The 144,179-nt window shown below is 40.8% G+C and overlaps 4 protein-coding genes across 6 annotated transcripts; 1 reads left to right on the top strand and 3 right to left on the bottom strand.

Moving 5' to 3' along the window:
- Positions 1-29,950: 29,950 nt before the first annotated feature.
- On the bottom strand, positions 29,951-39,542 carry LSM11 (LSM11, U7 small nuclear RNA associated). The gene is made up of 4 exons (XM_007535602.3): positions 39,058-39,542; positions 36,397-36,536; positions 33,663-33,746; positions 29,951-32,791 (listed from the first exon to the last, which is right to left on the bottom strand). The coding sequence occupies exons 1-4, from the start codon at positions 39,491-39,493 to the stop codon at positions 32,381-32,383; spliced, it is 1,071 nt and encodes a 356-aa protein (XP_007535664.2). The 5' UTR covers positions 39,494-39,542; the 3' UTR covers positions 29,951-32,380.
- Positions 39,543-40,842: 1,300 nt separating this feature from the next.
- On the bottom strand, positions 40,843-48,264 carry THG1L (tRNA-histidine guanylyltransferase 1 like). Of its 2 annotated transcripts, none has more exons than XM_007535599.3 (6): positions 48,025-48,264; positions 46,933-47,109; positions 45,856-46,025; positions 45,304-45,392; positions 44,076-44,183; positions 40,843-42,272 (listed from the first exon to the last, which is right to left on the bottom strand). In XM_007535599.3, exons 1-6 carry the CDS (start codon positions 48,207-48,209, stop codon positions 42,111-42,113), a joined length of 891 nt encoding a protein of 296 aa, XP_007535661.1. In that variant the 5' UTR covers positions 48,210-48,264; the 3' UTR covers positions 40,843-42,110. The 2 variants fall into 2 exon arrangements, with proteins under 2 accessions (XP_007535661.1, XP_016049127.1); XM_016193641.2 differs by having other exon boundaries at positions 45,856-45,930; positions 48,025-48,162.
- An 11,022-nt stretch (positions 48,265-59,286) lies between these two features.
- On the top strand, positions 59,287-113,144 carry SOX30 (SRY-box transcription factor 30). Of its 2 annotated transcripts, XR_009551608.1 has the most exons (6): positions 59,287-60,446; positions 63,041-63,280; positions 64,954-65,133; positions 78,902-79,394; positions 95,667-95,802; positions 112,076-112,154. XR_009551608.1 is itself a non-coding variant. In XM_007535598.3 (5 exons), the coding sequence occupies exons 1-5, from the start codon at positions 59,573-59,575 to the stop codon at positions 112,455-112,457; spliced, it is 2,169 nt and encodes a 722-aa protein (XP_007535660.1). In that variant the 5' UTR covers positions 59,291-59,572; the 3' UTR covers positions 112,458-113,144. The 2 variants fall into 2 exon arrangements, 1 of the variants encoding a protein (XP_007535660.1); XM_007535598.3 differs by lacking the exon at positions 95,667-95,802 and having other exon boundaries at positions 59,291-60,446; positions 112,076-113,144.
- Positions 69,989-70,598, bottom strand: LOC103124839 (large ribosomal subunit protein uL22-like). The gene has a single exon (XM_060198059.1). The coding sequence runs from the start codon at positions 70,561-70,563 to the stop codon at positions 69,991-69,993; it is 573 nt and encodes a 190-aa protein (XP_060054042.1). The 5' UTR covers positions 70,564-70,598; the 3' UTR covers positions 69,989-69,990.
- Positions 113,145-144,179: the final 31,035 nt, after the last annotated feature.

Genomic DNA, 144,179 nt, shown 5'->3' with positions numbered 1-144,179 from the left:
TGCTTCACCCCCTGTGAAGTGACTCCCCTGCAGGTGGGGAACCGGGGGCTCAAACTGGGATCCTTATGCCGGTCCCTGCGCTTTGTGCCACATGCGCTTAACCTGCTGCGCCACCGCCCGACCCCTAGTTTTCCTTTTTTATTGTGTCCCTATCTGCTTTTGGTATCAGGGTGAAGTTGGCTTCATAGAAGGTGGAAGGGAGTGTTCCTGTTTCTTCGATCTTGTGAAAGAGCTTTAGAAGTATAGGTATTAGCTGTTTCCTGAAGGTTTTGTAAAATTCACTTGTGAAGTCACTGATCCAGGACTTTTGTTGTTGGGAAGATTCTTAATAACTGTTTCAATTTCTTTGTCTGTGATTGGTGCATTTAGGTTTTGTAGTTCTTCTTGGTTCATTTTTGGAAGGGCATATGTTTCTAGGAATTCTTCCATTTTCCAGATTCTCTAGCTTGGTGGCGTATAGTTCTTCATAGAAGTTTCACATGACTTTCTGGATTGCTGTGGTGTCAGTTATGATATCTCCTCTATTGTTTACAATTCTATTAATTTGAGTCTTCTCCCTTTTTTAGTGAGTCTGGCTAGGGGGTCTGTCATTCTTGTTTAATTTTTCAAAGAACCAACATTTGGCTTCATTTATCTTTTGTATGGTTCTCTTATTTTTGATGCTGTTTATTTCTGCTCTAATTTTGCTGATTTCTGTCCTTCTAGTTGCTTTAGGGTTCCTTTGTTCCTCTTCCTCTAAGTCCTTAAGGTGTGCAGTAAGGTTGTTTATTTGAGCTTTTTCTTGTTCTTTAATATGTGATTGTAGCTATGATTTTCCCTCTTGGTACTGCTTTAGCTGTGTCCCAAATATTTTGATAGCTTGTGTCATTTTCATTTGTTCCCAGGAACATTTGAATTTCTTGCTTGAGTGTCTCTCTGACCCAGTGGCTCTTTAGCAGTATGTTGTTTAGTTTCCAAATTCTGTGTCTTTTAGTAAATTTCTGTTTGTTGGTAAATGTTAGCTTTAGTCTACTGTGTTCTGAAAAGATACTTTGGATGATTTCAATGCTCTTGAATTTGTTGATGCTGTCTTTGTGGCCTAACATGTGGTCTATCTTTGAGTATGTGTTGTGTGGACATGAAAAGAATGTGTATTCCAGTTTTTTGGGGTGAAGAACTCTGAAAATGTCCAGGAGGTCTAGTCTGTCCATCTCTTCACTCAATTCTCTTGTTTCTTTGTTGATTCTCTGCCTTGTTGATCTGTATAAGTGTGAGAGTAGGGTGTCAAAGTATCCCACTATTATAGTATTGTTGTATGCTTCACATTGGTTTGGTCTCACTCTCCCCCCACCAGGAGAATTGGTTTGGCCCTTGCTAGTTTCACGCCTTTCTTTCTCCCTGCCCCTTATGCTACGTAGTTCGAGAGTTCTTGGCACGGCAGCCGGAGGAGAAGGATGCAGGACAGATCTGTGTGGTGATTAGTTTGGGTCAGTTTATAAATCGTTGTTCGTGAATAAAGAAATACAGCTTCCCGGCCCAGCCGTGTGTCCTCGAGTCTCTGTCTGCTGCCGCGAAGCTAGCCTGGCCTGCTGGAGCCCCGAATTTTATCAACAAATGGCGCCCACGTGGACATGACCTGCGCATCCCATCAGATAAGTGAAGACAATTTGGCTATCTACTATGGGCTGCTTTTCTGCTTGTGAAGAGGTTTCCAAAGGCCTCCGCCCTTTTTTCATGAGGCTGTTTCTCTGTTTCTGGAACATTTCGTTCTGTGCCACACTGTGGTTTCCACCCAACGCCTGCCTGCAAGAGCCAGCTAGCCAGCACATGGCACAGGGCATTGGGCGTGGGCCCCCTCCACGCTGCTCGGCCGCTGGGAGCAGGGCAGCAGACATAGCGGACAGGCCTACGGCCTATCATGGCCGCCACCCCGGGGCACCTTGGCCCACGCCTTCTGCACGGCTGGCCCACCTGCCCTCTTGCTATGAAGTCTGGGCAGATCCCGGACCACCCGGAGACCATGGGCTCCCTGCCAAAACTGGGCCCCCTGGCCAAGATCTCCAGCTTGGGTCTGAAGGCAGATGAGCCAGAATATGCAGAGATTTGTCCAGAGATCACTACCTACAATTCCTGAAGCTGAAGTTGCTCAAGAGGCCACCGCTGGACAACGCACTCCCCCAACAACTAAGACAGTACAGATCTAAATTCGTGTTTAAAATGACATGTCTTCGTAACAAAGGTTTCTCTCCTTGTGCATTAAAGACCATGTTTATATGTGTGTTTAAAGTTTGGTGACATTAATTTTAAGGTTAAAAATATAACATTAAGGCTATATTCTTACTAGACAGAGTAAAATGAAAAAGGTTTTCAACATACTTCTCATAAAAGTAAAATTAACTTACATTCAAAGTCTGAGTTAAAAATTAATTAAAAATCAATATATTTTAACTAAGTTAGTCTAAAAACAAAAACCTGCGCACACCTAGGGTGTGTCTCCATCTTGAATGGGTGTAACAAAAGGTTAAAAAGACGCTGTTGATATGTAAAATTCTCAAATTCCTTCTCAATTAAAAACGTTAGATTGTGCTATGGTTATGCTAATGATTGTAATAGAGTTATCAATTGTGATAAACTTCTAACCTGCTACAAGTTTTGTTTCATAGTAAGTAAATTGCAGCTGTCAAGTTCTCTACAGAAAAGCGAAATTCCAGCAGCTGACCTTCCTCATACAACATTCCACCCCCTGGCATTCTTCCGTGGACATCTGCTTTGGACTGGCACTTCTATTGGACTCACTGGTACACCACACCTCTTGGATGCTTTGCAGCTTCCCTTTATGCTGCTGGGTTTCTCAAAGACTGACTGCAGCCAGCTGACTTGGGACTCTAGGCCGTTCCCCGCCCCCATGCTAAAAAATGCCCGTCGAGGCAAGTAACGCCCCCCAGAGGCAAAAAAAGGTCCCCTCAGGTCTTCCCTTGGCAGCACACTGGTTCTTGTTACTTACATGTTCCTCCATGTTTGTGCCAGTTTCTTTTTTTAAAAAAATGCCTGTACGATATAGGTTTCTGTTCACCCCACACCCCTGATACTATATGGTCATTTAGTTAAAAAGAAAAGGGGAATTGTTGTATGCTTCACATTGGTTTGGTCTTGCTCTCCCCCCACCAGGAGAATTGGTTTGGCCCTTGCTAGTTTCGCACATCTCTTTCTCCCTGCCCCTTATGCTACGTAGTTCGAGAGTTCTTGGCACGGCAGCCGGAGGAGAAGGATGTAGGACAGATCTGTGTGGTGATTAGTTTGGGTTAGTTTATGAATCGCTGTTCGTGAATAAAGAAATACAGCTTCCCGGCCCAGCCGTGTGTCCTCGAGTCTCTGTCTGCCACCACGAAGATAGCCCGGCCTGCTGGAGCCACGAATTATAACAACATAGTATTACTATTGATGTATTTTTGTAGTTTTTTCAGTAGGTGTTTGATGTATTTAGATGGTCCCTCATTGGGTGCATAGATGTTAATAAATATTAAATCTTGGTTGATTCATCCTCTAATCATTATGTAATGGCCTTGCCTATCTTTTATTACTTTATTTAATTTAAAGTCTATTGTGTCAGAGATGAAAATGGCTGTTCCTGCCCTTTTTTGTTACCCATTAGCCTGTATGATAGTTTTCCATCCTTTCACTTTAAGTCTGTGTTTGTCTTGCTGGGTAAGATGAAATTCTTGCAAGCAGCATATGGTTGGGTTATGTTTTCTGATCCATCCTCCCACTCTGTGCCTTTTGATGGGTGAGTTTAAGCCATTGACTATTATTGATATTTTGGATTTAATGCATTGTAGTGCCATTATTCAACAATTTTCTTATTTGCTCTGATACATGGCAAGTATTATGGTGATATTCTTGTTTATAAGAGGTCTTTTAGAACCTCTTTCAGGGCAGGTTTGGTGACGGTTGCCTCCTTTAACTTTTGTCTGAGAAGGTTTTGATCCCTCTATCTAGTTTGAATGAAAGTATAGCAGGATATATTATCCTTGGTTGAAACCCTTTTTCATTCAGGGCTCGAAAGATATCTTGCCATTCTCTTCTGGCTTTTAGAGTTTGAGTGGAGAAGTCTGCTGATAGTCTTATGGGTTTTTCCCTGTATGTGACTTTTTGTTTTTTCTTGCAGCCTTTAGGGTCCTTTCTTTATCCTTGCTTCTTTTCATTGTAACTATGATGTGTCTTGGTGTCTTCAGGTCTGGGTTGATTCTATTTTGGACTCTCTGGGCCTCTTGAATCTTAATGTCCTTTCTGTTGTTCAGGCCTGAGAAGTTTTCTTTTATTATTTACTCTAGAATGTTTACTTCCCCATCCTCTCTTCCTCTGGTAGGCCAATTATATGAATGTTACTTCTTTTGAGATCATCTCATATATCTCTGTTGTTGTTTTCAGTGTCTGTCAATCTCTTTTTGAGCTCTTTTACCTCTCTCTTAGTTTCCTCTAGCTCATCCCCTGTCTGTCTAATTCTGTTTTCTGCTTCTGTTAACCTACTTTCCTTTCCCTCAGCTTCTTTCTTCAGTTCAGTTATAGTATTAGCTTGTTCTTCTAATTGACCTTTTAGTTCAGCTATTTCAGCTTTTTGTTCTCTGATTACCTCAAGGTAGCTAGTATTTTCCGTGAGGGTCTCATCTGTTCTTTCCCTAATTCAGATAGCCCTTTCCTCCATAGTTGTCTTCATTTCTGTGACTATTAAGTTTACAATTGCTTGCATACTTTTCTTATCTATGTTTACTTCTGACTGATTTGTAGTTTCTTCTGGGCTACTGTCTTCATTCATTGTTGTAGCAGTTTTATTTGCTCTTGATTTAACCATTTTTTATTGGTTTGTTTTTTATTTTTCTGTTCTGTTGTTCTTAAGTTGTTGTGTTTTGAGTACAAGCTACACTACTTTTATGGCAAATGAAGTCACCAACCTCAGAAGTTACAACAATTATAACTGAAGCAAGGATTGATACAGTTTAACCAATTAACCAGTTAGCCAAACAACGCCTCCTGTTCAAGAAAAAATCGCAACCAAATCAAAATGAAAAAGAAAGAGAAAGGAAAAAAGGGCAAGCAAGAATAGACAATTATGCAAATCTACTGTCCACCATAAATTTTAGGGGTAGCAAGAGGAGAAAGAGAAGTAGAGAACAGACTCACACACAGAGAGTCCATTCTGAGTCAGATTTCTTCCCCAAAATAATTCACAAATGAGTATCAGTGAATTCAGAAAGCAGAAGGAAGAAGGAAGAAGAGAAGAACGAGAAAAGAAAAAAAAAGAGCAGTGAAAGAGGTTTTTTTTTTCAATTAGGTAGAGTGAAACAAGTTCCTTTTACAATGGATAGAACACCCAGTCACCTAGCAATGAAAAAAAAACAATAACAGTTAATTTTGGTCAACCTGAAGAAGGAGTGGTGGGGAAGGGACACACACATATATAATAGTAATAATAAAGCAGAATAGAGTAAAAAACCTTAACAGTCAGTCTGCAGCTTTCATGGCTCCAGTTTGGCTCAGGCAGCCTGAGCAATGACAGCCAATTTTAAGACAAACAAACAAAAAACAAAAAACCTCCAGGTAGTCTTTCCCAGGCAGGGATGAGGCTCTGATTGTTCATATATTTTGTCACTCAAATAGAGTTGCAGCCACTTAGGAAAAAAAAAGAAAAGGAAATTAAAAGGAAAAGGATTGCAATGACACCCCTGGTGAGCCAGGAATCTTGGTAAAGATAAAAGCTCAGCGGGAAGGCAGCTCTCAAGCCCCTGGGGTCTGGTTATGGGGTGGAGGGGAGGGGTGCACTTCAGAAATAATCAAAAGATTTCCTTTATTTTTCCTCCATTTTCTAACCCAATATTGAGCTATAGGACCCCTCCTTGGTGTCCCACTTAGGACCCCTTATTCACCGTCCTGCTGATGGCACAGTATCCTACTCTATCCAGCCGTTGTTGTGGGAGCTCATGCTAGAAACTGCCTCCAAGTCGCCATCTTGGCTCTGCCCCCAAAGGCACATCATATTTAGAATGAACAGGAATAAGGATAAAGAAAGGATCATGAAGTCTGCAAGAGAAAAACAAAGAGTCCCATACAGAGGAAAACCCATAAGATTAGCAGCAGACTTCTCCACACAAACACTACAGGCCAGAAGAGAATGGCACGATATCTAGGGAGTGCTCAATGAGAAAGGCTTTCAACCAAGACTACTGTATCCTGCTAGACTGTCATTCAGATGAGATGAAGGCATAAAAACCTTCTCAGACAAGGAACAGTAGAAAGAATCAACCAAGCCTGCCCTTAAAGAAATTCTGAAAGGTCTCCTGTGAACAGTAGACCACCATAAATATGCCATCTATTAGAACACTCTAAGAATCTCCAAGAATGGTATTAAAATATCTTAAGTCTCTGACATCAATAAATGTCAATGGCCTGAATTCACCTATTAAAAGGCACAGAGTAGGAAGATGGATCAGAAAACACAACCCAATAATATGCAGTCTAAGAAATCCTACCTAACTCAACAAGACAAACACAGACTCAAACTGAAAGGATGGAAAACTATCAGACAAGCCAGTGGCCCACAAAAAGGGCAAGAACAGCTATTCTCATATAAGACACGATAGACTTTAAAATCAATACAATTAAAAAATATAGGGATGGTCACTACTTACTGCTCAGAGGATAAGTCAGTCAAGAGGACTTTATTAACATCTATGCACCCAATGAGAAGCCATCTAAATACAACAAACATCTACTGAAAGAGCTACAGCAATATACTAACAGCAACACAGTCAGAGTAGGGGACTTCAACACCCCACTCTCTCAACTTGACAGATCATCCAGGCAGAAAAATCAATAAAGACATGAGGGAGCTAAATGAGGAGATAGATAAACTAGAACTATTGGACATTTTCAGAGTCATTCATCCCAAGAAACTGGAATACACATTTTACTCATGTCCACATGGGTCATTCTCAAGGATAGACCATATGTTAGGCCACAAAGACAGCATCAGCAAATTCAAGAGCATTGAAATAATTCCAAACATCTTCTCAGACCACAGTGGTATTAAACTAACACTTAACAATCAACTAAAGATTAGTAATAGTCCCAAAATGTGGAAGCTCACCAGTATACTACTTAACAACTACTGAGTCGAAGAGGAAATCAAGGAATAAATCAACATGTTTCGAGAGTGCAATGAAAATGAAGACACAAGCTATCAAAATATTTGGGACACAGCTAAGGCAGTACTAAGAGAGAAGTTCATAGCTATAGAGGCACACATTAGGAAACAAGAAAAAGCACAAATAAACAGCCTGATTGCACATCTTAAAGACCTAGAAGAAGAACAACAAAAGAACCATAAAGCAAACAGAAGGACAGAAATCACTAAAAATTAGGGCAGAAATAAATAACATTGAGAATAAGAAAACCATACAAAAGATCAACGAAAGTAAATGTTGGTTCTTCGAAAGAGTAAACAAAATCAACAAACCTTTAGCCAGACTCACAAAACAAGGGAGAAGACCCAAATAAATTGGATAGTAAATGAAAGAGGAGATATCACAACAGACACCACAGAAATTCAACATATCATGCAAGGCTTCTATGAACAACTATATGCCACCAAGCTAGAGAACCTGGAAGAAATGGGCGATTTCCTAGATACCTACCAACTTCCAAGATTAATTAAAGAGGAACTAGATAACATGAACAGGCCCATCACAGCTAATGAAATTGAAATAGTTATCAAAAGCCTTCTCAAGAATAAAAGTCCTGGACCAGATGGTTTTACAAATGAATTCTACAATACCTTCAAGGAAGAGTTAATACCTCTACTTTTAAAAGTCTTCCAGAAGATCAAAGACACTGGAATACTCCCTTCCAGCTTCTATGAAGCTAACATCACTTTGATACCAAAAGCAGACAGGGACAAAACCAAAAACGAAAACTACAGACCAATATCTCTGATGAACATAGATGCTAAGATATTGAACAAAATTCTAGTCAACCGGATACAGCAGTATATTAAAAAGATTGTTCATCATGCCCAAATAGGGTTTATCTCAGGGATGCAAGGTTGGTTTAATATTCATAAATCAGTAAACGTGTTCCACCACATCAATAAAAGCAAGACCAAAAACCACTTGGTCATATCAATAGATGTAGAGAAAGCCTTCGACAAAATACAGCATCCCTTATGATCAAAACACTACAAAAAAATGGGAATAGATGGAGAATTCTTCAAGATAGTGGAGTCTATATATAGCAAAACCTACAGCCAACATCATACTCAATGGTGAAAAACTGGAAGCATTTCCACTCAGATCAGGTACTAGAAAGGGCTGCCCACTATCACTATTACTATTCAACATAGTGTTGGAAGTTTTTGCCATACCAATCAAGCAGGAGCAAGGAATTAAAGGTATACAGATTGGAAGAGAAGAAGTCAAACTCTCCCTATTTGCAGATGGCATGATAGTATACATGTAGAAATTAAGGAATCCAGGAAGAAACTTTTGGAAATCATCAGGCAATACAGTAAGGTGTCAGGCTACAAAATTAACATTCAAAAGTCAGTGGCATTTCTCTATGCAAACACTAAGTTTGAAGAAGTTGAAATCCAGAAATCTCCAGAAATCAATTCCTTTTATTATAGCAACAAAAACAATAAAATACCTAGGAATAAACCTAGCCAAAGAAGGGAAAGACTTTTATACTGAAAATTATGAGTCACCACTCAAGGAAATTGAAAAAGACACAAAGAAGTAGAAAGATATTCCAGGCTCAGGGGTTGGAAAAATTAACATCATCAAAATGAATATATTACCCAGAGCCATATACAAATTTAATGCTATCCCCATCAAGATCCCAAACACATTTTTTAGGAGAATAGAACAAATGCTACAAATGTTTATCTGGAACCAGAAAAGACCTAGAATTGTCACAACAATCTTGAGAAAGAAGAACAGAACTGGAGGCATCACACTCCCAGATCTCAAATTGTATTATAGAGCCATTGTCATCAGAACTGCTTGGTACTGAACATGAGTGGACACACTATCCAGTGGAATAGAATTGAGAGCCCAGAAGTAAGCCCCCACACCTATGGACATCTAATTTTTGACAAAGGTGCCCAGACTATTAAATGGGGAAAGCAGAGTCTCTTCAACAAATAGTGTTTGGAAAAAATGGGGTGAAACATGCAGAAGAATGAAAGTGAGCCACTGTATTTTACCAAATACAAAAGGAAATTCCAAGTGGATCAAAGACTTGGATGTTAGACCAAAAACTATCAGATACTTAGAGGAAAATATTGGCAGAACTCTTTTCCGCATACATTTTAAAGACATCTTCAATGAAACGAGTCCAATTACAAAGAAGACTAAGGCAAGCATAAACCTGTGGGACATCAAATTAGAAAGCTTCTGCACAGCAAAAGAAACCACTAACCAAACCAAGAGACCCCTCACAGAATGGGAGAAGATCTTTACATGCCACACATCAGACAAAAGGCTAATAACCAAAATATATAAAGAGCTTGCCAAACTCAACAACAAGAAAACAAATAATCCTATCCAAAAATGGGGAGAGGATATGGACAGAATATTCACCACAGAAGAGATCCACAAGTCTGAGAAACACATGAAAAAAATGCTCCATGTCTTTAATTGTCAGAGAAATGCAAATAAAGACAACAATGAGATACCATTTCACTCCTGTGAGAATGTCATACATCAGAAAAGGTAACAGCAGCAAATGCTGGAGAGGTTGTGGGGTCAAAGGAACCCTCCTGCACTGCTGGTGGGAATGTCAGTTGGTCCAACCACTGTGGAGAACCGTCTGGAGAACTCTCAGAAGGTTAGAAATGGACCTACCCTATGACTGTGCAATTGCTCTCCTGGGGATATATCCTAAGGAACCCAATATATCCATCCAAAAAGATCTGTATACACATAAGTTCTTAGCTGCTCAATTTGTAATAGCCAAAACCTGCAAGCAACCCAGGTGTCCAACAATAGATGAGTGGCTGAGCAAGTTGTTGTTTTACACAATGGAATACTACTCAGCTATTAAAAATGGTGACTTCACTGTTTTCAGCTGATGTTGGATGGACCTTGAAAAATTCATGTTAAGTGAAATAAGTCAAAATAGAAGGATGAATATGGGATGATATCACTTTCAGGAAGATGTTGAAAAACAACATCAGAAGAGAAAACAAAAGTAGAACTTGTACTGGAATTGGAGTATTGCACCAAAGTAAAAGACTCTAGGGTGGGTGGTTTGGGGGGGGGAGAATACAGGTCCAAAAAGGATGAAAAAAAAAGCATTAATTACCCAATAAAGAAATTTTTTAAAAAGTTAGAAAAGTTACATGGTTTTGGAGAAAGTCATAAGGATGACAAACAGACTGGTCTAGTTTACTACTAGGGCATAAAAAATGAACATATCTTGGGACCTGGGCGGTAGCATAGGAGGTTAAGCGCATGTGGTGCAAAACGCAGGATCAACGTTAAGGATCCCGGTTCGAGCCCCTGGCTCCCCACCTGCAGGGGAGTTGATTCACAGGCAGTGAAGCAAGTCTGCAGGTGTCTATCTTTCTCTTCCCCTCTCTGTTTTCCCCTCCTCTTTTGATTTCTCTCTGTCTTATCCAACGACGGCAACAACAAAAATAATAATAACCAGAACAATGATAAAACAAGGAGGAAAAATGGTCTCCAGGAGCAGTGGATTTGTGTTGCAGGCATCAAGCCATGGCAATAACCCTGGAGGCAAAAAAACAAAAACAAAAATGAGCATAACTCAACTTTTTCTTGTCCCCATTCACTGGCAAACTCATAGTTTTTCCCTTCCTTCATACAAGAGGATCTCTAGTGCATGCTTTCCATTTACACTCATCATTAGGATCTGTCTGGGATCAGTGGAGATGGAAAGAACATATTCCATTTCAGGTTGGTGGAACTTCATCTGCCAAAGGACCTGTTTATTGCCATAAGGGTCTGTTTATATTAAAGTTTCTTGTCTTGTTAAAAGGAAAAAAAAAAAAAAGCTCTAGGAGGCTGGCAATTGACACACCCAGTTGAGCACACAATGTTACCATGACCAAGGACCTGGGTTCAACCTCTCAGTTCCTACCTGGAGGAGGAACGTTTCACAAGTGGTGAAGCAGGTCTGCAGGTGTCTTTCTGTTTCTCCCCCACCCCTCTCAATTTTTCTGTCCTATCAACTAAAGAAAAAAAAAGTTCTCAACACAACCCCCTCAGTGGTCATTTGGCATATACTGGGAGTTGAGTATATATTGATCACCCTGATATTAAAAATCCACAGGGCATATAATTTAGAAAGCCTGTCAAATGGTGGCACACTGGATTAAGCACACATAGTAAAAATTCAAGGACCTGCACAAGGATCCTGGTTTGATCCCCCAGCTTACCACCAGTAGGTGGTCACTTCACTAATAGTGAAGTATGTCTACAAGTATCTATCTTTCTCTTCCCCTCTCTACCTCCTTCTCATCTCTCAATTTCTCTCTGTCCTGGCCAACAAAATAGGAAAAATAGCCACCAGGAGCAGTGGATTTGTAGTGCCAGAACCAACAATAACCCTGGAGGAAAAAAAGAAAGAAAGAAAGAAAAGAAATCCCCAGTATGATGTAGCATCTGAATTAAAAATATATATATTTATTTATTCCATTTTGTTGCCCTTGTTGCTTTGTTTTTGTTGTTGTTAGATAGGACAGAGAGAAATGGAGAGAGGAGGGGAAGACAGAGAGGGGATAGAAAGATAGACACCTGCAGACCTACTTCACTGCTTGTGACTCCCCTGCAAGTGGGGAACCAGGGCTCGAACCAGGATCCTTACGCTGGTCCTTGTACTTTGCACCACCTGTGCTTTACCTGTTGCGCTTCCACCCGACTCCCCAGCATCTGGATTTTTTACTTGTAAAACTAGTATAGCCACAGGAATATAACTAAAATATGCCTACTAGCTATCTACAAAATGGAAGACCCCCCAATTCTTCATCTGCACTATTCCAGCCTTTAGGTCCATGATTGGTCAACAATTTGTTTGGCTTTGTATGTTAACTCTGTCATCCACCAGGTTCCAGATGCTAGCATGTTGCTGACCAGACTTCCCTGGACAGACAACCCCACCAATGTGTCCTGGAACTCTGCTTCCCCAGAACCCTTCCCCACTAGGAAAAGAGAGAGACAGGCTGGGAGTATGGATCGACCTGTCAATGCCCATGTTCAGAGGGGAAGCAATTATAGAAGCCAGACCTTCCACAATGACCTTTGGTCCATACTCCCAGAGGGTTAAAGAATAGGAAAGCTATCAGGGGAGGGGATGGGATACAGAGTTCTAGTGGTGGGAATTGTGTGGAGTTGTACCCTTCTTATCCTATGGTTTAGTCAATGTTTCCTTGTTATAAAAAAAAATAAAGAAATAAAACTAAAGAAAATGAAATAAAAAGTTGCTGGATTTTTGTGATGTTGGCCAAACTCATAAAATAAGTAAAGTATTATGGTGATTTTCAAAATAAATAAATAAATTCACAGGGTCCACCAGAGAAGGGGCCCGTTGAGGGAAGGCCCACATCTCACTGTTTAGGTCAACACCCCACACTGTTTTATTCACAAATCGACGGGTGACATGCCCTCCCTGATGTTTCCCAAGGAACCCAGGCACATTACTGCTTCTATGTGTCTGAGCCGCACCCACATCAGACTGAGGGCTGAGACCCATTGCTCTACCCAGACAACTTAACATCCATGGGGCAAGGTAGAAATTAATGAATATTTAAGATTCCATCAACACATCAACACAGAAGGTGCTAAAACAGATTGGAAATTCATGAAACATAGCTGGAACCCCTGGCAGTGCTTAGCAGTGGTGGAGAGTGGAGGGGGGGGATGAGAAGCAGCTTTGCAGCATTTCACTCCCCAGTACAGCCACCACAAGCCCATGCAGACTGCTGCCTGCACCTGCTGGAGCACGATGGTGACAAGGATGACAGCATCCCAATGCCATCTCCCAAAGCTTCTGTCTCACTGCTGTGGACACTCCATATTCTCTCACTTGGACTAAAGTGAGAGGTACATAGGCAGAATGCCAGCAGTGACACTAGGGAAGAACAAACTGAGCTGTTCAAGGCACACCTGGGCATTTGTCAATATTACTTTCCTGAGAGAAGGCCACTTGGTCACCTTCCATCACATTCAACCATTCTTCTGCCAGATTCTTTTCAGTGTGCTCAGCACTGCTTAAAGCAATAGATACATTTCACATGTGCACGGCTAGAGATCGAACTCAAGACCTTGTGTGTCATCCTGAGCCACCTTCTAGCTGCAAGTTGTTTCTGTTTTGCTTCTTTCAATGTGGGATTTCTCTGCTCCCTCCCTACATCCCCAGTTCTGGGACCAGGACAGGGCTTGGTAGAGAAGGTGCCCCAGATACTAAGGCAGGCCCAGCATCTGTGAGTAGGTAGTGTGTACTTAAGTGTGCTGTTTATGTTTTTACTTCAGCCCTGTAGTTAGCCAGAAAATGTACTTGGACTTCAAGACTTCACGAAGTTGCTTTCTCAGCCCAGCAAATGATGGCTCCTCTTTGTCTCCTCCTCACTTGGATTCTAGAAATCAGATTCTCCTGTGAGCCAGCAAACTGTACACTGCCCTCCTTCAAGCCCAGTCCAAAATCTGCATTAGCAATGCAGGTTTAGTGCTACAATCCTTGGTTTCCTCAGAGATGACTGGGTGAAAAAAATCCCCACAGGACTGGCTCGGCTTCCTTTGTTCACACTGTTTGCTTTGAAGACCTTAACACGGTGCAGAGAAATCAATAAGTAGGAATGCCGCCGCCCTGCACCCTGCGTGTGTCTCTTGCTCCTTTGGGAGGCTTCGCTCACTCCAACCAAGGCTACATCCTGAAGTGCCCGTGCTGCCTGCAAATTAAGGCCCTTGTAAGTAATCAAGGAGCACCAAGTTTTGCTTGCCATAGATTTTCCATCCTGAGTGTCATTAGACGAAATGTGTATGAAAGTACACATTACAGGTTTGCGTAATGAACAAGCCTCAAGTTAGGTTTGCCGTGATAGGGTTATCAGTCATTGCACAAATTAATTATTTAGGAAAGCACTTTCTACAGTGGGTTTTCATTTAAGTTTTGCCCCTTGATATATGTGTATAAAAATGACTAATCCATCGGACACTGCCATTGTGCTCATGCATCTATCACTATCGGGCCTTTTTTCATAATTGGTTTATTAATTATAGCATCTTAATGATCTGTTTAAAATAAATAAACCATTTGCACCATTTCAAAGGTATTTTGTGAGGCTCAGCTGATATTAAAATAGCACCAGCCTTATGTGCTTTTTCAGCAAGTGACCTAATTAGTTAATAAAGTAATTGAATATTAAAAAGGATGTTGCAAGTGATTAAAATTTAAGAGCCTTCAGAAAGTTATTAAAGCTATAAATCATACATCACTGTTTTAATTTGCATAGCTACAGAATTACTAATGGTCCCACATGCACACGGGGCTTGGCAATTAGTCCTTTAACAAAATGTTGGTGATGTTGAGGTACCAAATTCTTCCACCCTCTTTTGATAGCTACATGGAAACCTGCTTTAGCCAGATTGAATACCTAACTGCAGAAATTGCTGCCTGTTCCCTTTAGCAGGTACGGCCATTCATCCATACAACAGATATTTATGGACACGCAGATTTCCAAGCACTTTGTTAGGGGGCGAGTGTAATGGTGAGCAAAACAGACGTGGTCCTAACAGAGTTTACACTGTGGAGGTAGCTGGGCAGAGGTATGTGTCAGGCACATCCTGGAATTCACATATAATCACAAGAGGATTTTGCTGATGAAATTTGACCTTGTTGGTTAGATTTGGAATCAAACAATTCTGGAGCAAAGAGACTGGATATTTATCCTGCAGGTTGTAAACTCTTGTTAAAGCAGAAAATGCCTGCTGACTCTGACACGGGTGAAGAGCAGAGGCTGGCCCAAGTTGTTCCTTGTTTACTCAGCGCTGCTCTTCTTTCCTGTTACTAGAGTCTCAATTCTGTTTACGTACAGAACTAGTACTAGGCCCAGTGATAAGATGATGGTGGATAGAACAGGAGGAAAAGAAGGTCAAGTTAAGAACAGAGCTGAGACACCGTGGACATTGCACTAACAGAATTTGTCCACTTCTTAGTGACCCAAGGTGCCAGGTGACTGTTATGCCACTCACTATTTCCTATGTGCCAGGCATTTTTAGGCACCTTATTTGTCATATAATCATTTCAACAGACCTATGAAGTCAGTGTGGCTGAATTCTGTTTACCATGGCTTGCTTCATATTTCAACTCAAACTTCAATAGCCCCTGCCACCACTTGTGGGAGGAAATAGAGAGATTTCAGATCTTAGTAAGCTACTACTTAGCTTGCTGCTTCCAATATCAGTCATTTCACAGCACACTTAGAAAAAGATAATATTGTAAGAGGTACTCAGGGGTACTGCAGGGGTTAGAGGGTGTAGGGCACCTATAGAGTACTTGATAAAAACTGGATTTCTCTTTATGATTTAGAGTTGAAAAGAAAATAATACAAATTCAGGGAAGATATTAAACATTGAATTTATATAAAATTTTCAAAGTACAACCTCCTTAATTTTTAATGAGCAATTTGCATTTGCTTTTTATGAATATAGCTTTTTAATATCAGATTTTATGCTCAAAATAGCAATTCCTGATAAAGACTTTTTAATCTAATTAAGGCTTTTCTTCCATGGCTTTTCAAATTCTTGCTAGTCATTATAATAATAAATATTGTTCATACAAGCAAGTGATATTAAAAAGGTGAAGTATTTTTGAAACCATTTTGAAATTTAAATCTTAGTGTCACTAAAAGAATCTAAAAATTCTTCCCTTCCTTCCTGTGACAACTGTACTTGTGAAATTCCTTGATACTATGACAGAATCTAAAACTTGGGGGAGCCTTCTCAAAGCACTTCCAGATCATAATAATAACAACAATAATACTTTCATCTGTAGCTCATTCTATGGTTAACATGCAGTTGGAGTAGTTGCTAAACACTTCCTGCCTAGATGCCATGTAAAGAGATGTGTCACAAACACAAAATATTCAGTATACATGGAGAGACTCAATGCTCTGTCTGTCCAGAACACTCTTGCTACATTCTCCAATTTATTGAGCAACCAACTATTCCCATTTTGACCTGGTACTGTGCTTCCACCTTGAACTTAACAATTTTTGAATATTTAAATTTTTTCTTTGATATATTTTTAAAAAGTTCTATTTGTTAATGATAAAGAGGAAAAAGAGAAGGGGGGCAGGTGGTGGCACACCTGGTTGAGCACACACATAACAATGCACAAGGACCCAGGTTCAAGCCCCCAGTCCATGTCTGCAGGGGGAAAGCCTCAGAAGTAGTGAAGAAGTGCTCTCTCTCTCTTCCTATCTCCCCTTTCCTCTCAATTTCTGGCTGTGTCTATCCAATAAATAAATAAAGATAATAATAATAGTAGTAATAATAAAAAGACAGAAGAGAAAGAGAAAAGCAGAGCATTACTCTGGTACATACAATGTCAGGGACTGAACCAAATTTGGACCTCAACTTGAGAGCTCAATGTGTTAGCCAATGCGCCACCTTCTGGGCCACAGACTCTTTACTTTTTTCTTTTTTTTTTTTTAACCAGAACACTGTTCATTTCTGGCTTACGGTGGTGCAGGGGATTGAACTGGAATGTTGGAGTCTCAGACATGAGAGTTTGTTTGCATAACCATTATGCTGTCTACCCTCTGCCCGTCTTAAAAAATTTTTTTTAATTATCTTTATTTATTGGATAGAGACAGCCAGAAGAGGGAAGGAGATAAGAGAGGGAGAGATGTAGAGACACCTGCAGCCCCATTTCAACACTCACAAAGCTTTCCTCCTGCAGGTGGGGACCAGTGGCTCTAACATGGGTTGTTGCACACTGTAACAAGTGCACTCAACCAGCTGCACAACCAACCAGCCCTTTAATTTTTTATTATTTATTTATTATTGGATAGAGACAGAGAAAAATTGAGAGGGGAGGGAGACAGAGAGGGAAGGAGACAGAGAGACACCTGCATTGCTTTACCACTCATGAGGCTTTCCCCCTGCAGGTGAGGACCAGGGGCTTGAACATGGGTCCTTGCACACTGTAATGTGAGTGCTTAACCAGATGTGCTACTGCCTGGTCCACAGTCCTTACAAAATTTACATTTATTTATTTATTATTGAGTAGAGACAAAGAGAAATTGAGAAGGGAGGAGAAGATAGAGAGGGAAAGAGACAAGGAGATTCCTGCAGCCCTACTTCACCACTTGTGAAGCTTTCCCCCTACAGGTGGGGGGACCAGGGGCTTAAACCTGGGTCCGTGTGCACTGTATTGTGTGCAATTAACTAGGTGTGCCTCCAACTGGGCCAAAGGCACTCTTACAGCTGTTGAAAAAGGAGCTTGCATTTTTATTTTTCATTTTCTTTTTTTAAAATTTCTTTATTGGGGGATTAATGTTTTACAGTTGACAGTAAATACAATAGTTTGTACATGCATAACATTTCCCAGTTTTCCACATAACAATAATATGTTCATCTGTAGCTCATTCTATGGTTAATATGCATATTAGACCCCACTGGGTCTTCTGCCATCATGTTCCAGGACCTGAACCATTCCCCCACCAACCCGTGAGTCTTTTATTTGCAATACACCAACTCCAGTTTATTTTTCATTTTCATTGGGTTCTGAAAATTATGGCACTGGGGCCCCTGGAACACAAACTTCTATGGTCCATGATAAGCAGGGGGCTATGCTTTATAGTATTTTAATTCTGGGGGGATTAAGGTTTTACAATTGACAGTAAAGACAATAGTTTGGGGAGTCAGGCAGTAGTGCAGTGGGTTAAGTGCAGGTGGTGCAAAGCGCAAGTACTGGCGTAAGGATCCCGGTTCTAGCCCCCGGCTCCCCACCTGCAGGGGAGTCGTTTCACAGGCGGTGAAGCTGGTCTGCAGGTGTCTTTCTCTCCCCCTCTCTGTTTTCCCCTCCTCTCTCCATTTCTCTCCTATCCAACAATGACATTAATAACAACAATAATAACTACAACAATAAAACAACAAGGGCAACAAAAGGGAATAAATATTTTTTTAAAAAGACAATAATTTGTACATGCATAACATTTCTCAGTTTTCCACATAACAATACAACCCGCACTAGGTCCTCTGTCATCCTTTTCCAGGACTTGTACTCTCCCCCCACCCACGTCAGATGTATTTTATTTTTGTTAGAGACAGAGATAAAGATAAACACACACCAGAGATAAAGACAGACAGACACACACACACACACACACACACACACACATATGCCAGAGCACTGCTCAGCTCTGGCTTATAGTGGCACCTGGGACTAAACCTGAGATATCAGAGCCTCAGGCATGAAAGTCTTTTGCATAGTCATTATTCAATAGGCAGGTAGATTTTTAGTTATTGCGCCCAGCTCTGTGACATGCAACATGACAATATAGAAGATGCCAGGCTCAGTAAATTTCATATTCATGTAATTTTGGATCGACTCTTTTATACCATCCTCCTTCGGCCATCCCAACTGTTAAGTTTATGACTGGAAGGAACTGATCTAGCAGTTCTAACTACATGAGAACTGCAACATCAACTATGTAACTCACGGTGACCTGGCTCACCAGTCCCCAGGTATGCTTTTCTGGTAAGAGCTCCATGACTTGAAATTGCTAACAGACCTACATGCTTGCTGATAGTTTTCAAAAGGAAGGGTTAGCATTAATGTTGAACAGCTGTAGAAATAGTTCAATGGCAGCGCATCAGATTTTCATTCTGGGGTTGACAGTTTGGTCCCTGGTACTGCACAGAATAGTGCTCTGGCTCCTTCCTCTCTCTTTCTCTCTCTCTCTCTCTCTCTCCTCCCTGCCTCCTGTGAAATGCTCATATATACATTTTTTAAATGAATTAATGTTGAATACCTACTTCATCCCAGAGTCCAGACTTGAGGAAGGACTGAAGTGGAACTGGAAAGAAACACTCAGAATCCTTCTAGGCTTTTCCTTTGGCAGGTGAAGATTTGAAAGTTCCTCCCATGGCTTGGGAGTTGTGTAATGGTTAAAGTGCCAGGTTTGCACACATGAGGTCCTGAGTTCAATACCTGGCATCACATGTGCCAGAGTGATGTTCTGGGCTTGCCCCCCTACCCCTAGCATCAATACATCTTCTTAAAACTTTTCCATCAAGCAGATTCCTCCAAATATTATACTACCAAATATTATCTACCAAAACCCCCAGCAACTGCTAGGTATCTATTCAAAGTATACAGAGCTGCCAACTATATATATATATATATATATATATATATATATATGCTCACTGTCACCTTCTTTATAACAGCTCTGATAAAGAAACAACCTAACTGCTCACTGACAGACAAGTGAATAAAGATGTGGTAGAAATACACAGTGGAATACTACTCAACCTGAAGAAAACCTTGTCATCTGCAACACAGATAGAACTGGAAGGGATTACACTAAATGAGATAAATCAGCAGGAGAAAGATAAATACTGGCTGACTCACTCATATGCGGAATATAGAGTCAAGGCAAGAGAACAAACAAAAAATAAAATCGGCCTGGACTCTAACTGAAGAATTGAAGTCATAAGAGGAGGTAGGGATGGTAATAAAAGGCAAAGGGAGTCCAGCGGACCGTGGTGGAGGGATACTGCTACTTTACCAGTGGCTGTTTTAACAGACATCTGAAGAGGTATGAGCCTACACCCATGAAACATATACTACTGTATACCAGTATTATCTCAACAATAACACAGTGCTAACACCAAGATGATTTCTATTTCTTTCTTTCTGTTTAATATTTATTTTCCCTTTGTGTTGCCCTTTTTCTATTGTTGTAGTTATTGTTGTTGTTATTGATGTCGTCGCTGTTGGACAGGACAGAGAAATGGAGAGAGGAGGGAAAGACAGAGGGGGAGAGAAAGACAGACACCTGCAGACCTGCTTCACAGCTTGTGAAGCAACTCCCTTGCAGGTGGGGAGCTGGGGAGCTATCTTTCAACACAATTTTATATAACACACACACAGTAGTTCCTGATTACACGATTTCCTGTTCCAACAAATCTCATGCAGTGAGAGCTTTGTAAATGTTAATGGTATGAGGCTTCTCTTGGCTCACATAGACATTAAAGGTAGTTTCCATGGTTCAAGTAGTGATCAAATTCCATATGCAATGGAAGAATGCTCTAAATGCATTTTTTTTAAAAAAAAAAAACAGAGCACTGCACAGCTAGGGCTATTATCAAACCTGGGATCTCATGTATTTCTCCCTGTGCTGTGTATCTCCCTGCTCTGTCCCCTTTTCTTTCTTTCTTTCTTTTTTTTTGTCTCCAGAGTTATTGCTGGGACTTGGTGCCTGCACTATGAATCCACTGTTTCTGGAGGCTATTTTTCCCCCTTTTGTTGCCCTTGTTGTTTCATCATTGTTGTGGTTATTATTTTTTTGTTGTTATTGTTGGATAGGGCTGAGAGAAACAGAGAGAGGAGGGGAGACAGAAGGGGAAAGAAAGACAGACAGACATCTGCAGACCTGCTTCACCGTTTGTGAAGTAAACCCCCTGCAGGTGGGGAGCTGGGGGCTCAAACTGGGATCCTTACTCCAGTCCTTATGCTTCGGGTCATGTGCACTTAACCCGCTGTGCTACCGCCAAATCCCTATCCCCACTTCTTCACTTTTTGTTGAGCTGGAGCCTTGCCCATGTATGATTTCACCACCTGGTCATTTTCCTTTTTTCTTTCTTCCTTCTTCTTCTTTTTAAAAAATATTTATTGATTAATCAAAGAGAACCAGAGCATTACTCTGACATATAAGAGACCAAATTTGGGACCTACAAGTTTAGTGCTCTACTACTTGTTTACTGTGAGATCTCCCAGAGTACTCTAGTCAAATTTTACTTTCAGACAGATGGAGGTAGGGGGCAAGTGGGAGGCAGATGACAGACACCAGAGCACTAGTGTCTCCTCCACATGTCATAATAACTGCAAAGTGGTGCCAGGGCTTGAACTTAGACAGCAGAGCATTGTGTTACCAAGTGAGGTAGCTATCTCTCCAGTCCATCTCTATCTCCTAGTATCTTAACTTTCTAATCTAAGTCTCCTGGCACTTACAAACTGGCCTGATCTTCTTCTTAACAGAATGAATGGCTTTCCAAGGTTGATGAGAAAGCTATGAAGGTGGAATAACCTCACCTCCCTAAAATAAATGAACTCAGTAAGGATTCACAATGTGAGAAACAGAAAAAGTCTCCCTTCCCTATTCTTACACACTGGGAAACTTGGTGTTTTCATGTTGCTAGAATGCCACCATACCCCTAAATATGCCAGTGCTCTCCTTAGGGCTCATTTCTGGATCTAGGGGCAGAGAGTAAAGACTTCATATCATAAAGACCTCACATACACCCATCCACAGGGACTCAGAGAGGAATGAAAGCTGTCCACTGACTTGAGTTTATTATTATTATTATCAACTTTATTTATTGGATAGGGACATCCAGAAATTGAGGAGGGGGAGATAGAGAGGGAGAGAGACAGAGAGACATCTGCAGCACTGCTTCAACACTCTTTTTTTATTGTTTTTTTTTTTTTCTTTCCTCCAGGGTTATTGCTGGGCTCGGTGCCTGCACCATGAATCCACCACTCCTGGAGGCCATTTTTCCCCCCTTTTGTTGCTCTTGTTGTTGTAGCCTTGCTGTGGCTATCATTATTGCCATTGTTGATGTTGTTTGTTGTTGGATATGACAGAGAGAAATGGAGAGAGGAGGGGAAGACAGAGAGGGGGAGAGAAAGATAGACAACTGCAGACCTGCTTCACCGTCTGTGAAGTGACCCCCTCTGCAGGTGGGGAGCCGGGGGCTCGAACCGGGATCCTTACGCCGGTCCCTGCGCGCTTTGCGCCACATGCGCTTAACCCACTGTGCCACCGCCCGACCCCCTACATTACCCCTGCAGGTGGGGACTAGGGGCTTGAACCTGGGACCTTGTACATTATAACATGTGTGCTCAACCAGGTGCACCTCCACTGGTCCCTGAGGTTTTTTTTTGTTTTGTGTGATTTATTTTATTGGGGCTGGGTGGTGGTGCACCTGGATGAGCACACATGCTAGCGCAAGGACCTGGGTTTGAGACCCCAGTCCCCACCTGCAAGGAGAGAGCTTTGCAAGTGGTGAAGCCAGGCTGCAGGTGTCTCTCTGTCTCTCTCCTTCTCTATCACCCCTTCCCTCTTAATTTCTGGCTGTCTCTATCCAATAAATAAATAAATAAATAAAAGATTTATTTTATTTATTACATATGAAGGAGAGTTTCAAGGGAGACACAGGGAGAGAGGCTAGAGCTGCACTTTGATATATAGGTGGCACCAGAGATTGAATTCAGAACCTTGGGCACGAACATCTGATCTTCTATGAATTAAGATGATTTCAACAGTATAATTGACTTGAATTTAAAACCAACCAACCAACAAACTATAACTTTCACAAACCTGTTTTGGCATTTCCTTTTCTTTCTTTTTTGCCTCCAGGATTATCACTAGGGCTCAGTATCTGCACTGCTCTTGGAGGCTATTTCTTCCCTTTTGTTGTCCTTGTTGTTTATCGTTGTTGTCATTATCATTGTTATTGCTGTCATTGCTGTTGGATAAGACAGAGAGAAATCGAAAAAGGAGGGGAAGACAGAGAGGGGAAAAGAAAGATAGACACCTGTAGACCTACTTCACAGCTTGTGAAGCCATCCCCCCTGCAGGTGGGGGTTAGGGGCTCGAACTAGGATCCTTGTACCGGTCCTTGTGCTTTATGCTATGTGTGCTTAACCCAGTGTTACCCCTCGGGCCCCGATATTTCTTTACTTTTTTTTTTGCCTCCAGGGCTATTGCTGGGGCTTGGTGCCTGCACTACAAATCCACTGTTCCTGGAGGTTATTTTTTTTTTCCCTTTTATTGCCCTTGTTATTTGTCATTGTTGTTGCTGTCATTATTGGATAGGAGAGAAATCGAGAGAGGACAGGAAGATAGAGGGGGAGAGAAAGATAAGACACCTGCAGATCTGCTTCACCACTTGTGACCTCCCTGAAGGTTGGGAGCCAGGGGCACAAACCGGGTTCCTTATGCAGTCCTTGCACTTTGTGCCATGTGCACTTAACCTTCATTTTTTAATGTATTAGGAGCCTCAGATAACGGAAGTGGCTGGGTTTGCAACCCTGAAGGTGTGTGTGTGTTTCATCTGCATTCTGGATTGGATGAAATAAGATCAATTAATTAGGAAGTACATGTTTATATGCAACACATTTATAAGCAACACCACTATTAGTTTGATTTCGACCTTCTTAGGTAGAAAACTGGCCAGCCAGGAGATAAGCATGAACTGGCTCCAGACTAGAGGGCCTGCAACATCTGCTTTGCATGCCTGTGTTTTGTTTATTGCAGAATGGCAACACAGATAAGGATGTGTGAGCCGCATAGCTTTAATGACAGTACCAGTGGAGAGTGTGAACACAAGTCGTGACTTTTGAGCAAAAGCTAGATGCAAATTAAGCCCTGAATCTGTTAAGAGCTTAGGTTTTATAACTACACATTTACGGCTATTAGGAAGACCTTTGGTGCTGAGATTCCCATCAAAAGAATTTCACTGATGCAAGTGTGAAACTCCCAGTCACTGATCCCAACACTTTTCACTGCAGTGATTGCTTCATAATACTGTCTTTTTTTTTCTTTTGCTGATGTGACTGTTTTACAGTATGTAGTACACCACAGGCATCTTATCTAAATAAGTACACTGTTTACAAGCACATAGTACAAAGGCTTGTGGCTCAGAAGGTGTTTGCATATCATACGAAGACAAGCATTTTAAATTCAGTAATTGTACATCTATTATAATGCAATGTTCTAAGCTTGGACAGATTTTTCCAGAGATGATAGTAATGTACAGCTTCCTTTTAAGAGTAAGCTTTAAAAAATCAAGTCAATTTGTAGACAAACACTGAGTAAATAAAATGCAGTGGTTTGCTTAGCATAAGGCAGACATTCTCAGAAGTCTGCAAAGTATCCAAATTTTAGAAACAATGAGCTATGTTACATCAGTATCAGAAAGATGTAGGTTTGGGGTTGGATTTCTGAAAGTGATGAGGCCGTACTGAGCCATCCTGGTGACCAGGCCACCCATAAGCGCTGCTGCTATTATCCCAGGAGCCAGCTTTTCCACGTGACACTAATTGGCCCACACAGGAGTGAGACCCTGACCCTTCCCTCATTAGCCACATGCTCAGACCAGCTGAGCTAGCTTGCACTGGGTCACTGGGGTCCTATGTAGGAAATTACCATCCCAGTGCCCTGTGGTCCTCTTGTAACCCCAACTAATGAATGTCCCATGAAGCCTAATGTCATTCATTCCTAGGGGAGTGCATAGTTCTCCCAGCAGCTAAGTTGATTCTAGGCAGAAGTTTTAACTCAAGAAAAGCCAAGTGAGGAAGCACAAAGAACTCCGGAAGTCTGGGGACAATCTTTTAAACACCTGTGTACTAGAAAAAAAAGGTGACAACAACAATCTGTTTTGTCTGTTTCTTTGCCACACCTGCTTTCAGGACAAGGAATGTAAGCACAGAGTACTCACAAAATTTGCTGATTGTCCTACTACGAGATCACTGGAGCATAAATAACAGGAAGTGCTTATTATCTCAGCTGAGCACTTCCTATCACCACCCCAGAAGGCAGGCAGTGCTACCCAAGCAAGGAAACTGGGGCTTAGAAAGAAAAGGTGGAAGAGGATAGTAGGCTTCCCCTAGGACTGGTCTGTTCTTAAGGTAAATACATCAAATTGGAGAGAAATTCTATAAGATAAATCAGACAGCTTGCCAAGTCTTTCCGTTTGCTTTCTCACTGAGGTTTTGGGGAAAGACTGTATTCCTTCCTCCAAGTAATCTTTCTTTTTCTGTAACTGTAGCATGTCCACACTTCAACCTTTAAAAGAGTTCTGTTTCTTTAGTAAGATGAAGTTATAGTCAAGGCAGAGAAAAAGCATTCTTTCCAAGTGTTGGGGACTATTGAGAAGGACGGCAGACTTTCTAAATGCAGACTGAATCTTCTTTTTACAAAATCTAATTACTTCTCTGCTGGACTTGGACATTGACAGGTCAATCCATACTTCCAGCATGCAAGCACTTTTTTAGTCCTGGGTAGAGGTTCAGTCGGTCTCAGAAGAGAGCCACAGTCTCTCATGATGGGTTCTTAGGCATCCATGTGGGATGGAGTATAGGAGAAGGGAACTTGACTGTTCCTAAGGTGAGACAATAGCTGGGAAATTAGGTCATTCATTAGTCAATCTCTGGGGTGGTGAGGAGCATGGACCCTTAGCCAGCAGCTTGGAGGAGACATAATGGAATTGATCATATTTTGAGAAGAAATGAAGAACTCTGTCATGTAAGAATAGTGAAATTTTTCTAATTAGTGGGTACCAGGCAAGCTCTTTTTCTCATTCTTTACCCAGCACCTTTATGAACTAGCTAAAACCAGTCAGGCATCTTACACTTCAAATTAGATAAATTCAGTATTGGTGGATAATACTTATTTGCCACTTAGGCTGATTATACTTTTGTTTTCCTCTGAGGATCTCAAGCGCACTGAACAGTAGACTGCAGTAGGTATATTTAATGATAGGCCTCTGGTTAAGCAATTCTCTGGAAACCACTGCCACCTAGTGGCAGTAGAGAGGAGGACAATGGTTCACTTGCTCCAAGGACAGAATGCTGTTAGGAGGGGAACTTTCTTTTGTTAAGCCTATACAGAAAGTGCAGGGACAGTGACATTATAGCTCATTCCTTCAGTGTTCACTGCCAATAAAAAAATGTCACTGCAACTGAGTTTTGGTTAATGAGAACATTCTTGTCTAATACCTTTGAAGTATAAAACTATTGGTAGCAAAGGTAAGAACACATGGATCTTAGGTTTTGCTTCCTTTTCCTCTACTGAGATGGTTAGAAATAACCTGCATGTCAATGGGATACAGAATTCTGGTAGTGGGAATTATGTGGAATCATACCCCTCTTATCTTATGGTCTTGTTGATATTTTTTATTTTATAAATAAAGAAAAAAAAAGAAGAAATACTCTGCATGTCAACTGAGTCTAGGTTATCTTAAAAGTGAGGAGTGGGTCCAGACAACGAACTTGAGGCCTTCCTCTCTATGAATCACTGTTATTCTGCTCATCCTTTCCAGGTGACTCAGTACTAGAAAGAGGTTAGTCATGCATGCAGCCTACCTTTGAGTTCAACTCCCACACATGTGCTAGGAAAAGCTGGTTGCAAATTCTTGTATTTCTGAAATGGATGATGATGGATCCGGAAAATGTAATAAAAGCTTTCAATGTTGGAGGAGTATCTGCAGATAAGAGTAATTTGTCCTACTGCTGGGGTAAGAGATTTTCACTGTGGGCCAAATTCCTTTTTCTAAGAATGAACTTCAAATAAACTTGGTATAGGACAAGCTACCTCAAGGACAATGGCCTGTGTGTGTTTTGGGGAAGAAAAAAAAAGTTAAAAGATGTGACTGCAGAAGGCTTCTGAAGCATTATTTTCCAGGTTGGCATTTTCATTCATTTGGTAACAGGCTCTCCTGTCCTCTTCTCCCCACCCACCAGTCAGCAGAGACAAGGCAGTCAGTATGTTAATACAATCATATTTATTACAGTTTCCAGACTCCCACATGACACATATCTAAAGCAGAACATTGCAAACAGACATTACTAGCAGCAATCCTCTCTAGTCAAGAGGAGTTTAAGGTGGCCTTAGCAGTTAGGAATAATTTCAAGACAAGTTATAGTTTTTCTCTTAGCAGCTATTTGATGAGTAGTAAAATTACATAAATACAAATGATCTAGGTTTAGCTTTGTCTAAAAATCATTAATGTGTACTGGTGCAGAGAGGTATCCGCACAGTTGCCAAACAGAAGGTTAATGTCCTCAGATGCTGATATGAAATAAATCACTTTTTGAGATATTGACCATTATCTGCTTTACTATCAGAGCAACAGGGAAAGAACTGGACAGCTGCCCAAGAAATTAGCTCACAAAGAACACAGCCAGATAGATACTCACTGACTAAATAATGCCCCCAACAATTTTTTAGACATTTTCCCCTACAGCTCTAAAAACATAGCATCAGACATAACATCAGACATTTTCTCCAAAGGACTAAAAAAATCAAAAGCAATTGCACTGTATTGGGAATAGCTTTTACAGCTTTCCTGAGGGACAGTTCCCATGTTTTCAGAGACAGGGTATCTTTAAAGAAGCACTAACCCTGGTAGCTTATCAAACTACTTTTTTATTCTAAATAAATAAAAGACAGACTGAAAGTCTCAGGTGTACTTCTCTTCCCACTAGATCTCAGAGCAATCCAAAGCCATTTCTTGGCAGAGAGCTTTCATTTTTATTAGAGGACTGCAGAAACTTACAAACATCTGAAAAATACTCAAAATAACTCATAGTAAAGGCAGTACAAGCCTTCCTCAGAGCCTAGAAAACTGTGACAGGAACCCCAAGGCTCATCTGAAACCCATCAAGTCCATTTGCCAGAAAGTAATGAAAGACCACCCATCTTTACAGCACAGATCTGGATAAGACTGTTTTTTTGCTTTATAATCACTGAGAAAAGCCTTCTGGGAGTTACTGGCCAGAAAAACACCAACTGATAAACAAGAGCTACTGAAAAGGGGTCAACTGCAGTCTGTATCTGGCTCAGGAAAAGAAAATTAAAACAGCTGCAAAATCCTTATTTGTGCCATGATACCCTTACATGAACCTTGACCTTCCCATAGGAACTATTCTATTCATAAAAAAATATGTCAAAGACTGGGAAGCTTTGGGGCAGCACCAGTAACAGCTAGCTGTCTTTGAGTAACTTTAATTTTTTCCTAAATGGGAAATTTAAAGAACAATTTACAGAACCAATTATATCATGATTTTGCCTATGTTAGTTTCTATGGGAATAACAAACAAATGCAAATACCACTGTGCATCAAGTTAGGTTTCTATTTCCTTTAAGGGGTAGAATGGCACAATTTCTGAAAGGCTTCTGAGGATTAAGGGCTGCTCAGATAGTGATGAGGCCATCTCGAAGGTGCTCCTGTATTATATCATGAGAGATAGAGAGCAGGCGGGCGAGTGAGCAAGCGCATGCCACACCCTCATTATAACACATGTGGTGCCAGGTGTAAACTTGGGATCTCATGTATACATATCCTGCACGGCAGGAGGTACTGCTGTGCTACCTTCTGGTCAGAATGCCTATCATCTTTTTTTTTTTTTTCCTCCTCCAGGGTTATTGCTGGGCTCGGTGCCTGCACCATGAATCCACCGCTCCTGGAGGCCATTTCCCCCCCCCTTTTGTTGCCCTTGTTGTAGCTTCATTGTGGTTATTATTATTGCCCTTGTTGACGCAATTCGTTGTTGGATAGGACAGAGAGAAATGGAGAGAGGAGGGGAAGACAGAGAAGGGGAGAGAAAGATAGACACCTGCAGACCTGCTTCACCGCCTGTGAAGTGACTCCCCTGCAGGTGGGGAGCCGGGGGCTCGAACCGGGATCCTTACGCCGGTCCCTGCGCTTTGCGCCACATGCGCTTAATCCACTGCGCCACCGCCCGACCCCCGCCTATCATCTTTAATGCTGTTGTTTCTAAACTTTGAGTTGACATGCACTATGCAGACAGCAAGGCACTGACCATTTTAAAGCCAGGCCTGAGTCATAGCTGACTCTGGCTATCCATCTCACAAATAGCCCACCTCTGCCACGAGAGGGTCCCTGAAAGGAAGTATATATTTCCCAAACACTAAAACCAACAAGACAAAGTATAGTTCTTTTAGTAGTACAATAGGAGAATCTCTTCAGTGTACAAAAAAACAGTACCTGAAAATCATCCTAGGTGTGAAACTGTCTCTTCCGTTTTTCAATCCTTTGTTATTGTGTTACAAAGTCTGAGACTTGAGGAGACCATGACAAGTGCATAAGTATGTCCTATGAACTGTCTTAAAATCATGTTCTTATGTGTACAGATGGTTTTGATGAACTAAAGCTGGATGTTCAAATATAAGAACTACTCCTGGGGGCTCGGCAGTGGCACACCTGCTTAAGTACACATATTACTAAGCACAAAGACCCAGGCCTGAACTACCGCTCCCCATCTTTGAGGATGCTTCATCAATGGTGAAGCAGGCCTGCAGGTGTTTATCTTTCTCTCCTCTATATCTCCTTTCCACTCTGAATTTCTCTCTGTCCTACCTAGTAAAACAATTGGGGGGGGGCAGGAAAAAATAGCCGCTGGGAGCGGTGGATTTATAGTGCCGGCACATAGCCCCAGTGATAATCGTGGCGGTAAAATAAATAAATAAATAAACAATAACAACAACAACAAACTATTCCTACTAAGATTTCCAAGCTCCAAATGGCTAGAGGTTACTAGGATACAACTGTGTTGCATTTCTGCTACATCCAGTCCCCTAAAGCAGGGGTTACATCCTGCAAGAGTCAACCATTCTGTTACTTTTCAGCAGTTTCTGTAACTACATGGCACTGTTTGAATAGTTCATATGTTATCAGAACTTGTTTTTCTTCCTTCTGAAATTTTTTTTCCAGTTGTAAAGAAAATACAATGAATTTCTTATTTTAATTCCCTAAATTAGGGTTGGTGAAATAGCTCACTTGGAAAATGTACTACTTGACCATATGTACAACTCAGGTTCAACCCTGGCACCTAACACATTAAAAGAACTTTCAGAGCTGTGGTCTCTTTCACTCTCTCTCTGTATCTAAAAAAATTAAATAAATTGGTTTATCTAAAATTTAAAAAAAATCACCATGTTTTATACAGAACAGCACATTTATTACACAATGCTCCTTCCAGAAACACTATCCAAACAAATAAATAGGGGCATATTGACACATAAGACAGATCACACACAGCTTTAAAATAGTTTTCAGAGCCAGAATTGTTATTTTGGGCATAAAGGTATTAAATCAATCTCTATACAGAACTATGAAAATTATATGCAAACATAAAAACAAACATGTTTAAAATAAACTAGATTACATTTTGTCAGATACCAGAATGACTGTAAATGGATACTATCCCTTTAGATTCCAAATTTCCACTTTATTACTGGGAAAATCTAGAATCCATTAGATGTTTTAGCTAAGGGATGGCATCATCTAGATAGACAAGGATAGTCAAACAGGGGAGCATGATAAAGAAGCAAGGGAACTGAGATCTTAGATTATTTAAAAGAGAACTAATTAAATTGTTTGACACATTCCAGAGATAAATGTTCAAGTTTATACTCTGGGACCTCTCTAAATGCTTAATGCATCTGATCTGGCTCTAAGGGATATGTTTTTTAAAATAAAAACAAATAAAGCAAAAAAAAATTAGTAATAATTCCCCTTAGGGGATGTGTCATTTTTTCAGATGTGCATTTGGTATCTTTGCATAAACCTCTTGAAAAGGTGAAGGATATTCTTTCTGATAGTAATCAGAAAAGGGGGAGCTAGTATGTGGGGAGAGCAGCAAGTAAGTTTGATGTTCTTCTTAATGAAAAGACTCTTCTGAAAACTTTCACTGTTCCTTAGAAGGGGGTGGGATGTGAAAGCTGTTCCTGAAGCAATCACTATAATCTGAGCAGGAGATTCTCTGTGACCTCTATGGAGAGCTTTCTCCTATGTAGCACCTGCCTTACTTTTAAGACAAAATTCTTACTCAATATGCAACAGAGCTAGAAACATTTGTCATGGCACTTAAACATGTTTAGAGACTTTTAAGATGTGTTCCTTTAAATGTTTGTCTCAGTGCTCCTGTGAGGTAGGTGTCTGTGGGGAATCTGGAGGCACAGAGGGTGATGTTTGCTCTCCTTTCACAGCAGGATGAGCCAGTGTCCCAACTCCTCAAAAAAAAAAAAAAAAAAAAAAAGGCATCTACCCTGCCTCTCGGAAGGCTCATCTCAGTTACACAACAAATATAGAAGAAGAAGCTTTTCTTTTCAAGCATTTAAATTAGATTTCTTCACCTCACTTTGAGCATAAGTTATCTAAAACAAAGTCCATTATCTACTGACAAAATACCACCAGCAACAATAAAAAAATCAATACTGCCTAATGGTTTGTGTGAAGATAATAGCCCACCTACACTGGTGACAGATAAAGCATATCATGTGATTCAAACAGAAGTACTACAGGGTGCTATGGGGTCCTGTTACTCAAGCTAGGCTGTAAGTAATGTGTCCTTTACAGACACCACCCATGATACGGTGGCCTGACACAGGGAATGAAACTATACCGAATTCCTGGTGAAATCATACTAAAGTATATTCTACATAGGCCAGTCTGCCTGAAATGGGGACTCTCAAGTGTGTGAGGCATGTGCATTATTGAGTTCATACAGCTTTAAATTGAGACATGAGGGTCACGGTCATCTGCCACAGAACTCATGGGACAGGTCATACAGAGAAGGACAGGTCACACAGAGAAGCATTCACAGGGTACATGCACAAGCACCATGCTACAAATAGAGAAAAGGACAAGAAGCCACCATATAAGCATCTGGAGTCCCATCTGGTGTGTCATTCACAGGCTGAGTTCCAATAAAGGGCAGACCAGTGAGGCCCCATATTCCTTTCCAGGACAAGGAGAGGGATAAAACAGCATTCACTGAGGGCTCTGCCGAGCAGGTCTCCAATTGACATTTTACCCTTCCATAGCTGGTACGTTTCTTTTCTCATATTCATTTCAAAATAACACATCTCATTATTTGATCAGAAGAAAATGGTGCAGAAGCTACTTAAAGGATATGAGGTTCTGGAGAGGTTTACATACTCCTCTTAGAATCAGATTCATACTCAGAGCACTGACAGCACTGCTTTTTACAAATGACATAGCTCTCCATCACCTGTGCATTTATTTATGTCTCTGGTGTGAATTTATTTCATGCCAGATCTTACTTCAAATGGAAGAGCTCACATTTGGCTTGAGCAGACTATAATCCCAAGTAGGATGCATGTACCTCTTTATAATTTTTGCCTTGGTATTAATGCAAACACTCCACTCCCCCTCCCAAGACCTGTCCCCCCTTGAGGGAGTCCATCTTCAGAGGGCCTGAGCCTGGCTCTGTCCTCTGTACATGCAGTGGGAATCATTCCAACTGAGTTTCACTGGAACACTAGGGCACAGCAGAGCAGCAATTCATGCACTTCATTCTAAAGACCAAAGCCCAAGCAAGGTCGAGTTGGTCACTGAGCAAGGTGAACTAGCAGGACATTCTCACCACGAATAAAAATCTGATTTATATGACGAGTGAACACCTGCTGGTAATCCACTTTGGGCTTTCGCTTTTTCTTACGGGACTGACTCCTGGAAAGAGTGGTTGCTCTGGAAAAAGTACCCCCTGCACTTGACCCTTCTGTCCGTGTTGTCCTCCCTGACAGCTCTGACCTGGACTCCTCCCTGGCAGATGCCTGCAAGGAAGAAGGGACGGAGCGGGAACGCCTGCGGGAGCCCCGGTCAGTGTCTCCTCTTCCCCATACAGAAGCCACCTTCCAAGTGGAAGTCTGGGAGTATCTGGACAGGGTGGAGTCTGCAACTGCCGACTTAGAATCAGCTTCCTTCTTAGAAGAATCTTGAAGTTTCAGTCGATCAAATAACTATAAAGAAAGCAAAAACAAATATTACCTTTCTCCTTAGCCTTCAACATTCTCTTTCAACACACAGAAAAACATCAGATTCCTTCATTACACTTCATGGTCTTCTTGTTTTGCTATTCTTTTAATAAAAAATAGCAATATGTATATATATATTTTTTAAATTGCCACCAGGATTATTATTGAGGCTTGGTGCTGGCACTACAAATCCACCACTCCCAGCAGCCTTTTTCTTTTCTTTCTTTTTTCCTTTCTATTTTATTTGAGAGAAATCGAGAGAGGAGGAAGAGACAGAGAAAGAGAGATCTGCAGACCTGTTTCACCGCTTGTGAGGATTCCCCCCTACAGGTGGAGAGTGGGGAACAGGGGCTCAAACCTGGCTCTTTGCATATGGTAAAGTGTGTACTCAACCAGGTGCTTGGCCCCTATTTTTTCTTTTTCTAAATATTACTTTTTATGTATTAGTGAGAGAGAACTGGAACATCACCCAGCACACCAAATGCTGAGAATTGAACCCAGGATCTCTTGCTTTAGTGCCACACAAAGCTTTAAAGGCCAATGGATCTTTTATATCTAGTTATAATTCAGATAAATTAATAAGTATATTGAGAAAAGGCACCATCTGGCTTTTATGGTATAAAATGAAAGACCTTAAAGTTTTATAATAGGTTACTTGTTGGTGAAGTAACATGCAGGTCAGAAATAGGGACCCACTTGAGATGAACTAGATACACAAGAAAAACTAACAAAGTCCTTGGTCTGGGCAGAGCTGAGTGATGGGCTTTCTCAGGAGGAAACCCTAGTCGCTCAGCTCAGTGACCTGATTTTTAAGCTGGGAAGCATGCTGGGCTCGAGGTCAGGGGAAATTGCCTACCCGCGTGAGAGTCAATGAAGAATCCCGCTCATATGCTTTGCCCAGAACAGGTTTTCGGTAGGTTTCATCCACATCTGTAAGTGCCTATACAATCAGTCCAAAGAGGGCAGAATTTAAAATATTATTTTTATAGTTTCAAGTAAAAACTTTAAAAGGCAGGATAACATTTAACTGTAATATAAATAAACTTAGTATCTAACTATAAGCTTAGCTCTTGTATATGTAGGAAAAAACTGGTGATTCTTGGCCATTACATGAGATAGGGCTCCACAAATGCATGGAATTCTTACATTAGAATATAAGTAGCTAGGAAGATTATGAAAATATAAATTGAAGGATACTTTCCTAGAGATTTTGATATAAGAGGCCAAAGATGAGGCTCAAAAATCCCTATTTTTACCAGAAATGCCCACTGATTTAGACAGCTTTAGCTCATCTTTTGCAAAACATGCTGACTGCTACTTTTTTTTTCCTTTTCATTTTCTACCTTATGACAGTAATTAACAAATTAGCTAAGGTTACAAAGACAAGTACTAGTCAATTTTTGCCAATGAAAGATCAACCATACAGGCTAGCTGTTAAGATCAAAGATCATGGGCTTAGGCAAAATTTAGTAAAGTTATGGGCCCCTTGGAATATAAATAAAATAGACCTACTAGCTTTTTCTAAAATGGGGACCCCAAATCTCATCTGCTATATTCTTACCTTTAGATTCCTGATTATTAAACAATTTGTTGTGCTCTGTATCTTAACACTTTTTTCAAAAACCAAGTTGCAGAAGCTATCATGACATCAACCTGATGTCCCTGGACAGATGACCTCACCAATGTACCCTGGAACCCCACCTCTCCAGAGTCCTGTCCCACTAGGGAAAGATAGAAACATGCTGGGAGTATGGATTAACCTGCCAATGCCTATGTCCAGCAGAGAAGCAATTACAGAAGCCAGACCTTCCACCTTCTGTACCCCATAATGTCCCTGGGTCCATACTCCCAGAAAGATAAAGAATAGGAAAGCTTCCAGTGGAGGGGATGGGATGAGGAACTCTGGTGGTGGGGATTGCATGGAATTGTACCCTCTTTATTCTATGGTCTTGTCAATATTTCCACTTTATAAATAAATTTAAATAAATAGATAAAAGAATCTGCCTCATGTCTTCTTTCCCTCTCTCCTTATTTATCTTTCCCAAAACTGTATAGAATGAAAGTTCCTTTCTAAAATTTCTACAACTGGCACAATGTCCAGGCTAAGTGACAACTCAATAGTTTTTTTCCCCAGTTTTATTGAGATAGAAGTGATGTATATTAGTGCATAAGTTTAAAGTGTACATATTGGGAGTCGGGCGGTAGCACAGCAGGTTAAGCGCATGTGGTGCAAAGTGCAAGGACCAGCGTAAGGATCCCAGTTCGAGCCCCTGGCTCCCCACCTGTAGGGAAGTCACTTTACAAATGGTGAAGCAGATATGCAGGTGTCTATCTTTCTCTCCTCCTCTCTGTCTTCCCCTCCTCTCTCATTTCTCTCTGTCCTATCCAACAATGACAACAATAACTACAACAATAAAACAACAAGGGCAACAAAAGGGAATAAATAAATAAAAATAAAAAAAATAAAGTGTATATAGTATGATGGTTTGACTTATGTACATTGTGAAATGAATACTACAGTAAGTTAAGCTAACACCCATGTTGCCATATAGATGTGATAAGAATAAATACTTAAAAATGAAAGAATGGGGACCAGGTGGTGGCGTACCTGCTTGAGTGCACATGTGACAATGCACAAGGACTCAGGTTAGAGCCCCCAGTCCCCACCTGCTGGAGGAAAGGTTTGCAAATGGTGAAGCAATGTTGCAGGTGTCTCTCTGTCTCTCCCTTCCCTCTAGATTTCTGGCTGTCTCTGTCCAATAAATAAAGATAATAAAAAATTTTAAAAAAATGAAAGAATGGTTGGTAGAAAATGAGGAAAATAATCACTTACTGAGGCTAAGTTTCTCAGTTTAAGTATTAGGGATATTTTATACTGAGAAATACCTTACTGAGGGGAGTTGTCATGTATAGTGCAGGACAGTCAGCAGCAGACCTGGTTTCTAGAAGCCAGGAGCACCATTCCACATGGTGACAGTAAAAGAAAAAAAATCTCACCAGACACAGCCTCATGTCTGGGGGTTAGAAGGGTGGAGAGGGGAACTGGGTGGTAGCGCACCGGATTAAGCACACATAGTGCAAGTATCCTGGTTCAAGCCCCCGGTTCCCCCCCTGCAGGGGAGTTGCTTCACAAATGGTGAAGCAGGTCTGCAGGTGTCTATCTTTCTCTTCCCCTCCTCTTTCAATTTCTCTATGTCCTATCCAATAATAATAAGAGCAACAACAACAAAAAAATGGGAAAAAATGGCCTCTAGGAGTAATAAATTCATAATGCAGGCACCAAACCTCAGGGATAACCCTGGAAGTAAAAAAAAAAAAAAAAAAAAAGGGTGGAGAGCAAACTACCTTTCTTTACTGGGAAGATTAATGGTTTACAATCAACAGTAAAATATAGTAGTTTGTACATGTGTGAGAGTAAACTATCTTAAAGAAAAAAGAATATGAATTTTTTAATTGTTGTTGGCTATGAGATTCTAGTTCTGGAAAGTCACTGTAGGTTTTACTGAATATAGCTGCTCAGGTACATTGGAATACAGACCATTTATCTTCTAGGAAGTTCTCCAGCCCCTAAAAAAGGCTTAATTGATTACCATGTTCCAGAACTTGTCGAATGCAACAAGAAAGCCTGTACAGACGCCACGCAGCCCTTTGAAAGTGCGGATGTGGACATTCACCTTCACCCCTTCCTGGATGCAGCGGTGGAGTTCACCCAAAGGGCTGCCTTCATGCACTGAAACCAAAGAACAGTCATTATAGTGTAAAAATCTGCTTGTTCTTCAAAGGCTTGCCCAACACCACCTATATCTCCAGCATTAAGAAGTAACATGGTATAGGAGGCAACCTTACAAGGGGATCAGGCAGGCTCAACAGGCAGTACAGCCAGTGCAGACCACACAGGCTGAAATGAAGTGAAATGGACGTGGAGAAACCAGGATACCTATATACCTCATGTTCTGTGTGTTTTGATTCTAATGTATGTCATAATTTTAAAACTTTTTAAAATTTAAAAACATTTAAAAAAATTCTAGGAACCGGGAGTTGGATGGTAGCAGCAGGTTAAGCGCACATGGCACGAATCGCAAGGTCCTTGAGCATTGCAACACGTGCGCTCAATCAGGTGCGCCACCACTCACCCTGTGCCTTATCTTTAAAGGAACAAATACTTCCAAATCCCCTTCTCCTTTGACACTGCTCTGGCCACACCCTTGCAAATCCACTTTCAGGTCTCCTGCAGGTGGCCATCAGGTGACTGACTTTGTTCAGACAAGACTGTAAATAACTGGAGACTCATGGTGGTGCACCTAGTTGAGCACACGTTACAGTGCGCAAGGACCCAGGTTCAGGCCCCCATCCCCACCTACAGGGGAGAAGCTTCATGAGTGGTGAGGTAGTGCTGCAGTTGTCTGTCTCTCTCCCTACCATCTCCTTCCCTCTCAATTTCTGGCTGTGTCTATGCAATAAAAAAATAAAGATAAAAAAATTTTAAAAGACTGTCAATAACTAATCACAAACACAGACCACAGCCCCTCAGACAGCCACAATAGCTTCCCAATTCCCCTCAAATCAGCATCTTTATCCCCTCAAATCAGCATCTTTTATGAATATGTATCTTTATCAACTACTGAGCCCTCACTGTGAGCCAGACCCTATGTATGTTTAACTTTATGCATAGTTTTAAATATTCATGTACTTATTATGGATAGGCAGTGTGAGAGAGGAAAGTGAAAGAGAGAATCAGAGTACTGTTCTGGCATAAGGTGATGCCAGAGATTGAACCTGCACCCTTCTGGGGCTTCAGGCATGCAAGTTGGTGTTCTAATAGCTTGAACTATGTCCCCAGTCCCATGCACATTGTTTCATTTAATCCTTATAACTTAAAGGTACATTTACTTTGCACTGTTTTTTTTTTTACTGATGAGGCAAATGAAGTTCAGGTTTAAACATTTGCTTAATTTAAATAATGAACAATAATTTAGCAAAAAAATAAACTGTTGAGTTCAGTAACTAGTAATAGTTGATCCGCTACTCTGCACAGGAAGATGAATATGTATCTTGGGGCTTCTAATAATGATCTAAAAGTCAAAAATAACCACCATCTATAGCTAAATCAGTTGTAGACATTTAACAGTTCACTGAGACTTAAGTTGTATTTCAATATATGATAATAGCAGGGGGTTGGCAAAATAAGGTCCCTTAAATTGCTGTCATTTTAGGAACATGCCTTTGTCTTTGTGCTTCTGCTGGGGGAATTCTGCTAGAGGACAACCTAGTTTGAGCGAGGATGCTATCACACATGGTAGGTGTGCCTGACAGCACACGGCTTTTCAGGGTGTTTCTGAAGAAACACATTTCTAGGAATGAAACGAGAAGGTCTCTTGCTTATTAGCACAGCCTTGCAGTCCAAAGGCAGTGATACCTTAATGTCCCAATTCAGCTATCCAGGATACAGATGCTTTGAATGGCTAAGTAGGTCATTGTGTTCGCAGGACAGATGTAAGCATTCTCGCCAGATGACATAGGCATAATAACCCTGGGCTGTTTTCATCCCACTTGTGAAAGACCAAACTTACACATTATCAACCTCTGCTGTTTACAGCTTGCTTCTACTGATCTGCTGGGGGGAGTAGGGGTGAGCTCCAGGAAATTCCCTTGTGTCGCTGACACCTTCACAACTTAAAATAACCTGCAGCTGCGGGAACTCGAGGCTGCCAGACACCGCCTGCACCCAGCCTGGCAGTGCGCTGAGCGAGCCGGAGAGGCCTCTGCTGCCAGGCGCCCGCTTCGAACAAGTGTGTCTGTCTGGACCCTGCAGCCTTCCCGGCCGCCAAGGCTGCCATTTGATGCGCGGGGCTGCGGACACAGCGTCCCCGGTGCCAGCTGAACACGGCCGGTGCCCACCGCCAGCTCCCCGCTCCCCCCGGCTGCCCCGCCCCGTGGTCCCTGAGACGCGGCTCAGCTCCAGGGGAGACGGCACGGCGGGAGGGGGGGGCCGCAGCAGCCATCCCCAGAACCACCATAAATACAATAAGTCAAGCCAAGACATTGACTTATTTTAAAAAGCCTTCCTAGGGGAACGTCCTTTTTGCAGGCCCACCCCTTTCTAGACGTCGCCGCGGCTCCTGGGCGCTCTGGTCTCCCAGCAGCCTGCCCGCCCCGACCACCCCAGCAGCGCCCCGTGGCGACCCCGGGCCCCCCCCCCCCGTCCCTTCTCCAGGTGCCCCGACCCAGAGCCCCCGGCCCCGCGGACTCACGCGGCATCCTGGTCAGCACGTTGCGCGGAGCCTTCCGGCCGCGGCCCCGGCCCCCGCGCGCCCCCGCCGCCCCGTCGGCGTCCGCGTCCTCCTTGACCACCATGAGGCGGCGGAGGCGCTGGATGCGCTCAGGGTCCGGGGCGGGCGCGTCCCGGCGGCGGGATCGGCCCGAGGAGCCCGCGGTGGCGGCGGCGCCCCCCGAGCTCGCGCCCCGCGCCCGGCCGCGGCCGCCCCGGACGCCGGTCCTGAGGAAGCTCTCGTACTCGGCCAGGTTGTTGAAGCAGGGCGCGTTGGGGTAGGGGATGGGCGGCAGGCGCGGCGCGTACAGGGCCAGCAGCGGGTCGAAGCTGTCGGAGCTGACGTCCAGCCGCGGGCTGCCGGGGCTCGCGGGGCTCCCGGCGCGCGCCGACCTCGCCCCCCACTCCCGCTCCTCCATGTTTGAAAGGCCCGCAGCCGAGGCCGATGGGAAGAAGGCGCCGGGCCGCCAGAGGGCGGCACTGCGCAGCCGCGACGCAAGCTCGCGCTCCGTCGCGTGGCCTCTGGGGGGCAGCAGCTGCCCGCCCCGCGCGCCGCCTGTCTGCTGCCTGAGCTCACTGGTAACTTCCGCGCCAGACTGCGCGCGCGCGGGGGGGGGGGGGGGGGGGGTCGGGGTCCCTCCTGTCACTGCAGCCTCAGACTGCGGAGGTTTGGCACCAAGGTGGCACTGTAGAGCCCCAAGGGCTCTCTGCAGCTGCCCTGCACTTGTCCTGTACAGGTAGAAGGGTCAAAGGCCTGGCTTGCAAACACAGACAAGCTTTTGCGGCTCGCCTAGCCGGCGAATAGCTTAGTTCTCTGGGTCTTTGCATGCCCATAACATACTGTCCTCAGAATGAAGAGCTAGTGCATGCTAAGCACATAATAAATGCTATCTGACGTTTAGCTATGGGCCAGCGTATATGGTGATCGCCCCGCTTCTACTTTCAGTAGAAAAATCGAAAGGTCCAGAGCACCCATTCTATTAAGCTCATCATCGTGTCATTTTTTAGGCTTTGCTAAGCCATTGGAGGAAATGAAGAAGTACTCTTGAGGGACAGGATGATGGAGGTTAAGATGTGGCTGTACCACTTCTTGTTTAGTAATATAAAAATGGTGGTCTACACAGTAGTAGTAGATGTTACATAATAACCCATCAGGACCAAGGTATTTCTAGTTACCTACAGACCACAGAAGTCACTTTTCTACCACCGATCTCCCACATTCTGTACTAGGTATTTGTGTATTTATCTAATTTTCCTTTCCTCTCAGGATTATCGCCAAGACTGCGCCTGGCAGCCATGTTCCCTTTCTTTTCTTTTTTTTTTTTGTCTCCAGGGTTATTGCTGGGGCTCAGTGCTTGCACTACTAACCCACTACTACTGGAGAAGAGAAATGGGGAGAGGAAGGGAAGACAGAGGGGGAGAGAAAGATAAGACACCTGCAGACCTGCTTCATCACTTGTGAAGCGACCCCACTGCAGGTGGGGAGCCAGGGGCTTGAATGGAGATCTTTATGCCAGTCCTTGCACTTTGCACTGTATGCTTAACCTGCTGTGCCACCGACCGACTCCCATATTTTCCCTAAGAGTGAGAAAAACACCTGCAACACCACACACTGAAGCTCTCCCATACCCAAGTAATCTTTTGCATCCATAAGTGTGTAAAATGATGCAAACCCAAACAATTTGGATTCACATACTGCATTTTATTAAGATTGGAATATGGGCCAAGAAAGCTGCTTGAAGCCCTTATTTCTTTACTCAGATATTTCTTTTTCTTTTCTTTTTTTAATTACCAAACATGAACCATATTTCCTATGGGGGGGGGAGGACAGGAAGGAGAAAAAAGGCCTCAACAGATGGGGTTGTCAGTTAGTGAGGGATGAGACCAGCCATCATCCTTTCAAAAATACATTTTCTTCTTGGCTGTGAATTCTACAGTGCAAAGCCAGCCACTGGGATATGGGCTTTCTCTTAATTAAGTCTTAATAGAGCCAAATCACTCCTTTTCCTCTAAAATGTGAAACAAGGACAAGAGGCAAATGCTGTTGAGTTCTCTCCACTACCCACCTCCTAGTACTTCAATTCTAGAACCAGATTCCTGCTGCTCTGTTACTTCTCATCCATCCATCCATCCCACTGATCTATTAAGAAGTGAAATTGTTAGGGTTTCTTTGATACCTGCCACCTGTGTCCTTGAGGGGGGTGTTAAGTTCTCTCCAAATGTCATTATTTTGATTGTATCCTAATCTCCCAAAATCTTTTCCACGAAATTCAACACAAAAGGAGCCTTTAAAACAACCAGAAGATAATGAGTGAAGGTTTCTCCCTCTCCATTCATTTATTCTCATATATATTTTTTTCTCAGAGGCAAGTGGTGCCTTGGAAACAATGCCCAGGGCAGCAGGGCTATGATAATCCTAAGAACTCACAAAATGGGTCTAGGGGATGTCTATACAGGGGCATCCAAACTACTGCTCATGTTCAGTACAAGTTGCTTACTTGGAGGTCAGCACAAAGCCAAGTTTCCCTGGAATTGCTGGATTCAGAGGCATCATACAGGAATCAACCTGTATTTACCTTCAGGTCTGTCAGAGATAAATCCAAACCCAAGTACATGGCCACGAAAGGTGAGATTTTTAAGGTCACTGGCTTCTCTACTTGAGTACAACAGTGAAGTTTGGATTCCTCTTCTGTTACAGAAAAGAGCTTGGCAGGTTTTTATAAGACCTGTGCCACAATCTAAAAATGATTCATTCTGCAAGGCATGATATAGTTCTTACTTTATAAAAATAGTACCACAATTTTTTTAAAATGCACTTCTTTTGAAGGGATCATTTTCCCACACTGTGAGAAAAGTGTTCCACTTAAAACATAACAAGACACGCACCCCCCCAACCCTTTTTCCCATGTCCCCCGCCCAACAAGGCTTGCCACTTTTAGCACACTGGGTGTGGGTGGCAAAAATGCCAGTGCCTCTTAAGGTCAGTGTCTTGGAGGACTTGTAAGGTTAAGTACAGCAGTTTTGAAGAGCAGAGGGTCAGCTATCTTCATCTAGAATCTCTGGATGTTCCTTCCAGAAAGCATCCCCAATGATATCACAGTGCAAAGGTACCGGTCGGGTCCGGGTCCGGGTCACAGTCATTGTTTTTCCTTCCATCTCTACTGGCAGTTTAATCTCTTTTGTCTTGACTTCAACCACCTACAGGAAAATATTGATACTGTTAACCTGTGAAGGGGCTTGAGAGAGAAAGAAGTTATGTGAACAATCTCAGGATTTTTTTTTAGATCTATTTCTAACTAATATTTCAGCATGAATGAATTCCTTTACAATTAAAAATGCTTTTTAAAAAAGTGATGTTGTTGTGATCCAGGAGGTGACACAGTGGATAAAGTGTTGGACTCTAAAGTGTGAGGTCCAGAGTTCAATCCCTGGCAGCACATGTACCAGAGTGATAGATGGTTCTTTCTATCATTCTTCATGAATAAATATATATATATTTTAAAGTGATGTTGTTAACTCTGGGGCCAGGTGCTATCATAATCAGTGAAGCAAACAAGCTATCAAGCTCAAAGAGCCAGGTTCAAGTCCCTGGTCTTGACCTTCAGAGGGGAACCTTCATGATCGGTGAAGCAGACTGCAGGTGTCTCTCCAGCTCTATTTCTCTATCAACATCTTAATTTTTTTTCAAGAATTTTAAGCTTTATTCAGGAAAATTGAGAACACCCCCATGTTGAAGTACATGTAGGCCGAGAGAGAGAAAAAGAAAGAGAGCGAGCCATCTTAATTTTTTTAATGGCCACTAAAAGAAAGGTGACTTTGTCATGTAGGCATCAAGCTTCAGCAATAACCCTTGAGGCAGTCATTTTTTTTTTTTAAGTAATAATGTTAATCTCTGAAAATCTTAGAAAAAGAGGATAGGCCATGCTCTTTGTTAGCAGTACCTATGGAGCAAAGGGTTATTTCTGCCTTTCCACATGTATTAAGGAGTAAGTACCAGGTCTGTGCTAAAGGACAAGTATGTTTTTTAAAATGCTAATCAACAACAAAGCTTAAGTTGCTAGTGGGAAGACTAGCTCTCAAGATGTCCCCTTAACACTTGAAAACATTCATTTCAGAAAACACTTAACACATAAGAAACAGATGTAGAGAACTTGTTATGCCCATGAACTGGTGCAGAGAGAAAATACTGATAGCATTAACAATTCAGGTAAATGTATGTACTTATTTCAGAATATTAAGGAAGGATGTCTGGGGAATTTCATGAAAGTTCTGTGAGAGAACACTCCTACACAGTATCTCCTAATGTTCCATTACAGCTTCCAGGAAATATGTAGACCATTTATAATGTTAACCAATATGGGAGCATCTTTTAAATGTTCTATGAATGCAAAATCCTCATAGTGCATTTTTTAAAAAAGTGTTTTTAGTTTAGGGACTACTATGACACACACACACACACACACAAAACAAATGACTAATTCTAAAAAGTCTTATTACAAAAGGGGGGTTCTGATCACAAAGGAGACTGACAAAGAAACTGATAAAATAAGCATCCAAAACAATTGTCAATAGCATCTCACTGTGGAAGAACCTAACACATGCTGGCAACTAGTCATACATGTATGCGTGTGCTGGAAGCACAGAGCTCAGAGGGGCCCAGGCTCTGTTCTATAGACATAAAGGCATCACCTTTTTTTCTTTCTAATTTTTTTATATTTATTTATTTTCTCTTTTGTTGCCCTTGTTTTTTTATTGTTGTTGTAGTTATTACTGTTGTTATTGATGTTGTCATTGTTAGATAGGACAGAGAGAAATGGAGAGAGATGGGGAAGACAGAGATGGGGAGAGAAAGATAAGACACCTGCAGACCTGCTTCACCACTTGTGAAGTGACTACCCTGCAGTTGGGGAGCCAGGGGCTCAAACTGGGATCCTTAAGTCCTTGCACTTTGCGCCATGTGTGCTTAACCTGCTGTGCTACTGCCCAACTCCCAGGCATTACCTTTTGCCATATCAACACAGTGCCTTTCCTGTTCATCAGTGGCTCATTATTGTAGTTGACATTGAATTCAGAAAATAAAATCTCATTCTTGTCTGCTGCAAGAGTTCCCTGAGGAAATAAAAACAGACATCAGCTTCCAGGGATACAGTTAATGGTAGAGAACATGCCTCCAGGTATGAGGCCCTTAGTTTCATCCCTGGCACTAACCAATCAACAACAACCACAACAATGAGTGGTGAAGCAGAATTGTGTCTCTCTTCCTATCTCCGTCTCAATTTATGTCACTATCCAATAATAAACAAATAATACTTTAAACACATCTCATTTCAGGGCTAACCTTTCTACACTTGAGCAGCAGTGTCATCTCTGCTTAAGTAATAAAAATAAGCATTAGTGACTTATTTATTTATTTATTTATATTTCCAGAGCACTGCTCAGCTCTGGCTTATATTGGTACTAGGAATTGAATCTGGGGCCTTTGGGGCCTTAGGCATGAAAGTTTATTTGCATGATTATTAATGCTATCTCCCCAGGCCTTTATCAGTTATTTATAATGTGTTTTGTACTGTCATGTTTTATAGGGATGAAGTCACTTAAATCTCACCACAGACCTATATGATGCAGGAGCTCTTATTTTCCACATTTTACCTGTGGGAAACTAAGGTAGAGAGGATAAAATTATATATATATATATATATATAATGATCTGAGTATGATTACTGACTCCTAGGGTCCAAATTTTCTTTCATTTATATAATTAGCTTATTTCATTATCTCCCCCCCCCCCCCCCCCCCGGCCCCAGAGCACTGTTCAGCTCTGGCTTATTGTGCTATTGAGGATTAAACCTGGGACCTCAGAACCTCAGGCATTAGACTGTTTTTGCATACCCACCGTGCTGTCTACCCCACACAGAGGTTATGAAACATAGAAAGCACAGGTGACCCCTCAGAGAATGGCAATGAGGCAAGAGGCCTCATTGGGACTGACAGAACAGAATAGATAGTATCCTGTCTACAGAGGCAGCTAATGACAACACATTTTCAGCTTGGCCTCCTCATGTGGTCATCAGAGTCAGTGAGGGCACTGAGAGCACTAAGGTTCAGAAGTAGTCTGACAGCAAGTAGGCAGCATTGCGTATGACCTGTATATCTTTTTCAGAATGCAAAATGTCAAGGGACAGTATCCAGCAATCTCAGAGAAGTATTAACCACCACAAGATATCCATACCTGTAATCTCTCTTGGGCTTGTGCTGGGGTCAGGCCAGATTGCTGCACCAGTGCCCAGAACACAGTATTATAAAGGTTATTGATGTGACCTGTAGGGAGAACAGAAGAATGCTATTTATTCAGAATCTTCAGCATTCACACTTCCAAGAACACAAGAGCCCCCCACCAAGAGATCTCAGAGACTTGTAATGATCTACCCACAGCCACAAAAGTGTGTGTGTGTGTGTGTGTGTGTGTGTGTGTGTGTGTGTGTGTTGGGGGTTGGCTAGAAAAGTAGAAACAAACTATTTTCTTAAGTTTTATCCTTCTATGCTTTACACAAGTCTGTTAGCTTATACATTAAGGTTAGGGATATACTCAAAGTAATTTTCTTTTCATTATTTCCATATTTCCCCCCAAATTCTGGCAAAAATCAAGATATAGCATATAAAATTTCACAATGTCTCAGTCATTTTAAGCCTAGGGTCACAAGTGGCAATGTAGAACCAGTATTGCCAGGTCTTCTTATTTTATTTTCAAACTGATGGTTTGATTCTGTTTCGTTTCACTTACAATCAGCTTGCCGCCAGCTGAGGTAGTCCTTTAAGGCCTGATTGCTAGGATATAGCACGACTCTTCCATCAAAGCCTGGGGGGTACAGAAGAGGCTGGTCCTCAAAGTAATCCCGCCAATAAAACACATAGCTAGAGGCGAACTGGGAAGCCACGTGAGTCATAAACTTACTTGTAAATATAATTGAGTGGAGCAAAAAGGGAGAGGGAGAGGGGAGAGAAAACACATGACATTAATTCAATACCGAGGTAGGGTCTATAGGTGCAACAGGGAGATTACAAAAACTGTCCTCATGCAAGTCAAGAGATAAAATGAGTTTTCCAAGAAAAACCAAGTCTTACCATGTAGTTTACTGATACCACATTTTTTTTCCTGTTAGGCTATGATAAGAATTTATAGTTCAAGAGAAATTTTTTTTAAATCTTAGGAAAAGGTTTTTAAAAGCATACCTATCCATTATATGACTTATTTCCTGTGGGTTTCAAAATACTGTCAAACCAAATACCTGATTTATCTATTTTACAATGAGTCCCCTTAATTAAAAATATAAGCAGGGAAGTCAGGTGGTAGCACAGTGGGATAAGTGCACATGGTGCTGAGTGCAAGAACCGGCTTAAGGATCCTGGTTCGAGCCCCCAGCTCCCCACCTGCAGGGGAGTCGCTTCACAAGTGGTAAAGCAGGTCTGCAGGTGTCTATCTTTCCTATTTCTGTCTTCCCCATCTCTCTCCATTTCTCTCTATCCTAACTTAACAATGATGACATCAACAACAATAACTACAACAATAAAAAATATAAACAATATTAAAGATATGTATTACTGACTAAAGCCAACCTATGAGGTATGCAGATTATATTCTGTTGTCTTGCTCACATGATGTGGAGTAGAAGGGGAAGAATCAGACAGAGGTATATGGATTGATCAAACATCAAATGGCACTACAACAGTCTAAACAGGAAACAGACATACAGCGGTTGCAAAGACTCAACACACTGTATATATAGCAAGTAAAACTGCCATTAAAATAAACAGAAATCAGATGCTGGCACAAAAATATTCTGAAGGAGTATGGAATTACCTGGCTCTTCTTTTAAACCAATTGCTTTTCCGCTTAAACACAAAGCTGTACTCATCACTCTGTCCATATGCAATCACAATATCCTCCAGCTCATCCATTACAGTCTGGGCACATTTGGTCATTAGGTGGAGAGCACGGCTGTCATTAGGTTTTGCAAAGTTGTGTTTCTCAGCAAACCTTCACAGGAGATAAGTTGGAAAAGAATAGAGGAGGGCTTATTAACACCACAGAGCAAAAATATTGTTCAAAAAGGAAGATAGGACAAACAGTGCTGAGTTCAAGCATTTAATAGCCGCACACACTCTAGATTTTAAAAAAAGAAAAGAAAAAGAAAACATTTTTATATTACTTTTGAGAAACCAGAGCATAGGTTGACACCAGCATACATGTGGTGCCAGGTATTAATCCTCCTGCATGCTGAGTGAGCCACCTCTGTGGCAATAAGTGCTCTAGTTTTTTATTGCTCTGAGGAAAAATGACACCATTGCTAAGCCCTCGGTTCCCTTTTCTGTAGAATGGGGATTGAGTGTGTACTTCATAGGACTACTTGGAAGATCAGGGGAACAGAACAGGTGTAATTACGATGAAAAATTTGTAAGCATTCAATAAATGTTAGTTTTAAAAAGTTACTGTTAAAAGTTGTAATTTTTAAAAAGAAAAGAAAAACCCCATATTTCTATTACATATATTTTCTGTTTTTTCCTTCCTGAATCCCGCCCATAAGGACAGTTGTCATGATGAAACAAGAACTGTAAGTGTTCCCTGCTGCAAGGTAGAAACAGGTCTGTTAATAGTCCTCCAAAGGTAGCTTAATAAAATAGGTGGGCCACTGGCTGAAAACCTGGGAGTGACTCTTTCTACCTGGTTTTGGCTAACAGGTCTCTGCTCTGCAGGCGAGCAACCTGCCCCATTAACACCCTGAACTAGCTCAATCGCTTCCCGCCAGGTTCCACCAGCACCTGGGGGCGAAGCACGACTGTAGGCGCTCATTGGCTGCCGCGTTACCGCGGTAACCAGGAGCTGCGCCTGCAACGTAGACACCCAGTTCCCGGAAGCGTAGGAGCGGCACGCGGCCCCGACCAACTAGCTCACCGGTGGAAGTTCCTGCCGTCCAGCCGCACCACCACCCAGCAGTGGGGTAAACAGGTGTCGTCAGCCTCGAAATCCCGAACGTATTCGAATTTGCTCTTGGCCATGGCTGCCCCTAGCTGCAAGCAGCGGCTCAGGGTGATGCAAGTGGTGGCCAGACCTATTCGCAGGGTATGAGCGGGCCACATATTTCCGCCGAAGGGAAAGTCTTGGAATGCTCCGCCCCGGAAGTTCCATTGCGGGGCCGCTCTAGCCCCAGTGGAGGTGGGCATCTCTTTGGTCTCTCCTGGCCGTTCTGAATCCACTTCAGGAAGCGGTAGGAAGTAAAGGCTCCCCCTCAATGGCCTCGCTCTTGCAGTTTTGCAGGTCGTTTTTGCTGAAAAAAAAAAAAATCCTTTCTTTGGGGGAGAGTAGAGGTCCTGGAAAAGGATGACAGAGGACCTAGTGGGGGTTGTTTTGTTATGTGGAAAGCTGAGAAATGTTATACATGTAAAAACGATTTTATTTACTGTCAAATGTAAAGCATTAATCCCCCAATAAAGGAAAGAAAAAAAAAAAGAAAAACAATTCCTTTAATTAACAAGATGGAAGATTTATTTTTCAAATATCATTTTTTGTTGTGGAAAAAAATTATATGGAAATTAATAAAGTAAACATTTGAAATCTCTCCCCCAGAGGATCCTAGTTGGTTCCTTCCAGGCGCGCACAAATTATCTCTCCCCTGCTTCCCTCTCTTTTCCTTCTTGGGGAGCACACAAAATTGGAACCGTATACCTATACAATAACTATTTTTTTCCCCATTCGCCTGGAGCATTTTCCAGGATTGTCGGAAAACTGCATTGTGTAGTGTGCAAACAGGGCTAGTTGCTAAAGCAATACAGTATAGCCATATGCAAAGATTACAGAGCAGGGATGGTTTCCCCTCCAGCAGGGGAGAGGGGCGTGGATTATTTAGATTAAACATAATGTAGTCTACTGCAACTGTTCACTGACAGGTAGTTGTTAATTTTTCTGGCGTGATAATGGCAATGTGATTATGCAAAAGAATAATCTTATGAGTAACAGGAAGAAAAACATTCAACATTCATTGAAACCTAGCTGTATAGATATATTTTTACCCCCAGTGTTACGAGTTCTGTACTCCAAAAGATACGTTGCAGTTCTAACCATTTACAGATGTGGAAAATGGAGATATTAAGTAACTGAAGTCATAGAGTTAGTAGGTGGTGGAGCAGTTTCTTTGGGGGAGGGAACTAATCACCCTTTTCCTTTTTAGGTTCACAAGCTAAAGATCATAGTCACCAGAGAAACTAGCAGAAAACATATGTGCTTTAATTTTCTAAGCAAAAGTGTTCATAGACTATGAACCACCGTGGGGGCTGGGTGGTGGTACACTAGTTGGAACACACATATTACCATGTGTAAGGAACTAGGCTCAAGCTCCTGGCGCCCACTGCAGGGGGGAAGCTTCATGAGTGGTGAAGCAATGTTGCAAGTGTCTCTTTAATCTTTCCCTATTTCTTCTTCCTCTCTCCATTTCTCTCTGTCCTATCAAATTGCAGACAAATGTGCAAAGGAAAATATAGACAACAGAAGCAATGGATTCATTGTGCAGGCACTGAGCCCCAGCCATAACCTTAGTGGCAGAAGAGAGAGAGAGAGAGAGAGAAAAGAAAGAAAGAGACATGAACCACTTTATGGACATCCCAGTGATGCTGTATAGACTCTAGAAAGGAGGCGATCAATTTCAGAATAAAAAAAAAAATGGACACAAAGGACTCTGCAGTTTAAAGAAAAAGGCAAATTGCAAGGTTCACTTGAACTAGCAGGTTTTTGACAGCTTAATCTGGGGTGATAAGACTATAAGGCTGTCTCCTACCTCTAGCACAATCAGTGACTTACTGTTTTAAGGGAGGTAGGTATTCAGGTGAAACATTCTGCATGCAGTTTAGATACGTTGTTTGATAGCCAGTACCAAAAGTTCCCATCCAGGCACTTAACTCTATAGAACTGCTTTAGTCACTCCTGCCTATCACCCACTTCTCTTGGTTTTTATTCCCTGGCTTTACAATAGTTCCTGTTTTCCTCAATCATTTAAAACCTCACTGAATCCTAGAGTTATAGAGGCACCTGGCTCATCCCATTGCTTAAATTCCAAATGTAGTTTATTTATATGCAGCTGAAATTGTGACCCCAATGAGACAAGGCCATGTGACATGGTCCTCGAGGGGGTAAGGTGACCTGAAGTTGATAAACTGGATTAAATAGTGATAAATCTTCGAATGCTGTGTGTAAGACTTTTTATTGCAAGACAGTGTTAGAAACACACACCTCCACCTGCCATCCCATATTTCTACTTGCCCTTTATTTTCAAGATGAACTAAGCTTCAGACCTGTTATAAGGAAAAAAATCATCACCATCTGGAAGGATCTGGTTGCTTCAAGATCCCATCCTTTGTATCCTCAAACTCAGCTCTTGTTTTAGACTGAAGCAGAGAGAAAAATGAGAGAAACCACAGCACAGAAGCTTCCACCAGTGTAGTGGAGGCTGGGGTCAAACAAATATCAAGGTAGCACACTATTCAGATGAGCTATTTCCCTTTTTTTTTTTTTTTGGTGCCTTCAAGGTTATTGCTGGATCTCAGTGTCTGCACCACAAATCCACTGCTACTAGAAGCTATTTTTTCTCTTTTGTTGCCCTTGTTTATGTTGTTACTGTTGTTGCTGTCGTTGTTCTTGGATAGGAAAGAGAGAAATTGAGAGAGGAGGGGGAGACAGAGGGGAAGAGAAAGATAGACACCTGCAGACTTGCTTCACCGCTTGTAAAGCGACCCCCCCCTCAGGTGGGGAGCGGGGAGCTCCAACTGAGATCCTTAAGCCTGTCCTTGTGGTTTGCGCCATGTGCGCTTAAACCCTGTGCTACCGCCCACCCCACCCCACCCCGGCTTTTTAAAAATTACCTTTTAATTTTATTGGATAGATAAACGACCAGAAATCAAGAGGAAAGGGGGTGGTAGAGGGACAGAGAGACACCTGTAATACTACTTCACCACTTGCAAAGCTTTCCCCCTGCCGGTGGGGACCAGGGGCTTGAATCTGGGTCCTTGTAACATGTGTGCTCAACCAGGTGTACCACCACCTGGCCCCAGCTTTTTTTTTTTTTTTCTAAGAAATAGATATGGCTTAGAGCTAGGTGGTGGCGCACCTGGTTAAGCGCACACATTACAGTGTGCAAGGACCTAAGTTTGAGCCCCTGGTCCCCACCTGCAGGGGGAAAGCTTTGCAAGTGGTGAAGCAGGCATGCAGGTGTCTGTCTCTCCTTCTCTATCACCCCCTTTCCTCTCAATTTCTGGTGGCTGTCTCTATCCAATAAAGATAAATAAAGATAACAACCACAACAAAAAAAGAAACAGATATGGTTTAACAAAGACTTTCATAGCAGAGGAACCAGATTTCCCTATAAAACACTTTCTCTTTGTTTTCCCCAGTAGAACATATATGAATGAGACTTTGCTCCCTTGCTCTTGCTTAGGCTAGTCCCAAGTAAATCAAGCACAGGCGCCACTATGTTTGATTTTAATTGTGTGCTGGATGCTGTGCACAAGCCCAAGATGGACCCTGGTTACATGGTGTAGTTGATGAGGATACTTTATTGTAGTCTCCCTCAGCTTTTAGGGCTAGGAGATATCATTACCCATCATTGGTCCCATGAGAAGAATCTCAGAGGTTAGGAAGGGAGTCAAGAGCTGGGAGCTGCCTTTGACCTCACTAGGCAACACTCTTCTCCTGAAAAGAGTTTAGAGACAGAAAGGGCTTTGGGGAGTCAGGATGCTGCTGAAGATGACCTGAAGACAATTTTGCAATGCTAAAGCAGGAAAGTTCTTCCCACTGTCAGGTCAAAACTAATTATACATGGTGGCTTACAACTCTTCCCAGTCCACAACAGGAACTGGACATTAGAAAGGAGTGGTAGTGGTATGGGGCTAGTGCAGAGTCTCAGAACCATACCACATCACCCAGACCCATTCCAGTGTGTTGGAATGGGAACAACAGGGTTGGCCTGGCTCAGGATGGGGAGGGGAGCACAAATACTGTATTGCTTTGGAAACTCAATGAGCTGCTGAGAGTACAAAGGCCCTTGCTAGATGATTGGGGGGGGGGGGGGGTATTGTTGCTTCATGGATACATGGATACAGAATTTCAGTGCTGCAAGATGAAAAGGGTTGTGGAAAACGATTGCATGACAGTGTGAGTATACTCTGCATTGAAATGTGTTTGAACTGGTCACTTAAAAAATAGTTAATGTGGGACAAAATGGGTACAACTAAAGGTGATTATGCTTAGTGAAGGGGGTAAAAGACAACTGAAAAAAGACAACTGTTATTTCACTAGTATGTGGGATTTAGGTACTAGAAACACAAAAACTTTTTTTTAATAATTTATTTCTTTATTGGGGAATTAATGTTTTACATTCAACAGTAAATACAATAGTTTGTACATGCATAACATTCCCCAGATTCCCATTTAACAATACAACCCCCACTATGTCATTCATCATCTTTCATGGACCTGTATTCTCCCCACCCACCCACCCACCCACCCCAGCACAAAAACTTTTTTTCTTCGCTACCATGGTTATCATTGGGGCTCGGTGCCTGCACTACGAATTCACTGCTCCTGGAGGCCATTTTTTCCCTGTTTTTACTGGATAGGACAAAGAGAAATTGAGAGAGGAGGGGAAAATAGGGAGAGAGAAAGACAAGACACCTGCAGACCTGCTTCACTGCTTGTGAAGTGACACCCTGCAGGTGGGGAGCCGGGAGTTGGAACTGGGAACCTTATGTTTCGTACATACTGTGTGCCTATGTGTGTTTAACAGGATGTGCTACTGCCAGCCTCCCCACCCCCAACATGAATTTAAAAAATGAAAAAGAAGGAGCCAAAGTATCTCTAAGACTTGGTGGGAACTATAGTGGATGGGGCTGGGAAACATGGAAAAAGAGAGTGGGTGTGGTGTGGAATTATACCCATCTAATCTTATAATCTAGTGAACACTTAGTAAATAGTAAAGTTATATTTAAAAAATATCAAGTGGTTCAGATGGCAGATTTAATGGCATGTGTATTTTACAATTAAAATATTTAGCAGATAACTGATATTTATGATCTAGCTGTATACTGACCCTTTTTTAAATTCTGTTACTCAGAAGATCACTTACTGGAGCTGACAGAAAGAAAAGTAACTAATTGCCTTTGGATGGAAGTCATATTTTAGTTTCTCTTCCCTTATGCTGACTCATTTCATTTGCACTAAGAGCTGCATTATGTAAACAAAATTCAGGGTTGAAGTGGGTTAGAAGGAGAAGTAATTTGTCTCCAAAGTCTCCTTTCCCCCTGAAGCACTCTAATCAAATTTCTGGCTGGGACTAATGTATATGCTTCCAGGAATGGATGGTCTAGTTCTGTCATGGTTATGAAGCAGACTAAAGCATTAGGATGTATGAAGATGTACATGTGTATAAAATTTAAAATTATCATTGTAAAATAAATTATTGATTACAGGGTCTGGGAATTCCTCTAATGTCTATTTTTGAGATCAATGAATTGTGTCTGGATGGGCAGATTGAATAAATTACCCATCCTTTCTCTACTTAGCAGAGAAGTTCCAGAAGTCATGAGGATGTGGTCTCTGGAGGACTTGGCAAAGAGATTAGAATAGCAAAGGGAAATTCGATGGATGTTTCCTAAACCATTTGACCTTGTTCCACTTAATCCTTTGAATAGGTCCATTCATTGAACAAATATTTTAATTTCCCACTATGTGCCATGTAACAGACCATACAGTCATGGTGTCTACACAGTCATGGTGTCTACATGGAAATCATGGTCAGCCGAGGAAGACAGACATTAGTCAAAGAGTTTAGCAAGTAACTCTTGGACCTCAGTTGAATTTGTGAGATAGGTTGGAAGCCCTTTCCTAATTGGGTGGGCCTGGGATAGTTCATGAAGTTTTTCCCCAAGGAAGCAGCACTTGAGACCTGAATGAGTCAAAAGACATCTTGCTTCTCATTTTCCCAAAATCATTGAGTTTTAAATGAACATCATGCCAAAACACTTTGCTTGCATAAAATTGTGGAGACGTAGCCACAGCAATGTGAGTTTTCATGGATCAGTCAGTTAACATTTACTGGGCACTTTCAGTGTGCAAGGTCACAATGGGCTAGGTACTGTCTGGGAGGGTATAAATAATAATGATGGTGATAGTAATACCTTTCAGGTGTGAGATTAGGGGGCCAGGTGGCAGTGCATCCAGTTGAGCACACACAATACCATGTGGAAGGACCCGGGTTCAAAGCCCCACTCCCCACCTTCAGATGAAGCAGTGCTGCAGGTGTCTGTCTTTCTCTTTCCTTCTCTACCTCCCCTCCCCCTCTCAATTTCTGGCTTATCAAGTAAAGTAGAATAAAATGGCCACCAGGATTCATAGTGCTGGCACCAAACCCCAGTGATAACCCTAGCAGCAGTAATAAAAAGTTTACAAACCATGTTTTCATATATCATTTTTATTGAGTCTGTGTGGGAGGTAGCACAACAATTCTGCCAACCTCTTGAGAAAAGGAGAAAAGCAAAATTTTAGGGAGCTAATTAAGTGATTTTTACAATATTCTTTGGATTTTAGAACTAAGATTATATCCCAGTCCTTCTGGTGTCAAATCTAGAATCTTCTCTACCACTTTGCCTCTCCAGTGGTGACTGATGTTATTGCTTTTGAATGGCCAACCCAAATCCTTTCTCCACCCTCAGATCATGTGGGTCATGTGAGGATGCCCCTATCTCACGTTTGTTCCAAAGTGAGCACAAGAACAAGATCACAGTAGGTTCACTATGAATTAGAAAAGTCTTCTTTTAGTGCCGGGTGGTGGCACACCTGGTTGAGTGCACATGTTACAATGTGCAAGGACCCTGGTTCAAGTCCCCGGTCCCCACCTGCAAGGGGAAAGCTTCTCAAGCGCTGAGGCAGTGCTGCAGGTCTCTCTCTCTCTTTCTCTCTCTCTCTCTCTTGCATGTCTCTATCTTCCCTTCCCTCTTGACTTCCTTCTGTCTCTTATCTAATAATAAGTAATATATATGTAATTCATACATGCTATATATCGAGAGGAGGGAAGGAGAGAAAGGAAGAGAGGGATGGAAGGAAGGAGGGAGGGAGAGTTCTTGGCCTGCTTGCTACTGGGTCATCATAGAGATTGACGCCTAACATGGGCCACCATGTTACCATAGAACCTGAGCCCACCATGAACTGGATGGTATTTGATCCAGCAAGCCACAAAATCAGGCATGCACAGCAGTTTTTCACCATCAAATGGAAGTGGCTTATATGTGACTAGGCTCAATCGGATCTTAAAGGTACAAGTGAGTTCCATGAAAAAATGGGTTAAAGGGTTAGGTGGTGGCACATCTGGTTAAGCGCACATAGTATGAAGCACAAGGACCCTCAAATATCCAGATTCGAACCCCTGCTCCCCACCTGTGCGAAGGAATCTTCACAAGCGGTAAAGCAGGTCTTCAGGTGTCTCTCTTGTGCCTCTCTCAATTTCTCTGTCCTGTTTGATAAAATGGAAAAATGACCACCAGGAGTGGTGGATTTGTAGTGTTGGCACTGAGCCCCAGCAATAATCCTAGAGGGAAAAAAAACACCTATATTTCACCAAACACAAAAGTAAATTCCAAATGTATCAAGGACTTGAATGTTAGACCAGAAACAATCAAATACTTAGAGGAAAATACTGAAAGAACTCTTTTTCCATCTAAATTTTAAAGGAATCTTCAATAATACAGATTCAATTACAAAGAAAACTAAAACAAAAGTAAGCCAACGGGACTACATCACATTAAAAAGCTTCTGCACAGCAAAAGAAAACACCACCCAAATAAAGAGCCCTCCCATAGAATGGGAGATCTTTACATGCCATACATCAAACAAGAGGCTAATAACCAAAATATATAAGGAGCTCACCAAAATCAGCAACAAGAAAACAAATGACCCCATCCAAAAATCAGGAGAGGATATGAACAGAATATTCTCCATAGGAGAGATCCAAAAGGCCAATAAGCATATGAAAAAATATTCCAAGTCATTGATAGAGAAATGCAAATAAAGACAACAATGAGATACCACTTCATTCCTGTGTGAGAATGTCATACATCAGAAAAGGTAGCAGCAACCAATGCTGGAGAGGGTGTGGGGACAAAGGAACCCTCCTGTACTGCTGGTGGGAATGTATATTGGTCCAACTTCTGTGGAGAACAGCCTGGAGAACTCCCAGAAGGCTAGAAGTGGACCTGCCCTATGATCCTGCGATTCCTCTCCTGGAGATATATCCCAAGGAACCAAACTTACCCATCCAAAAAGACTTGTGTATACTTATGTTCATAGTAGCACAGTTTGTAATAGACAAAACCTGCATGCAACCCAGGTGTCCAATGACAGATGAGTGGCTAAGTTGTGGTCTATATACAATTGAATACTACTCAGCTATTAAAAATGGTGATTCACCTTCACCCCATCTTGAATGGAGCATGAAGAATCATCTTAAGTGAGACAAATCAGAAAGAGAAGGATGAATATGGGATGATCTCACTCATAGACAGAAGTTGAAAAACAAGACCAGAAGGGAAGACACTAAGCAGAACTTGGATTGGAGTTGATGTATTGCACCAAAGTAAAAGACTCAGGGGAGGGGAGGGGTGAGGAGGAAGGGTTCAGGTCCTGGACCATGATGGCAGAGGAGGATCTAGTTGGGGTTGAATTGTCATGTGGAAAACTAAGAAATGTTATGCATGTATAAACGATTGTATTTTACTGTTGACTGTAAACCATTAATCCTCCAATAAAGAAAAATTTTAAAATGGGTTAAATGTGCTGGGTTGCCCCTCCTACATGACTTTCTCTTTCCCAGTCCATACCTGTGGTCTCATGGAGAGCTCCCCAGGACTGGTTGAGAGAAGAGAATTCTTGGGACTGGTTTACAGATGGGTCTACATGATATGTAGATACTACCCGAAACTGGAATACCTAGAGTAGCACAGCCCCTCTCTGAGACATTCCTCCTAGTGGGCAGAAATCTGAGTAATGACCATCTAAGTAATGTCACTTTGCTTGTTAGGAGAAATAGCCAGACATGTCATCAAACATGACTTGTGGCCAATGCTTTGGCTAGATGGTCAGGCACTTAGGAATATGACTGAAAAACTGGTGACAAGGACATTTGGGAAAGAAGTGGGTGATGTACTTCTCACAATGGTTAGGAATTATGAAAATATTTGGTTACACCAAAGATTTATTTTTAATTTGTAATTGCCCCCCAGGGTTATGACTGGGGTTCAATGCATGTAGCATGAATCCACTGCTCCCAGTGACTTTTTAAAAGAGAAATTGAGAGAGGATAAAAGAGAGAAATATAAACAGAGAAAGGGAAAAAGAGACAGACCCCGACCTGTAGCACTGGTACACTGCTCATAAGGCTTTCCCCTTGCAGGTGGGGGCCAGGAGCCTAACCACAGGTCCTTGCTCATGGTAATGTATGTGCTCTACCAGGTGCAAAAGATCCTCTACTCAGCAGATGATAATAGGATGAGCCATTCTATGAATACTAATTAGCCTCTTTGCAGTTAGCCTAGTCATCACCCAACAAGGTCATGAGCAATACGGTTGTGTGGACAGAGATTATGGAGGGGTGGTGTGGGCTTTAACTCCCCAAGGCACCAACTTAGCTATGGCCACTGCTGAATGCCCCACCTACCAGCAGCAGAGGACAACCCTGAACTCTCAAAATTACACTGGGCCACTTTCATCCTGAAGACAGCATACTTTGTTCTTACTGGAATGGTCACTCTACAGTTTTCCTTCTCTGTGAGTAATGCTGCTGCCACAATACCATCCATGAACTTACAGAATTCCTTTGCCACTGCCACGATATGCCACACAATATTGCTTCTAATCAAGTAACAACATCACAGAAAAATAAATCCAGTGATGGGTCCATGCTTATGTAATTCACTGCTCTTACCACATTCCCCATTATCCTGGAGCAGCTGGATTGACAGAATATTGAAATGGTCTGTTGAAGATTCAGTTACAGTGTTAGGTAAGGACAATGACATGGAAGATTGGGACAAGATTTTTTAGGACACTACATATATTCTAAATATATACATATGGTATATATATCAGCAGCATACAATATATGAGGCTCTTCTTCCCAGAGCCAGGATTCACTCCAAGGGTGGACATGGGAGTGGCACCACTCACTACTGATCTGATGACCCACTAGCAAAACTTCCAGCTCCACTTTTTAGCAAAACATCCTGTTCCCATGGCCTTATGCTCTGCTGGCCTAGAGTTCTTCAAAGGGAAGAACGCATCCTCCTTGGGACACAACACTGATTCCACTGAACTGGAAGATTGCCACTTAAGACCTATGATATTACTTTGTTACTCTTTTCAGCTTTGTTTACTTTCATGAGAAGGCAGGAAAGGAAATCCGAAAACCACTGTTCTGGCATATGCAATGCCAGGGGTGGTACCTGGGACCCTAAACATGGAAGTCCTGTGCTCTACCTCCAAGATATCTCCCCAGTCCCACTTCAGATTGTGAATACCTTGTACCTTTGAAATCACAGGCAAAGAAAGGAGTTACATTAGCGGCTGAGGTGACTGATCCTGACCCCAAAGAGGAATTTGGCCTGCAACAGCACAGGACAGATAAGGAAGAGTCTGTGTGGGATACAGGAGATCCCTTTGTATGACCATATGACCATTTGAAATTATAACAACCCAATCCAGGGTGGGCGACTAAAGATCTTGATCCTTCAGGAATGAAGAGCTTGGATCATTCACTCTACGAAGAACAACAACCCAACCAAGTACTTGCTGAAGACAAATGGAATATACAGTGGAAGGAGGTAGTTACAAATATCAGGTGATTTCAAAGTAGTTACAGAAATGAAGGCTGCCAAGTCTCATGTAAGCATTCTTTCTTACTCTTCCTTCAATACTCATGTGCGGGTGGTCTCTTGGGGAGCCACCTTGCACACCGAGGGGGAGCATGATCCGCTCAAGAGGTGGAGCTCCCCAGCCCGTGGGAGGGACTCACGCAGAGGGCAGTGGCTTGGAACCACAGCGTCTCCTAGGCGACACCATTGTCGGGCGCTCCGGGCAACGGCCGGAAGAGAACTCCGGAAGAGAGGGCGAGTCAGAGGGGGAAAATGGGCAGCACGTGCAGCAGCCCCCCGCCATTTCTGGTGGTTCGAAGGCGCTGCACGAGGCCAGAGGCGAGGGCGGGAGGAGCCAGAGGGCGCGTCTGTGATTGGTGGGCCCAGAGAGCCTGGGCTCCGGTGATTGGACAAGGAGGCAGCTCTGTGGCCCGCGTAGGGTTCTGGGTAGCAGAGGCCTGGAAAGGGGCTTAACCGAAAGGGGGAGGGGGCAGCTGGCCCACAAACGGCTGAGCTCACAATCCGGGCCGTCACCAGGCCGGACGCCCCCCTCCCCTCCAATGGAGAGAGCCAAGCCAGAGCCGCCGCCGCCACAGTCCCGCCAACAGCCGCGGGCCACCCTGCCACGCCCGCTGCGCCCCGCCCCGCCCCCGCAGCCGCTCGACGGCACCGCCTTTCGGGGGGTGGCAGCCGCCGAGCCTCCCCTGTCGCCTCCTGCCCCGAGCGCGGCGGCCGCCATTGCGACCATGGCCTCGTCGTGCGGGGAGCCCGTGGCCCGGCGGCTGATGCAGGGGAAGGCCGAGCAGGTGCTGCTGCTGCCGTCGGGCCTGGACGAAGGCCCCGCCGCCGCGGCGCCTGCGCAGCCTGTGCGGCTGCTGCCCCTGAGACCCGAGCTGCCGCCGGCGGCCCCCGACGTGCTCCCCGCGCAGCTGCAGGTCAAGGCCGAGCAGCCCGAGCCCGCGCCAGGACCCGCCCCGCCCCCGCCCGGCCGAGCCTCCAGAGCGCCCGCGGTGGACGGAGGGGGCGACCAGGGCAGGACGGAGGCCGGGGAGGCCCTGCGGGACTCGGCGAAAAGCGAGGAAAGCCAGAGCCTGGTGGTTTTCAGAGACGGAGGCATCAAAACGGAGGAGCCGGAGCGATTCCGCGAGGACGGCTCGGCCAATGGCCTGGTCCACGGCGGCGCCAAGGAGGTGCTCCTGGCCCAGCCGGCCGGAGCCTTCGGGCCGCACCCGCAGGACCTCCGGATCCCCCTGACTCTGCACCCGGTGCCGGCCGGGGCCCGCATCCAGTTCCAGGGTCCTCCCCCTTCTGAGCTGATCCGACTGACCAAGGTCCCCTTAACGCCAGTGCCCATTAAAATGCAGTCTCTACTGGAGCCGTCGGTGAAAATCGAAACCAAGGACGTCCCGCTCACCGTGCTGCCCTCAGATGCAGGTACGGGCGCAGGGGGACTCTGGGGCTCCAGCCCCGCGCCCCGAGCTGGCAGGTCAGCGGCCAGAAGCCCGCACAAGGGAAAAGAATTGAAGGAGGCGAAGCTTTGCAGCGCGCCATCTGACCCACTCCCCGTGCAGCACACGAGCACTTCCACCGGGATCCCCAAACACACAGAACCGACCAGGCGGTGGCGCACCTGGTTAAGCACTCACATTACTGTGCTCCAAGGACGCAGGTTCAGGCCCCTGGCCCCCACCAGCAGGGGGGAAGCTTTGCAAGCAGTGAAGCAGGGCTAGGTGTCTCACTGTCTCTCTCCCTTTCTCACCTTCCCCTCCCCTCTCAATATCTCTGCCTCTATCCAATAATAAATAAAAACATCTTTAAAAAATTAAGAAAAAAAGAAAGATCTATTGTAAGGTCCATTAAGCAGTGAAGTTTTGATAAGGCTATATTTTTAAAGAGATATATTCTTCCTAAGTAACAGAAAACCCATCATTCATACAAAATAGCCAACATGTTAGAATATTATATAATCTCAGTATGTTCACATCTATCAAGAAGTAGAAAAGCAGTGCTTAATAAATGGGACTAGCAAGAGCTTGTGCTGAATTTAAAGGTGATTTATCTTGGGTGTTAACATTTTTTCTTTTTTATTAGTGGCTTGATATTGATTTACGAAATTATAATAGAGGTATATAGTTCCATAACGTTCCCACCACCAGAGTTTTGTGTCCTCACCCCCTGCATTAGAACTGCAGTAGTTCTTCCAAAGTGACAAATAAGGGTTGACTTTGTAACTATCTATCTATATCTATACATATATTTGGCCCATTTTTTCTGTGTTCCTGCCTTCATAAAGTTAATATTTCTTAAGGGGAAAGCCATGCATGATTAAATGTATCACTTGATGATTCTAGGAATATTGAAGTTATACAGAAATATTGAAAATGAAAATACTGTAATAAGTTAGCTTTGTTCAAAGAAATAGCTGCAGTTACAGCAACAACAATCACAGATACCAGGTTTTGATTATTTTCCAAATACATAAATAGAAATTTCTTTAAAATTTAATTCATATCGAACCCTATGCTAATGATTTTCATGGACAGAATTATGTACATTTTCATTCATGTTTTCCCTCTGTTGATAAAATGAGAGGAAACATTAATTCTTGTATTTACTATTTTTGTTTTTATTTTCTTTACTCAGTCTTGCTACCCAGCCCTCCTTTTCAGTGGTCTTTAAACTTTGCTTTCATTTTCTAAAGGAAAGAAAAGAAAAATCTGAGAGTCGAGCGGTGGCGCAGTGGGTTAAGCGCATGTGTTGCAAAGCACAAGGACCGGCTTAAGGATCCCGGTTCCAGCCCCCAGCTTCCCACCTGCAGGGGAATCGCTTCACAGGCGGTGAAGCAGGTCTGCGGGTGTCTATCTTTCCCCTTCTCTGTCTTCCCCTCCTCTCTCCATTTCTCTCTGTCCTATGCAACAATGACATCTATAACAACAACAATAATAGCCACAACAATGTTAAACAAGGGCAACAAAAGGGAAAATAAATATAAAAAAAATAAAAAGAGAAAGGAAAATTTTTTTATACTTTGTGTATTAACTTTTTATACATATATTAACTAATTCTGATGTAGAAACAATATAAAACAAGGATATATAATTTTGGGGGTGAATTATGTATGGACTAGGTGATTTTAGCCAACTACATTGTAATTTCACTGGCTATATGCATTTACAAAAGTTACTTTTATTCTTTTTTCCTCTTAGATTTCTCCCAGAATATGGGCCTAGTATTGATAATATACATTGGCAGGAACTTCATCAACATAATGAAATATGGGGGGGGGGGGAAGCGGCTGGGCAGTGGTACACCGGGTTAAGCACACATAGTACCAAGGGCAAGGACCTGTGTTTGAGCCCCTGGTTCCCTGCCTGCAGTGGGGAAAGCAGGCAGGTATGCAGGTTTCTTATCTTAATCTCACCCTCTCAATTTCTTTCTGTCCTATCCAATAAAATGGAAAAAAGGACCTCCAGGAGCAGTGGATTCATAGTGCTGTCACCGAGCCCCAGTGATAATCCTGGAGGCAAAAAGAGAGAGAGGGAGAAAGAAAGAAAGAAAGAAAGAAAAAAAGAAAGAAAGAAATGTTGTTCTGTAATATAAATATGCCACTATAAGTATTTGGCAGTTCACTGGCATATACATGAACTTATTTCAACATTTACAGAATATTTACCTAGTACATAACCCTTGTCTCCTAGTAGTAGGATATTTTTAATGAGAAATACACTAAATACTAACAATTGTTAGAGTTGTTAAAGCTCAAAGATGTAGTAAACCAGCAGCTTATTATATTTCAACGTGAATACAATACAATATTGCCAACAAGATTATTCTTTGGGGAGAAGAGTGGTTCTAAGTTTAGAATGCCTAGTTCAGAGATATAAGGAATTCTGGAATACTTGGCAGTTCTTTGTTTATATTTTCTCCAAGTGTTTAAAAAATACATATAGATGGAAATTCACTTTAATATTGTGTGTGTGTGTTTAAGTATAGGGCACTGATCCAATCTCTTAATCTTTATCATATAGGAATACCAGATACTCCCTTCAGTAAGGACAGAAATGGTCATGTGAAGCGACCAATGAATGCATTTATGGTTTGGGCAAGGATCCACCGGCCAGCACTAGCCAAAGCAAACCCAGCAGCCAACAATGCAGAAATCAGTGTCCAACTCGGATTAGAGTGGAACAAACTTAGTGAAGAACAAAAGAAGCCGTATTATGATGAAGCACAAAAGATTAAAGAAAAACACAGAGAGGAATTTCCTGGTAATCAAATGAACAAATGAACAAAGCCTCTTTCTGAAATATTTTAAATTAATTTATTTAGGTAAAGATTAGGTTAGATTGAGATCTAAAGACAAAAATGCACATTTTTTTCTAATCTGTATGTACAATATAGAAACTAATGACCAATGTTTTAGTAATGATTGAATTTATTCTGGGCATAAATTCCCTGAAGTAAAAATAAGTAGAAGATTATCTGGTCTCATATTTGCCAACTAATACAAACCAGAGGCCATGCTCTGGTTTGTATTTAATTGCATGTGTAGATATAAACCTAATAAAGATAAAACTCTGAAAGTCTAGGCTGTACTTTTTCAAATGTACTGGAAACTGAAGTATTAAATTCATAGTAAGAGGAAAATATGTTGGCACACTTAAAAAAACAATGAAATTTCAGGTACTACTATTAAAGCTCCCTTTTACTATTACGTGGTTATCAGAATGTAATTCTACTTTATCACTGATAGATCGTGGTATAGTTGTATATGAATCTGATTCCTCCCTAGCTGTGAGAAAGGTGAGATTAAGTTGGGACTGATGCACAGAGTATGTATGACTGGAAAGTGGGGAAAGTGATTTTCTTCTAGAGTCCTGAGAGAAAGGTTGGCAGTGCTGAGTTATCAGAGGCAACAACCATAAGGAACTAGTAACTCAGTGATTCTCTTAGTTATATAGTGGCTACACATACTGTTACTACAGTCGTTTTGACTTTGGGAGGAAATAGGGTTGTTTGTGGATATTGACAGATCTAGGAGATTGACTCTTCCTGAACTAGGCATAAAATTTGACTCATTTGAGTTCTACTGTAAAATATAGACAATTTTATCAAAAGTGAGGAAGTAGAAGATAAATAATTTTCTTTCTGGGATGTTGATTTATAAATAAAAGCTTTGGGGTTCAAACTTTAAGGATTTATTTATTGGGGGCTGGGTGGTGGTGCACTGGTATCACATAGTATCAAGTACAAGGATATCTACGGGATATAGTCTCCCGGCTCCCCACCTGCAAGAGGGTTGTTTTACAAGCAGTGAAGTAGGTCTGCAGGTGTCTTTATCTTCCCCTCCTCTCTCAATTTCTCTCTATCCTACCCAATAAAATTAAAAAAAAAAAAAGGAAAAAATGTCCACCAGGAAGGAGCATTTAGTAGTGCTGGCATTAAGCCCCAGTGATAACCCTGGAAGAAAAAAAAGAAAAAAAAAGAAAAGAAAAAGACTTATTGAATAATAGATCTGGTACATACGATTCTGGAGATCAAAGTTAAGACTTTGTGTTAGCAAGTCCAGTACTTTTGGCACTGTGTTTCCTCCTAGGCTGCTCCATATCTTTAATGTTGATTCTAGTGTAGAGTCTCTATTTGCCTCTGGATATAGGACATTTATTTGCCCTAACTCCTCTTTTGAATTACAAATTATAACATATGACTACATATGGTTAAGAGTTATAACTACTAACCATGGATTATAATATTTACCTCTAGTTGAGAGCAGTATGGATGTATATGCTAAAATTTGCAATAATCATATCTTAGAACTGAATGATACTTTAGAAGATCATTTATTTAAACAAATTCTGATGTTTGCTGTTAAATGTGAAAAGAACTTTTGAAGGTCTTGTAGGCCCAAATTAAAATAAGGGTTTTTTTTGTTTGTTTGTAGGTTGGGTTTATCAGCCTCGTCCAGGGAAGCGAAAACGCTTCCCTCTCAGTGTTTCCAATGTATTTTCTGGTACCACACAGAATATCATCTCTACAAATCCTACAACAATATATCCTTACCGCTCACCTACCTATTCTGTGGTAATTCCCAGCCTACAGAACACCATAGCTCATCCAGTTGGTGAGTTGATTTGATTATAGGTTACAGTTTTTGAAATGGTTGTGAAAATTTCACCTACCTTATTTTTGTTCCTATTAGCTTAAGAATTTATATTTTGGGAGTTGGGTGGTAGCGCAGCGGGTTAAGCACATGTGGTGCAAAGCGAAAGGACTGGCGTAAGGATCCCAGTTCGAGCCCCCAGCTCTCTAACTGCAGGGGAGTCGCTTCACAGGCAGTGAAGCATGTCTGCAGGTGTCTTTCTCTTCCCTTCTCTTGTCTTCCCCTCCTCCCTCTATTTCTCTCTGTCCTATCCAACAATGATGACATCAGTAACAACAATAATAATAACCATAACAATAATAAAACAACAAGGGCAACAAAAGGGAAAATAAATATCTAAAAATTTATATTTTAAAAATCAATAAGGAAGTGAAAACATTAAAGTGAAGAAGGAAATTTTCAGTAGACATCAAAGCATTTGGCTTGCTAGAGTAGCAAATATTCCATGTGTAAAAATTCCAGACCTTTTAAGCAAATTAAGATATGTCCATAAATTGGGCAGATAGTCTAGGAAGTGACTGAAACAATTTAATAGGAAATTAGGTGTATTTTTTTTTCTTTCTTCGTTTTTTACTATTAGTATGAAAATGGTCTTGCTAATGGGAATAAGGCATTGTGTCTCAGACCTGATTTGCTAAGGTTGCTTTCTCCCTGCTCTGGAAAAACAATGAAAATAATCTATTTTTTAATCAATATTTGGCTCCTGTATTGCCTTTCTCTAACTTTCTCTTCTATTGTCAGTTATTTACAACATTCCTCTCTGTTGCTCTTAAGAATCCCAAATTGAGGATTTAGCATCCTCATCACTAGAGCTATCTTAACATTCCAGAGCCTTTTAAAACCATCTCATAGGGAGAGCTTTACATATTCATTGTTATCACATGTTCCCAAGATATTTCTCTCTCAACTTCTCCAAATTCATTTATGAATATTATGCATTTTCAATGTTTTTTTTCCAGTGTAGCATTTTAGAAATTAGCAGAGCAAAACCACATCCAAGATGTCTTAGGCTCAAGCAGCTGTTCTCCCCCCACCTCTAAACAGCCAACATGCCTCTCTTCCTTATTGATAGTATCTCCTTTATTTTGTCTGTTACTATTTATTTCTGCTTTCATAGTCTGTGTTTTTCTTCTCTTTACTGCCTTTTCCAGTATCTCCCTTTCTTCTATTTGCCTCTGTCTACTGTTTAATACTTTATGTGTTCTATTCCTGGATGAATTTATCAACATTATCATTTGTGGTAGCTGAAAATTTGTACAGTATATTAACTCAAGCAATTCTGAGATATGATGGGGTGGCTAGAATCTGAAAGATTCTCTTCTACTTGATACAGTTCTTGCATTCATGATTGTGCACTTCTTTAGTTTAGGTAAGAATTACAAGAAGCATATCAGAGCCATACACAACAGTAATCAAATGTGTGCCAAGATCATGACCTTTTTTTCTTTTTATTGTTGGGCTAGCATTGTGGGTGGGAGAGAGGATCCAGGAACTCGAGGTGATGTGGCAATAAAATTGTTTATTGATGCGGGAGTCCCAGAGTCAGATGTGAGCACAGTGGGTTAGGCTACGTGGTGCTGAACTGCAATGGCTGCCTCCTGCTCTGCAGGCCAGCCCTTCTCCAGTTCGAGACGCGGGAGAGAAAAGAGAGTGAGGAAGAGAAAGAGAACGAAACCAGGAACAGCAGTGGGCTTTATAGGGTAAAAATGGAAGTGGCAACTTGGGAACGGGATTGGCTAGGAAAGGGGATGGAGAAAACAAGGCACTCTGGGAAGGTAGAAAGCTGGCCGGATTAATGTACCCTGCAGGCATGGGTGGGGATCTTTCAGGCAAAACAATGATTATGTAAATAGGCCATAGTATCAAGTAATGCAGGGGAGCTGGTATAATGCCCAACATTTTTTAATGTCAGTAGGGCTTCACTACTATAAGCAGACTTTTCAGAAAGAAAGATAGAAACAGAGGGAAACACAACATGGCACTGAAGTTTGCTTGTGTGGTAGTTAGAGCCTGGGTCATGCCACATGTTTAAGCAAATGCACTATCCAAGTGAGCTATTTTGCAGGCCCTGTGGGCGCCCCCCCTTTTTAAAGAATGTATCTTTTCGTGATACACATTGCCAGTAAAGATTCCTTTTGTGAATCTCAAATGACAAAGATCATGCAAGCACATTTTAGAAAATTTCTCCCAAATATATGCCCTTATAGTAATTACAGAGTTTTATCTGCTGCTAATCTTATGTTCTGTTCTAAAGCTAAAGCTATGGTAACTTTGTGCAGCTAGGGAAGTGATTCAGCAGGTGAACTTTTATTTATTTTTGCGTTGTTCACATGCAATAAAGGTATTAAGATAGGTATGACTTAACCTCCTACAGAAATAATTTGCTCTCTTTTTCCTAGCAAGGTTTGTGTACTAAGATGTCATATAGATTCCACCAGCTATTCAGTTATGGAAAAAAGGTTCACTGAGCTATATAGTTTCCAGAGTCACCGCTTCCAATAGCTAGCAGTTACACTGACTTTCCAGAGATGATCTGTCCATTTGTTTCCATTTCACCCAGGAGCCTCTCAATTCTAACTTTTAGTTTCTCTATGGGTCTTTGGTGAATGCCCTCTAAGATTTTGTTACATGTATTTATTTTATTAATTTCAGTTAAAACGTCTGTGAACTTGCCATTATGCCAGTATTGATAAAAGTATTTTAACATATTATGGGATTTATTTCTTTTGTGGTACTATACTTCTGTTTAATTCTCTATGGGCCTAATTTTTCACCTCAGACTGAAATAGTGCTGGTTCTGTGTTAGTGAATGTTTGTTGAATTAAATGAATGTATGAGTTAGCACTCCATGCTTTACTGGTAACTGTGGTTTAATAGAAATTTCTTTGGTAGAAAAGAACATTTGTTAGCAACTAAAAGAGGAGTCCCTTCTTTAGTAACTAAGATAATATCAACAATCTGTACAATTCCTGTAATTTAAGTTTTCCTTTGCCTAGAAAGATCATACTTTCTACTTGTATACTGAAAATTATGAGTCACTACTGAAGGAAAGTGAAAAAGACACACAGAAGTGGAAAGATATTCCATGTTCATGGATTGGAAGAATTAGTATCATTAAAATGAATATACTACTCAGAGCCATATACAAATTTAATGCTATCCCCATCAAGATCCCAAACACATTTTTTAGGAGAATAGAACAAATGCTACAAAAAAAAAAAAAAAAAACAGAAAAGACCTAGAATTGCCAAAACAATCTTGAGAAGAAAGAATAGAACTGGAGGCATCACACTCTCAGATCTCAAATTGTATTATAGGGCTGTTGTCATCAAAACTGGTTGATACTGGACATGAGTGGACACACTGTCCAGTGGAATAGAATTGAGAGCCCAGAAGTAAGCCCCCACACCTATGGACATCTAATTTTTGACAAAGGTGCCCAGACTATTAAATGGGGAAAACAGAGTCTCTTCAACAAATGGTGCTGGAAAAAATGCATTGAAACATGCAGAAGAATGAAACTGAACCACTGTATTTCACCAAATACAAAAATAAATTCCAAGTAGATCAAGAACTTGGATGTTAGACCAGAATCTATCAGATACTTAGAGGAAAATATTGGCAGAACTCTTTTCCGCATAAATTTTAAAGACATTGGACCGGCGTTTCCAATGGCCTGCTGAGCAACATGACCAAGTTTTACTATGATTACTGTGATGCATACCTCACCCATGACTATCCATCTGTGAGAAAAACACACTGCAGTGGCAGAAAAGACAAAGAGAATGTGAAAGACTACTATAAAAAATGGATGGAAGGACAGGCTCAGAGCAAAAACAACCGCTGCATTTCAACGAGCAGGTCCTCCTCGCCCTGGTATGATGCCTGCACTGCATATGGGAGGCCCTCCCATGATGCCAATGATGGGCCTTCCTACTCCTGGGATGATGCCTGTAGGACCAGCTCCTGGAATGAGGCCACCAATGGAAGGCCACATGCCAATGATGCCTGGGCACCCAGTGATGAGACCTCCTGCCCGTCCCATTATGGTGTCCATTCGGCCTGGAATGACTCGACCAGACAGATAAGGAGAGAGAAGAACTTCTTTCAGTTTTTATTACTTATTGTACTTCACCAGGAGATCATGGTGCTTTGACTCTGTGTGTTTCTGCCAGCATGGCAAGGAAGATTTGATCCTCCTTCCTATCGAAGAAAGAATAGTTTTGGAGTAAGAGGGACAAAAAAAAGTGATTTTTGTTTGTATTGTGAAAATAAACATCAACATTTTTAGTTAAAAATTTTTTTAAAGACATCTTCAATGAAACAAATCCAATTCCAAAGAAGACTAAGGCAAGCAAAAACCTATGGGACTACATCAAATTAAAAAGCTTCTGCTCAGCAAAAGAAACCACTACCCAAACAAATAGACCCCTCACAGAATGAGAGAAGATCTTTAGATGCCATACATCAGACAAGAATTTAATAACCAAAATATATAAAGTGCTTGCCAAACTCAACCACAAGAAAACAAATAACTCCATCCAAAAATGGGGAGAGGTCATGGGCAGAATATTCACCACAGAAGAGATCCAAAAGGCCAAGAAGCACATGAAAAAATGCTCCAAGTCTTTGATTGTCAGATAAATGCAAATAAAGGCAACAATGAGATACTACTTCATTCCTGTGTGAGAATGTCATATATCAGAAAAGGTAGCTGCAACAAATGCTGGAGAGGTTGTGGGGACAAAGGAAGCCTCCTGCACTGCTGGTGGGAATGTCAGTTGGTCCAACCCTTGTGGAGAGCAGTCTGGAGAACTCTCAGAAGGCTAGAAATGGACCTACCCTATGATCTTGCAATTCCTCTCCTGGGGATATGTCTTTTTTTTTTTTCTTCTGTGCAACCTCCTCCTCCGGTTTAGGGACAATCTGCTCTTTTTCAGTGAGGATCATCTCAATGTGGCAGGGAGAGCTCATGTAGGGGTTTATCCGACCATGACCTCTGTAAGTTCGGCGCCTCATCTTCGGGGCTTTGTTCACCTGGATATGTTCAATGACCAGGGAATCTACATCTAGGCCCTTAAGTTCAGCGTTGCTCTCTGCGTTTTTAAGCATATGCAGCAGAAACTCAGCACTCTTCTTGGGCCAACGACCTTGAGTCCAGCCCCATTGTTTGGCCTGGGCACACCTACCAACGCCACCATTGTAGCGCTGGAATGGCACACATTGCTTCTGTAGAGTGACATCCTTCAGATACTTGGTGGCTTTTCGGATATGCATGCCTTTGATGGCCTGGGCAGTTTCTCGAGTGTTCTTGAAATGCACGCGGAGGTTGGAGCCTCTAGACTTGGATGATTTCGTTGGGTTTTCTGGGTCAAGCGAGTAGCGGACCATTGTGGGGGGTCACCTAAGCCGCTTGAGGGAAGAGCCTGGGGATATATCTTAAGGAACACAACACACCCATCCAAAAAGATCTGTGTACACATATGTTCTTGGCAGCACAATTTGTAATAGCCAAAACCTGGCAGCAACCCAGGTGTCCAACAATAGTTGAGTGGCTGAGCAAGTTGTGGTATATATACACAATGGAATACTATTCAGCTATTAAAAATGGTGACTTCACTGTTTTCAGCTGATCTTGGATGGAGATTGAAAAATTCATGTTAAGTGAAATAAGTCAGAAACATAAGGATGAATATGGGATGATCTCACTCTCAGGCAGAAGTTGAAAAACAAGATCAGAAGAGAAAACACAAATAGAACCTGGACTGGAGTTGGTGTATTGCACCAAAGTAAAAGACTCTGGGTGGGGGGACTAGGTCCAAGAAGGATGACAGAGGACCTAGTGGGGGGTGTATTGTTATGTGGGAAACAAATGTTATGCATGTATGTGCTATCAAATGTAAAACATTAATCCTCCATTAAATAAAAAAAAAAAAGAAAAATCATACTTTCTTACTAAAACCAAAGGCTTCTTGTACTGGACAGAAGGAAAAAATATGTGTATTAGAGATAGCTTTTAAAAGATATCTTGAACAAAAAAGATGTTTAAAAAAACTTATTAGATCTATTTATTAATGGTGTGTGTATGTGTGTGTGTTTGTGTATGTGTGTATGTACAAGAGCATCACTCTGGCACACTTTGTGCTGGAAATCAAAGTTGGGACCTCATGTTTGAGTCCCAACACCATATCTATGGTGCTGCCTTGCAGGCCACAGGAACAGATGTCTTTTTTTTTTTTAATACTTATTTATTCCCTTTTGTTGCCCCTTTTTATTGTTGCTATTGATGTCATTGTTGGATAGGACAGAGAGAAGTGGAGAGAGGAGGAGGAAGACAGAGAAGGGGAGAGAAAGACACTTGCAGACCTGCTTCACCGCTTGTGAAGTGACTCCCCTGCAGGTGGGAAGCCGGGGGATGGAACCCCACTCTTAACCCGGTCCTTGGCGCTTTGTGCCACCTGCGCTTAACCCGTTGCGCTACTGCCCGACTCCCATCTTTTTTTTTTTTGAGTGTTATTTTTTTTTAATATTTATTCCCTTTTATTGCCCTTGTTGTTTTATTGTTGTTATTATTATTGTTGTCATTGTTGGATAGGACAGATAGAAATGGAGATAGGAGGGGAAGACAGAGGGGGAGAGAAAGATACCTGCAGACCTGCTTCACCACTTGTGAAGTGACTCCCCTGCAGGTGGGGAGCTGGGGGCTTGAACCGGATTCTTATGCTGGTCCTTGTGCTTTGCGCCACCTGCGCTTAACCTGCTGCGCTATTGACTGACTCCTGTCATTTTTTTAAATTATTTTTTTGTATTAATTTTATTTACTTATTGGATAGACAGCCAGAAATGGGGTAGGAAAGGGGTGGTAGAGAGAAAGAGAGACAGAAACCTGCAGCCCTGCTTCACCACTTGTGTAACTTTCCCCCTACTGGTGGGGACCAATGGTTTGAACCGGGAACTTAGAGCATTATAACATGTACACTCAACAAGTTGCGCCACCACTCTCCCCAGAACAGATGTCTTAAGTACAGTAGTAATTACTAAAATGTGGAGAGATTTTGCAAGTCATCCTTTAGATGAGGTTTAGGTTTCTTGATACCATGTCACTGGCTGTATGTATACTATTTGTTGATTATTTCACCTAGCCATACTGTTCTTAATTATTGATATTTTAACTAGGTTTTGTGCTTGATACTGGTGATACAAACATACTTTCTATCCTCAAGCTCCCAATTTCATTGTTTGTGTTGGGCAGCAGACAAGCAAATAATAACAAAGATTTACACTATTTCACAGGTGCTGAGGGAAGTATTTAATCTTGATTAGTCAGGAAAGTCCTAGCTAAGGTCAGTTCCTTAAAGATGGGTGGGGTCACTCATCCACTGTGAATTATGACAGCTTCATACCTTGCTTGTGTGTTGCTTCTACTTCCCTGGGTCAGAGATAATTTTGAAACAGATGGGCATGTCCCTAAATACTCCCATCTCCAGGTTTAAGAGAGGTATCTGGAAAGAAGGAAGGGGGGGATTGAGACAAGAGCTACCACCCTTTTAGTCTCCAGTGAGACATTTCTAAGTCTGTTATTGAGCTTTATCTTGTTTATTAGCAAAGGCCTAATTATATTAGAATCAGTCATGAGTCCATTACTCTGGTTTATCTCTATACTTCTTGGAAACTAATTATTACATTTAGATTGTGTCTTCTGGGTAACTCAGCAACTAAATCCATAGTCCTTTCTTCAGGAATAAAAAGATCTAATGACCCTGAAAAAGTTCTGCTGTATCTGCCCTGCTCTGCTGCAGTACTATGCCATTATGCCATTCATGCCTGGCACAGATTGCTGGCCTGTGGCCTGCTCTTTACTGGGGATTTTTTTCTGTATGTGTTTGTTTACATTGAATGCAGTAAAACCAAATAAATTTATTGTTTCTTTAGCTTTCTTAATTAAATATCATTCATAATTTAGTTGACTATAGAAGAATATACAAAATAAAAAATGACTTGTGATTACACTAAATCCCCTATGAGTAATAAAATGAACACATTTAAGTTTATGAATCAAAATGGTATCAATAGATATAGAATGAAATACTAGTTTTTCGTGCTGTCTTGTCCTCTCTCCCCGATGGCCAGCTACTTCTTAACCAGTGTAAGCAGTTTCATATTATGTTTAGAGACAATCTATAAATATAAATATCTTGGTTGAAAGCCTTTCTCACTGAGTACTCGATAGATATCTTACCATTCTCTTCTGGCCTGTAGTGTTTGTGTGGAGAAGTCTGCTGCTAATCTTACGGATTTTCCTCTGTAGGTGACTCTTTGTTTTTCTCTTGCAGCCTTCAAGATCCTTTCTTTTTTAGTTATAAAAAGGAAACATTGACAAAACCATAGGATAAGAGGGGTACAACTCCACACAATTCCAACCATCAGAACTCTGTATCCCATCCCCTCCCTTGAGAGCTTTCCTATTCTTTAACCCTCTGGGAGTATGGGCCCAAGGTCATTGTGGAATGCAGAAGGTTGAAGGTCTGGCTTCTGTAAGTGCTTCCCCATTGAACATGGGCCTTGACTGGTCGATGCATACTCCCTGCCTGCCTTTCTCTTTCTCTAGTGGGGAAGAGCTCTGGGGAAACAGAGCTCCAGGACACATTGGTGGGGTCCTCTGTCCAGGGAAGTTGGTCAGCATCATGCTAGCATCTGGAACCTGGTGGATGATAAGACAGTTAACATACAAAGCCAAACAAATTGTTGACCAATCATGGACTTAAGGACTGGAATAGTGCAGATGAAGAGTTGGGGGAGGGGTGTCCTCCATTCTGTAGATAGCTAGTAGGCATATTTTAGATCTATTCCAAAGGGCCTGTGGCTATACTAGTTTTTTTTTTTTCTTTTGCCCCTGAGCCTGAAATATGATATGCATGTGGATCCAAGTTATTGTCTGGGGAGATGATGTCATGGCTGGAAAAGGAACAGAAAGCTGGATCAGGGAAGAGAGTAGCTCCCTAATATGGGAAAGGGGTATAAATATTATTGACTGTAAACCCCATCGATCTGATGTGATCTGGGGCCCATAATCAGCTTAGGAGCCTGTGTGACCTCTGCATCCCTATAGATCTGAGCTCACATTCTATTGTCATGAGTAGGAACATTCCAAGCTGCCCCAATATCGACCCATCTTTCTTAGGTGTAGCATAGAGTATGTTGTCCAACCTCCCTTAGGAGGATGGAACATTCACTTCTGTTGTTGATCCTAGTTGAGGGCAAGGTCCTTTGGGGGCCCACAAAGGTGTTTATTGTGTTGTTCCTGATAGAAATGACCAGTAACAATGGAAAGAGGGACTTATTCGGGTTCTAGGCCCATCAAGTCTGTTTGGGACTCTCAGGACTCCCCAAATAGGGCCCCAGCTGATGGGGTGGCCTGATAGTGACTAAAGAGTCATCGTTAAAGTATGCCAGTCTCTTGCCCTTATTCAGCTTTTGCAGTCCTTGCTTTGATAAGGTTAGCTTTGGAGTGAGTGAGAGGACTGTAATAGAAAGTAGGTGAGCAGGGTATCTATGTCTAAGTAGACACTATTTCATTATGAACTTGATACTGACTCACTACAGACTATTGTGTATTTTTACTTTCAGGTATATATTTTGCCCTAATTTATAGATACATGTGAACATATGCTCTGTCTTATGGTATCTGGTCTATCTATATCTAGGCAGGATCCTTTCTTTATCCTTATTCCTTTCCATTCTAAATATAATGTGTCTTGGTGTCTTTAAGTCTGGGTTAATTCTGTCTGGGACTCTCTGGGCTTCTTGAACCTTTATGTCTTTTACGTTGTCTAGATTAAGAGAAGTTCTCAGCTATTATGAATAGCTTTCTTCCCCTCCCTCTCTTTCTTCATCTGGTAAGCCAATACATGTATTATTTCTTTTGTAGTCATCCTATAGGTCTTTGTTGTTGTTTTCATTACCTCTTATTCTCCTTTTGAGATCTCTTCTTTTTTAGTTGTCTCTAATTTGTCCTCAATCTTGCTAATTCTGTCTTTAGCCTCAGTTATTCTATTTTCTCTCCCCTCTACTTTTTTCTGGAGTTCATCTATTTTGTTACCCTGTTCTGATACTGTTTTAGCTTGTTCAGCTAGTTGTTTTCTTAGCTCAGCTATTTCTGCTTTCAGCTCTCTAATAACCTTGAGATAATTTCTTCGAGGGTCTCATTTGTTGTTTCTGCATTTCTGATGACAATTCTTTCAAACTCTTTACTCACTCCTGTGATTATTTCCTTAACTAGTGTTTGGATGTTGATCTCATTATTTTGTGATTTAGCCTTCGGGAGGCTTTTAGCTGGACTCTTGTACTGGTTCATTTTTCCAATATTTCTTCTTGTTGGTTTAACCATTTTATATAGTATGTTTTGAGGTCCCTCTCTCAGTACTTTTCAAATTACTGATCACTCTTGCCTGGATTGACTTGTGTCTAAGTATGGTAATTAAAGGGTTCACAGTTGTGAAAATCAAGAGTTTCAATATTATTTTAATCCTTGAGTTGGAGCACAGTGGCTTAAAAGCCTCTTTTGTTCTTTTTTTTTTTTTTTTTGTCTGTAGGTTATGGGAGCCTGAGGGCTTTTAAATTATAAGTAGGCTTCTTAGCTTAATCACTAACTGCTAAAGCAGGGTGAGGCAGAGATAATCCAGTGGTTATGCAAAGACTTTTTACAGTCCCAGGCCCCTGAGGTATAGATCTTCTCCTGAGTTTCCTCCTTAGTTCTCTGTCCCCTGGTGTCAGCACAGGGCCTCCCTGCTGATGCTCCAGCTTCTGAGGGCAGTAGCAGTGGAGACTCACAGTTGCATTTGGTGAGGCTCAGGGGAGTCCTCTCCTCCCTTAAAGCCGTCCCTTTGTTGATGAAACAGACTGGAGGTGGTGTCTCAACTGGTAAACTGCCAGACTGTTACCATCCACTTAATCTCTCCCTAGGCTCCTCTCTGTCCATGAGCACACGTGTTTGCACTCACTGGTGATTTGGTGGGTTCCTGAAGTCATTCTAGTCCTGTCTTTTGTGGTCCCAGGTGGTCTCCTTTGTTATTCCTCTATAAATCTAAATATCTATTTCTGCCAGTATTTGCATATGTCTTCTTTGTTTACACAGTTGCTCAATGATTTTACTGTTTATCCAGAAATACTTGTTAAGGGCCTATTATGTACTAGTCAGAATTTTGAGCCCTGAACTGAACAAAACAGGAAACATATCTCCTTACATACAGTTAGAATCCAAATGGGGAAGAGAGAGGTAAGGGGTGGGGGAAGAAACCCCTATACCTACAGGCAACGAATTTTGGACAACAGAGCCCAAAACACTAAATGGAGAAAGGAGAGTCTTTTCAACAAATGGTCCTGGGAAAATTGAGTTGAAATGTGCAGAATTTTATTATAAGACTACAATGTAGAGTTCCACACCAGACCCATCCATATCCTCACACTCCAATCTCCCAAAGATAACCACCATAGTTCTCACAAGCCTTATAGTTTCTGCTTATTTATTTATTTTTGGCAAGTTCATGTAAATCAGATCTCCAGATTCCACATATGAGTGAAACCATCTGGTAGTTGTCTTTTATCTCTTTACTTATTTTGCTAAGCATAATTACCTCCAGTTCCATTCATTTTGTCTCAAAAAACACTGAATGAAGATCTTTACTTGCCATACATATGATAAAGAGCTAACAACCAAAATATATAGACGTCAATTAAAAATGGGCAGGATACATGGACAGAATATTCATCAAAAAGGATGTCTAGATGACCAACAATATGAACTCAAAGTCACTTATTATATAAATTCAAATAAAGACAACAGTGAGATACCACTTTACACCTGTGAGAATGTCATACAGCAGAAAGGATAGGTACAACATGTACTGGCATGGATATAGGTGAAAAGAACTGCTTTCTACACTGCTTGTGGGAATGTAAATAGGTTCAGTTTCTATGAAAAACAATCTGAAGGTTTCTCAGAACACTTGAACTGGATCTACCCTATGGTATAGCAATCCCTATCCTAGGGCTCTGTCCAAAGAAGACAAAAACACCTATCTAGAGAGATTCATGTATACCTGTGTTAGTAGCGGTATTATTTGTTGTAACCCAAACATGGAGACAGCCTTACTATCCAACAAAAGATGAATAAGAAAGCTGTGGTACATATACACAGTGAAATATTACTATAAAATCATCTCTTTTAGGAGTTGGGCAGTAGCACAGCGGGTTAAGTGCACATGGCACAAAGCACAAGGACTTGCATAAGGATCCTGGTTCGAGCCCCTGGCTCCCCACTTGTGGTGAAGCAGGTCTGCAGGTGTTTGTCTTTCTCTCCCCCCTCTCTGTCTTTCCCTCCTCTTTCCATTTCCCTCTGTCCTATCCAACAACAACGACATTAGTAACAACAATAACTACAACAATAAAACAACAAGGGCAACAAAAGGAAATAAATATTTTTAAAAATCATCTCTTTTTTATCATGGATAGAACTTGAAGGAATCATGTTAAGTGAAAACAAAGAGAAGGAGAAAAATGAGTACTAGATGAGCTCACTTATAGGTGTTTAAGAAACAAGCAAGGATGGAATACGGTCAAACTTGGATGGACTAGATGTGGTCTGTTGAAGTAAGGCCAGTGATGTGAAGGGAGCACAGGGGTGGGGAGAGTTAAATGAGCACTGGGCACTCAATGAACCACGGTGTGTGCAACAACCCAAGTTGGTGGTGGGACCAATTTGAAAATACCTGGAAGGATGAGAGATTGTACCTACATGATAGCTGTCTTGCAAATCATTAGTTCCATAATAAAACAGTAATAATACAAAAGAAAATAATGCGATCGGACAGATGGCATAGTGGATAGAATACTTGATTTGCAGCTCCTCTTCCCCAGAGCCCTTCCCCACTAGGGAAAGAGAAAGACAGTCTGGGAGTATGAATCAACCTGTCAACGCCCATGTTCAGCGGGGAAGCAATTACAGAAACCAGACCTTCCACCTTCTGCATCCCACAATGACCTTGGGCCCATACTCCCAGAGGGTTAAAGAATAGGAAAGCTATCAGGGGAGGGGATGGGATACAGAGTTCTGGTGGTCAGAATTGTGTAGAGTTGTACCCCTCTTATCCTATGGTTTAGTCAATGTTTCCTTTTTATAAATAAAAAAATTTAAAAAATGGAAAAAAAAAGAATGCCTGACTTGCAAGTATGAGGTCTCAAGTTTAATCTTTGACATAGAATATGTCAGAATAATACACTCTTCCCCCCCCCTTTATAAATAAATAAGTAACTAAAAAAAATAGTCTAAGTGCAGGGTACAGGTGGTGGTACATCTGGTTGAGTGCATGTGTTTCAGTGTACAAGGACCCAAGTTCAAGCTCCTAGCTTTGCAAATGGTGATACAATGTTGTAGGTGTCTTTCTGTTTCTCTCCCTCTTGGGCTTTTCCTTCCTCTTGATTTCTGGTTGTCTCTACCCAATAAATAAATACAATAAAACTATATTTCTTTAAGATAAATAATAAAAATCTAAGTGCACTAAAAATGTAGAAGTAAAAGATGATTTCTGTTTCTTCAAAATGAGTTGATGTGGCAGTGCTGGTAGATAAGGTGTTTTAACAAGGGTTTTTGACTATACCATTGATTAAAAATGACTAAAAGAAAAGCTAGTGATTCAGTGAAATCCTGACCTATCCTGTTTTCTTTCTAAAGGTGAAGCCCCACCTGCCATCCAGATGCCCACACCTGCAGTCCAGCGCCCCAGCCCCATCACCCTTTTCCAGCCCAGCGTCTCCAGTGCTGCCCAGGTGGCTGTCCAGGCTCCAAATCTGCCCCTGCGCCCGGCACTCCCACCCCAGCGCTTTGCCGGGCCCTCCCAAACGGACCCTCACAGGCTACATTCTGGAGCCAGCCGCTCTGTGAAGAGACCCACCCCTGTCTCTCTGGAGAGCACTAGCAGAATTCCAACCAGTGCAAGTACTGCCCATGCCAGATTTGCCACATCCACCATCCAATCTCCCAAGGACTATCCTAGTGTTTCTACCTGTCCTCGAAGTGCACCGATGCCCCCAGCTCCACCTATTCCTCACTCGCACGTCTACCAGCCCCCACCCCTTGGTCATCCAGCAACCTTGTTTGGGACTCCACCTCGATTCTCTTTTCACCACCCATACTTCCTCCCTGGACCTCACTACTTTCCATCAAGGTAAATGAATGACTTTTCCCCCCCTTTAACCTAAAACTATTTAGAGCTAATGAATTTTGATATCTGAAATAATTTTCTTTTTTAACTGAGAAAGGGACTCCCCTAATTATGCTTGGAATCTGATTATATTAGAGCCTGAATAGGAATCAAGCAGTTGATGTCCATACTTGAAGGGGGCCAGATGAGGACTGGGAGAACCAAGAGGGTTCTCATCTGAGACTGCCCAGTTAAGAATATAGACTACTGTGTTGTCAGAACTGGTTTTTCATGAGAAAAGTCAATGATATTTTATAGAGCTGTATTTCTCAGACTTTCATATGTATATGAATCATGTGTAAGCATGTTAAATGGTAGATGCTGGTCACTAGGTTTGGGAGCTAGTAGTCTGATATTCTTCATTGCTGGCAAGCTTATAAACGATAGCACTCCTGTTGGCTTGTGGACCACATTTTGAATAACATCTTTGCTATTGTATTGAGGTCCAAGAGGTTAAATGACTTGTCCAAAATTCCATTCCCTCTCAGATCTCTTTTAACAAATAAGAAAAAGTCTCATATACATTAACAATAAAAGAATTTATTTTCATAAGGCACTCACTACTTGTTGAGCACAAAGCTGTGAGCTTTTATTTTGAAGTGATAGGACTTGTAATCATTCTGAGAGAGATTAGTTAACCTCTATTTTTCAGTTGTTGAGACCAGAGTGTTTGTTGTTACTTATTTAGGAAATAAAAACTATTCCTTCCTACTTTGGTACACTAATACCCCAGAGAGAGAGAACTTCTGCAGTATGTACTAGGTTGCTTCAGTTTATAGTGGGATTGCCTGCTTTCAAGTCCTGATCCAAAGACTGGAAGAAAGTGGAACTAAGAGGTCAGATCAGGAGAAAGGAAGATTTAACAGTCTTTACTACATATAATAAGAGTGCTAGGGACATAACTGAAATCTAATACTTGGGCAGGTTTGAAAAGATAAGCTTTAGTTAGAATCTTGAGACCTACAGCCTAAAATTGCAGAAATTTTGTGTGTACTACAAAAAGACATGGACAGTATTTACTCAAAGGAAAGGAGAAAAGATGTGAACTGTGCCCCACAACCTCATTCTGCTTGTTACTGGGTTTTGACTTGTCTTTTCTATTTAGCAACTGAGAACTAGGCATTTTTTAAAAATTTTATTTATTTATTTATTTAGCCTCTAGGGTTATTGCTGGGGCTCAGCGCCTGCAACACAAATCCACTGCTCCTGGAAACCATTTTTTCTTCCTTTTGTTGTCCTTGTTGTTTTATCGTTGTTGTGGTTATTATTGTTGTTGTTACTGATGTCATTGTTGTTGAATAGGACAGCGAGAAATGGAGAGAGGAAGGTAAGACAGAGGGGGTAGAGAAAGATAAGACACCTGCAGACCTGCTTCACCGCTTGTGAAGTGACTCTCTTGCAGGTGGGGAGCCGGGGGCTCAAACCTGGATCCTTATGCCGGTCCTTGCGCTTCACGCCACTTGCACTTAACCCGATGCTTTACCACCCGACCCCCCAATTTTATTATTTTTTTTAGTTATTTTGTTTATAAAAAGGAAACACTGACAAAATCCATAGGATAAGAGGGGTACAGCTCCACACAGTTCTGACCATCAGAACTCTGTATCCCATACCCTCCCTTGTTAGCTTTCCTATTCTTTAATCCTCTGGGAGTATGGACCCAAGGTCATTGTGGGATGCAGAAGGTGAAGGTCTGGCTTCTGTAATTGCTTCCTGGCTGAACACGGGCATTGATAGGTCAATCCATACTCCCAGCCTGCCTCTCTCTTTCCCTAGTGGGGTGGGGTTCTGGGGAATCAAAGCTTCAGAACTAGGCATTTTTATATGGAATCTTCACAACAATTCTGTGACTTGGGTATAAAACCTCCCACTTTTTTCAGATAAAGAAATTGACCAGATGTCAAATAATTCTGATAAGGTCACACAACTAGGAAATGGCAGTGCCAGTCTTTAACCTAGTAGTATGTTTTAGGTTTGTCTGACTTTTGAATTTCATGTTCATTTCTCAATATAATGGATTTTCTCGATTAGCAATTAGTAGTTACTGGTAGAGAATCATATGGAAACTAGGAGCAATTGAGTGGAAAACTAAGTTAGCCAAGTGGACATTTGGGAAAGTAATGTTTCTTTTTAAATGAGTAGATAAAATCATAGGAAGTTTACTTTTGCTCACTCATGAAAAGCTCATAGGATTTGGCTGTTAATGTACAAATCATCTGATAATTTAAAGAATATTGAATAATTTAAAGGCTATGGAGAGTAAGTCCTTGAAGACAGACACTACATTTTTATCTTTAATGGCATTTTAAAATATACTTTATTTATTTATTTATTTTCCCTTTTTTTGTTGTTGCCCTTGTTGTTTTTATCATTGTTGTGGCTATTATTATTGTTGCTATTGATGATGTTGTTGCCAGATAGGACAGAGAGAAATGGAGAAAGGAGGGGGAAACAGAGATGGGGAGAGAAAAATGACACCTGAAGACCTGCTTCACCGCTTGTGAAGCGACCCCTCTGCAGGTGGGGAGTCGGGGGCTCAAACTGGGATTCTTACTTGGTCCTTGAGTTTCACACCATGTGCCCTTAAGCCACTGTGCTACAGCTTGACCCCCCTTTAATGGCATTTTTAACTAATAGTGATGCTATTTGAGAAAAAAAAATGAAGGAAATGATCAATATTGTACTGAATTTTATTTCACTTATGTAAGTCAAAGCAATTCATCAGCTACAAACATTAAATTGCATATAGTTATCCAAATGTAAGACCAGCCTTACAAATTATTGTCTAATTGCTTTATTATCTTCTACCTAAGTTTCTGATAATTTCTCAAAGAAAATTTATTATTTAGATAGACATTTCAGTAAAGTTCCTCAATTTTTATATTGCCTTTTCTCCCAAGTAATAACAGAATATTCTATAAATAATATTTATTCCCTAATCTGATCCATTCATGTATGAGATTATTTAACCATTTCAATATTATAATTGTAGTGACACCTGATGAATTTCAAATATATAAATATGCTGGATTGGAAAAAGCATAACATTTTTCTATGCAAAAATGTGTCACAGCTTTTCTGACAACCCACTATATCAAATATGACACAATTTATATTATATGGCAACATATATTACATCAGCACATATGCTGAACAGTTCCATTTTGCATTGGCTATCTAGAACAAAAATCAGAGGTTAAGAAATTTAATGAAAGAGTGATTTTATAAAATATATCAATACTTAGACATTCTTATCCCTTGTTCAGAGGGCTAACCTCTACCTGTGTTCAAACTTTAATACTCTTGCTACTATGCTTATTGAAATATTCTTTTTCTGTAGTATATTAATTTTTTAGATTAATTTTTCTCTCCCCACCATTCCTCTGTCTTGGGGTATTTATACTTTCACATGAAAAAAGATACATCTAGACTTTCATTGTATTAACCATTAAGTAAATAAATGTGCTTTGTAAGTCTATGTAACTAGGGGATATAAAAAGGAAATGAAAGAGAATATGGGGACTTATTTGAAATATATGGAAAATAATTAGATATATGGTTATAAGTAAGAAGGGAAGGTAAATTCACAGAATTCCTGGATTTGTCTGAGTATACAGTATTTTAATTGTAAAGTTTCAGACAAATAGATCAAGGATTAAAAACAATCATATTGGGGTCGGGTGGTGGCGCAGTGGGTTAAGCGCATGTGGCGCAAAGCGCATGTGGCGCAAAGCGCATGTGGCGCAAAGCGCATGTGGCGCAAAGCGCATGTGGCGCAAAGCGCATGTGGCGCAAAGCGCATGTGGCGCAAAGCGCATGTGGCGCAAAGCGCATGTGGCGCAAAGCGCATGTGGCGCAAAGCGCATGTGGCGCAAAGCGCATGTGGCGCAAAGCGCATGTGGCGCAAAGCGCATGTGGCGCAAAGCGCATGTGGCGCAAAGCGCATGTGGCGCAAAGCGCATGTGGCGCAAAGCGCATGTGGCGCAAAGCGCATGTGGCGCAAAGCGCATGTGGCGCAAAGCGCATGTGGCGCAAAGCGCATGGACCGGCGTAAGGATCCCGGTTCGAGCCCCCGGCTCCCCACCTGCAGGGGAGTCGCTTCACTGGCAGTGAAGCAGGTCTGCAGGTGTCTATCTTTCTCTCCCCTTCTCTGTCTTCCCCTCCTCTCTCCATTTCTCTCTGTCCTATCCAACAATGAATTGCGTCAACAAGGGCAATAATAATAACCACAATGAAGCTACAACAAGGGCAACAAAAGGCGGGGGAAATGGCCTCCAGGAGCGGTGGATTCATGGTGCAGGCACCGAGCCCAGCAATAACCCTGGAGGAGGAAAAAAAAAATCATCTTTAATCTCTGTTTTAGTTATATATATCTATATGATTTAAATTGTGGAGCCTCTTCCCATAACAATACATTCACATACATATATATTCTTTTCTAAAACATTGAATTTAAATGCAAACAATTTAATACCTAACTGAACCCATCAGAAAGGAAAATAAATCCTCTTGTGCCAAAAATAGTCAGCAAACTGAAAACTAATAGTGTAATGCTAGAGGTGATTTTTAGATTCAGAAATAGTCTCAGTGTTCATTGAGTTTGAATAACTACATGGGGAGAGGAAATAAAGTCTTGATCCTATTCATGGTGGGGAGCTGAAACTAAAATCCTTCATTTAAACCAGGACTCTGGAAGAGTTTTCCAACTTTGATAAAAATGAATGAAATAATTTATCCATCGCTGATCCAGAGAAAGAACAAAAATGGAGCATTGGTCTGCCTGCTTTCTGCCCACCCCCCCCCCCAGAGAGAAAGGATGTTTTCTGTTAGAAATAAAAAAAAGTCCACATTATATTACACAGTGGTGCCAAATATAAAATCACCATACCCACCTGATGAACATGGATATTAGCTTCACCTTTTATCAAGTGAATAGGGTGAATTTTATTTCATCCTATTATGCCAAGGTTGAGAATTAATTCATAACAAATAATTGATTTCTCAGAAGCTATCCCCAAAGGAACGTGACTTTATTTGAAACAGTATGGGGGAAGTGGTAGCCTAAGAAGTCTCTCGAAATCGGTGTTGTTTTTTGTGGTAAGCGAGTTAAAAGGTTCCTCTTATTTAAGAGCAACAAGAATAATAACCAAGGATCACCTGCTAGAATATCAGAAGGAAAGGAGACAGCAGTTTGCAGTGAGAAGAAATCTCAAAGACTCCTCAAAAGTTATCACTGCTGTGGTGTAGGAGTTGGCACATAGATAAAGAGTTGGACTCTCAAGCATAAGGTCTTGAGTTCGATCCCTGGCAGCACATGTACCAGAGTGTTGTTTGCTTTGTTGTTTCTCTTTCTTCCTATCTCTCTCATTAATAAATAAATATTTTATTTAAAAACAACAACAAAAAATTTACCACTGCTGAATTTAATTGGACCAGACTGTCCTTGCCCCTTACGGTGTTGAAAGCAATATAGCAATTAGCAATTTGTAGGGTCTTTACTTCTGGCTGTGGTGGTCAATGAGACAGACAACAGAAAAATCAGGAAAACAGACCAAACCAAATGTCATCCCAGTGTGAACGTTCACTGTCCAATTCTGTACTCTCAGAAGGAGTGTCATTTAAGGTTTCACACTGCAGAGGAAAGGTATATCATTAAAATATTTTATTTAAGTAATACACAATCAGTCAGCAATAAAATCTAACCTAGATGTGATACTGATTTTAATGATCTACAGTGTGTTATCTACAACATCTAATTTTAAATAGCAACAAAAATTAGACATGTAAAGACACAGGAAAGAAAAGAGGGGTGGAAATCTGTTAATCTACCTATGAATGGCTCCAGATGTCATATTTGACAAGACTTCAAAATGCATTGTAAATGCAGTCAGACAATAAAATAGACCATTAAAAAAAGAAATAAAGGAAATTATGATGGTGTCTTCTCAAAGAAAGAACATCAATAAACATGTAAAAGCACAAAAGGAATCAAATGGAAATTCTGGAGTTGAAAAGTACAGTAATTAAAATTTCAAAAATTCACTAAATGGGCTCAGCACTTGAAATGAACCAACACAAAAATGAATCAAAACTTGAAAATAGACTGATAATGATTGTACAGTCTGAACAGAGAAATGAAAGTGAAGAAAAATTAAGCCATCACTAAGTGCACCAAAACACACACACACACACACACACACACACACACACACACACACACACACACACACACAGTTTATCAGGAGAAAAGATAAAAAAGGACCCTGAAACATGTGAATAATAGCTGAAAACATCATAAATTTGAAGAAAAACATCAACATGTAAGAAGAGTTAAGTAGGAAAAAAACAGAGATTCAAATTTCTTTCTGTCTTTTTTTTTAATATTTATTTTATTTATTTATTCCCTTTTGTTGCCCTTGTTGTTTTATTGTTGTAGTTATTATTGTTGTTGTCATTGTTGGATAGGACAGAGAGAAATGGAGAGAGGAGGAGAAGACAGAGAGGAGGAGAGAAAGATAGACACCTGCAGACCTGCTTCACCGCCTGTGAAGCAACTCCCCTGCAGGTGGGGAGCCGGGGTTTGAACTGGGATCCTTATGCCGGTCCTTGTGCTTTGCGCCTCCTGCGCTTAACCCGCTGCGCTACAGCCCGACTCCCCATTTCTTTCTGTCTTATCCAACAACAACTACATCAATAACAACAATAATAACTAAAACAACAACAAAACAACAAGGACAACAAAAGGGGGAAAAAGCAAATTAAAAAAAATGCAAGAGAAATTAAGACATTCCCAGATAAACAAAATATGAAGATATCTCTCATTACTAGACCTGCCCTATAAGAAATGTTCTTTCTGGATGAAATGAAAGGACATCACATAGTAGCTGGAAGCCAAAAAGAGTAATAAAGAACACTATTAAAAGGCTAATTACTACACAGCTAGATGTAAAAGCCAATTTTATTGTGTATATGGTTAGTAATTTATTTTCTATGTGCTGTATAAGGAAAATGCATAAAACAAGTATTAAGTTAATGTATAAAATACATAAATGAGTAATTTATAAAGGCAATTATAATATCAGCACCAATATGAACAGTTTTCACATGCTAATTAAAGTACATATTATCAATTCAAGCTAGAAAACTTTAAATTAGAGATGTTAATTGGAATCACTACAGTAGCCAATTAAGAAACCTTTAAAAATATCTGAAGATAAAAGAGAATCAAACAAGTGCATTGAGGATGGCAAAACAGCTCACTTGGATAGTGTACTCTGCCATGCACAGTACCCAGTTTAGCACCCTGACCCCCACTACATTGGAGGAGACCTCACTGCTATGCCTTCAGTTTTGTTCTTCACTCTCAAGATTTTTTTCTTTATAGTTCAGAGCCTTTTTGTGATTCTGTAGAAATTCTGAGATTGTTTTCTGTGGGAAAAAAAGCCATTGGAATGTCAATGAAGAATACATTAGCTCTGTAGATTATTTTAAGTGGTGTGGACATTTGAATGTATTCTTCCAACCCATGGACACAGAGCATCCTATTAATACCCATTAAGTGTCTTTCATTGTGTTTTATAGTTTCCAATATACAGGTTTTCGTCTCCATCACTGTATTCGTAGGTATTCTTTTGTTTATAGCTTCCAATACACAGGCTTTTCATCTCCTTCACTGGATTTATTCCTAGGTATTCTTTTTTTTAATTGCTAATGGGATTGTTTTCCTAATTGTTCTAATAGTTCATTGCTAATATAGTAACTAAACTGATTAATTGGGCAGAGGGTAGATAGCATAATGGTTATGCAAACAGACTCTTATGCCTGAAGCTCCAAAGTCCCAGGTTCAATCCCCCGCACCACCATAAGCCAGAGCTGAACAGTGCTCTGGTTAAAATAAAATAAAATAAACTGATTAATGTATATTAAATTTTGTATATTGATTGCAACCTTACTTAATTTGTTGATTAGTATGTCAGATTTATTGGTGGAGTTCTTTATTTAATGTTTTATTTTTTTATTAGTAAGTAACTTAATATGAATTTACAAGACTGTATTGGATACAGTTGTAGTAGGAGTGTAATTCCATATATTCCTACCACCAGGATTCTGTGTCCCATCCTTGTCTATTGTTTATCTCTTAAGAGTATGGACCAAAAAATTTTTTTGTCTCCATGGTTATTGCCGGGGCTCGGTGCCTGCACTGTGAATCCACTGCTCCTGGTGACCATTTTGTTGTTGTTGCTGCTGCTGCTGTTGTTGTTAGATAGGACAGAGAGATTAAGAGAGGAGGAGAAGATAATAGAGGGGAGAGAAAAACACCTGCAGACCTGCTTCACTGATTGTGAAGAGCGACCCCCCTGCAAGTGGGGAGCTGGGAGCTCGAACTGGGATCTTTGCACGAGTCTTAGCACTTTGCACTATGTGCACTTAATTCTGTATGCTACTGCCCAACTCCCCCCCCCCCAAATTCTTTATGGGATGCAGAAAATGGGAGTTCTGACTTCTGTAAATACTTTGCCACTGGACATGGGCATTGGTAGGTCAATTCATACACCTGGCCTGTTTTTTTTTTTTTTTTTTTTTGCCTCCAGGGTTATTGCCAGGGCTCAGTGTCTACAGCATGAATCCACTGCTCCTGGACCAGGCCATTTTTTCCCTTTTTGTTACCCTGGTTGTTTTACCATTGTTGTGGTTATTATTAACGTTGTTATTGATGTTGTTGTTGGATAGGACAGAGAGAAATGGAGAGAGGAGGGGAAGACAGAGAGGGGGAGAGAAAGACACCTGCAGACCTGCTTCACCACCTGTGAAGCAACTCCCTTGCAGGGGGGCGGGCGGGCGGGGACTCGAACTGGGATCCTTCCGCAGTTCCCTGCACTTTGCGCCACATGTGCTTAACCCACTGCGCTACCACCCGACCTCCACCTGGCCTGTTTCTTTTTTTTAAAATTTTTTTATTTAAGAAAGGATTAATGAACAAAAACATAAGGTAGGAGGGGTACAACTCCACACAATTCCCACCACCCAATCTCCATAACCCACCCCCTCCCATGATAACTTTCCCATTCTCTATCCCTCTGGGAGCATGGACCCAGGGTCGTTGAGGGTTGCAGAAGGTAGAAGGTCTGGCTTCTGTAATTGCTTCCCCGCTGAACATGGGCGTTGACTGGTCGGTCCATACTCCCAGTCTGCCTCTCTCTTTCCCTAGTAGGGTGTGTCTCTGGGGAAGATGAGCTACAGGACACATTGGTGGGGTCTTCAATCCAGGGAAGCCTGGCCAGCATCCTGGTGGCATCTGGAACCTGGTGATTGAAAAGAGAGTTAACATACGAAGCCAAACAATTTGTTGAGAAACACCTGGCCTGTTTCTATCTTTTCCTGGTGGGATAGGACTTTAGAGAAGTGAGGTCCCAGGGTACATTGGTGAGATCATGTGCCTAGGGAAATCAGGATGGAATCATGGTGGCACCAGGAACTTGGTGGCTGAAATGCAGTCAGATGGTAAACAGGACAAATGTTTAATAAACAGGAAGCATAAAGTGGGAATAGAGCAGATGAATGTAGGGACTTTAGAGTAGAAGAAAGCTAGGAATTCTATTTTAGGAATCTTTTTAGAAGCTTATGTCTTAATCTTTGCTTGAGCTTGATAGCTAACATGGGGGTGGACCAGAAATATTATCTGGGAAGATGGTATCAGAGTTTAGAGTAGAACTAGGAAGCAGGATTATGGTAGAGAATTGCTCTAAAACTTGAAGATATATAAATGTAATTAGTTGTTTACCACAGTGATCTAAGCTGGGGCCCATATCCATTATAGCACAGGAGCATGTATAACCTCTGAGACCCTGTCAGACAGATCACAGTTTATAGTCACAGCTGGTAACATTCTAGGGAACATTCTTGTACTCATTTCAGAGCTAGTCTTCCTCAGGTAGCAGAGTAGGATAACCCAGTCTCCCTTTGGAGAGTGGGGAAGTCCCCTGCCATTGCTATTTCATAGTGAGGGTTCAGTCCTGAAGAAGCTGACAAAAGGGTTTATAATGATGTTCCCAGTGGATGTGATCAGTGATGGTAGAGAGAGGGATCTATCAGAGGTTTAGACTCATATTATCTATGGAGGAATCACAGGAATTCCCTGTCTAGAACCCCGGATGGTGAGGTGACCTGATAGTGGCCAAAGAGGCCATCATTAAGAGAGCCAGTCTCTTGATCTTATCCAGCTTTTGTAGTTGCTGCTTTATCTGACAAGCTTTGGCTTTCTCCCAGTTAAAGCGTTCAGTGTCCTTTGTTGTATCCAAGCCAGTATTAATTTTATGGGATCTGGCTTTAAGTTAGAGAGGAAAATAGATCCAGGATTCTAGTGGAGTCTTAGCCTCAAGGTTGTTTTTGCATTTACTTGTTTGATGATTCTAGCAAAGGTTGTCTTAGGGGCAGTAATTGTCCTTTACTAGATACATAGTTTTTGCCATTATAACTCTTGGCCATTTGTATAGTGTTTCTTCTGACACTTACCAAGGGATAACAATAATACTGATGCTCCATCAGAAGAGATTTAAAAAGATGGAAGAATATGTCTTACTTCCTTTTGTATAGTTAACTGAGTAGATAAAGTGGTTAAGGGAAATGAAGTAGGGGGTAGAAGAAGATGGTGTTTAGGCCTAAGCAATAAATACATGACTAGAGACTTTATGGTGCCTTCTTTAGGCCATTCTACTAGAATTCAAGCTTTTTAGGTCTAAATCTTAACTTGGAGGACTATTAAGTATACTTTTACTTTGAGGTATATAATTCCTCTTGCTTGTGGATGTATGTACACATGTACCTAGTACCCTAGGCCCTACCCTGTATCTGTAACTATGTTAGGAAATGTGCCATATGAAATGGAACTAGGTAGTCCCATGTGTTAGAAAAGATCTCACCAGATGAGAGGATTTAGGAGGTTGACATTTCAGGCTTGGCACCTCTGGAAACAATCCACAATGACAAGTCAGTAGCATAACATGGTATGGTGGTATTGGTAGTATTGATTTAGTTGAGGTCAATAGGGTAAAGTATCAGGGGAAAAAATGCAAACATAGGTTCCAGGAGTAGAAGAAATAAAATTTTTTTTTAAAGATTTAAAAAATATATTTATTTCCTTTTTGTTGCCCTTGTCTTTTTTAAATTTTTTTTATTGTTGTTGTAGTTATTATCGCTGTTGATGTCATCCTTAATGGATAGGACAGAGAGAACTGGAGAGAGAAAGGGAAGACAGAGGGGGGGGGAAGAAAGATAGACACCTATAGATCTGCTTCACCACCTGTGAAGTGACTCCCCTGCAGGTGGGGAGCTGAGAGCTAAAACCGGGATCCTTATGCCGGTCCTTGCACTTTGTGCCATGTGCACATAACCCACTGTGCTACCACCCGACTCCCAGAAATACGAATCTTAAAGTGAATGGGAACTGTTCCTTGTAACCTTCAAAAGAGTTTAAAGTAGCTATAGTTAATTATTTTTATAATAAAGCAAGTTGGGAGCTTGTTTTTCTTTGAAAATTCAATGGTTAGGATTTACCGTAATATACTTGACCCCACTATACTTTATGACATTTAAGGATATCTATCTACTAATACATATTAGTAATATATATGTAATATATATTTATATGACCTATAAATATGTATATATTTAGGGCTTAAAGCATTTAATCCCAGTGTCAGAATTTGATCATGTTACAAGTCTGAGACACTAAATACTTAAGCTAAAGAAAATATGTATACTTAGAGCTATGATCTAGGCAGTTAGAGGATTGGAAGTATTAAATCTATTTTTCACCCATGAAATATTGAATTAGTAGTGATTTATAAGATTATAAGTTAATAGGATATAATTTCACACTGTTCCTGCCACCAAAGATCTGTGAACCCCCCCATCCCCCTAGGTAACCACTATAGTTTCCCTCAGTCTTGGATAGGGGTAGACTATTTTGTTGTTCTATGTTTGTTTTCATGTCCCTGCATTCAATTTTCTATATTCTACATATGTGTGAAACCATTCTTTAGTTGTCCTTTGCCTCCTTACTTATTTCACTAAGCATAATCTTCTCCAATTCCATCCATTGTATCCCAAAGGATACAATATAACCTTTCTTTAGCAGTGTGTGCCCTTAACCAGGAGTGTCACCTCCCAGCCCCTAACATAACCTTTTTTACTGCTGAGTTGAGTAAAACTCCATTAAGTATATATCTCATAATTTTTTAATCCAGTCATCTGTAAAGGGAATTTTGGTTACTTCCATATTTTAACTATTATGAATAGTTCAGCTACAAGTATGGAAGTCCATATATCCCTTCAAATTAGTGTTGTATCTCTTTTGGATAAATGCTTAGGAGTGGGATTGCTGGATCATAAGGTATATCCATTTGTTTTTGTGTAAGGATTCTCCATAATGCTCTCCATAGTGGTTGCATCAATTTGCATTCCCACCAGCAGTGTAATAAGAGTTCCTCTTTTTCACATCCTCTCCAACACTTATCCTCTCCTGTTTTGTTGGTGAAGGCCATTTAAAAAATTTTTTTAAATATTTATTTTCCTTTTTGTTGCCCTTTTTGTTTTATTGTTGTAGTTATTATTGTTGTTATTGATGTTGTTGTAGTTGGATAGGACAGAGAGAAATGGAGCGAGGAGGCGAAGACAGAGACAGGTGGAGTAAGATAGATGCCTGCAGACCTGCTTCACTGCCTGTGAAGCGACTTCCCTGCAGGTGGGAAGTGGGGGGCTCAAACCAGAATCCTTACGCAGGTCCTTGCACTTTGTGCCACGTGCGCTTAAGCCGCTGTGCTACCGTCCGACTCCCGATGAAGGCCATTCTAACAGGTGTGAGGTGGACTCTCAATGTGGATATATATATATATGTTCCCTTTTGTTGCCCTTGTTGGTTTTATTGTTGTAGTTATGGATGTTGTTGTTGGATGGGACACAGAGAAATGGAGAGAGGAGGGGAAGACAGAGGGGGAGAGAAAGACACCTGCACACCTGCTTCACTGTGAAGTGACTCCCCTGCAGGTGGGGAGCAAGGGGCTCAAACCAGGATCCTTACTCCAGTCCTTGTGCTTCGTGCCATGTGTGCTTAACCCTCTGTGCTACCACCTGACTCTTTAAGTGTGGTTTTAATTTGCATTTCTCTCGTGATGATTGAATTGGAGCATTTCCACATATGTCTGTGGGCCATGTATATCTCTTTAGAGAACTATCTATTCTTATTTTCTGCCCCCCCTTTTGAACTTTTTACTTGGTCTTTTTTTAAAAAAAATTTATTGGGGGATTAATGTTCTACAGTCAACAGTAAATACAATAGTTTGTACATATATAACATTTCCCAGTTCTCCATATAACAATACAACCCCCACTAGGTCTTCTGCCATCATATTTCAGGACCTAAACCACCCCCCCAGGTACCCTGGGGGCTCAAACTGGGATCCTTGCATGGGTCCTTGTGCTTCGTACTATGTGCACTTAACCTGGTGTGCCACTGCCGCCCCCCCCCCCCCCCCCCCCCCCGCTTTAAAAACAACGTCAATAGTTTTCATTGACCAGGTCCTTACCTGTTGTTTTCACCGGGCTGGCTTCACGGGCGGGTAACAGACGACCAGGGACTCATGGTTGAGCTGTAGGCATAGTATCTCTTTATTCATGCAGGACGCAGCACAAGCTAAACTCTAAAAACTACAAACAATCTTGTCCTTATAAATATACTAGCCCAGTAGGGTGGGAACAGGATGCTATGCAGAGAGGGTGGAGAGAAAAGTGACTGGTGAAAATCAGCGTATAACAAGGAGAGGGGGCGGAGCAGGCAAGAATTCTATCACTGAACCACCAATGCCCTGGAGGGAGGATGGTGCTTGTTAACAGAGGTTATGTAAATAGAATGAAGTGGTTATGTAAATAGAATAGTGTTAAGCAGGGGGGATTAAACTAATGAAACAGAAGGGGTTTTTAAAGCATACCAACACTTACCTCCTTTGTTAGATTTATTCCTAGGTATGTAATCTTTTTGGGTTCAATTGTAAAGGGGATTTGCTTCTTTCAGTTTGCTTTTCTCTGGCCCATCTTTTGCGTAAAGAAATGCCACTCTGACTTATGAGTATTGATTATGTAAACTACTACTGTACTGAATTTATTGATAATTTCCAGTAGACTTTTGGTATGGTTTTTGAAGTCCTTTAGGTACAACAATATATTGTCTGCAAATAATTATAGTTTAACTTCATCCTTTCTAATTTGATGTCCTTTGATATCTCTTTCTTGCCTTGTTGCAATGGCAAGAACTTCTAGCATAGAAGTAATGAGAGTGGAAATCCTTGCCTAGTTTCTGATTTTAGGGGGAAAGCTTTTGATTTTTTTCCTCATTGAGTATAATATTAGCCATGAGTTTCTCACATACAGCCTTTATTATGTTGAGGAATTTTCCTTCCACTCCCAATTTCTTGAGAGCCCCTATTATAAATAGGTGTTGGACCCTGTCAAATGCCTTTTGTACATCAATTCTAAAATCATGTGATTTTTATCTTTCTTTTTGTTAATATGGTTGATTACATTGATTGGCTTGTGGATGTTGAACCATCCCTGTTTCCCAGGTATGAATCCCACTGGTCTTGGTGGATTATTCTCTTAATATGTTGTTGGATTCAATTAGTTAGAATTTTTGTTGATAATCTTTGCATCAATGTTTATGAGGGATATGGGTCTATAATTTTATTTTTTGGTGGAGTCCTTTCCTGCTTTGGGAATAGAATGGTTTTGACCTCATAGAATATGTTTGTGAGTGTTCCCTCTTTTCTTTGGAAGAGTTTGAGGAGGATGGCTTTTAGTTCTTCTTTGAATGTTTTATAGAATTCATTAGTATAACCATCTTACCTGGAATTTTATTCTTAAGAAGACTTTTGATTATTGTTTCAATTTCTGCACTAGTGATTGGCCTGTTAAGTTTATCTGTTTTCCAGTTTTAGTTTTGGGGGGGGGTGGAGGAGTCTGAAAATGTCCAAGAGGTCTAGTCTGTTGATCTCTTCATTCAATTCTCTTGTATCTTTATTGGTTCTCTGCTTTGTTGATCTGTCTAAGTGTGAGAGTAGGGTATTGAAGTCTTCCACTATTATTGTATTACTATTGATGTATTTTTGAAATTCTTTCAGTAGATGCAAGTTTATCTGTTTTCTTTTGTGTCAAGGTTGGCAGTTGATAAGACTCTAGATTGTGTTATTTCTTCTAAGTTGTTGAATTTAGTTCCATATAGATGTCCATAATAGTCTTGCCTGACCCTTTGTATCTCTACCTCCTCTGTTATAATATCTCCTATTTCATTTCTGAGTGATTTTACCATAGCTTTCTCTTTTTTTTTCTTATGAGTTTATCTAGTGGTTTATCAATATTGTTTATCCTTTCATAGAACCAGTTCTTGGTTTCATTAACCTTCCCAGTGGATTTTTCTTTTCTTTTCTAGTTCATTGATTGCTGCTCTAATTTTAACTATTTCCTGTCCCTTGCAGACTATTAATCTCTTTGTTGCTCTATTTCTAGTTGATTAAGTTGGGTTGCTGTATGGTTTGCTAGTGATTTCTCCTATTTACTAATGTGGCTTGTGTTGCTATGAACTTCCCTTTCAGGACTGCTTTTTCTGCATCCCACAGGGTCTGATAGCTGGTTTCTTCATTTTATTTGGTATCAAAGTAATTGTTAATTTTTTTCACAACTTTGCCCCAGCACTGTTTACTCTTTTAATTTTTTAAAAAGATTTTATTAATTTATTTATGAGAAACATAGGAAGAGAGAGAAAGAGCCAGACATCACTCTGGTACATGTGTTGCCGGGGATTGAACTCAGGAACTCATGCTTGAGAGTCCAATGCTTTATCCACTGTGCCACCTCCCAGACCACTTAATTTCTTTTTTGATTTCTTCAGTGATCCATGTATTATTCAGGAGCATGTTGTTTAGTTTCCAGACTTTGGGGGAGTTTCTCTTCTTTTTGTGGTTGATTTCTAGCTTCATACTATCATGGTCTGAGAAGATGCATTTTGTAATTTTAATATTCATTTATTTAGGCTGTCTTTGTGACCCAGCATATGGTCAATCTTTGTGAATGCTCCATGTGTACTTGAGAAGAATGTGTATTAATTTATTTTGTTATGTAAATTTGTTAGTTCCATTTCATCTATGGTTTCATTTAAGACTGCTATTTCCCTATTAATTTTTTGTCCAGATGATCTATCTCTTGCTGACAGTGGTGTGTTAAGATCTCCTACTATTATTGTGTTGCTGTCAATGTCTCCCTTTAGTTCAGTAAGTATTTGTAATTTGTGTGCTCAACCAGGTGCACCACCACCCACCCCTGTTCAGTAAGTATTTGTTTTATATATTTGGGTGTTCCTGAGTTTGGGGCATATATATTTATAGTGGTAATGTTTTCTTGTGGGATTGATTCTTTGACCATTATGTAGTGTTCCTCTCTGTCTTTGCTTACTTTCTTTATCTGAGTGTCTGTTTCATCAGCAAACAGAATAATTGTCCCTGTTCTTTTTTTCTGAATTATTAGCTTGGAACATCTTGCTCCAACCTCTTACCTTAAACTTGTTTGTCTTTTTTTTTTTGGTTGTGTACCTAAAGACATATGATATAATCCTGTATTTTGATCCATTTAGCTAAAGTCTTTTGACAGGTGAATTTAGGCTATTCACACTTAGGGTTATTATTGAGATATATATATATATGGTTTATTTATTTATTTACCAGAGCACTGCTCAGCTCTGGTTTATGGTGGTGCAGGGGATTGAACCTGGGACTTCAGAGCCTCAGGCTTGAGAGTCTCTTTGCATAACCATTATGCTATCTACTCCTGCCCCTGATATATATGGTTTACTTACATCCATTCTGATTTTTTTTTTTTTTTTGGCTGTTTAAAACTATATTTTGCCATTTCGTGCTTAGGGATTTATTTGCACTTTTATTATTTTTTAAATCTGTATTTCTTTAACCCTTAATGCCTTTTTTGATTTTTGTTTTGAGTTTAAATTGCTGATTCTTTGCCCATTTGTTTCTGTCATTTTGTGTTGATGGGTTTCTGTGATAAGTACCTCACTGATTTCTCTTGTACTTTCTATGAATCTGTGTTCCTTATTTTGTATTGTGGTTACTGTAAGTGTAATAACTAACATATCTAAAGAAGTCTTTTTAAAGCTGGTCTTGATTAACTAAGATTTGATAGAATGTTGCTGAGGAATTATTCTGATGCAGTCTCCACCCCCAGGTTTTACCACGCCCTGCGAAATCCTAGCAGTGCCCCCTTCAACCAATCCTGGCCCCACACGTCACCCCTGGTTGTCGCCCAATAAAAAGCCCCCTCACCCCCCAGCCTGGGCTCTCAGCTCCCCCTTCTCTCAGATCTTGCCCCCTTCTCTCGCCCTGTGGTCAGGTAGTGGGGATGGCCATTGTCGGCTGACTCCACGTGGCCTGAGCCACCCCCCCATCCTATAATAAAGATTTGTGTACCCCTTTGCTCCGACGTCCACTCTCTTCTCCGCGGTGCAGCCCGACACCTAACCGCTACAACAATAGAACTTTTTTGGCCATTGGTTCCCTCCCCTTTCCTATTTTATTGTATTCTTGGTTCAAATCTATTGCTGTTCACCTCAATTAGAACATGTATTCCTTTGATTTTCTTGTGGGACTCCTTTTAGCAATTCTTGTAAGGTTGGCTGATGGTGGCAAATTCCATCAGCTTTTGGATATTTGAGAAGACCATATCTCTCCCTTATATTTGAAGGATAATTTTGCAGGATCCAAGATCCATGGCTGGAATTCCCTATCTTTTAGTACTTTGAAGATGTCATTCTACTCTCTCCTTGCCTATAAGGTTTGTAGAGGGAAGCATGATGAAAGCCTGATAACTCCACCTTTGTATGTAACTTCTTTCCTTTCCCTAGAAGCCTGCAATTTTTTTTCTTGTCATTGAGTTTTGTTAGTTTTACAATGATGTGCCTTGGAGTTGGCCATTTTACATTCATGTACCTGGATATACACTCTGCTTCTTGGATATATGTTTTCTGAGGATTGCCTTAGGAAAATTAAAATTTCCATGAATATTTCACAGAGTTGCTTCATTATTTTTAAACCTTTCTTCACCCTCATCTTTAAATTGAAAGTGTGGGTTAATAGTATATTCTAAATTAGATATTCTTCTAAATGAATGAATTTACTTCCTAAGCTTTCTTCTTGGACTTGTACTGCGCTCAAAGTGTCTTTCACTTTCTGCACTTCTGTTTGGAGTTTTTCTTTCATGCTTCCTAACTGCATAGTGAACTCGAAAGTTCTTCTTTTGTCTTTTCTCATTTCTTTTTGTTGTTGTTTTATTGCCACCAGGGTTATCACTGGGGGCTCAGTGCCTGCACTACGAATACATGTTCCTGTTAGCCATCCCCACCTTATTTTGTTCTAATTTTTATTAGCTAAGACAGAAATTGAGAGGGGGGAAGGTAGAGAAGGTAAGAGAAAGGGAAACACTTGTATACTTGTGACTTGGACTCCCTGAAGGTAGGGAGTGGGGTCTTGAACCCAGGTCCTTGAGTTTGGTAATATGTGTGTTTAACCAGGTGTGCCCTCCACATTTTTTAATTTCTTAGAGAACTCTATTTGAAGCTCTTCTTTTGTTTTTCCTAACTCCTTAATGAAATATTCTTTCAACTCTTGAATATGCTTCTCCATACTATGCTTAGATTTTTGGAGAGTCCTCATAATGAGATTTCTGTAGACTTTCTCTGATAATCTCTCTATATCTGTATTTTTTTTGGAATTTTTATGTTTAATTCCTGTCTGTTTTTTTCCATATCTTTACATTTCCTTTTGCAATATTTCTGTTTATGTATTTATTATGCTGGTTATTGCAGGCCAGCAGGTAATGCTATCACTGTGATCACTGGGATTCCCTTTGTTTATATTCTGGGGGGTGGGTGGAGTGAGGGCTAGGGTTGTTTCTTGTCATTTACTTGAGCTTTGTTGTGTGTATATATGGTTTCTCTGTATGATTTCAGTAAAAAACCAAATCTCTGGGGTTTGCTATTACACAGCTTCCATGTTCAGAAAAGCAGGGCACAATGTACCATTTAGCTACCAGCTGCCGCAAATTTCCTTTACGTATGTCTGCCTTAGTTTGGCAACAATACAGACTGCTTTTCATCAGAAATGCCCTGTGTCCTTGCTTAGTAGGCTTAACACTCCCGAGGTCATGGATTTAAAGCTCATAGGTTCTCCTCTCTCTCAGGCAGCACTCCCTGGCTGTACATAGAGGGAAAATGGTGCCTTGGTCTGTTGGAGCTCTTAACCTCTGTGTGCTTGGTTCCAGTCCCACACTGCACCCCTGCTTGCCCCAACCACACAAGCGAGCACCCACCTGAGATTTCAGTGTTTCTGTGGATGTCTCAGTTGTAGTTGGTGAAGTGTTAAGATTGATAGTTGTAGATATTTGTTGTTTTCAGGGAGAATCTCAATTGTCCACTGTTTTTGTAGATAGGATCATGGTCAAGTGCAAATAAAAGCAATATGCTTCTTTTTAGTGCAATACTGTGTTAAATAAAAATAGAGTTGGCAACTTTGTCTAGTTCCTGATCTTAGAGAAAAATCTTTCAAATTTTTTTTCGTTGAGTATCATGTTAGCTGTGAGTAATGCTATTTATTTATTTACTTATTTTGTGGAGCCAGAGCCTCATACATGTCTAATTTCACCCCCTCTTGAGTGGTGTTTTCATTCTGATAAACAGAGGGGGGAGAAACACCACTGGAGATTCTCCTGGTGCTGTGAACTTCCCATGTGATGCTAGGTAGTATGCATGGCAGGGTGCACATGCTGCTTGGTGAATTTCTCAGTAATCTTATTTGTTGACTTATTTACACTAACTGTGTACTAGAACATTTGTGTAACTTTCAGGAGTGTATCACTGAAAATCAGCATGCTATGCTATTTTAAGATTATGATTATGAATAATTTAAGTAATGGACAGAATACAATCCACCCCAAAAGTCACCCAGTAGTAACTAAAGATCAGTAAGGAAACAGAACACTGTATCACACTATAAACCAATTAGATTTATCAGACAAATATAATTCTTTTCTCAACAGTAGAATATAGCCTGTTCTCATGTGGACATGGTATATATTATAGGATAGACCATGTCATAAAGCAAGTCTCAGAACCCTTTTTAATTTATTTTAATGAGGAAAGGACACACACAGAGAGAGAGAGAGAGAGATCAGAGTGCTGCTCAGTTTTAGAATATGGTGACGCTGGAGATTGAACTTGGATGGTACGAAGCGCAAGGACCAGTGTAAGAATCCTGGTTCAAGCTCCAGGCTCCCCACCTGCAGGGGGGGTCACTTCACAGGTGGTGAAGCAGGTCTGCAGGTGTCTGTTTTTCTCTCCCCCTCTCTGTCTTCCCCTCCTCTCTCCATTTCTCTCTGTCCTATCCAACAATGAGGACATCAACAACAATAACTACAAGAACAATAAAACAACAAGGGCAACAAAAGGGAAAATAAATAATAATAATAATAGTAAAGAAATCTGGTGCATTACCATTTTGCTATCTCCCAATTCCCTAAAATACTTTTAAGATTGAAATTAAGGATTGGAGGCCAGGAGATAACTCATTTGGTACAGGGCAAATTTACCATGCACAAGGACCACGGTTTGAACCTGAAGTCATCACGTGGAAGCAGTTGCACAGGAGAAGCTTTATAAGCAGTACTATGGTATCTCTGTCCTCTGTCTCTCTCCCTCCTTCTGCCTTTCTGTGTCTCATGCTCAGTCTGAAACAAAAAAATGGTTTGCCAGTATGAGTGGATTTATGCAGTTACAAAGCCCCAGTAAATAAACTTTGGTAGAAAAAAAAAGATTGAAATGAAAGTTTCTTCTGCTACCATAATGAAATAAAAACTGCTTTCTAATATTAAAGAGAGTCTGCTTTCCCCATTGAATAGTCTGGGCACCTTTTTCAAAGATTAGATGTCCATAGGTGTGGGGGCTTACTTCTGGGCTCTCAATTCTATTCCACTGGTCAGTGTGTCCACTCATGTTCCAGTACCAAGCAGTTTTGATGACAATGGCCCTATGATACAATTTGAGATCTGGGAGTGTGATGCCTCCAGTTCTGTTCTTTCTTCTCAGGATTGTCTTGGCAGTTCTAGGTCTTTACTAGTTCCAGATAAACATTTGTACCATTTGTTTTATTCTCCTAAAAAATGTGTTTGGGATCTTGATGGGGATAGCATTAAATTTGTATATGGCTCTGGGTAGTATATTCATTTTAATGATGTTAATTCTTCCAACCCATGAACATAAAATATCTTTCCACTTCTTTTTATCTTTTTCAACTTCCTTGAGTAATGACTCATAATTTTCAGTAGACAAGTCTTTCACTTCTTTGGTTAGGAAAAAAAAATGGGTTGAAGCATACAAAAGAATGAAACTGAACCACTATATTTCACCAAACACAAAAGTAAATTCCAAGTGGATGAAGGACTTGGATGTTAGACCACAAACCATCAGATACTTAGAGGAAAATACTGGCAGAACGCTTTTATGCATAAATTTTAAAGGCATCTTCAATGAAATGAATCCAATTACAAAGAAGACTAAGGCAAGAATAAACCAATGGGACTGCATCAAATTAAAAAGTTTTTGCACTGCAAAAGAAACCATTATCCAAACAAAGATACCCCTCACAGCATGAGAGAAGATCTTTAGATGCTATACATCAGACAAGAGTTTAATAACCAAAATATATAAAGAGCTTGCCAAATTCAACAACAAGAAAACAAATAACCCCATCCAAAAATGGGGAGAGGTCATGAACAGAATATTCACCACAGAAGAGATCCAAAAGGTTGAGAAACATGAAAAAATGCTCCAAGTCACTGATTGTCATAGAAATGCAAATAAAGGCAACAATGAGATACCACTTCACTCCTGTGTGAGAATGTCATACATCAGAAAAGGTAACAGCAACAAATGCTGGAGAGGTTGTGGGGACAAAGGAACCCTCCTGCACTGCTGGTGGGAATGTCAATTGGTTCACCCCCTATGGAGAGCAGTCTGGAGAACTCTCAGAAGGCTAGAAGTGGACCTACCCTATGACCTTGCAGTTGCTCTCCTGGGGTTATATCCTAAGAAACCCAACACACCCATCCAAAAAGATTTGTGTATACCTATGTTCTTAGCAGCACAATTTGTAATAGCCAAAGCCTGGAAGCAACCCAGGTGTCCAACAGCAGATGAGTGGCTGAGCAAGTTGTGGTATATATACACAATGGAATACTACTCAGCTATTAAAAATGGTGACATCACCATTTTCAGCCCATCTTGGATGGAGCTTGAAGAAGTCATGTTAAGTGAAATAAGTCAGAAACAGAAGGATGAATATGGGATGATTTCACTCACAGGCAGAGTTGAAAATCAAGATCAAAAGAGAAAACACTAAGCAGAACCTGGACTGGAGTTGGTGTATTGCACCAAAGTAAAAGACTCTGAGGGGGGGTAGGGTCGGGGGGAGTACAGGTCCTAGGAAGAGATGACAGAAGACCTAGTGGGGGTTGTATTGTTATGTGGAAAACTGGGAAATGTTATACATGTACAAACTATTGTATTTACTGTCGACTGTAAAACATTAATCCCCCAATAAAGGAAAAAAGAAAACTGCTTTCCAGAAAGAATACTGGAGAATTTTCAAACATTTGGAAATTAACACACTCTTTAGCAACCACTCAGTCAAGATCACAAAGAAATGTTTGAAATTGTTTGAGATGAATGGAAAACAAAATTCACAGAGATTTTTGTATTGAAAGTACTGTTGATAAGAAAATGTATAGCTGCAGTAATCTTTACTGTTAAAGAAAATTCTAAAATTATACACCTAACTTTATCCCTTAAGGAACTAGAAAAAGAAGAGAAAAAAAATCCTAAAAAGTCTAACACTAGCAGAAGTACAGAGATAACAGAGATAAATGAAACAATAGAAAAGCAAGAGAGAACTATCGAATATAAAACATTAATTCCCCAATAAAGAAATTTTTAAAAAAAGAAAAGCAAAAGAGAATTTAAAGAAATAGAAAAAAGAAAGTTCAAAATGAGCTTTTGTAGAGGTGAACAAGATTAGTCAAACTTTAGCTAGACTAAAGAAAAGAGAGACAAAAATTATCAAAATCAATTATCTTGGTATAACTGGGGGGACTAGTGCCAACCTTATAGAAATAAAAATGATTATAAGAGAATAAAAGAGTAATTACAGACTGGTGAGCTAAAAAATTATATGAAACAGACAAATATAAGAATTGCTAAAACTAATTCAGGAAGGAGCAGAAAATCTAAATAGGCTGATATATAAAAATTGGATCAGTAATTAGAAATGTCCCAACAATGAAATATCCTGGATACTTAGTTTTACTGGTGGATTCTGTCAAACATTTGAAAATAATTTAACATCATATTTTCTCAGAGTGTTTCACAATATATAGCAGAAAACACATCTAAGGCCAACAATATTGTGTTCTAAAAGCCAGGCAAAAGATAATACAAGAAAAAAAATATATAACCCAATATAGCTTATGGATATAGATGTAAATTATACACTCAAGATATTAGCAAACTAAATCCAATATTCTATAAAATGATTTTATGCTATGACTGAGATTTACCTCCAATAATGTTATGATTTTACATGTAAAAATTAGTCTGTTTCTTACACCTCACTGATCCTTACTCATATCAACTGATACAGAAATCATTTGATAAAATTCAAGATCTTTCATGAAGCATTAATATATGATAACTTTCTCAACTTGATAAAAAGGGATTTTATTTAAAATCCAAAGCTCTCTCAATGATGGACCAAAAATGTTCTTCTTAATATCAAGAGCAAGAAAGACAAGAATGCTTGCTTTTGCCACTTCTTTTTAATATTGTATTGGACATTTTGGCCAGAGTAATTAGGACAGACAGAAAAAAAAAGGAAAAGTAATAAAATTATCCCCATTTGTACATAGTTGTGCATAGAGAAAATCCTAGAGAATCTACAATTTATTTTTCCCCCAACAGCTTTAATGATTCTTTTTCTTTTTTTTCTCTCTTCTTAGAGTTAATGAATGAATTTAACAAAGTTGCAGGATGAAAGGATGATATACAAAAATCCCTTGTATTTCTATACACTAGCAGTGAAAGAAATAGAAATTGGAATTTACAAGTACAATCAAAATTAATGAAACATTTAGGAATAAGCTAAGGATGTACAAGTCTTATAAACTTATTTTATAGTTTCATAAAATCTCAGTGAAAAAAACAAAGAAGATTAGATGGACCTTGGAGGAATCATATTAAGAAGAATAAGCCAGGAAGAAGGATGAATATGAAATTATCTTACTTAGAAGTTGAGAAATAAAAACAGAAGGGGAAACATAAAGCAGAATGTGGACTGGGTTTAGTGTATGGCACCAAAGTAAAAGACTCTGGCAGGGTCGGGGGTGGTTTCAGGTCCTGGTGCACAGGGATGGAGGAGGACCTAGGTGGGGTGGGGGTGGGGGTTTAGAATATTTTGCAGAAAACTGAGCAGTTTTACACATATACCAACAACTGTTTACTGTCAACTATAAACTATTAATCCCCCAATAAAGGAAAGCCAAAAATACCTAAACAGGCCTTTGTGTTCATGAGTTTGAAGACTTAATACTAATAATAAGGTGACAGTACTTCTCAGTGATTTATAAGATTATTATAATCTCTCTCAAATCTCAGTTGTCTTTGGTTGGGCAGACAGCATAATTGTTATGCAAAAAGACATACCTGAGGCTCCATGGACCCAGATTCAGCTGTGATCTGGTATCTCTCCCCCCCTCATTAAAAATAATAAATATTTTTTAAACCACAGTTGTTGATTTTTTCCAGAAATGGAAAAGCTGACCCTAAATTTAATACGGGGTGTGTAAGTGACCTGGAATAATTAGAACTTAAAAATCTTACAAAAGGATGAAATTGGAGGACTTGCAAGCTCTTTTTCAGACTTTCTACATAGTTACTGTATTGAACAATATAGTATCAGAAGAATGAAAAGGCAAGCCAGGAGAGTCGGGTGGTAGCGCAGCGGATTAAGTGCATGTGGCACAAAGCGCAAGGACCTACATAGGGATCCCAGTTCCAGCCCGGGGCTCCCCACCTGCAGGGGGTCGCTTCACAAGCGGTGAAGCAAGTCTGCAGGTGTCCATCTTTCTCTCCCCTCTCTGTCCCCTCCTTTCTCCATTTCTCTCTGTCTTATCCAACAAGGACGACATCAATAACAATAACAATAACTACAACAATAAAACAACAAGGGCGGGAGTCGGGTGATAGCGCAGTGGGCTAAGTGCACGTGGTGCAAAGCACAAGGACCATCATAAAGAGCCCCCTGGCTTCCCACCTGTAGAGGAGTCACTTCGCAGGCAGTGAAGCAGGTCTCTAGGTGTCTATCTTTCTCTCCCCCTCTCTGTCTTCCCCTCCTCTCTCCATTTCTCTCTGTCCTATCCAACAACGACATCAATAATAACTACAACAATAAAACAAGAGCAACAAAAGGGAATAAATAAATAAATAAATATAAAAAGAGAACGAAAGAACGAAAGAGAGAAAGAAAGAAAAGAAAGAAAGAAAGAAAAGAAGAAAGGAAGAAAGAAAGAAAGAAAGAAAGGAAGGAAGGAAGGAGAAAGGAAAGGCAAGCCAGGTGGTGGAGCGGTAGCACAGCGGGTTATAGTGGAAGCTTAAGGACCAGGTAAGGATCCCCCGCACTTCACAAGCGGGGAAACAAGTCTACACGTGTCTTTCTCTCCCCCTCTGTCTTCCCCTCCTCTCTCGATTTATCTCCGTCCTATGCAACAGCAATAACAATAATAATAATAACAACAACGATAAACAACAAAGGCAACAAAAGGGAAAAGATGGCCTCCAGGAGCAGTGGATTTTATTTTATTTTATTTTTCCTCCAGGGTTATTGCTGGGCTCGGTGCCTGCACCATAAATCCACGGCTCCTGGAGGCCATTTTTTACCCCTTTTGTTGCCCTTGTTGTTGTAGCCTTGTTGTGGTTATTATTATTACCATTGTTGATGTTGTTTGTTGTTGGATAGGACAGAGAGAAATGGAGAGAGGAGGGGAAGACAGAGAAGGGGAGAGAAAGATAGACACCTGCAGACCTGCTTCACCACCTGTGAAGCGACTCCCCTGCAGGTGGGGAGCCGGGGGCTCGAACCGGGATCCTTAGGATGGTCCTTGCGCTTTGCGCCATGTGTGCTTAACCCACTGCACCACCGCCCGTCCCCCGGATTTTTAGTATAGGAAAAAAAGAAAAGGCAAGCCAAAGACTGAGAGAAAATATCTGCAAAAGATATAAACTGATATAGCACTACTATCTAAAACATACAAGAGTTCTTAAAATTCAACAAGAAAACACCCCAATTAAAAACTGACAAAAGACTTGAACAGGCACCTCTCCAAATAAGAAGTATAAATGGCAATTAAGCACATGAAGAGATGAAATGTTCCACATCAAAGATCATCATGAAATTGCAAATGTAAACATCTAGATGCTATTATATACCTATCAGAATCTTCAGAATACAAAATGCTGATAATATCAAATGCTGGCAAGAATGTAGAACAAAGGGGATGTCGATGCATTACCAGTGGGAATGCCCAATGATAATTGGCAGTTTGACAATTTGGCAATTTCTTACAAAATTATAATCTTAACATATGATCTAGCAACCAGGGCGGAGGGTAGATAGCAAAATGGTTATGCAAACAGACTCTCATGCCTGAGGCTCTAAAGTCCCAGGTTCAGTCCCTCACAGCACCATAAGCCAGAGCTGAACAGTGCTCTGGTAAAAAAAATAATAATAAAATAAAAATGATCTACCAACCATATACTTTGTATTTATCCAAATGCATCAAAAACGTTCTGTCCACGCTTGGATCGGTGGAACAAAATGGAAAGCCCAGAAATGACTCCACACATATACACCCACCTAATAGATGACAAAGGAGCCAAAACAGTTCAGTGGTATAAAGGTCCCTTCAACAGATGGTACTGGGAAAACTGGACAGCCACATGTAGAAAAGTGAAACTAGACCACTACCTAACACCATATACAAAATTCAAATCAAAATGGACCGAAGACATGGCTATTAGACCACAAACTCTCAATTTCATAGAAAAAAAAATCAGTGAAACATTGTATTTGGAGACTCAACCCCATAGGCATAGGATGTGAAAACAAGAGTAAATAAATGAGACCACATGAAAATAAACTACACAGGGATATTCAGGCAACCCAGTAAATGGGAGAAGACAAATGACTGATATCAAACATCTATACAGAATTGGTACAGATCTGTAAAAGAAATAGAATTAACCCAGTGAAAAAGTGGGCCAAGGAACTAACCAGTTTTCTAAAGAAGAGATGCACATGGCCCACAGACACATGAAGAAATGCTCCATTTTACTTATCACTAGAGAAATGCAAATAAAAACTACACTGAGATTCCACCTCACACCTGTGAGAATAACTTATATCAACAAAATAAGAAATGATAGGTTTTGGTAAAGTTGTGGGGAAAAAAGAATTCTGCTCTCTTGCTGGAGGGAATGCAAACTGGTATAGATCCTTCGAAGACTGTATGGACAGTCCTTAGAGAAATAAAAGTGGAATTACCTTATGATCCAGCAATATGACTCTTAGACATGTATCCAGTGAACACTGAAAGAGTATTTCAAAGGAACATATTCACATGTTCATATCTGCATTATTCAAAATAGCCAAAGAGTGGAAGCAGCTTACATGCCCATTGACAGATGACTGGCAAAGAATTTATGGGACATATATTTCATGGAATACTGAAAAAAGATGGTGGTGTATCCTTGGGACAAAATGGATAGAACTGGAGGTGATGATGTTTAGAGAATTAAGAGAGGAAAGACAACTACCAGATGGTTTCACTCATACGTGGAATCTAGAGAACTGATACACATGAACTTGCAAAAATACAAAAAAAGCAAGCAAACTATTCCTAAGTTTTGTGAAAACTTGGTGGTTATCTTTGGGATACCTCTGTGGGAGGGTAGGGACACAGAACTTTGGTGGTAGATATGGTATGGAACTATATACACTGTAATCTTACAATCTTGTAACCCACTATTAATCACAAATTAAAAAATGGGAAAATACATATTTCAAAGATGTACATCAATAATTAAATAAATAAATGATTTGAACACTTAAAAAAAGGAATAGTTACATTCACTCAAAAACCTGCGTATATGTGTTTATAGTTTCATAAGAACATTTAGAAGTATCCACAGGAGTAAATCTTTCTGATTTTGAATTTAGCAGTGGCTATTACACTAAAAACATAAGGAACAAAAAGAAAAATAGATCATTTAAAGTGATTAAAGCTTTGTGTATGAAAGGGCATAATTAAGGAAATAAAAATGTAACCCATAGAATGGGAAATACTTGGAAATCACTTACTTTATAAAGGGCATTTATACAAAATACACAAACAAGCCTCATAATAAGAACAACACAAATACCCTAGTCTATAAAATGGATGGACATTCTAAATAGGCACTTCTCCAAAGAAGATATTCACAGAGGCAATAATGTCCTGGATAAAAGCTCAATATTATGGGAGTCAGGTGGTAGTGCAGTGGGTTAAGCACATGTGGCGCAAAGTGCAAGGACCAGGATCCTGGTTCGAGCCCCTGGCTCCCCACCTGCAGGGGAGTCACTTCACAGGTGGTGAAGCAGGTCTGCAGGCATCTCTATGTCTCTCTTCCTCTCTATCTCCCCCTTCTCTCTGAATTTTTCTCTGTCTCTATCCAATAACAAATAAAATTAAAAATGGCAAAAAAAAAGCTCAATATTACTTATCATTAGGGTATGGCTAGCATATGTCTAGATTTGAGATATTTTAAAAATATTTTTGGGACAAGTGATGGCACATGTGTTACCATGTACAAGGATTCAGGCTGGAGCTCCTGGTCCCCATTTATAGGGGGGGAAGCTTCACTAAGGGTGAAGCAGTGCTGCAGGTCTCTCTCTCTCTCTTCCCCATGTCATCCCTTCCCCTCTCAATTTTTCTGACCTATCAAATAAATACTAAAAAAGATTTCCTATCAGGCCTTGTGTAATATGCTTTTTAATTTTTTTGTTAATTTTGTTACAAAACTTTAAGATTACAATATATAATTCCATACTACACCCACCACCAAAGTTCTGTATCCCCACCCTCTCACCTCTCAAAGATAACCACTGCAGTTCTTATAAGTCTTACAGACAGTTCTTGTGTAATATCTTGTCTTTACTGAGATCTGAAAAAGTGGTTGAATTATTTCTAATTGGGTCTGTGGATGTAGTTGGAGCATGAACAATGTCCCAAGCATCTTGAGGCTGGGTGGGAAGCACCAAACCTCTGAAAATACCCCATATTTCACAGAGTTTGATATGCTAGCCTAGTATGTTAATAAAATTGTTTTTAAAGATTGAAAATTTAGGGGTGTCTCACACTCTCCTTCTCCGGCAGGGTGTCCTCCAGGGGAAAGGTAACGGGCTGGTTCTTTCTCGTTCACGACAGGGGTGACACGAAGTAAAAGACACCAGGGGACTCTTAGCGTGAATCTAGAATCTGAGTCCTTGGAGTCCCAGAATCCTAGAGTCCGTTTATTAGCAAAATTGACATGAGTTAAATAGAAAAGCAATGGAGGTAATTATTGTTGCAATATGACAGAAATTACAGGTTTCTTAACAGTCAGCATGCCCCTAAGGTAGGGGGTTGGTATGACAGGAATTGATGAGATACAAGACAGTTATTTTCCATAACACAAGCAACTTAATTATCCAAAGGTATTCGAGAGAAGCATAGGGGTTAAACCCATAGGGTGAGACAGAGAGAAGATGGATATCAAAAGGCCATATAGTTTGGAATTTCTCTTGTCTGGGGTCTGAGGTGTGTGATGAAGTGTGTGATAAGGTGTGTTCTTCTGTGATCAGAAGGTGACTTTGAATGAGTGAATCTGTGGCCATGTGGCCTGCAGTTAATGGAGGGAAGTACTGGGGTATCTGTGGGCCTGAGAGTCAAGAAGGAAAGAACCAAGTCTGAGTTTCCCCCCTTATGCTCACCTCGGTTGAGAGAGACTTACCAAGAGGTTATCTTCTCAGACCTCCATCCAAAGATGGGGGTGGTTCTCCCTAAGCTCTATCAGGCTCACACATGTTCCCAACAGATGGACATTCTAAATAGGCACTTCTCCAAAGAAGATATTCACAGAGGCAATAATGTCCTGGATAAAAGCTCAATATTATGGGAGTCAGGTGGTAGTGCAGTGGGTTAAGCACATGTGGCGCAAAGTGCAAGGACCAGGATCCTGGTTCGAGCCCCTGGCTCCCCACCTGCAGGGGAGTCACTTCACAGGTGGTGAAGCAGGTCTGCAGGCATCTCTATGTCTCTCTTCCTCTCTATCTCCCCCTTCTCTCTGAATTTTTCTCTGTCTCTATCCAATAACAAATAAAATTAAAAATGGCAAAAAAAAGCTCAATATTACTTATCATTAGGGTATGGCTAGCATATGTCTAGATTTGAGATATTTTAAAAATATTTTTGGGACAAGTGATGGCACATGTGTTACCATGTACAAGGATTCAGGCTGGAGCTCCTGGTCCCCATTTATAGGGGGGGAAGCTTCACTAAGGGTGAAGCAGTGCTGCAGGTCTCTCTCTCTCTCTTCCCCATGTCATCCCTTCCCCTCTCAATTTTTCTGACCTATCAAATAAATACTAAAAAAGATTTCCTATCAGGCCTTGTGTAATATGCTTTTTAATTTTTTTGTTAATTTTGTTACAAAACTTTAAGATTACAATATATAATTCCATACTACACCCACCACCAAAGTTCTGTATCCCCACCCTCTCACCTCTCAAAGATAACCACTGCAGTTCTTATAAGTCTTACAGACAGTTCTTGTGTAATATCTTGTCTTTACTGAGATCTGAAAAAGTGGTTGAATTATTTCTAATTGGGTCTGTGGATGTAGTTGGAGCATGAACAATGTCCCAAGCATCTTGAGGCTGGGTGGGAAGCACCAAACCTCTGAAAATACCCCATATTTCACAGAGTTTGATATGCTAGCCTAGTATGATAATAACATTGTTTTTAAAGATTGAAAAGTTAAATTGGGGATCCTTTTCTGCAGATTGTGGGGGACATGAAAGGAAACACCCAGTTTGTAATGGGTTTTGCTGAGTGTGGGCATTAAGTTCAGACATTATCTATCACTATATGGAGCCTATGAGTACAGGGTGGGACTTTTCTGTACTTCTTCCTCTGAGTCCTGTCCTGTGCCTTTGAAAGGGAAAATAATACTTTTAAAAAAAATCTTGAAAAATAGATTAGAGTAGCAGAACTTTTATATTTGCCTTAAAGATCATTTTGTAAAACAATAGAACCTCTTCAATTCTTTACATGCCTGCCTTTCAAAATGTATTTTTGGAAAAGGCCTTTGAAACCACAACTAATATCCATTCTGATTTTCTTTCTGATAGTGTTACTTATCACTTAACTATTGAGGATTAATTAAAAAATGTTTTTATTTTCTAGTCCAATGCCCTTTACCTTTAGATTTTAAAGTTATGTATTCCCCTTATGGGCTTTGCCTCACATACCAGTTCTTCTTCTTCTAGCGTTTGCCCTTCTTCCGTAGCCAGTCAACAGCGTCAGGTTGAGCCTGATGTAAAGTTTCGAGACCTCCTTTGAATCTGGAGAGGTGGCAGTCGTTGCCTATGTGGGTCATAGTCTGTCTGTAGCCGCAGGGGCAGTTCGGGTCGTCTCTGGCTCTCCAGCGATGGAACATAGCAGCGCACCGGCCATGGCCTGTTCGATAGCGATTGAGGAGGGCCCAATCATAACGTGCTAGGTCAAAGCCGGGTTGACGCTTGCAGGGGTCTGTGATGAGGTGTTTGTTCTTTACCTCAGCTGACTGCCAACTCTGTTTCCAAGAGACTGGAACAGAGAATTTCAGTGTAGGCATAGGGGACCAGATTGGGTGACGAGACGTCAAGCGTTGGACAGGGTGGGCGAAGATATCCGCATATATTGGCAGGTCCGGTAGAGCGTAGATGTGGGAAATGAACTTAGATGTTACATTGCTTACTGTCTAATCACACTATGTGCCTGCATTTCCAATACTTTGCATGAGGGGCCAGGCAGTGGAACACCTTGTTGAACACACACATTACCAAAGCCTTACACAGTGTAGGACATGTTGAGAGAAACAGAAAAGCAATTTTTTAATCGAAGTGTTGAAAGGTAAGAATCCTGTGGCTGGTAATAGTACTGGTGACTATTCTGACATAACCTTGTTTTGCCATTTATTTTGAGTGAGAACCAGGCCTTGGGAAAACAGCAAATAAATACATAAAGTGGGGCAGAAAGGATCTTGGGAACTTTTCAGCCCCCTAATATAATGTAGTTAGATTTGTTCAATTAAACTGTGTACAAGGAAATATGTGGACACAGTATGGTCTAATTCCTTTTCTGTTTTTCTGCTACAGCACGTGTCCTTATAGTCGACCTCCCTTTGGCTATGGAAATTTTCCAAGTTCGATGCCAGAATGCCTTGGTTATTATGAAGACAGGTACCAAAAACATGAGGCCATGTTTTCAGCTTTAAATAGAGACTACCCTTTTAGAGACTACCCAGATGAACGCACACACAGTGAAGATTCTCGAAGCTGTGAGAGCATGGATGGGACCACTTACTATAACACCCACAGCCACAGTGGGGAAGAGTACTTAAATCCCATGCCTCAGATGGACATTGGAGCCTTGGAGAATGTCTTCACAGCCCCGACATCAACTCCCTCAAGCATCCAGCAAGTCAATGTCACTGATAGTGATGATGAGGAAGAAGAAAAAGTGCTCAGGAACTTATAATTTTATAACAAAATATGCACAGAAAAATAAACATTTCTTAAAATATATGCTGGTTCAGTTGATGTGAGAAAGAACAAAAGCCTTGAGTGCTTTGCTGAGAGTTTTCAGCCATGATCTGAGCAATCAAAACCAAACACAATTCGTGTCTTCATAAAATTCTGATTAGTGAAACTGCAGTCCTGATGTTTCATCATAGGAATATTTAAGATATGAAGTAGTTTATTTTTATGGCTGACATTTGCATCAACCTTTATCATCATTACTTCCTCATGGAGTGCCGAATCCAAAATACCAAATCCTCACAAGTTATATGTGAGGAAATAAGGGAGTAAATCTCTGGCATGACAACTGTGATTTGTATTTTATCTCAGGATACATTTATTTATTTTTCTTATATGATTTTTTGTTTAGTGTTTATGTAATACTTATGAATGTTGTCCATTTTGATGCGACATTTTGAAAATATTTCAATAACTTTTAGTAAATTGGGACTCAGTAACTAAATTTAATTTACACTAATAACGAATTTTAAGTTGCAAATGTGTTTTAATGACACATGGGTAATTCCTTCAGCTAAATTCACCATTTCTGTTCCTAAACACTTTCATCATCCTTTTTGAATATCTTTTCCCATTTGGTATGCATTGTTCTACTTTTGTTATAATTAAATAAACATAGATGAAATTATTCCTGTTGAATGTTTTCTGTTTAAAGTATAAACATAAGCAACACAGCAACCCAGAAGATGGCTTAGAATAGCATGTAGGTAGCTGCAGAATGCATGCTGTCTATGTCTGAGCCACTGGATTCTATTCCTGACACTACATGTGAGAATCATGGGCATTACTAAGGAGGATAAAAAATAACAGTGATGCTTTGGTATGACTGTCTGTCTGTCTGTCTGTTTCCCTCCCTCCCTCTCTCTCTTTCTTTCTCTCCTCTTTGTCTCTAAAATTATACTATAAAAACTTGGGCTGAGTCTGCTCTGAAAAATGAGCATGTGTATTGAGGCCCTGGATTTACTCTCCAGCTTCACATTAAATAAAAGAAATAAGCAGGGGCTGGGTGGTGGCTCCCCTGGTTGAGCGCACATGTTACAGTTGCAAGAACCCAGGTTCAAGCTCCTGGTCCCGACCTGCAGGGGGAATATTTTGTGAGTGGTAAAGCAGTGTGGTAGGTGTCTCTCTATCTCTCCCTCTCTATCATTCTCTTCCCTCTAGACTTCTGGATGCCTCTATCCAATAAATAAATAAAGATATCAAAAAAGTGAAAAAAATTAAGCATTATGACTGTTCACATGAAGGTTTCCATACCACATGGAGATATTAATTTTTACTTAATAGTTTTCAAGATTGCACAGATTCTGTTAGTTTACATGAGAGTTGGTCAACAAAGATGTGTGTACATTCTGATGTGGATTTCCAAACTGTGTATGCACATAAGACTTAAGCACTCCCCCAAATGGAAGACTTCTTTCAGACTCAGTTTAAATCCTACTTGTGACCTTTTGGAAAGTGCCCATTTTATGACTAGAGAGAGCATCTGGGTGGGTATGTACCAGGTTGAGGACACAAATTACTGTGCCCAAGGACCCAGGTTTAAGCCTCCCTCCTCCAGTCTTCACTTACAGGGGGAAAGCTTCACAAGAAGTGAAGCAGTGCTGTAGTGCTGCAGGTGTCTCCTTCTCCCACTCCATCCTCCAATTATCTTTCAATTTTTCCTCTCTATTTATCTAAAATAAATAAATAGTATTTAAAGAAAAGGCTGGAGAGAAACTTTTTAGAACAAAGGACCACTGGGAGTTGGGATCTACAAGTCACAAGGTGAATTCATTATCAGACAAAGTCAAGCGAATGGACTTGGCCCTCAGTCATCAGTATAGCTTATGCCAAATGAGATCTTTTAGTAATGAAAGCAGCTTGGAAATTGTTTGTGGAGCACTATCTCTTCTAAAATTCTAACTTCTTTCATTACTAAATCTGTATTTGTTTCTTAAGCAAACATTAACATGATGCTTTTATTTTCATACTTTATATTCTTTTCTTGGAGTTCATGTGTTTCAATTAAATAAACATAGATGAAATTATTTCTGTTGACTGTTTTCTGTTTAAAGCATAAACATAAGCAACACAGAAACCCAGGATATGGCTTAGAATAACATGTAGGTAGCTGCAAAATGCATGCCTTCTATGTCTGAGCCATTGGATTCTACTCACAAGCAGTGAAGCAGTGCTGCAGGTGTCTCTCTCCTATTTCCATATATGAGTGAAATCATCCCCAGAGTTGTCCTCCACTTTCCTGCTTCACTAATCATAATCACCACTAGTTTTAATTTTGTCCCAAAGGACACATATTCTTTTAAACTGCTGAATAGTACTCTAGTTCATATTTTATATTCTTTACTACTCTGTAGTGTCATTTCAGTGTGATTAGAGAGTAAATTTGATTTTTTAAAAAATTGATACAGACTTCAAGGGAGGGAATGGGATGGGATTACAGGACTCTGGTAGTGGGGATTGTGTGGAATTGTACCCCTCTTATCCTATGGTCTTGTCTATATTTTATAAATAAAAAAATCGATGCAGATCAAGTATGTATTTCACATTGGAACCATAATAATGTCTGTCTTCACATTTGATGTCTGAACTATGAAGTATAAATATCGGTGACAATCCGGCCTGTTTTACTCCATATTAATATCACTTTAGTGACAAACTGGGATTTGATTACAAACCTTCTTTTTTTTTTTTGCCTCCAGGGTTATAGCTGGGGCTCGGTGCCTGCTCCAGGAATCCGCTGCTCCTGAAGGCCATTTTCCCCCCTTTGTTGCCCTTGTTTCATCATTGTTGTGGTTATTATTGTTGTTGTTGTTGATGTGATTGTTGTTGGATAAGACAGAGAAATGGAGGAGGGAAAGACAGAGAGGGGGAAAGAAAGATAGGCACCTGCAGACCTGCTTCACCGCCTGTGAAGCGACCCCAGCAGGTGGCGAGCTGGGGGCTTGAGCCGGCACTCGAGCCCCGATTCTTACCCCTGTCCTTGCGCTTTGCACCATGTGAGCTTAACCAACTGAGCCACCGCCCAACCCCCTACAAACCTTATTCTTACAGGTTGGTTGGGGGATGCCCTCTCTAAGGTATAATTGGGTGGTGGGAATTGTGTGGAGTTGTACCCCTCCTACCTTATGCTTTTGTTCACTAATCCTTTCTTAAATAAAAAATTAAAAAAAAAAAAAAAAAAGAATAATCTAGAGGGGGTCAGGCGATAGCGCAGCGGGTTAAGCGCACATGGCGCAAAGCGCAAGGACTGGTGTAAGGATCCTGGTGAAGCAGGTCTGCAGGTGTCTTTTTCTCTCCCTTTCTACCTTCCCCTCCTCTCTCGATTCTCTGTCCTGTCCAATGACGACAACAATAATAACAACACCGATGAAACAGCAAGGACAACAAAAGGGAGAGAAAAAATAGCCTCCAGGAGCAGTGGATTTGTGGTGCAGGCACCGAGCTCTGGAGGAAAAAAGAAGACTCCAGAGAATCTGTCAGTATTCTTTCAGTATTTCTTACTACCTGTCTTTAGGCTAGCTCTGCACTGTTGTTTTCTTCCTCGATCATCTTTATAATGGCTGTTGAGAGAGAGATGGGGCAACTCATGCATCATCTTCTTCCTCCTTTTCAGTCCTGGGGTCAGAAGTCAGGAGTTTAGAGTATTTATATATCCATCATATACTTTGGACTAGGAAACTCTTTTATGTATAGGTAGCTCTTTATGTAGAAAAATACTCAACTGCATATCAGCATGCCTGGCTAAGAATACCCGTATCTGCTCATTTATAGCTCTTCAAACCACTGCAGTCTCTGATATGATCTACAGACTAAAAAGAGTCTTGCCCCTTTGGCACCAGTTCAGCTGCCTCTCCAAGTCATCAAAGTAAAATTCTCTAGCCTTGAAACCACAAGCACTTTTTAATAGGTCTCATAGAGTTGTTTGTTTGTACTATAGATTGGGGGCAGTAATATTTGCAGTAAGATCAGCCTCCTACAAAAATGTGTTGAAATGTCAATATGGAATGTCACTCAGGGTGTTCTATGTTTTGGACAAAGCTGCACTAGCTATTCGCAAATAAAAACTTTTTAATGTATATAGACCAAGAATAGATAAGTCTCAACATTCAAGTAACTAGGTTATCAAAATCAGAAAAGCCGGAGCAGTGTATCTCTAAGTATATTAGTTGGAATCCAAGCCTTCTAGGTAGTTTGACAATAGTTGTTTGTATAAGTTTGAGAAACATATGCAATGACACATGTTAGAGATATATCACCAGGTAGGTCATAGGGGAGGTACTATACTACTGGGGGAAAGCTCTGGTTGTCTTTGCTTTCGTACCCCACATCTTAATGAAAATGTGATTTGGAGTTGTGAAATTGAAAATGTGCAAACATTTGGCCCCACTAAAAAAATTAAAGACCAAATGTAGAGCTTGACATCACTGTGTTCCATTTATAATGACAGATTATAATTGAACTTGTGTGGGGTATGTGGTGGGGGTTGCTATTATAAAGTTATAGAGTGTGAGTCTGGGGACGGTGAAAAGCTGGAGCTGTGTGCATGATAACACATGTATGCTTAAGTAGTTTTGCCACCACCCAACTCCCTCCCATTCTACCTCCCCTTCAGCCTCCCCCTCCCCTCTCAATTTCTTTGTCCTATCAAATAAAAGAAAAAATAAAGGGAAAAAAATGGCCACTTTGAGTGATGGATTCATAGTGCAGGTCCCAAACCCCAGAGATAATTCTGATGGTAAAAAAGAACCAGAGGGCAGGGGTAGGTAGTATAATGGTTATGCAAAAAGACTCTCATGCCTGAGTCTCCAAAGTCCCAAGTTCAATTCCCTGTACCACCATAAGCCAAAATAGTGCTCTGGTTAAAAAACAAAAAAGAAGCGATAGAGAATAGGTTCACCCGTGCCCATAAACTAAGGAAAAAATATATACCTGAAAGCAGAAGTACACAAGAGCATGCAGGGAATACCCCCCAACACTTCATCTGCACTATTCCATTCTTTAGGTCCATGATTGCTCAACAATTTGGTTGGTTTTGTATGTTAACTCTCTTTTCAGCCACCAGGTTCCAGATGCCAGCGAGATGCTGACCAGACTTCCCTGGACAGACGACCCCATCAATGTGTACTGGAGCTCCAGTTCCTCAGAGCCCCACCCTACTAGGGAAAGAGAGAGACAGACTGGGAGTATGGATCAACCAGTCAACGCCCATGTTCAGTGGGGAAGCAATTACAGAAGCCAGACCTTCCACCCTCTGCAACCCACAATGACCCTGGATCCATACTCCCAGAGAGATAGAGAATGGGAAAGCTATCAGGGGAGGGATGGGATATGGAGATTGGGTTATGGGAATTGTGTGGAATTGTACCCCTCTTATTCTATGGTTTTGTTAATGTCTCCTTTCTTAAATAAAAAAATTAAAAAAATTAAAAAGAAAAGAAAAAGAAAGAACCAGAGCATTGCTGTGGCATATACATTACTGGATATTCAACTCAGGACCTCATGTTTAAAGGGGTATAACTCTTTATCTATTATACTATTTCCTGAGCTGCTTGATTTTCTTAGTATGAGCAATATTTTATACTCTACACCTTCATCTGTTTCCCCTCTGACATGCCGCCAAAAGTCTGTGCCCATACCCCCACACCCTTGTAACCACTATAATTTTCCACAGTCTAAAATCTGTTTCTTGCTTTGTTGTTACCATAAGTGTAATAATTAGCATTGTGTATCTAGAAAAGTCTTTTTTAAAAAGTTGATCTTGATTAACAAACATTTGCTGGCACTGCTTTGTCCTGTAATTACCTCTCCTACTTGCTTATTGTTTCCTATTTTTGATGTGTTCTATTCTACTGCTATTCATCCCACTTGAATGTGTATTCCTTTGCTTCCTCTCTTGTGTGTTTTAATTCCATAGAAAAATGCTCTTTCAGGTCTTGCTTAGATTCTTGGAGAGTCCTCATAATGAGATTTCTGTAGTCTGTCTCTGACAGTCTCCCTAAATCTTTAATTCCTTGGATTTCCTCTGTTTAATTTCTGTCTGGCTGATATGGCATGGTTAGCTGTTCTATTTCTCTGCTTGTGCATTTATTGCGCTGGTTATTCCGGAATAACCCAGGTTGCTGGCCAGCAGGTGGTGCTATTGTAATCTCTAGGCTTCTCTTGTTTGCATGATCTGCAGTGGGTGGGATGGGGTGTGGGGGGTGGTTGCTTTGGGCTGTCTTGTGGTCACAAATGCCCTGTTTTATGTTGTGTCCTTGCCCTGAATTCAGACGGCTGAAAATCCCGAGTCAAAGATTGAGAGGTTTTAAACGCCTGTCTCTTCTTCTGGCACTAGGAACAACCTTCATTGCTTGCTGCACTTAAAGCAAAATGGCCAAAATAGAGCAGCTCAGCTCTGTGCTGCCCTGAGCTCTGATTTAACTGTACTGTTCTTCAGCCTGTGCCCCCTTTTGCCCCAACTAAATGTAAGCACACACCTCAGGCTGCAGATTTTTTCAGCTGTAGATTATGACTTCAGTTGGGTCTCTTGTATTTAGTTGTTGTTTTGGGAGGAGAGGTGATTTGGTCCCAGTTATCCCATGGCCATGCCTCCTGATAGTCTCCTCTATACCTTCATAAATGACCACCTCTCATATTTGTATCATACTGCTTTAGGCAGATGTGCCGCAATTAATCATGTAAAAGGACTAGATTGTAGTTTCTGTTTTTGGCAACTTGTCCTAGCAAATTTCAATACAAGACTTTAGAGTCAAGTCTCATAAAGACCAGAAGGAAAGGTTATGTTTAAGTCCTACCAAAATAAGAAATAAAAAATGGGGAAAAAGACCACTCTGAGTGGTGGATTCATAGTGCAGGCCCCAAGCCCCAGAGATAACTCTGGTGATATAAATAAATAAATATGAACCAAGGGGCTGTATGGTAACTCACCTGAAAGATTGCACCCATTAGTATGTGCAAGGACCCTGGTTAAAGTTCCTGGTCCCCATATGCAGGGTGGAGGTGGTATATCAGTGCTGCAGGTATATCTCCTCTCTCTTTCTCTCTCTCTTTTACCCTCTATAAAAAGTAGCTGTAGGTGATGGAGTTGTGCAGACACTAAGCTCCAGTGATAACCCATGGTGACAAAAAGAAAGAAAAGAAAAAATGTGTTGAGAAGGCTGCTGAATGGCACTGTGCTTTTATGAGGTCCTGGGTTTATATCCCACTGCTATATTTAAAAGGAAAAAAGGAATTACTAGGACACTGTAATGATAGCCCCTTAGACCTTCAAAATTGGAACTAAAGATGGGAGGGAAGTGGGAGTCTGTGTCACCAGTCTGTGATGCATAAATGACTTTTCGTTATTACATAGAATTTTTTACTAGACAGGATGTTCCTTCCACCAACATCCCATTTCCCTTTATGCTTTGTCTTTCATGCTACTTTAAGAGCCAATTTACTAGACAAATTGCAAAACGATACCAGTTTTAGAGTTCAAGGTCTTTTCAAGCTCAAGTTTAATGTAATTTCTGAGCTCTATAATTTGAAAGTGACTTCTAATACACAGATAAAGGGTTAAAGAGAAATTGAACATGAGGCAAATATAAGCATAGAAATAATTTCATTTTTTCAAAGCAGTGATCACCACCTATAGTTATCTTGTTTGTTTCCTTGTTTATTTCTTCCTCCACTAAACTACTGCCAGAAACTCTAAGAGAACATAATCATTCTCTTGTTTGATGAACCCTAACATCTAGCATTGCCTACAGTTTATCAAATGTTCAATAAATATTTTGGGTTAATTAACACATACCAGCTACATTTTTGAACATCCTCTAAGTACCACTGTATCTAGTATTTTATGTGATTGTCTCGCTCACTCCTCATAGCAAGCTTGTAACTGTATGTTATTATCATCTTTATTTAACTAGTGAAACAACTAAAGACCTAAAGAAGTGAAATGTCTAAATCCACCCAGCCAATGAGCAGAGTGATTCAAGTCTCTTTGCCTCCAAACTCAGCGCTCTTTCTGCTTTCTGCATTGCCCTTTGGACAAGCAATTCAGGGTAAAGTCTACTCAGCTGGAACTCTTTAGAAACCTAGCTTCTTTTCTCCATCAGCTATGGGAGCCATATCTGATGTAGGATGTCAGAAAGCACAAAAGAGAAGGTGGGATAGATAGCATAATGGTTATGCAAAGAGACTCATGCCTGAGGCTCCAGGGTCCCAGGTTCAATCCTTCATACCACCATAAACCAGAGCTGAGCAGTACTCTGGTGAAAAAAAAAAAATCACAAAAGAAAGTTGAAAGGTTAGAGAGACAACCAGCATATTCCTGTTTTGTTTTGTTTTTTCCATTATTTGCCAGAGCACAACCAGGGTGCTCTCATCTCTCACCCCTGAGAATTTCCTTCTACTTGTAACTACTGGACCCTGCTTGTTCCACTGGGGAATCTTTATGGCCACCTGGTTCTGATGTGTGCTCTCACAACTGTACAAATGACAGTGACATGGTTGGGTGTGCCTATTGACCACCATGTACAGAGTCTTCACAATGAGTTTTCCAAGTGGGCATGGGAGGAGGGGAATGCTTTTGCTTTCCTATGAAAGAATATGATTTTCTCAGAATGTGACTTTACAACTCCCAAGTTCCTTCTGTTTTGGGTAAAGTCCTTCCTTACCAGGAGCAAATGATACTAACACAGAAACAGAAAGAGGACAAGAGAATCTGTTATTGAGTGTTTGGTTGCCTCTACTACAGTGCTCTACTTCACACTTATGCTGGTCCTTGATCTAGTTAGCTAGTCTGTGCATTTTGCTGTTTTAATTAGTCTTGATTTCTTGCAAATTAGATTGTATAAGCATAGTCACATGTAAAATGGCTCCTTCATGTGGTGGAAAGAACCAGCTGACATCTCAAAACCTAATGAATACTTATTCTTCACAGTGCCCATTTGTCACTTCCAGTGATACTGAATAGAATAGTAGCTCTTAACTACTATTTGCTTTAAGATTCACACAATCAGGAAAGAATCCAGGCTCTACCACTTAGGAGCTATGTGACCTTAGGTACTTAACTTACCTCTGTGGACCATAGTTTTCTTAATAGTCTGAATAACTGCACATACCTCAAAAAACTGTGATACAGGATGAATGGTCATACACAATGCTGGATGAATGTTCCCAGCAGGAGTTGTGTTCTGTTGTCTGTGCCTTGTGTTTTCAGCCGCAGCCAACAGCCTCTAAGTTATCTGTTTGTGGGAATCTATATTGACAAGGCCAACCAAGAAAAAAGAAATGGGGAGTCGGGTGGGTTAAGCACACGTGGCACAAAGCGCAAGGACCCGGGTAAGGATTCTGGCTCCAGCCCCTGGCTCCCCACCTGCAGGGGAGTCGATTCACAGGAGGTGAAACAGGTCTGCATGTATCTTTCTCTTCCTGTCTCTGTCTCCCCTCCTCTCTCGATTTCTCTCTGTCCTATCCAATGACAACAACAACAACAGTAATAATAACCACAATAATGATAAAACAACAAGGGCAACAAAAGGTGGAAAATTGGTCTCCAGGAGCAGTGGATTTGTGATGCAGGCACCGAGCCCTGGCTATATATATATATATATATATATATATATATATATATATAACCCTGAAGGCAAAAAAAAAAAATGATTGGGGGAGAATTAAATTTGTCTTACTCAAACAGTGAATTTCCTGTAGAAGTTTTCAGAAGACTTTGCTTTCTCCTTAGATTTTCATTAAAAAATGGAAGTGAATGGAAGAACTGGGAGACCCGGGGGGAGTCCTAACTTGACCCATGTTGGCAGCTTCTCCTCTTTGACAGAGCAAAACCTAGGCCCACCAGGGAGGAGTACAGCTTTTTTCAGTGGCAGAGTACACACTCTGGTAGTTATGAAGTATTCATGTCTTTTCTAAAAATGTCTCAAATCTCATTTCTTTTTACAAACATTTTAACTCTTTGCAAATTAGGAAATACAAAAAAAAAAATTCCAAGTCCCAACACTCAGAGGTTCTATCTTTTCTTACATTTTTCTGTGTGAATGTAACTACGTTTATTGTCTCTGATCACAGTTTTGTTTTTTTCTGCTTGTAAGAGCAATAATATATATTGTTAAAAACTTTATGGCAGTGAACACCGTAATAACTATAAATCACTGTAATTCCACAACTTAGAATTAATCACTGTTCATCAACCATTTAATTTCACATATTTTACAGACTTTCCACACACTGTCACAAAACCAGTACTATAATGTAACTTAAGGTATGACTTCCTTGTTGTAAACATGTCGTAAACATGTTTCCATGAGACAAGATTTACCTCTAAAGTATGGTCTTTTAAAACTTTTTATCAGGGGCCAGGCAGTGGTACACCTGATGAAGTGCACACATCATGGTGCACAAGGACTCAGGTTTGAGCCCCTTGTCCCCACCTGCAGTGGGAAAGCTTCACAAGTGGTGAAGCAGGGCTGTAAGTGTCTCTCTATCTCTCTTCCTTTCTATCTCTTCCTCCCCTCTCAATTTCTCTGTCTTTAACCAATAATAATTAAATTTAAAAAAACTTTTTTTTATCATGGGACCAGGGAGATAACTCAACTGTGATAACTCCAATTTCATGCCTGAGGTCACAGACATGTGGCACTACAACATAACAGATCTGAGTAGTGATTTCTCTTTCACACTCAATAAATCAGTTTCAACAGTAACAAAATTTTGAAAACATTATCATGAGACATTTCAAACTACATAAAAGTAGCCATTTTGGAGCCAGGTGGTGGTGCACCTGGTTAAGCGCAAACATTACAGTACACAAGGACTCAGAATTTTGTAGGTGGTAAAGCAGTGTTGCAGGTGCCTCTCTGTCCCTTTCCCCCTCTACCCCCTCTCAATTTACCTCTCTTTTTCAAATAGATAAATAAATAAAATTTAAAATAAAAATCTTTTTTTTTTTTTGCCTCCAGGTTTATCAATGGGGCTCGGTGCCTGCACTCCAAATCTACTGCTCCTGGAGGCCATTTTCCCCCACTTTGTTGCCCTTGTTGTTGTTATTGTTGTCATAGATGTTGTTGTTGGACAGAGAGAAAAATTGAGAGAGAAGAGGAAGACAGAGAGGGGGAAAGATAGACACCTGCAGACCTGCTTCACCGCCTGTGAAGTGACTCCCCCCACACCCACACAGGTGGGGAACCGGGCTCTAACTGGGATCCTCACTCTGGTCCTTGTGCTTTGTGCCTTGTGCACTTTAGCTGGTGTGCTATGGCCCAGCTCCCCAAAACAAATTGTTTAATAAAGAAAAAGTAGCCATTTAACAATGACAAATTCTACACTGCCTACACCCCACTCAATAGAATTAAAAAATTGCAAATATTGTATCATCTTATCCATAGACATTTAATTTTAAGATTAGAATTCTGTGGTCTAGGATTTATAGTTGCCTAAGCCAGTGAGAAGTGCAAAATCTGCACAAAATTGGGGCTCAGTGTTGGTAGATACAGTCACTCTCCATTCCACCCCAGGGCAGCTGCTTCCAATGTCTCAGGTGGAGGGAAGGAACTGTGAGAGGAGCCATTATGGGGCCATCCCTGCAGTCCTTTGTTAGGTTCATAATGCCTGGATTCTTGTGATGACACAGGCTCTTATCTTTATTCCTCTCACACAATAAGTTGTTTACCATTGGGCTAGCTAAGGGATTCGTGGAGCAGGCTAGTTGGAATCCTCTTTACAACTTTTCCTAGGATTTTTTTTTTTTTGGAGACTTTCCACACACTGTCACAAAACCAGTATTATAATGTAACTTAAGGTATGACTTCCTTGTTGTAAATATGCCTTAAACATGTTTCCAAATTTACCTCTACAGCATGGTCTTTTAAAATTTTTTATCATGGGGCCAGAATCAGCAACTGGCAAAGCAACTCTTTCTCTCCTTTGGTTGGACCACATCTTTCTTGCTCCAGCCTAGGAATACAGATTCTCATATAACCGTGCAAGTCGATAACAAGCAGAGCAGCACCAGATTACCTTCTGATTCTCCTTGGCCCAGGAAGACAGAGTCTCGAGAAACACTGCTCATTTCCAAAGTATCTCTCTGAAATTCCCACATGTTGGTCAGTATCAGACCTTGCAACTAAATGAGTAGAGGTCAGAGTGATCCCAAAAGCAGGTAATGATGTAAACTATAAAAATTTAGACGAAGATGATAAGACAGTACCAATTCAGAACACTGACCACTGCTGCCTGAGAGATTTGCTAGGATCAACCTTTGGAACAACCCAGCCTTGTTGAGCTCATCAAACTAAAATGGAGCAAAAGTTCCAGAATCCACTGACTGCATCAGCAACAAGTTTGAACAAGCCAGGCACTGTCCTTCAGACACCAGACATTCTGACAGTTCGGTCCTGACCACCAGCCAAATGTAAATGGAGAACTCCAAGTCATCCATCATGCTTTAGCCACGTGTGAGAATTAATACCCATCTTTCAGAAGCACACAAAGGGCCATTTGAGTAGGAAAGTCCCACCAAATCCTTCTGAAACACACAACCCACGATTGGATCATCTTTCTGAACATTATCTTGGTTTGGAAGGCACAGCTGTTGCTGAGATCTCTGAATGCAGCCTGCTGTTCTCTCTGAAAGTGAGGGTGGATTAGTGTGCTTAACTTGAGATGCATGAAGCCCTCCCAAATGCCCCTTCCTCCAAAGAGCCAAGCGGCCCAAAGTTGGATGCTGACTTTTGCCAATGTCCATGTCTGCTAGCCAGTGGACAAAACTGGGTGCTTGTTGAGTTAGTGACTTGAGGAATGTCAGTTCCCCTATCAAAGTTGGTTTCATTGAGTCAAGACAGGAACAGACTCTGCTTCATACTGGGAAGTCCTCTGGGGGATGTGACTCCAGCACTTCTGCATCCTGAGGCTTCTATGAGTCAACCCCCCAAAGTGGGGCTTTTAGAGAATTCCATGAAATATGAGCCATGGCTAAAGGACAAAACCAGCATCAGGTTTATGCCTGTAGCAGCTGTGTTTTTCAGACTGAAGAAGTTGAAACAACAGCTGCAGATTTGTTCCTTGTTCTTAGGATGGGAAATGGTGTGTGTAAATACAACAGAGATACAACTGCCATGAATATTTTCTCCTTCAGCAAACCCCAAGATGGATGGAAACCCCAAGAAGATGGACAGAAAATCATCTGGTTCAACCTAATCAATATGAAGACCAGGTCCTTCCAAACACTGTGTGTTTCCAAATTTAAATTTATGATGTTGCCTGAAGAAGTTCTGACAGAGTTCTAAGAGGCCTGTGCTTATCTAGTCTATATATAGGACCTGTATGGTCCTCCTATATCACCCTCATTATTTTTCAATAGGATTATTTTTATTTTTTAATATTTTACTTTTTTATTTATTGGTAGAGACAGAGAAATTAAGAGGGAAGATGGAGATAGGCAGAGATAAAGAGAGAGACCTGCAACCCCACCTCTCATGAAACTTCCTCTGCATCTGGAGACCAGGAATTTGAACTAAGGTCCTTGCACATTGTAATGTGAACTCACCAGCCAGCTCAAGGCTCATTTTTATGAAAGACAGCGTATGGGAAAGAAAAGTCACAGAAACACTCTGGCAGGTATGGTGCCAGGAATCAACGCTGGGGCCTCATGACTGCTAATCTTGCACACTACTCACTGAACAACCTCCCTGGTTGCTAATCCTTGTTTTTATTCCCATGGTAGTCATTGTTGGAGCTCTTACTGCTTTCAGATACTCCTCATTACAGAAGCAGTCCAGGAAATCCCTTGAAATGTTATGGAGTTGATACTCAAGAGATATATTGCCTGTCACCCCTAACCTAGTCCAACTCATGCTTTTTACAAGTGGAAACATTTAACAGATGAGAAAGTCACAGACAGGAAGAATCCACCCAAAGTCATATAGTGAGCCCGTGTAGAGTTATAACTTGTTTAATGACACTTTACTCAACAAAATACTGAGTAGTGCACAGAGGTTTCAACATAGGCCAGGTCTGTAATAGACTACCATTTAAGTTTGCATAATTATACTCTAGGACATTCCTACAATGACAAAAATCACCTAATGGTACATTTCTCAGAACTTAATCCCCATCATTAGGTGACAGATGACTGTATTTAAGGAGAACTAAATAAAGGCCCCAGAATTCTTAAAAACGTTAAGAAAAAAAATAGGTCAAAAATAGCTTACAGACTTTTTCTATATATACATGTACTGGTACCTGTGTATTAATACCTCTATGTCAGAGCAATTTCAGCTTTCTTTTTAAAGTTCTTTGTCATAAAGATATATATTTTAGTGGTTTTGGGGCCTCATACATCTTCAAATTCACTACTATGGGCCATTTTTCTCCCCTTAACTAGAGCACTGCTCAGCTCTGGCTTATGGTGGTACAGGGAGATGGACTTTGAACTTTGGGGCCTCAGGCATGAAAATCTGTTGCCTAAGCCTTGATACTGATTCCCTATCTCTCAGCCACTTTTCCACTCAGAGAGAAAATAGAGGAGACAGAGAGAGAGAGAGAGGGAGAGAGAGAATATCTTTTTCAGTTTCCATAGAACCTCCCATATGATGCTGGGGTTCAAACTGTGTTGTGTGCTTTGCAAGACACACACCCTACCCAACACTAATTCAGGCTATTCCCTAAAAAAATGGGCTTATACCCAATCATCTGGGACCCTAGTCCTGGGATTCCCATATAGATATGATGGGCGTATACTTCTAATAGATCCCTCTTTCCACTGTCACTGGTCATCTCCATCAGGAACAACATAGTGGACCCGCTGTGGGCCTCTACAAGACCTTGACCTCAATGTGGAACAATAATGGTAGAAACTGCCCCACTCTCTGAAGGAAGACTGGGTCAATATACTCTGCCACTAAGGAAGACTGGTCTTAAAATGAGTGCAGCCTAGAATGTTCCTAACTAGGACCACAGAATTCGAGCTCAGACCTACAGGGATGCAGAGGTTACACAGGCTCCTGGGCTGAATATGGGACCCAAATCAGATTGATGGGGTTTACAGTTAATGGTATTTATATACTTTTACCTTATTTAGGAACTACTCTCTTCCTTGATCCAGCTTTCTAGACTTATTTCCAATTCTGACACCATCTCCCCAGACTGAGCTGTTGGGCTCAGGCAAAAATTAGTAAAGTCATGGACCCGTTGGAATAGACTTCCTAGCTTCTTCCAACATGAAGACCCCAAATCTCACCTGCTCTATTCTTACCTTTAGGTTCTTGATTATTAAACAATTTGTCCTGCTTTATATCTTAATGCTTTTTTCACCCACCAAGTTGCAGTTGCTACTATGATACCAATCAGACTTCCTTGGGCAGATGACCTCACCAATATGTCCTGGAACCTCACCACTCCAGAGCTCTTCCCCACTAGATAGAAACAGGTTGGGAGTATGTATTGACTTGCCAACACCCATATCCAGCAGAGAAGCAATTACAGAAACCACATCTTCCACTTTCTGCATGCTATAATGATCCTGGGTTCATACTCCTGGAGGGATAAAGAAAAGGAAAGCTTCCAATGGAGGGGATGGGATGTGGAACTCTGGTGGTGGGAATTCTGTGGAATTGTACCCCTATTATCCAATGGACTTGTCAATCATAAATCAATTTAAAAAATGGGCCTGTATTGTACATATTATTTAGTGATCACTTTGTGTAAATGTTCCTCAACTGCAATACATATTGAATTTTTGTGACAAGGCATTTAGATTGTTATAAAAATTTAGCTACTCTAAGTAAAACCCAGGTAAAATCTTTGCTCATAGACATGTTTACTTAAGCGTAAGTACATTTGTCACATGTTGACACAGGGCCTTCCAGTAAAGCAGGGCACCAGCAGTATTTGAAAGACTAAAGTGCATTTTATTTATTTACTGTTTTTTACTGGAGCACTGCTCAGATCTGGCTTATGATGGTGCTAGGGACTGAACCTGGGACCTCAGTTGTCTCAGGAATGAAAGGCTTTTTGTATAAACATTATGCTATCTCCCCAGCCAACATTTTTTTAGCAACTTCGCCAACACAGGGCCTCATCATGTCTGCTGTTCTTTTATTCTCCTGCTAGCATACTCTGTGTATCAACATAGAGTATATAATTCCCGAAAGCAAAACTTCCTTTTCTAGTCCTTGTGGTGGAACACTTAATAATTCCTGGAATGTGACTAAGTGCCAACCATCAGTAACTGCTCACAGGCATTGCAGCAACACATTCTGTGGGGAAAGCTCAGAAAGTTTGAGTGCCCAGTGTAGGTCTGATGAGAGCCTGCTTACCAACCCCTTAGCCATGCTGCCTCACTACAAATAAGTATTTGTACATTGTTGAATCACTGGTTATGCTCCCCTCAATCTGAGCAACTCAGGAAAGAGCAACTACACCAATGGGCTAAAAATGCCATTTCTGTCCTCCTAGTGAGCCCTGACTCAAATTGTCCCAACAAATCTCAACAACGCTAAGCTGGGTTGGAGGGTTAAGATCTGAGGTATGTTTTTATTAAGGATTTCTTATGACTGGGAACTCTAAGAAGAAAGCTGGAATTATCCCATATAAAAATACTGCCATCTAAGATTATCGGTGGCATTTCCTTTTTATAGTGTTTGACTCTATTAATAGCCCCAAACTCCTCAGCACCTCTTTCCAGCCTTTTAAAAGAACAGTACTTAGGAGAATGTCTGAACACTCTCATCACTTAGCAGGATTTGCTCCTATTGAGTTTGCTGTATCTCCCATTAGGAGAATATAAAGACCTCTGAGGCAACATCTCTGCTGATCAGGAGCTGGATCAAGAAAGAGAGAAGGGTGGGGGGAGGTGGGGGTGGGAAGCAGCAGGAGGAGGGGAGCCTCAATCTGTTTGTTTTCTGCCTATGGTTAAAGGACAACTTATATAGGCCACATTCCAGAGCTAGGGTTTCTTACAAGTTAGTAATTTTGTCTGTACATTGGCTTGTGGGTGCTGGTTGTTAGGGGCAGACTTGGTGCTAGGGCCACCAGCTCAAAGCAGTTGGAAGAAATAAAAGATATGGAAGAGACAGCACCTTGGTCTGATAAGGCTCTCTCACCTTGAGAATTTGACTAGAGGCTATCCAAGTCATTTTCTTTGGGGTTTTGTAAATGAACTAACTAAGCAACTAAAGAAATTAACAAATGGTCATCAAATTGGATCCTTGGTAAAGCATGATAAAGTGTGACATGTGACACAAGAAGTAGACGCTGATTAATCACCTTACTCCATAAATCCTACTTTAATCCTTTTAAATGTCGTATAGGAATGGGATTGCTAGTCTTTTCAGAAATGGAAAATGTCATTACAGTCTACCCAGGAAAACACTTTTTCAGTGTCTATTTCAGTGTTTCAGGACTGTGGTAGTAGGATTGGATGTGAGGCTGAACTTAGAAGGTGGGTGACAAGAATGACCTGCATCTTTCTGGGAGTCCTAAAGAGGCCATGTAGGATTTTATAGAGCACTAAGAACTAAGTGAGATTCACTGTTAGGTGCCAGGGAGCTGAGTGGAGCATGGAATCCCCTGTCTCCACATGACTATGCTTAGGGCAACCTGGCTTCAAGCAGGCCGGTCCTCCTTTCAGGGCTGGACACATGAGGTGGGACCTCTAAGAGGTCTTGAGATGTTCCAGGAAGTTTTCTGTTTTTGACCCTTTGTCTCTTTCACAGCATGTCTTCCTTGCACTAAAAAAGCTCTTTAAAATGACTTTTAAAAATCTAATTGACATAATATGCATCCATTTTAATTGTACATAGAGATAGGTAAGTTTTGGCAAATGTGTGGACACATGACCAGCATGGCAATTAAGACTTAGAAATTTCCTGTCATCTCACAGATTCTTACCTGCTCCTTCTGGCCAATCCCCTCACCTCACCCCCACCACCAACAACCTACTTTCTGTCACTACAACTTAGTTTTACCTTTCCCAGAAGCTGATATACATTAAATCTTAGAATAGGATTAGTATCTCATTTTTGGTTTCCTTTCATTCATGAATTTTTTAAATCCTTCAGTACTGCTGCATATATTACTGGATTAAAAATATTTACTTATTAATGAGAAAGAGAGAACCAGAACATTCCTCTGGAATATGTGATGCCAGGAATCAAAGTCATGACAACATGCTTGCCAGTCAGATGTTCTACCTGCTACACCACTTTCTAGGCTACTATTAGGTTAAATTTCTTTTTAATTGAGGAGTTTTTATTATAAGTCTATTGTTGTCTCAGGGATGCATTTTTAGATCTCCTCAAAATAGATGTTAGCTCACTTTTCCCACTGTCAAAGATGCCATCTCCTTCTACTGCAGGGCACTGGGCCTCCACATATGAGGTCTTTTTTTTTCCTGATTTACTTTACTTAGCATGAGCCCTTCATGTTGTAGCAAAAAGTAAGATTTCATCTTTTCATCAATTTGAAGACTGTTCCATAGTGTATGGAGACTACAGTTTCTTTTTCTTTTATTATTTTTATTTGTAAAAAGGAAATACTGGCAAAAACATACGATAAGAGGGGTACAACTCCACGTAATTCCCACCACCAGAACTCTGTATACCATCCCCTCCCCTGAGAGCTTTCCTATTCTTTATCTCTCTGGGAGTATGGACTCATGGTCATTATGAGGTGCAGAAGGTGGAAGGTCTGGCTTCTATAATTGCTTCCCCGCTGAACATGGAGATTGGCAGGTCTTTCCATTCTCCCAGCCTGTCTCTCTCTCTAGTGGGGCGGGGCTCTAGTGGGATTGCCTGCTCAGGAAAGTCCAGTTAGTATCATGTTAGCATCTGGAACCTGGTGGCTTCTCCAGAGAACCCCAGGTTGAAAGCTGCTTCTTTTTGGAGCTCATACCAGGTATTGTGTCCAAGATGCCATTTTGGCTCCACCCACAGTTTCTTTTTCTACTGTTCTGTCCTTGGACACTTGGATTCTTTCCAAATCTAGGTTGTTGTAAATTGCACTGTAGTGAACATAGGTGTGCATAGTTTAATGTTTTTGTGTTCTTTGGATAGATGACTAGTAGAAGATTGCCTTGATTTGCATTTCTCTGATGATAAATGATTGCTTTTGTTTCATGTACTGGTGGGTTATCTGGATTGTTTTATATATATATATATATAGTGCTGAGTAATGTACTTATGTGTGAATATACTGTGTAGCCATTGGAGTTTTGATGTTCTTGCTGTTACCAATAAGATTACTTTGCACAATTACATACAATTCTGTGTATGCACATGCAAGTGTTTTCATTTCTATTAGTACAATTACATACAATTCTGTGTATGCACAATTACATACAATTCTGTGTATGCGCATGCAAATGTTTTCATTTCTGTTAGTAAAAAACTTGAGTTGAACTGTTGGTTCATCAAGAAACTCTTAAACTTTTTTAGTTAGGGCTGTATGGGGCACACCTGGTTAAACACACATGTTACAATGTGTAAGGACCCAGGTTTGAGCCCCCGGTTCCCACCTGCAGGGGGAAAGCTTTACGATTGGTAAAGCAGGGCTGCAAGTGCCTTTCTGTCTCTCTCCCTATCTCCCACTTCTCTCTCAATTTCTAATAGTCTCTATCCAATAAATAAATAAAAAAGGGAGAAAATAAAATATTTTTTTAGTAATTTAATAGTGATTTACAAAATTATAAGATAAGGGGCCAGACAGTGGAGCACCTGCATAAGCGCTCACACTACAGTGCGCAAAGACATGGGTTCAAGCCCCTGGTCCCCACCTGCAGGGGGAAAGCTTCATAAGTGGTGAAGTAGAGCTTCAGGTATCTCTCTATCTTTAATCACATATTAAAGAACAAGAAAAAGCTCAAATAAATGACCTTACTTTACACCTTAAGGACTTAGAGGAAGAGGAACAAAGGAGCACTAAAGCAACCAGAAGGACAGAAATCACTAAAATTAGAGCAGAAATAAACAACATCAAAAATAAGAGAACCATACAAAAGATCAATGAAGCCAAATGTTGGTTCTTTGAGAAATTAAACAAGATTGACAAACCCCTAGCCAGACTCACTAAACAAAAAAGGGAGAAGACTCAAATTCATAGAATTGTAAGCGATAGAGGAGATACCACAACTGACACCACAGAAATCCAGAAAATCATGCAAAACTTCTATAAAGAACTATACCCCACCAAGCTAGAAAATCTGGAAGAAATGGAAGAATTCCTAGAAACAAATTCCCTTCCAGAACTGAACCAAGAAGAACTACAAAACCTGAATGCACCAATCACAGACAAAGAAATCAAAACCGTTATTAAGAATCTCCCCAAAAACAAAATTCCTGGACCAGATGGCTTCACAAATGAATTCTACAAGACCTTCAGGAAACAGTTAATACCCATACTTCTAAAGCTTTTCCATAAGATCAAAGAAACAGGAACACTCCCTTCCACCTTCTATGAAGCCAACATCACCCTGATACCAAAAGCAGATAGAGACACAACAAAAAAGGAAAACTACAGACCATTATCTCTGATGAACATAGATGCCAAAATATTAAACAAGATCTTGGCCAACTGGATACAGCAGCATATAAAAAAGATTGTTCATCATGACCAAGTGGGATTTATCCCAGGAATACAAGGCTGGTTCAACATATGTAAGTCAATCAACATCATTCACCACATCAATAAAAGCAAAGTCAAAAACCACATGATTATCTCAATAGATGTAGAGAAAGCCTTTGACAAAATCCAACACCCATTCATGCTCAAAACACTACAAAAAATCGGAATAGATGGAAAATTCCTCAAGATAGTGGAGTCCATATAGCAAACCTACAGCCAACATCATACTCAGTGGACAGAAGCTGAAAGCATTCCACCTCAGATCGGGGACTAGACAGGGATGTCCACTATCACCATTACTCCTCAATATAGTATTGGAAGTTCTTGCCATAGCAATCAGGCAAGAGAAAGAAATCAAAGGAATGCAGATTGGAAGGGGAGAAGTCAAGCTCTCACTCTTTGCAGATATGATAGTATACGTAGAAAAAACTAACGAATCCAACAGAAAACTACTGGAAGTTATTAGGCAGTATAGCAAGGTGTCAGGCTACATAATCAATGTACAAAAATCAGTGGCATTTCCTTATGCAAACACTAAAACTGAAGAAGAAGAAGACATCTAGAAATCACTCCCATTCACTGTTGCAACAAAATCAATAAAATACCTAGGAATAAAGCTGACCAAAGAAGTGAAAGACTTGTATACTGAAAACTATGAGTCACTATTCAAGATAATAGAAACTGATACCAAGAAATGGAAAGGCATCCCATGCTCATGGATAGGAAGAATAAATAGCATCAAAACTGCCCCAGCCTGCGGGGTTATCGACAGAAACCTAGGGTAGGGGGCGAGAGAATAGAGGGGACAAGAGACATGAAGAACGAGAGCAAGACAGGAGGTCTGATCAAGCTCTGAAAATTTTATTTTTTAAACGCCATATATGCACAAACAAGGAGGAAGTTCTGCTAAGGTAGTAGGGGAGGGAGGTGGGTGAGCAACTTTCCAAACAGCTAGATGGTAATCTCAGTTCCAATGATCGGAATGTCCTCTCACGGGCTATATGAGAGTCTTAGCTAAGGCCTTGGCTCCCGGCGTGTCCTCCCTTTTTACAATTTAAGTGAGGCGGGCAAATGAGGGTAAAAGCTAGGAATCTTATCAAGAGATAAGCGGGCATTAACCAGAGGGGAGAAGTATTGACCTGATTTCTCCTGCAGGGTAAATATAGAATTGATCTTCCCGCATCTTATACTGCTCTTGGTGTCTTTTGGGGAGGGGAGGGAGAGCCAGTATTTCCAAGGTGAGGAAAACTCACAGCGAAGAGTTCTGATGACCGACAGCAACCTCTATGCAAATCAGGTTTGCTTCACAGGGGACTCAGAGGCGGACTATAGGGTCCTCTCCCTGCAGTGCTTAGCCCTGCACCCCTTCCCGGTGCCCACGCCATGCCAAGGCTGGCGTGCATAAATCTGAGTTTTATGCAGCTCCTAAAAGAGGTCTGTCACCCTCAGGTTCAGCCAAGCCTCTGTCAGCCAAATCAAGTCTGTGGTAATATATTTGTAAGGGTTTCAATGCCAAGGAGTCAATTTGTTGTTTTATAAAACCAATAATCTTATTAAAAATAAAAGGTCACAAGGTAATCATTAACAAAAAACTAATCAAGGGTCCCATAAGGGGCATCAAAGTGTCCTAGCGTGCCACCAGCAAGTCTAAGGGAAGCAGTCAGTGGATATGATGTCCAGGGGAAGAAACACAGCACGTCTGGTCCTCTGGTGGTCGTCAGCGCCAACTGATGAAATTTTTCTTCTTCATAGAGGGTCAGCTGTGGAACAAGCAAAACTAGGAGGCAAGGACCAGGTAGAGAAGAATTGACATGAAAATATAGGGTGGTGTTGTACCAAAACACAAACAGAGGAGGTGCATACACATTAGGTGAGGTTCCTTGAACATGAGGAATATTTTGAGAAAAGTGAGCAGTCAATAAACATGTAAGGATGAAGTCAGCAGTGGTAGGCCATCAGAAAGAGAAGACTTGGATAGGCTGGTGCGGTTAGCTGGAGTATATACTGCCATGGCGTCCTTTGTGGTAAGGACTTGCCAACAGGGACTGTGTGGATTTTGCAAGAGCAATAATGTCATCCACCATAATAAAAGGAAAACAAACATGGAAATCCAGTGTTGAAAAAAGAAAAAGAAGAAATATGTCTCTATGGCTGGGAGAGTGGGTGGCTTAGTCAATGAGATACAATAAATGGACAATTTGAATTTTTGTAAATATTTAAAAGGTTTAGTATAGTTACTTCATTGACACTTTAGCCAACTGAATATTGGGGGGGTGCATTCCCCTTCTTTTTTATTTATTTATTGAGCTTTTAATGTTCTAAAGGAAACAAAAATACATGGATTGGATATCTATTGAAGCAAAACAGAGCATATGACTCCTAAGGTTTTTGAGCTTTTTCTTGTTTGAGCTGTAACCCACATAAATTTAGAAAAAGTATCAACTGAGAAAAAAATGTTTTTGTTTACTAAACATGGGCAGGTGAATTACATCAATCTGCCAGAGAGCATTGGCTTTTATCAGTGGGGATTAATCTTAAAAGTCTGAATAGTAGGATCTTAATTAAACAATGCAGGAGCCAGTGAAGTGCCCTCACTATGGCAGGTCAAGCATTAAAATTTTAAGAGGCTTGTAAAAAAATGAGAGAAAATATTTTAGGATATGAGTGACTTTAGGAGTCATCACACACCCATAAATAAAAAATGAAAAATGTTTAGTTTTCAATCTTACCATATGAGCAGTCAGTTCTTCATGTGCAGATGTACCTATAATTATTTACTTAGGGAGAGAACTTGTACCAAGTTAATTGATGATCTAATGGTTAGAATTGGCTTGAGCTTTTTTTTATGATTTTATAAGGCTCTTTATTAAAATATACCGATATGTTATAGAAAGTCAATACATAATGTGTTGACATGATAAAATGTTTACCATTTTTTAGCATTATTTTAAACTGATTAGACAGTTTAAGCACACTATTATAACTTAGTTTACTAAGATCTTTACTCATCACAAAGCTATCATGAGTAAGTGTAGATATAAAACTCTTAATAGATTTTGCTCATTAGAACTCTAATATGGCAACTTAAAAGGCTAAAATAAAACCTCATAGCTTAAATGTTCAAAATAATAATTTTGTTAAATCAGGTTTTGTCAAAACAAATCTATCAGACCAGAAGCACCATGTATTACCTTAATTTATCAAGAATAAACCTCTGACAGTGTCTTAAAACAAACCAGATAATTTTTTGCTCTCTAAAAGAACTGATTAAAGTTTGACATGTAGAATCTGTACTCTCAAAAGCCAAATATTTGATAATGATTTTTGTAGTCTTTCTAAATAAGGGAGTTATCTCAGTAACAACTTTTTCAGATGTAGTCACTGTAAAAGCAAAAGTAACTAACTCATGAGTAAGATAAAAAAAATCTCTTACCAAGTTTTAAAATAAAAGTTTTAACCGGGAACATTTTTGTCTATATCAGACATAAAATTCTCTTAACTTTTTACCTAGTCTCTCTTATGTTTTAATATCTAAAGTTCTTTCTCAGGGAAACCAGGGCATACTTCTTGAATAAAATGTAAAAAGGTTAGCTAAAACATCTATACAGCTCGACATTAGGCCGCCCCATATTTATTTGATAAGTTTTATTTGGAAAAAATTTTTTTTACATATCTTATTTAAATTAAACCTCATTTATCAGAGCAAAAGCCTCTGGCATGTAAATAATTAACATAACCATTGTGTTATCTTTTACTAACCCAAGCCATTTTTGCCTGTTTAGTTGAGAAAGTATTTTAAAACCTTTTTTTTTTTTACTTATTACAGTCAAGATCTAGACACATCTTCAGTTTGTGATACCTAATTTTAAGAGGCTTTGTTTGAATTTTAAAGAGCATAAATTTAAAAGTTATCTTTTTAACCTCCTGTAGCAATTCCCATAACCAGGGTCTCTAAACCCAATTCAGTTTGACTAAATTTTTCTTTAAACTTTAAACAAACTTAAGTTACTTAAAGAGTTAACACACATTAGTGACATTGTTTCTCAAAAACATTTCTAGTGTCAGACAAATGCCAAATTTGCTGTGGACCAATATCCACAAAACAGTTCACAGGACATTTTGGGGGCCCTCCAGAATGTGCTGGAACTTTTTCAGTTAAATACATAGATAATTTGTATATCAATTTAGAGATGAAGAATTGTCACATTAAATACTTAAGACTTTTACTTTAAATATTTAGCTGTATTAGCAAATGAATTTTTCCCTTTATGTTACCACATAAGAACTGTGTTGGAAACCTTACTTTTTTTTTTTTTTTTTGAAATCACTTAAACTATTTTAAGTAAAATGTTAAACTTTGTTTGTTAGGATCTTTGCTTATCACAAAGCTATCACACCCTTAGGGCAGCTATGAACAAGGGTGGGTACACAACTTAATTGATCTTTCACTTTGATTTGGATAGGTAACTTAAAAAGCTAAGATAAACCTCATAGCTGAAATGTTCAAAATAAATTTTTACTGTTAACATTTCTTTTAGATGACCATTTTACACTAAATAATTTTGTTGAATCACATCTGCTGAATAAAAAATTTTTATCAGGCCAGGAATATCATGTTTAACACGTTTTTCTTGGCAAGGCCACTGCTCTACACCGACTGGGTTATTAGAAAACCATTTCAAGCATGGAACTTGTTACAAACAGTGGCAGTTGGTATTGGGGTGCTGTTAAGGTGTAGAATTTTCACAAGAGTGAGAGAGACTGCAGGGGCATCTTACCACGCCTTGAGATCTCATAAAAATTTTTAACTAATGAATTGATGCTGATATTAGCTATCAGAAGGACAAAACTGTCCTATATTTTACTCTGGTAAAGGTGTGCCAACTCTATGAGTCGGGATCTTTAAAACCACATTTAGCTTAACTAAATCTTATTTAAAACTTAAAACAAACTTTAGTTACTTAGGGTTTAACATACATTAATGGAAACAAGGTTAGCACACAGACTTAAAACAGACATTCTTGGTGAAAAGAAAATTTTTCCCTTTGAAAAACCGCTTTGGTTTTTGGGTTCCTAACTCCACCCCCCCCCCCAGGAGGGGCGTTTGAAGTCTTTGCCAATCTGTGGAGCAGTAGCTCTGTGCCGTGATTGGCTGCACTGATGGAACAGGCGGACTTAGTTTATTGCCGCGCATGGAGAAAAATCTTTGAACATTTTTTTCTGGGCTAAGGTACATTTTACAGTTTTAAAGAAACAATTCATTAAATTTCTATCAAAAGTGTGTACTGGTTCTCTGATTAATAGCTTTTAAGTTAAAGAGAACATCTTGTTTGATTGATTTCACTCTTTCTCTAAAGAATAGCTTGCTAGCCAGGTAAGATCTCACTCAGAATTGGTTTAATGCTTTCTGAGAGCTCGGGGGGAAGCCAGAGGGAAAAAGCTGGATTTTTTTTTTTTTTTTTTTTGGCTGGCTAGTTTTAAGATAATGCCAAATCAAGAGCCCACAGTTCTTTAACTAATTGTAAATGCTCTCGTTTTTCTTCTACTAATTTTCTAAGGGAAGCTGTTTTTTGTGCTAGTTGAGTTTTAGCCTTGGTGGTATAGTCAGTGATGTCGGCCAAGTCGAGAACCGGAGCACAAAACGGAGGGGCGGTGGTGTAGGGAGGCGGTCTGGACAAAGAAGAGCGTAGGGGTGGCCGGTCAGGATTATGATATTTGTCCATCTCTTCATCAAGGGATAAGGCCTCTTCAGGAGAAAGAATATCATCAGGCCCATCTTTGGCAGGGGGTCCTAAGGTTGTCAAAGAGGGGTAAATCTTAACAGGAGGAGACTTAGTAGGCGCTGTTTTGATCGCGCAGCCTCAAGGGCGGGGTCTCCTGAATCAGGCATGGGAATAGAGACAGACTCATAAACAGAAGGTTAACTCTTAAACAGTTTCCTACTCTGGCCCATCTTTTTTCATCAATAGTCCCTTCTAAGGGGAACCATGGACAAACATCAATCACAAAAAAAAAAAAAAAACTTCTTGAGATCCTTTTTCTTAACCCTTACTCCTCGTGTCTTCAGGGACTCTTTGAGGCCCTTAAGCAACAAATCATGTTTACTCAATGCTTGTCCCATAATTGCGTCACTCTTTCTTACCTCAAAACGGATCAATCTCACAGACGGGCGAGTCTGCGGCAATCACCATCCGGATCTTCACTCACTCTGGGCTAGAGTGGCGATCCTATGCGAACCTTCACTCACTCCTACTCTGAAGTGGTGGTCCTATGCTTCATGGTCGACCACTGGGAAGCGACGTTCTCTCGGACCCCAGACCCAAAAAGGTCCCATGTCGGGAGCCAGGTGCCCCGGCCTGCGTGGTTATCAACAGAAATCTAGGGTAGGGGGCGAGAGAATGGAGGGAACAAGAGACACGAAGAATGAGAGCAAGACAGGAGGTCTGATCAAGCTCTGAAAATTTTATTTTCAAACACCATATATGCACAAACAAGGAGGAAGTTCTGCTAAGGTAGTGGGGGAGGGAGGTGGGTGAGCAACTTTCCAAACAGCTAGATGGTAATCTCAGTTCCAATGATCGGAATGTCCTCTCACCGGCTATATGAGAGTCTTAGCTAAGGCCTGAACCAAGAAGAACTACAAAACCTGAATGCACCAATCACAGACAAAGAAATCAAAACCGTTATTAAGAATCTCCCCAAAAACAAAATTCCTGGACCAGATGGCTTCACAAATGAATTCTACAAGACCTTCAGGAAACAGTTAATACCCATACTTCTAAAGCTTTTCCATAAGATCAAAGAAACAGGAACACTCCCTTCCACCTTCTATGAAGCCAACATCACCCTGATACCAAAAGCAGATAGAGACACAACAAAAAAGGAAAACTACAGACCATTATCTCTGATGAACATAGATGCCAAAATATTAAACAAGATCTTGGCCAACTGGATACAGCAGCATATAAAAAAGATTGTTCATCATGACCAAGTGGGATTTATCCCAGGAATACAAGGCTGGTTCAACATATGTAAGTCAATCAACATCATTCACCACATCAATAAAAGCAAAGTCAAAAACCACATGATTATCTCAATAGATGTAGAGAAAGCCTTTGACAAAATCCAACACCCATTCATGCTCAAAACACTACAAAAAATCGGAATAGATGGAAAATTCCTCAAGATAGTGGAGTCCATATAGCAAACCTACAGCCAACATCATACTCAGTGGACAGAAGCTGAAAGCATTCCACCTCAGATCGGGGACTAGACAGGGATGTCCACTATCACCATTACTCCTCAATATAGTATTGGAAGTTCTTGCCATAGCAATCAGGCAAGAGAAAGAAATCAAAGGAATGCAGATTGGAAGGGGAGAAGTCAAGCTCTCACTCTTTGCAGATATGATAGTATACGTAGAAAAAACTAACGAATCCAACAGAAAACTACTGGAAGTTATTAGGCAATATAGCAAGGTGTCAGGCTACATAATCAATGTACAAAAATCAGTGGCATTTCCTTATGCAAACACTAAAACTGAAGAAGAAGAAGACATCTAGAAATCACTCCCATTCACTGTTGCAACAAAATCAATAAAATACCTAGGAATAAAGCTGACCAAAGAAGTGAAAGACTTGTATACTGAAAACTATGAGTCACTATTCAAGAACACCATCTTGAGGAAAAGAAACAGAAATGGAGGCATCACACTCCCAGATCTCAAACTATATTACAAGGCCATCATCATCAAAACAGGCTGGTACTGGAACAAAAATAGGCACACAGACAAGTGGAACAGAATTGAAAGCCTAGAACTAAACCTCCACCCCTATGGACATCTAATTTTTGATAAGGGGGCCCAAACTATTAACTGGAAGAAGGAGACTCTCTTCAATAAATGGTATTGGGAAAACTGGGTTGTAACATGCAGAAGAATGAAACTGAACCACCTTATCTCACCAGAAACAAAAATCAACTCCAAGTGGATCAAGGACCTGGATTTCAGACCGTAAACTATCAAATACTTAGAGGAAAACATTGGTGGAACACTTTCCCACCTTCTTCTTCTTCTAGCGTTTGCCCTTCTTCCGTAGCCAGTCAACAGCGTCAGGTTGAGCCTGATGTAAAGTTTCGAGACCTCCTTTGAATCTGGAGAGGTGGCAGTCGTTGACTATGTGGGTCATAGTCTGTCTGTAGCTGCAGGGGCAGTTCAGGTCGTCTCTGGCTCCCCAGCGATGGAACAGAGCGGCACACCGGCCATGGCCTGTTCGATAGCTATTGAGGAGGGCCCAATCATAATGTGCTAGGTCAAAGCCGGGTTGACGCTTGCAGGGGTCTGTGATGAGGTGTTTGTTCTTTACCTCAGCTGACTGCCGACTCTGTTTCCAAGAGTCTGGAACAGAGAAGTTCAGTGTAGGCGTAGGAGACCAGATTGGATGATGAGACGTCAAGCGTTGAACAGGGTGGGCGAAGATATCCGTGTATATTGGCAGGTCTGGTCGAGCGTAGACGTGGGAAATGAACTGAGATGATGCCGCATCCTGACGAATATCTGGCGGGGCGATGTTGCTAAGAACTGGCAGCCATGGAACCGGGGTGGAACGGATGGTTCCAGAAATTATCCTCATGGAGGAATATAATTTGGAATCGACCAAGTGGACATGGGGGCTACGGAACCATACTGGGGCACAGTATTCTGCAGTGGAATAGCATAATGCCAGAGATGATGATCGTAGTGTGGAAGCGCTCGTGCCCCATGAGGAGCTGGCCAGTCTTGCAATGATGTTATTCCTCACACCCACCTTTGCTGCAGTTTTTATAAGATGTTTGTGAAATGACAGGGTGCGGTCGAGAGTAACGCCAAGATAGACTGGCTGGTTTCATGCCGGATTCTCGTATCGCCAAGCTGCACATTAAGCTCACGCGAGGCCGAGGCATGGTGTAGATGGAAAACAGATGATACCGTTTTTGCAGCGCTAGGGATTAGTCGCCATTTTTTACAGTAATCAGATATCAGAGACATGTCTTTCGTGAGTGTTTCCTCAAGGATGTCAAACTTGGATGCCTGAGTTGCACAGCAGATGTCATCAGCATAGATGAACTTCCTTGAAGAAGTTTCTGGAAGGTCATTGATGTAAATATTAAATAGCATAGGAGCCAGAACAGAGCCCTGGGGGAGGCCACTTGAGACAAGTCTCCATCTGCTAGACTTGTCACCCGGATGCACCCGGAATCTTCTGTTTTGGAGAAGAAACGATATAGTGTTGGCCACCCATGGAGGCAGGCATCTTGAGATCTTGACTAGGAGACCACGGTGCCAGACCGTGTCATAGGCTGCTGTGAGATCAACAAAGACAGCACCCGTCTTTAAATTCTTCTGTAATCCATTTTCAATGTAAGTTGAGAGGGCCAGGGCTTGTTCGCAGGTAGATCTTCCTGGGCAGAAACCAGCTTGGGCGGGTGATAGGAATTTCTCTGTAAGAGGAGAAATACGTGACAGAAGCAGCCTCTCAAGGAATTTGTAACACACGGAGAGGAGAGAAATTGGTCTATAGCTGATGGCCAGTGTTGGGTCTTTCTTTGGTTTCAAAACTGCTATTATCTTCGCACGACGCTAAATTTTGGGCATAGATTCAGATTCCAAGATGTGGGACAGGACAAGTTAAGAATGAGTTCTGGGGTGATGTTATCATAGCCAGCAGCCATTCCTGGTTTAACCCTCTTCAAAGCGTCTTCCAGTTCAGACAGTGTAAAGGGAGAGAGTTTTGGAGATGGACAAGATAAATGGAAGTGGGATGACCACTCATGGGAAATGTCTCTTTTCCAGACTGGGTCGATCTTAGCACGTCCAACTTGAGTTAGGTGACTGGCCACTGAGTTTGGAGATACGGGAGGATGGGAGACGGGAGGGGGTTGGCTACCGGCACCCAGACTATGAAGAAGCTTCCAGGCCTTCCTACTTGAGTGGGTGAAGTTCAGATTTTCCGTGTTTCCGTGAGTTGTTGCCAGCGGGCTTGGCGTGCTGCATCCAGGGAGGCAATGAGATGGTCAGCCACATCTGGGTCACCCATCTCATTATACTGCTTTAGTAGTTGCTCTCATTCAGCATCAAGACAAGGCATATAGTTAGCACTTCTCCCATGAGGAATAGCTTGGGAAGCTGCTTTGAAGATGGCTTGGCGGAAGCACCTGTAGGAATCTTCAGTAGGGGATAGAGTTAATTGGAATTGCAGGAATAGATTTGTTGGTAAGATCACTGAACAGACGCCAGTTTGCTTTCCGAAAGTTCCATCTTAGTTTCTCCGAGCACAGAATCAGTGGGAACTGGAGACCAATGTGGATGATAGCTGGGTGGTGATGACTGTGCGGGAAGATTTTGAGAACTTGTCTCATAGCGGGAAAGGCTTGACCGTTGACTATGCTAATCCAGCACAGGTCGGGTGACGAGTCTTTATTCCATCTAGCACTGTGAAAAGAGCCTGGCTGTTTGGGATCGTATAATAGGGAGAGGTCATTCGCTGAAGCCCAGTTGGCTAAGCTAGAGCCGTCAGCACGAGTGGAGGAATATCCCCAGTCTTGGTGATGACTATTAAAGTCTCCAACGTAAACGGCTGGGTGACTCGGGCTAGGCAGGACCTCATTATCCCATGAGGCACTGGGAGGCTTATATAAGTTGACGAGCTGAATAGTTCCAATAGTAATGGAGTCGTAGAAGGTCAAAGAGGCCGTATGGTAAATGTCCGCAAGATACAATTTGGCGTAGATTGCTCGGCAGTGTTTAGGATGGAGATTATAGCATATTAAATCGAATCCACTGATGGTGAATCGAGCAGCTTCATCGACTGCTGTATGTGTTTCTTGTAGGCAAATAACATCTGTCTGATGCTGTATCGCCAATTGACCAATAAGAACGTGTTTGGCAAAGGACAGCCCCTCAACATTAAGTTGGAGGACTTGAAGAGCAGGACCAACAGCTTGAAAGCTGTCAGGAGCTGCTTGTTGCTGGCTTTGAAAGTGACTGGGATCCATATGGATTCAGTCGGCT

The sequence above is a fragment of the Erinaceus europaeus genome, chromosome 9 (assembly GCF_950295315.1).
Source record: "Erinaceus europaeus chromosome 9, mEriEur2.1, whole genome shotgun sequence".
NCBI lineage: Eukaryota > Metazoa > Chordata > Mammalia > Eulipotyphla > Erinaceidae > Erinaceus > Erinaceus europaeus.
The sequence above is the reverse complement of the archived record's forward strand: the minus strand, read 5'-3'. Positions and strand labels throughout refer to the sequence as shown.

What these genes read in the sequence shown, in the direction of transcription:
- SOX30 (XM_007535598.3), top strand. Translation starts at nt 59,573, where the DNA reads ATGGAGAGAGCCAAGCCAGAGCCGCCGCCGCCACAGTCCCGCCAACAG. An exon ending in CGTGCTGCCCTCAGATGCAG is followed by an intron (nt 60,447 to 63,040) that starts GTACGGGCGCAG and finishes TTTATCATATAG; the next exon opens with GAATACCAGATACTCCCTTC. An exon ending in ACACAGAGAGGAATTTCCTG is followed by an intron (nt 63,281 to 64,953) that starts GTAATCAAATGA and finishes GTTTGTTTGTAG; the next exon opens with GTTGGGTTTATCAGCCTCGT.
- THG1L (XM_007535599.3), bottom strand. Translation starts at nt 48,209, where the DNA reads ATGTGGCCCGCTCATACCCTGCGAATAGGTCTGGCCACCACTTGCATC. An exon ending in TGGTTTAAAAGAAGAGCCAG is followed by an intron (nt 46,026 to 46,932) that starts GTAATTCCATAC and finishes TATATTTACAAG; the next exon opens with TAAGTTTATGACTCACGTGG. An exon ending in CTGTGTTGATATGGCAAAAG is followed by an intron (nt 42,273 to 44,075) that starts GTAATGCCTGGG and finishes ATTTTCCTGTAG; the next exon opens with GTGGTTGAAGTCAAGACAAA.
- LSM11 (XM_007535602.3), bottom strand. Translation starts at nt 39,493, where the DNA reads ATGGAGGAGCGGGAGTGGGGGGCGAGGTCGGCGCGCGCCGGGAGCCCC. An exon ending in CGTGCTGACCAGGATGCCGC is followed by an intron (nt 36,537 to 39,057) that starts GTGAGTCCGCGG and finishes CTTTGGTTTCAG; the next exon opens with TGCATGAAGGCAGCCCTTTG. An exon ending in CTTCATTGACTCTCACGCGG is followed by an intron (nt 32,792 to 33,662) that starts GTAGGCAATTTC and finishes CTTTCTTTATAG; the next exon opens with TTATTTGATCGACTGAAACT.
- LOC103124839 (XM_060198059.1), bottom strand. Translation starts at nt 70,563, where the DNA reads ATGGTCCGCTACTCGCTTGACCCAGAAAACCCAACGAAATCATCCAAG.